The sequence below is a fragment of the Pezoporus flaviventris genome, unplaced genomic scaffold (assembly GCF_033815535.1).
Source record: "Pezoporus flaviventris isolate CSIRO_AGI_PZ_B2104156 unplaced genomic scaffold, CSIRO_AGI_Pfla_v1 ptg000031l, whole genome shotgun sequence".
Classification (NCBI taxonomy): domain Eukaryota; kingdom Metazoa; phylum Chordata; class Aves; order Psittaciformes; family Psittacidae; genus Pezoporus; species Pezoporus flaviventris.
Genome location: NW_026892579.1, coordinates 19,540,378 through 19,684,556, shown reverse-complemented (window position 1 = coordinate 19,684,556; position 144,179 = coordinate 19,540,378). Strand labels below are relative to the sequence as shown.

The window sequence follows — 144,179 nt, the reverse complement described above, 5'->3', positions numbered from 1 at the left end:
CAATGCTCCCAATTTATGTATAGTTATGCCAACATGAGGACAGTGGTTGCGCTGTTCTAGGCATGCGTAACAACACAGTGTGGAAAGTTTGAATAAATTGCTGAATGAAACTCAACAGTGATTAAACTTATGAGATTCACAGAGAGCAATGACCCCTTTCTAAATATTGCTAGCTGCCATATCTCCATTCAAACCTCCAGCAGGTTCCAGGTAGCAAAACCAACATATTAGTCCTAAGCTAAATGTATCCAACCATGGAAAATTTTGGCATCTGGCACTCTGCTTATGTGCTAAATCCATGCTGAGCCAGGCAGCCTGGGTCTTTTCTCTTTAAATTCTCCCCTATGATTTGACAGATCTTGCAGGGAACGTGCAGGAGAGTTGATGGAGATGCTAAAAGCTCTGTAGCTTCACTCAGCCACTCTGAGGTTCGTGCAGCCAATAACAGGCTGGAGTAAATGTCTACACATTGTAAGGCCTTCCCAAGGCTGAGAAAAAAAGGTAACAAACTTGAAAAAGGAATTGCAAATGAACTGGGAGAGGATCTCATTGATTTAGAACCCTCAGTCTCTGGGAATGGTTTTACGTGTTCCTAGAGGACTCCCTTGTATTGTGGGAAGCCTTTCTCCTGGCTGGGTGCTTGTTTAACTTGGAAGACCAATGCCACTTTGTTCTGTAGCAAGTCTGTAAATCAGACATATAGTTTACATCATGTGTTTGCCAAAGTAAATCAAAGGACCGGGCATTTCCCTGTGCTTTTTGGCATTCTATAGTTCTTTCTCTACTCTATGTGACTGAAGCCAGTGGCTTCCTGCTGCTACTCAGCACTGACTGTCAAAGGGCAAGGAATTACAAAGCTGATACATGGTAAATTAATATATTATATTTTAAGCTTATATTCGAGATCATTGAAATGCAGAACAATGTCATCAAAGTCAGTTCTGAGCATGGAAAAATGGAAGAATGTTTTCTGGAACAGCAAAGGTATCTTAGATAAAACTGCTGAAGTAACTCAATAGGTTTTAACAGGAACTGCCTCTAGACTTGTAGCTTGAATGCCAGTTTTCAAATGAGAATGTATTTTTAGACACAGTTCATGAATTGCTAAAAGCAAGATTTTCATGTGGAAATGCAGAACTGTTGCTACAACAGTGTACTGTCTGTAATTGTGATTAAAACAGAATAGGTACTGACACACTCAGAGCAACTCCATTTATTTAGAACTCTTCCAAAGATAGTGTTGTGGCAACTGAAGTAATAATGTATGTGCACAAGTATTTCATCCCATGATGAAAAAAAATACCCAAAACCCAAACCATTTATTATTTGTTTTATTATTGCTTATAAATTCTTCATCCTAAACTGAGATTCTGCAGTCATCTGCTGATGCATATTGTAAATGGGATACAGGCAAAAAGGAAACTACAGAGAGCTAATAAAATGATAATGGTCTGTGTGCTTGCCCATCCATAACCTAAGTATGATAAGTATTCTCTAGGTGTCACAGAAAGGAAGAGCTTTAAGAAAGATTTGAAGGGACATAATGAAGTAAAATAGAAGCTCCTTTTAAAGTAAAATGGAGAGCAAAGAGCCATACACCAGAAGTAGGCAAAGCGTGACTGTGTTTTGCTGATATAATGAGTGGAAAATACTGGATGATGTTACGGGCAGGAAGAGAAGTTGGCGTCGTAACAATAAACAGCACCTCAATGAAAATGGAATGGGGAGCACAAGCCACAGATGAAGAAAAATAGCATATACTTGCTGTGATAGAGGGAGGATTATCCAGTGAGTAGTTCCACAACTTCAGATAATAACCTGAATGTGTTTAAATGTTTGCCTCTGCTGAAAACCAAGTGAGGCTCATACAAATACAATAGGCAGGTAAACCCTACCTCAGGGAGCTCTGACAAAACATGCTGTTAATGAGGATTTGGTAACTGAGTCATGCAGTTGTTAGTTTAAAAATCTTGGCTGAGCAGAGGTATGTGGATGAGTGATAATTCTGAAGATGAATATCAGTTTTCAATTACAAGTTGGGGCTATAATTTTCCATTTATTTTAACTAGTATGAAATTCATTCTAAAGTCAATCTTCTCACATCTGTTTTGCTTTAATACAGCTAAACTATGCAAGGAGATGATGGGCTGGAGTGTTGTTAATCAGAAGCGAAATTTATAATGCGTAGAGGAAGAGAATTTATGCGGTTATTGAATCTCCACCATCATTTTTTTCTCTTTTGAGACCTGATAAAAAGGCCTGGGAAGTGAAAAAAACCCCAAACCCAAAACCCCTTATACAATCTTGCTTGGGCTTTGGGTTTGTCTCCCATACTTTATCAGTTGTACCAGCAAGCAAACCAAATAAATCAAAGGAGTGAATATTACATTGGTATCAAATAATCTATAAAGGAATGGAAGATGCCACCAAAGATGTAGGATGTTTAATTCAAAAAGTTATTCAAAATGAAAAGTGTGGATACTCTGAGATAATAAATAAACCATTGATTTGATGACTCTTCTGAAAGTGTCGGTCATATAAACTGCTTCCACATGTTACTTGTGTCCTGTTCTGCACTACTTGCATTGCATGTTTTGTTGCAAGTGACAACCTGCTAGAGAGTTTTGAGGCAGGAATGAACAGAAGCAGAACTTTCTCTCCCAGAAATTCAGGTCACATCACGGTTAACTCAGCTTTCGCTTTTCCAACTCCCCTCCAGGCTTACCCTCAAATTTACAGTATTCTCAAGCAACATCTGAAAAAGACAACAAGAACATGTTTTCTAATTTCTATCTTCTTTTTTGTCAGTGCAATGAATGTATTTTGTTAATTTGCCTGCCAGAGGGGAAGAAAGCATGCTGCAGCTTGCTCCTTCAGTCTTTCCTATGTCACAGTACTCCTCTGAGAGAGGCCCCAGTGAGCCTCTTTGCGACTGCATGAGGATGCACCTTGCCTGAACCTGGGGGTGTAATGAGTGACAGTGAAAGAGGATGGGTTGCTGGAGATACTTTTAGAACATGTCTTTACTAAGAAAAAGGTCAAATTTAGGTCAGGCTTTCAAAAAAAAAAGACATCTATCCATGTTTGTTTATGGGTTCTCTCTGAGGATGCTTCTGCGTGTAACCTCTTGAGAGCAAAGCTAGCCCACCAGAAATCCTTAGAGCACTAGCTCAGTCAAATTGGCAGACAGACGATGTGATTCTGTGCAAATACTACTCCAAAAATTGATACTGAGAAAGTACAAAGGAGTGTCTGATGGGGGTGAAGCATTTCTGCCTCGCCTCTCCTTGTTGAACTATTAACTAGGTTTGTTAGCATGTGGAAATGATTCCAGCAGCAAGCTGAAAACCTACAGACAGCTTTAAAACTATTAGAAATATGCAGAGGCTTTGAAAGCCAAGAAGGAAAGTTATGAGTGTTTACTTCAATCTCCTGCATTGTGTCGCCCACAGAAAAGATCCCTCATTTCTTTAGATACAGCTGTACTTCCCCTCAGCTCCCAGCATCACTGAGACCTGCCTAACACAGTGGAGGTCAGTGAGAATACATGAACAGAAGACACAGGCAAGAGCTACATGGGGTGCAAAACAGAAGATAAAAGATTGCATTAAAAATGTGACCTGGATGTTGTTTAGTCCTAGTTTCTCCTGCCAGCCTTCAAAGACCCAAAGGTAATGTACGCTTAATGTGCTCTGGGTGAGAACAAGACATTCTTGGCAACCCCAATTCACCATGGTTTTTGGCAATAATTATAATGTTGCTTTCTTAATAGTAATTATCACTCTGACAGGTATAAAATGCCTGTGTTCATTTTGGTGGAATATTAAGTTTAAAGCAAAACCCTGAAAATTCCAACAGTGGTAGCTATTACACTGTTAGTAATCTTAGCAGAAACATCCAGGTATTTCAGGGTTGTGAATGGAATTTTCAAGGGGTATCACCAGGCTTTCTTCAGATCTGACTTCATACCTACATTTTTCTAAGAATAAACAAAAAAGATTTGCCTTCTGATGGAATACTATTCTGGAATGTGGTTAAGTAAAAGGCTCTTTTAAGGTGCAGTCTTTTCCTCAGGTTTGTATTCAACTTGTAAGTCATGCTTAAAAATTAGTCTTGGACTCCCTGGGCATGTTTGTGATGGCAGTAAATTGTTTATGGTCACCTTCAGTTAACACTGGCAATAAAGACAATATTCCTTACTACCCTTGGATTCAGGTAAACCCTCCCCCTTTTTTTTTCTTTTGAGCTCTTGAAAATATGATTCCTGTTACTGCACCTTTTCCCGTTTCATCCATACTTCTAGAGGAAGATCCCTTCAGTATTCTGTTTGGAAGTACCACAGGCACTCAGTTTTATGCTCAATGTCACATTTTCTCCAGTGATATATGGCTGTTAATTCCTCTGATTTCTCAGGCTTCTTAAGATGAGCATTTCACTGCCACTGACTCTCTGCTGGTTTGAATAGCGAGATTAGGCACCATGTCCCTCGGCAGTTCATCTTTCCCTGGTATCAATTTCCTCTCTGTTGGGACCATCATGCCGATGGTAGCTAAAATTGTATTTTATCTAACATGTCAACGCCACTCCATTAACTTTCCTCTGCAGTATGCTGTTTCCATTATAGGAATTTAGAGGCTTGGGGCGGGGGGGGAATGAATATTCAGCTTTAGCTGGGAAAAGTCAGGTTTTTTTCCAAAGCTTCTCCGAGTCTCTGGTCATGCACTTCTTTTCTCCTCACATCAAAATGTCATTTATCCATATCACAGTAATGCTGTATTACCATCTGCAGTTCACGGATTTTCCAGTATATCTCTTGGTGTGCCGAACACAATGAGAATGCCAGTTGGACTTTCCTTCAAAGTAGTATGCTCACAAAAATGGTGTGGGGTTTTCTTTTTTTTTCCTTAACAGTACCTGCTTGCAACCTGCCAACACATCGTGTGTATAAAAATATTTGCCATCTGACACATCTCCAGAAGTACCTCTCCTTATGGCAATTTTCCTTCAGGAAAAGTGTTCACTTCATTTATATGCATATAATCTCCATAATGCTGCACATCAGGTAAGAATTGTAGGCGTAAACACGAGTGTCAGAACCACGAGGCTGTCCATCTTCATTTTCAGCTGCTGTTCTAGAGGGAGACAAAATTGACCAAAGCCAGGAGCTGGGTGGTGGCTGAGCTATTAACTCACTTCCATTCTGCACAGGTAGAAGAGCCTCTCTCCTATGGGTCATATGCTTAGACATATCCACATTTATTTTTCCCTGCTGCCTCAGCAAAGAAAGCACCCTCTTGACTTTGACCAGAAGCTTGACATGGCTTTAACTCTAAAATGAGACTGTTTGTACTACTACCAAGTGTTTGTTTGTTTTGTTTTGTTTTGTTTTTCAAGTCTATTATTTACCCCTATATCTAGGTCATAAACTCAGGTTGTTAAAATCAGGTCACATCTAGATGCCTCAAGTTTTACATCCTTCCTTGTTTTCATCATCTGTAAGTTCTTGTGTTGATGGCATTGCACTCATTGCTAACATCCTTGTTTCTGCCACCACACTCCCTCGTGCACCTATACCCAATTTAAAATGAATAACTACCTCGCCAGCCTGTACTGTGGCAGGCCATTGGTCTATTCAGAATCCTCCTGAGCTAGCGATGCTTTTGTCATCCTCTTTGTCCTCACTGTGCACACTCTTAAAAAATTATGCAATTTACTGCAGTTCTTGCATCTTTTCCAAGTCCTCAAAGCCAGGGTCTCTAACAGAGCTCTGTTTCATTTAGTGGTTTAGTCTAACCGGTCAGCATTGTGTCACAGGAACCTCTGAACAGCACAATAACCAACCCTAACTGGTCCACAGAACAAAAGGGCTTCTGTGGCAGCAAGCTGCCACAAAAGAGACACTACCATGGAGACCATTCTTGATCCTGTAAGAAAGATCCATTGTATTTCACATCCCTTTGTCCTGAAAACACTAGGAATTATCTCATGTCCATTCATCGTGAGCCAATGAGTTATCCCAAGTTTAGTGTTTGAGGACTGGAAAAGTGTTAAAGCTTATAAAAAAATAGTCTTCCTGGGACAAGAAAAGCAGAAATTATGTGAAACATATGATATCAGCTGAGCTAAAAGAGTAGTCAGAGGTAGCTTGTGAATTAACTTGTAAAGGAAAGGGATTTATCTGCACTATCCAAGCCATCACTGGTTTTGGAATAAAGTACACGTGCACAGGTATACATAAGTAGAAAACAGACTGAGAGAAGAAAGGAAGATATTAATGCTGACTGCTTGTGAGGTATGGCTAGAGACTAGACACTGAAGTTTCAACTTTATTATAGGCATTTGCATTCTTTTTGACATCTATGAACCTTGTTTTGGTTTTCCTGAGTTGTATGTGCCTGTTTTCCCTTTCCATAAGTCGTATGTGAAAGAATATCTTGTGGGTAGGTATTGATTGATTGATTGATGGCTTGGCTTCACAAGTGAAGATTTGGGAAGGGTTTTACCCATGCTTACTACAAACACGATGACCAAGGGCATGTGAGATAGGCAAATCTGATTGGAAGAAAGGCTGGAGCTGGAAATTGGAAGCAATTTTCCAATGGAGCAATTGGAAAAATTGGTTGGAGCTGCAACTTCCAATGCACCTTGTCACCTGTTGTTTCTACCCTAAATCTGCCTATATATATGTACCTACGTAGTGCATAAGGCAGTCTCTGGAATACAATTTGGAGGTCACAGACAAGGCAAGTCGATGCTACAATCAAATGTTTTTCGCATGTGTGCAAGGCCCACATGAGAGCAGTGTGGTCATGTAGTGTCATAAGGCCAGAAGACATTCCAGGAGCGGCTGCCCAGCTGGTATACCCACTCTCAGCTTATCTCACCCACAGGGAAAGCTGAAGCTCCTATCTCAAATTTCTATCTGAAAAAAAGCTGGGAGAATATTATTTTATAGCTCATCTTGTAGATTATCTATCCTAAGGTAAAACACCACAGTTCTGTGAATTCACTCAAATCCAGGGTACAAATCTGATGGCAAAAACTTGCTTTTCCCCCCTTTGCTTTCTCTGTAGATATACAGGAATAATTTTGGTAGAAGTCAACAAATTCTTGATGTTAATAGAAACATCAAGAATGTGTTGACTTTTAAATTTATTATTTTAGGTATCAGTCTTTCAAAGCTCAGCACCAGGAGAACATCTCTCAGTTGGTATGTGATGTCAGACTTATTTTTGGAACATGTAGAAATACCAAATGGGCTTCCTAATCTTCTAATGAGGTAAAATTACTTCTGAAGGATAAAATTAGCATGCTGGAATTTTTCCAACAATTATGTTTTTGCAGCCCTACCATGTGTATTATACAGTGTGTTTTTAAAGAATCAGTACTCTGAAATATGTATTCCTCCTTTGGCAAACTGTATTTTGAAGACATTTTTAATGCGATAATTATTTTTAAAAATTATAATTTTTATGAAACATTATCAAAAATGTAAATTTTGTATTGCAAAAAATAAAATATTAGAGGTGAAGCAGGATTCGAGGAAAAAATGGTGTGCTCTGCACTTATGCACTATTCGGTGTATTCAGAAATGATCTGGAAAAGGGATGGGTGGTCAGGTCACAAAATCTGATGAGGCCATTAAGTTATTTAGGTTAAAAAGTATGAAGATCTGGAGGCATGTTTATGGAAGAGTGTGACTGAGCAATAGAATGGCAGATGGTGTTCAGTGTAGATAAATTCAGAGTGATACACAAGGGGAAAATGGCCCTTACTTCAGGTGTGAAAAGACAAGTTCTAATCTGGTCTTTACTTCTCAGGAGAGACAGGCCTGGAGTTATAAAAAATGCTCATGGGAATATCAGTGCTCAACAGTGCTTGGTGCTCAACAGCTGCCAAAGAATAAAAAATACTAGGAATTGTTAAGAAATCAGTAGAGAACAGAACATAGATGTATTTTTGCTGCACAGAAATCTGTATTTTGGCTTACATCTTCCATGTAGGTAAAGAATCACAAAATATTGGTTGAGAGGGACCTCTGCAGGTCACCCAGGCCGGCCTTCCACTTGAAGCAGGACTATTGCCAACACTAGGTCAGGTCAATCGTGGCTTTGTCTAGCTGAGTGTTTGAAACCACCAAGGATGGCGATTCCGCAGCCTGAATGGGAAATCTGTTCCGGTGTTGCATGTTCCTTTTGGTGAAGGAATTTTTCCCAATGTCCAGTCTGAACCTCTCAAGCTGCAGTTGTTGCTCAACACAGCTGCTCAGTGTGAGTAGCTGCTGTTTATTGTTTACTACTTGCTACTGCCAAGAAGTGTTTGGCCACATCATCCTTCGAACACTGTGGTCCCTGCAAATCATCAGCAGGATGGAAAATAGGAACATCTTTACTGTAAAGCACAGCTAAGTTAGGACCCTTCAGTGTGGGACAGGGGCTACAGGGCATATGCTGAAGAACTAGTGAGCATCAAATGAAGATATCAGTAGCCAGGCTGAAAATACAGAGGAGGAGGCAGTTTTCTGCACAGAAACTGGCTGACCTTTGGAACTTATCACCACAACAGGTTGTAGATGCTACAGACCTATGTAGATTTAAGGGAAGACAGGCAAGTGCTTGATGGAGAAAGCCAGTGAAGGATACTAAGGTCATAGAAACTACATCAGCTTGAGAAAATCTCTGAGTTTTAAGTATTGGTGGCAAGGAAAGTGCTGGAGGGGATTACTACATTACGTTGCCCTTTAATAATGCAACACAATACTGGTCCAGCAAAGCCCTTGGTCTGACTCAGTGTGGAAGCTCTTATGTTCAAGACATTGCATGTAAAACTTACCTACCCTACATTCATTTCTATCTCGCTTTGTTAATTAAACTGGGAATTCTTCAGCTCTTTTTCTTAGGCACATGTATAATTATGATTATGCTTTGGTTTGCAGTTGTACATACAAACAACAACAAAACCAGAACTGCAAACAAAATACACACTTTGAAGAAATCAACCTCAGCCTTCAAAATGAAACTGCAGGGTGCAGTTGCTGGCCAAAGCCTTATTTGAAACCTAACTTGTATAATTGGTCCCACTGTATTTCAGTAGTGGCATTTTAAAGGAAGGATATGCCTATATGCCTGTGATTAAGACAATGCAACAGCACTTTGGAGATCTCAGTCTGATCTCTACCAGTGCCACAGATTTCTTGCCAGTTTTGGCAAATCCTTGGGCACCCATCTGAGCTGATTTTTCAGCCGATGAGCTCATTGAAAGTACATAGGTTAAACACTTCTAAAAGTGCTTAATGAACAAGCCTTTCACATCACACATCTATGTAAAAAGCAGTGGAAAGCTTTGAGGAAGACCCTGTGGTAGTGCAAGGGGCTGATCCAGCGAGCAGAGACCAGCACCCACAGCACTCTGCCTTGGGAGGGGAGACAAAAAGAACACCAAGGGAAGGAGAAGGCAGAAAGAGGGGGTGAAAAGTGATAGGAAAAGGAGGGAGGCGCTTCTCATCTGATTTCTGAGGCCCTGAGAAGTGGGGCTGGAGAGGAGAAGGGCACTCCAAGGGGAACGCTGGCCAGGAGATCCCCGAGTACCACAGCATCCCTGAGTAGCGGGATCCAGGAGGTCCGCAGGAGTACGAAATCCTTGAGGAACAGGGTCAGGAAGGTCCGTGAGGAGCACAGCATCCCAAAGGAGCGGGGCCGGGACAGCAGGAAGCTGGGCTGCCGCTGATGGCCACTGCAGGGAGGCACGGGCAGGGCGGGGTAACGCCACTCCCCGAAGCCGCAAGCCCCATCCCGGCCCGAGGAGCCTCCCGTGGAGCAGGCAGAGCCGTTCCCCGTTCTTCCCCAGGAGCCCTCAGGCGGGTCAGGTCAGGTCAGGGCGGAGCGGGGTCCTGCCCGCAGCCTGGGCCCGCGCAGGTGCCGCGGTGCAGCGCCCTGCCCAGCCGCCATTCCCCCGGGACGGGGTCCCTCCGCCCCCCCCCCGCTCGTCCCCGCCTCTCCCGGCCCGTCCCAGCGCCGGTCACCCCGGCTCTTCGTCCGGCGCCGAGAGTGAGCCTCTCTCGGGGCGATGCGCCTCCCCGCCTCGCAGGCAGAGCCCCTTCTTGCCTTCCCATCCGAAGAGACACCGGGATCTGCCTCCGCTCCTCTCAGCCCTCCCCCTCTAGCCCTCCTCCTTCTCGCCTCCTTTTCCTTTTTTTCCCCCCTTTTTCCATCCCCTCCCCCGCCTGGGAAGACCTGGCCGCTTCCTCCGCCCCGTCCTCAGTAGCCGCGGGCGCTGAACGGCGGGCGACACGGAGCGGAGCGGGGAGCCTGCGCCCCGGGACCGTGTCCGCCTTCTCCTCTGATCGTCCTGCTGGGTGCCAGGTATGAAAGCAACCCTCCCCGGCTCTGGCCGCGGGGTAAGGGGCTGCCCCGGGAGACCTGATAGGGGCAGCGCTGGGTGAGCCGGCTGGTATCTGCGGTTGGGGCTGGGGCTGAGGGGAGCTGCCCGGGGTCGGGGATCGGACAGCCAGAGGTAACGTCCGTAGAGGCGAACTTTTTTCGCTAACCTTTTTTCTCGAAGTCGTTCTCCCTACACGGATCGTTTAAAAAAATGAAGGGGCTGAGCAATGTCAGTACCTTGGGCTTGGCAGCTGGAGGGTTCCGTTTAAAGCTCCTGCCTCTTTAGCCTGATAGATGCACTTTTGATCGGACTAAAACGTGACAAGTTTCTTTACCCTTCCCTCGCCTTTTCTTGTTTTATTATTCGAAGCTGGTTTCACCAGACAGCTAACGGGAGGGAAGCAAGGGGTGTATTTATTGGGCTTTCACGGATGTGCCCGTGCCGTGTCTTCCGCGGGGAGCAGGCAAGGAGCCTCTTCACCCTTCAAAACAAACTCTCCTTTAATTCTGATTCATCCCCTCAGTATTCGCGCTACCATCCCCGCGTATTTCTGGAATTGACACTAACTTCATCCAGATTCGTCACTGCTGGCAGCAGAGTTATCTTGGAATGGCAGATAAAAAAAGTTGTGGCGGGGTATTTAACTTGCAGGCTCTGGAGAAAGGGAACCCCTCTGGATTAAACGCGGAAAAGCAGAGCTTCCGCGGAAAGCAGAACCAGGGTATGGCTAACTAGAGTTAAAAGCCTCCTTTCCCAAACCCTCGGCTAACCCTTTGGCTTTAACATGCTTATGTATAGAAGCGGCCGACAGAAGCGGCGCGGGCTGTAGAAAGCGACCGTCCCAGCAAACCCTCCCGTCCCCTTCGTTCCTCCCGCTCGTTCCAGACCGGTGATCCCTCGATCCCGACCCGGGGACCGCCGCCGGGGCCGAGCCTGCTGGGCAGGGCTCGACCCCCTGAGCAGCTTAGCGGCGGAGCAGCGGCCGGGAAGCGAACTCCCTTCTCTGCCTCCCCGCGACCCGGAGGAGCGGGAGAAGCGGCAGGCGCGGCAGGGCTGGAGGAGCGGGGGCTGCGGCGGGGCCGGCCAGGGACAGGGGACAGGAGGCGGCAGACGGAGGGCGCGGAGGGGCCGGTGGCTGTCCGGGCGCGCCACCCCGCGGCCGCGACGGGGCCGGCGGGAGCCGGGAGCCGCCAGAGGTGTAGAAGCCCCGGTCCCCTTGCCGTTCATCCCCACTTTCCTTGTTTCCTCCTGCGTGTGCGATCTCAGAAACAGGCTGTCACGCCTGCCGTCTAAAATCAGTTCTTCTTGTGCTACTGAACCCGCTGAAATGCTGTCGGAGCCAGGAGTCGCGGTGGGGGTTTCTCCTTAAGTCAGAGTGTAGGACTAGATCTATGCACCGACAGAGTGAGCACACCCGGAGGAGTGAAGGGGGCAGTGGTGGCTAAGGTTAGGGTGATGGTTTCTTCCAAGGGAGCATGAGATTTCCAAAATTTGTTCTCTGTTTTGCTTTGTCAGAGTAGAGCTGTGAATTCCAGCTTTCAGGCCATTTCAAGAATAAGACCAAAAGCAGTTAATGGAGCTGGTTAGTGTAACGGCCTCTAATATTTTATGGTCTGAAAATTGTATTTAGAAGCTTAGTTTGAAATGTGCTGACTTTCCTACAGTAAGAAGGAATCCCCAGAGCAGAGGCTACGCCGAACAGACCATGATAAAATACTGCCAGGTGGCTGGAGACAACTTTTCTTCTGTCTGAGCTACACTGACAAGTAAATTCATTCTGGGGTACTCTGAAGAGAAAGGTATTCTAGTTCTGCTTGACCACAAACCTTCCCCTGAGCATTTGAGATGCATTTTACTGAAGTACGATAGGTTATACTGAAAAATATTTGAAGGATATCCTGAAAAGTTAGGACACGGGTAGGTTTTGTCCTGTGAATACAGAAAGATTTTATGTTGGAAGCAAGTGAGAACTGAAAGCACTTTTAATTGCATGCATATGCCTGGCAGCTGGAATGCCACCAAACAGGGAGTCTTCACTGTTATCAGCTGGGTTTGAAAACTGAAGGGGGAATTTCAACATTTTCACGGACCTGGGAATCTCTCTCTTGCTTTCTATTTTCCATCTTCTGTCTTCTCTGAATCAATTCATCCTACTGTAAAGACAAAGCTGACTCCAGGCTTCTGATTACTGTAAGCCAACCCAAAATTTGTATGGGAAAGGAGAAGGCAGAGCAGCTTGGTGTTTGGAGGAAGAGTGGAGAACAGCGTGGCCGAAAGTGTGAGCAACATGTTGAGGGGTTTTTCTTCCATCCAGCTTGTAGCCTTCTCAGGGCTCCTTCCTCTGGAGGCTGTATCCTCTCTCCCCTTGTCTCATCCTGCAAAGTTGTCTTTGCAGAAATCCACATTTCTATCCCCATCTTCTGGCAGAAAGAACCCCTGTGTTCTCCCCTTGCTGGCTACCTGTACCAGGCCATGGCAGCCACTGATGCTGCCTGTGCTTGAAGCTGGCCTTGCTTAAACAGTAGAGATCAGGTTAGTAAACAGATCTTAGGCACATGGCTGTAAATGATGGTGCTGCCTGCTAGTCTGTAATGAGAATTACCATTTTTATCAAGTTCCTCAGCTTGGACTTCTTCAGCTCTGCTGAATTGTAGTTAGCTCATTATGAGTAACAAGTGAGTCATTATAAATTATGAAAATCTTGGGATCCAAGACTGCCTTTGTAAGTAGTGAGCACTTGAGTTTAGTATTTCAAATTGGAGGCTCCAATGCATCTACTGATGCTTCTGTATTTTGGTGGGGTTTTTTTGCTCTCTAAGGAGTGGCAGAAGGGAGCCATAGTAGTACACCCATTTGCTTACAGAAAGGCTTTCTATAAAGTGATGTTAGTTATGGGTCCAGCTGGGAAGTCTTCAGCCTTGCAGTGAAATGTCATCAACCTGGACACCTCTAAGACTTTCTATTTGAAGTAGCAGTTAGTGAATGAACTTTCCTTAGGGCTCACAAAATTCAGCTACAGAGGAATGTCAAATACACAGACCATGAGGAATGGCTGAGAAAGAGAGGAGTATTCTAGGAAAGAACATAGAAAAGGCATTCTGGAGCCTGACAGAAGAATTGGGTTTCTTAATATCTTGTATCTGTTCAACAGCTATGTTAGAGCAAAGCAAATTAAAACCATATCACATAACATCACTTTATTTATCATCAAACCGTACTACCTTGTGACAGGCTGAAAATAAAAGAAAGGTGATGCTTCCTCATACAACATGTGGTTAAGCTGGGAATTCCTTGGCACAGAACATTGTGGGTACAAAATTTTGTATGGGTTCAAAGGAAGACTGAGCAACTATGGAAGAGAAATCCACTGAGGTTTCCTCACACTGCAGAAACTACCTCTGGTTTAAAGTTCGTGAGGTGCAACTGTTTGTAAGCTAGGATCCTATGATGGGGGAGGGACATGCATACCTATTTGTGTATTGTACCCTAGGCATCCACATTTAGCCAGTGTCAGAAATGGGATTTTGGGAGAAGTGGACATTTGGTCAGAAACTTTGTATATAAAAAAAGATGTTTAAAAATGTGCGTTTCTGCCCTACCAGTAATCTGGACTGATGGTCAGCTGGTGTCCCTCTGCTGTATCTGGCACCTGGGATGACCCTGCTCTGCTTTCAAAACTTTCCGATATCTTTTAGTATGACTGCATACACCCCAGAGCTTGGGTCTGTGAGTCACTATAATCTCCAGATGTCTTATGAAAGCCCACACATCTTCTCCAAAACCTGAGTTGGCTACTTTAAAGACAGAGTGGGAAGCTTTAGACTGTATTGTAAAATGTTGTTTAGGTATATCCTACTAAATAAACTCTGGGTCAGAGATGGTGCTCCATGCTGACGGAGGTCAAAAGCGCCGAAATCTGTGCTAAAAAAATGCCACCCTCTGAATCTGTCATCAGAAGGAGCAAGCTCTGTTTGAACCATAGTGCTTAGTTAGCTAAAAAGTGATAATTATTACTTCTTATAGACAGAACTATGTCTATATGGTAAAGATGCCTCAAAATTACATGAGTCATTGGTCCATTATACAGCTTTTAAAGTGATGTTACTGCTTCTTTTTCCATGTTGCACTCCCCTCTATTTTCCGTGCTAGATCTTTAGCTAGCTTGTACCAGGCTGTTTCACTGGATAGCAGTGCTCGTTCTAAACTAAATTCAACAAAAGGAAACTGGTTATCTTTGCCCTGGTTTACACTGCAATTACAATGTAAACCAGAAAGCTTAACCACATACATATCCTTGAATTGCTTGGCTTTAAAAGTTTAATCATAGGTTCTTTCTTTCTGCACAGCTGAGGTTTCCATATAATTGGAATGAAGGATATGAGAACAGAGCGCAGCTTCCCCAATGGCAGCAGCCAGTATTTGATTAATGCCACTGACATCACTGCTGCCAAAGGACAAAAATGCTCTTTTCAGAAGTGTTTTGAGCTCAGAATCAAGACTCCTGGGTTCAGTTTCTGGCTCTGCCACAGACTTCTAGCAATTTTACATTATTTCTGCATATTTCCAACTACAGATGGGAATAATACTGCTTTTTGTCTTTTCCATTTGAAATATTAACACTGTGTGTTCCATCACCCCATTTAGGTGTGGCTTTCCACATGTGACCATAAGGCACAGACGACACAATTCCTGCAGACTTTGTGGGATCCTACAGGAAAAAGGCATGTGATAGCTGGGCTTTCCTGCATGTATATAACCAGGATACTCCTCTAGACCAGCAAACTTCTATTCTTCTCACTCATCTGTCTCCTCCAGCCTTGGAATTAGAAATTCTCAGACATTCTGAGAGAGATTGAGATACCCATGCATGGGAGATTAATGAGGTTTTGGTGACCAGGGAGATACAACATAGCATCTGCAGGAGAGCCCTGCCTTTCTGAGCAGCAGAAGCTGAAAGCATCTAAAATGTGGATGCCACCTTGTTTAGATATCCAAATTGCTCACAACCAGATGACATAAACTTTGAATGTGGAAAGGAGATGTTTCTAAGTTGGTTCTTCGGGATAGCAATTAACTAAGTGCCATTTTCCATAGCAGGCAGCTTCACAGGTCTTAGCTGGGTGGGTAATGAAGAACTGTTGGTGACTTAGATCACTTAAAGGTGCTGCTTTCTGGCTATTACATAAAAGAGCACAACTGGTCTGATTTCCTGTGGGTTCCTAAGTCTCATGAGTGTAGTCTATCCATCTCTGCTGAATACCAAGTTTTGAATGTGTCCTTTGAATACATTGGTGGTTTTTCAACCATGTTCTACCTACAACCTGTAGCTATAGAGAAGAAAAGTAGTAGTATAAAACATAATTGCATTCCTATGGGATAAATAAAACCAGGGTGCTGTACAGAGTAGAATGACTCAGACTACTGCCCCACTAGGGAAAAGCAGGTAAAAGTCACCTGTTTCCAGCTTTTAGTAGTTAGCTCAGCATGGATGCTGGCCGGCTCATCTGCACCCATCTTGCTAGAGACCACTGGAAGCACCAGAAGTAACACAGGGAATACCTGAGGCCTTTCCATTCTGAGCAGTGTTAAATTCTGTTCCACTGGTGTCAGTGCTAATACTGCATGATTGTACTTTGAAAATACTAAGATAACTGTGTATATTACCAAAACGTATTTTCAAATCTCTCTTTCTTGTTTTAGAAAACAAACAACAAAAGGAAATAGATAAAATGGAGCACATGTTACTGCTGTTCATACTTTTCATACCTATATTGGGTCTCACTAATGGAACAGAAACTGAACAAGATTTTACTTGGCACTTAAAGAAGATTCCCCAGATTGTGAGCGAAAGAACTTTCTCCCTTGAGACCCCTAAATTTGAAGCGAAAACCAACTTGGAACTGAACAGTGTATGTGGAATTGAGTGTCAAAGAAAATTGCCGGTGCCAAGCTTGTCTGACTTGAAGGATCTCCTATCCTATGAGACTGTTTTTGAAAATGGCACACGGACCCTGACTGAAGTGAACGTCCTCGGACTAGTGCTTGACCCAGCTGGAAACACCACCACACGAAGGGCTCCGAGAAAGAAGAGGCAGATCTATGGAACGGACAGTAGGTTCAGCATCTATGACAAGCGGTTTATGACCAACTTTCCGTTCAACACAGCTGTGAAGATTTCCACCGGCTGCAGTGGTATTCTCATTTCCCCCAAGCACGTGCTAACAGCTGCCCACTGTCTGCACAATGGCAAGGATTATGTTAAGGGCAGCAAAAGACTGAGGGTGGGCCTGATGAAGACGAAATCCAGAGGTGATGGCAGGAAACGCAAAGGTGCTAGAAGAAGTAGGAGAGAAGTTTCTGAAGCCCAAGAAGATCCTGAAGTTGCCACAGAGCTAAGGCGACAATCCAAAGGTGGCAGGAGAAAGCAGAGGAGATCTGGGAGGAAGCAGGGGACCTCAGACAGCATGCCCTCCTTTCAGTGGACCAGGGTGAAGAGTACCCACATCCCTAAAGGCTGGTTTAAGGGTGTTTCTGGGGATATTGCCCTGGATTATGATTACGCTGTTCTTGAGCTCAAGCGTCCCCACAAAAGAAAATACATGGAGCTGGGAATCAGCCCAACAATCAAAATGATGCCCAGAAGCATGATCCATTTCTCAGGTTTTGACAATGATCGATCTGGGCAGCTGGTCTATAGATTTTGTAGCATTTCTGATGAGTCCAGTGATCTCTTTTATCAGTATTGTGATGCTGAGCCTGGCTCCACTGGATCTGGCATCTATCTCCGCCTTAAGGAACCAAACAAAAAGAAATGGAAACGTAAGATCATCGCTGTTTACTCAGGCCATCAGTGGGTGGACGTCAATGGTGAACAGCAGGATTACAATGTAGCAGTAAGAATTACTCCTCTCAAATATGCCCAAATTTGTTTCTGGATACATGGGAATGATGAGAACTGCACGCAAGGCTGAAGAGACCTGAGCCTGACTCGCTAGCACCCGTATTACTACAGAATGAATGTCTACTGCAGCAGTTACTGGAAGAACATCCCTCCATGTCAGGATGTTTTTGAACTCAAAGCTCACAAGTAATGTTATGGTGACTTGAGGAATGCTGAATTGCTGGGGGATGGGTAGAATTGTCAAACAAAATATTTCTAGTTGTAATCAACCCTAGATATGCACTTAAAATCCCAAACTGTATTTATGTTTGGAATTCTGATAAATTCCAATCATTCACATCAGAAAAAAAAATTACTACACCTGCTTGTCATTTTTTTTTTTTTCCAAAGGGAAGGATTGAAACATCTCAAACTGGCATTATTAAACAATATCTATTTTTTCCAATGGATTTGCTTTTCTCAGGGTTCTGTTCCAATTCTTCAAATGCAATCTGTACGTACAGCACATTACCATATGTGCAGAATGATCCAAAGAACTGCATGAGACCAAGCCATTGTTTTGGCTTTTTCTAAAGACCACAGCTCCATGTTGGGAAGCAGCAATCTAGTTCATGCTTGTTTGTTTGGGAAACTTCATCCTCTGGTTGCTGCAGGGGCAATTCCATGGAAATCCCAAACTTCTGTAGCTGAGGGTTCACTTCATTGCTCATTATAAACAGTGGCGAGAAATTAATAAACATAAAAGTTTGCATGTTTGGAAGAAGAAGGAAAAATGTCAGGATATAATTTAATGCTTTTAAATCTCCTTTTAGAAGCTATGGAAGTCTTAAGCACATGCATTTATATTCAAATTAGAGTTTGGAGAGCTGTGGGTTTAGTTTCTAGGCAAATGTTTAGCTTTGCCACTGGGAAAAGTCACTGACTTCTGAAGTGGCTACTTGACAATCATTTAGAGCTCCACAGGTGATGGATTTTTTGGGTGCTAACAGTTTTAGCGGTTTTTATAAAATACTTTAATATGAGTTCAGCTTCATAGGTAGGATAGTGTGGGTTAGACTGGGAGCTGGAAAGCAGTCTTTTAGTTTCTGCAAACTGGGTAGTTTTAATCATGTCATATTCAGACTCCACCTCAACATGAGTTATAAGGTTAAAGAAAAAAATTCTCCCAGCTAAGTTATATGACCTTCTGAATGGTAGAAGAACTATCCTGTACATTATAACAAATATCTTGTTAGGTAGCAGCAGCAGTAGTTAGCAAATAATTTTGTTCAATATGTTTGCTGAACCATATATTTAATGAAACCACAAAGTGAGCTTGACTTTCACACACCTTTAAACACAAGTCACCGTTTTAGAAATTGTTGTTGATTGCTACAGAAGTCTATATCTTTTATATCAAGACTTTCAAGTACACGGGATTGTTATGGTGTGACAATCTAATAACATAAAATTATACTGTGTATTTCTGATCATATCCTTTGGATTTCAATACTTTAAGATTATTCACCACCACAATATTTCAATTTTATGATTATAAGTTTCTGCTGACCAAAATGCATTTTCCTCCTGTGCAGAAGAAAAAAAAATAACAAGATTTTAATATACTATTTGTTTGTTGGTATCTTTAAAATATACTTGTAATGTTTTTTAATGAAATAAGATAATTTTTAAGAAGCCACTTTTTTTGTAGGTGATTGAAAGTATAAAGTCTGACACTTTGAATATGCAGGCAACTTTGTCATATTAGTTCCGAAGCATAAAAACTGAAGACCTGCTTCCATACCATAACTCTAACAATATTTTGTTATTTGGAAGAGATCTCACTTTAAAAGAAGCTATTTCTTTTAAAGTCAGCCTTTAGAAGGAACACTTATCTTTTTTTCTTTTTTTAAAATAATTTTGTATTTGTTTGCAGAAAACTAATAATAATTTTTAAAGTTTAGAAATTAATGTCTAAGATTTTAAGATTAATTCTTTTTATTGTTGTTATCTCTATGAAGACATATGGCCTCACTGACTGTCATTTTAAATCATTTCAGTCCAATGTTTAATACTTTTGCTCTATGCAATGGGCCTACAATATTCATTAGTTGGCTCTGTAGTGTGTCTTTTAAGTGCCTTCTTCCATAGTCACTGTGACAAATAAGGTACCACATTGTTAATCCAATATGAGTCAACCTAGGTTCATGGATTTTGTTACATTGTTGATTTGGGTCCAAAACTGATAAGGTAGCTTAGTAAATCCCGTGTTTTGGTGAGTCTTATTTGGGTGTACTCCTTGGGAGCAGAAATATAATCTATTTCTTTATTAGTTTGGGAATCAGGGACAAGATAAGAATGAAAAATGTTGATGTCAGCTTTCAAATTCTCTTATAATAATCATCCATGGTAAATACCTCAGACACAACCTGAAGTTCTCATACCAGGCTGACAACAAATGTTTGTCCTCAGAGGATAAATATTAGCTGCTCAGTGCCTCATTTTATTAAAGAGGCTGGCCAGAGCAACATAAAAAATAAACAGTCTGTATCTGTATTCAAGCCTCTGTCTGAGTGCACATGCACAAACACAGGCAAATACATGGGCTTGTAAAGCATGTGCTGTTTTGACTATGTCAGTGCCTTCAGGCAAGGAAATGCAGGCGCAAGAAGACATGGACAAAATGTTGTTCCTGTTGTATCTGCATACCAGGCAACATTTCAGTTCTGCTACCTGGCCTAACCAAGAGGGAAATGCTTTATGGAGGCATTGTGACTGCTACAGGGATTTCCGAAATAGTTCGTGAATCAAGTACTTACACAGAACCCCAGGAAGTCAATGTCTGTGTGGAGTTTTTGGTACCAGCCACTGCAAATGGGACAAGAATATGTGAGCCATGATCATCTCAGATTTCCTTAAAAAAACTGCAGTCTCTGTCTAGTTACCAATGAGAAAATACATGGAGGGGCTATTCTTAGCAGATCAGATCTGCTGTTGTCTAGGACACCAGCATCAAAGCTTGGTTCCCAGCCCAGAAGGGGACAGAGTGGTTGTGATGTTTCCCCACAGGATTTTTCCCTCTTTCAAGAACTGGCCTATATAACATTTGTTTTCATCAGTACTAATGCTTTTCCGTAAGAGTTGCTTGAGTAGGTCTTTTTCTTTAACTCTTTTCATGGCATTAGCTAGAAAGAAACTCAGTCAAATCCCTTTTCTGCTGGGGGGCTTCTGGCAACTTGCAGAGTTAACCAGTAAATTTCTCCTGGGCCGAAGATAAACCTCATGTACAAACTGTTAATGTGCCCAGACCAGCTTCTGGAAGGCATTTGTGCATGCGTTGACTGGTGCTCTGAGACATATGATGGAAGTCGTATCTGCAATGTGAAAAATTAAACTGAAGTTTGTATTATCTTAATAAAAGGAAAACACAATGTTAGATAGCAAAATTATTTCTGTTATGCAAAGTATAAAGTACCCGAGGGTTTAAAAATTGCTTAAAGAAACTCCTTGACTCAGTTTATAATTTACCATCCAAATTTTGCAGATTTATGAGTCTTTATGGAGTATGAATCAGCACAGATTATGGCTTAAGTAAAAAAATATTTCCTCTACATGTGGAGGAGAGGAGCAGCTGGGGAGTACCTCCTGTTCTGCTGATACGGGATGACCTGGCAGCAGATAGGAATTAATGCAGAAAGAAAGAGCAAGAGAAGTAGGTGGTACTGAAGACCAGGAAGATGGAGGTGATATGGAAGGGATAAAAAAAGTGTGAAAAGTAACAGATTAAATGGGTGTGAGGTAGCAGAGGGAGTAAGGAAGAGTAGGCAGCTGGTAAAGGCATAACAGTATAAATCAAGATGTAAAAATCGCAAGTTACATGAACAATCTCCTTTTGCTGTTAAAGATGAGGCTGTTCTTCCCAACCAACAGCACCAAGGAAGGGGCTGTGAGAGGCTCAGGTTCTAGCATGGACCACTAGCAGGCAGGGGGCTTGAGCCCGATTTGCAATCACTGCCCAAAATCATAGGATTATGCCTGTGCTTGGTCAGGGTCCTTGGGAAGCAACAGACCCGTGTTCTGGCCAAAATGCTTGGCAGCGTGAACCTGCCAGAACACCGGGTCACCAAGAGTATAGTGAGGGAAGGGAGTTTCTGTCACTTGAAAGTTTCTTAAACCTGACATTTCATTGGGATTCCTGTAATGGCTGTTCCCCACTGGGAAAAAAAAACAAACAAATCACAAAACCCCGCAACCAAAAAAACCTCAGACTTAGAGCATTTAAATGTTAGCTCCATTTTATGCATGTACCCACAAATTCTAGCCAATAAATTTCTTTCAAATACCTTCACCTTCTGTTTGTGTTTGGTATCTTTGTGGAAATTTTATCAACTGCTTCTAATTTTAGAGCATGGAATACTGCAGATACTTCCATCTACAAATTCCTGGATTAAAGAATGAATGATGGGAAAAAAGAACCAAAAAAAGAGTATTGTTAAATTATAAGCTTAAAATTGCACACTAATCTTAAAGGATTTGGAAGTGTATTTGAGTCCCTGTTGCACCAGTGTTTTGCTCCAAGTGTGAGAAAACATCTAGGTTAAAAACCTCCAGAGGTAGATTTGGTGATTCTTTAATGTTCCTAACTTTCTAAAGACTGACAGTGAACTTCAAAAAATGTGTTTTTATAATATTTTTAACTGTGCAAAAAAGACAACTTATTTGGGAAAATAAATGCAAACATTTGCTATATTAAGATATTATACAACGCGCATACTATGTCAATAAATATTTTCTGTTTTTCTTTCCCTCTGTCATGATGTAGTTTGTTAGCAATGGTGGTGTTACACAAACTCCATTCTGTAAATGCTTGTAATAAGTTATCAGTGAATCATCTGGGATGTGGTCTTACAAGATATTAATGTCTCTTTAAATTTGGTCTGGGAAAAAACCTCCCTGCCTACTCCTGTCTTCCAAGATAATTACTCCCTAAGCAAATTTGATGAGTGAAAATAAAATTGGTTCAGCAAGGAAATGACTCACAGACTATGCCACAACTTATTAATTCTGCAATAAGTAATTAGTTCTGTTTCTGCTTTTAACGATTGTATTTTCTACCCCAGAAATCTGTTGAACCAGGCCAAATTAGAAGTCCTTAAAACATCATAATCTAGGTTCTCAGCATTATCTTAACTCTGTGCCCTTGAAACTGGTGCTGATTTGATCTGTGACAGTAAAAAGGAGGGACTTTTGGCAAGAACAAGACCTGCTGGAAATATTTAATGGAAAGTTCAGAAAGGATTGTAGCAATGATTAACAGTGTGTCTAATACAAGCGATATTTAACAGGGATCTGGCAAGGGCTTCCCCGCCAAATCTGGTGGTCCTTACACAGGGGAGGAGTAAGGGCCACAGTGGAATAAATAGGACCAACAGTTTTGTCACCTGGGCCGAAGTCCATTTGGGGCTGGTAACAGCATCTAAATCTTTTTATTGCTGGAGTCTATTTTTTGCCACCTTTTGGGAGAATGTCATGGTGACTGAGAAATATTTCTCAGCCCAAATCCAGGGAACACAACAGAGATACAGGAGTGACAGCTGAGTCCTTTGCAGGCTACTCCCAAGCCACTGGAAGGGATGTAGTTGTTCTGATGGAAGATACATTCCAAGATATGCTTTAGGTCTCACTTTCCCATGGGCCCTGGGGGACTTGGACTGGCACCCTGTCCAAACATCTCATCAGCCCAGAAATGTCCTAATACTGGCCAGGTCCTTGTGCAGGCATTTTTCTGTTGTACTTTCAGTTCCCTTCATCTTTAACAAATGCTCAAAAGGCCATCACCAAATAACAGCAACCCAATTTCAACAAAGAAGTGGCATCTTATGCCGGTTGTTATGCAGGTATTCCTGATGAACTGTTCATTCTTCCTGCTTGGAATATGTCTCTAAGCCCTGACAGTAGCTTACCCTTCAGATGTTACTGCAAAGAAAAAAGATCAGATATGCTGGAAAAGCTACACAAATATTTTACAGAGATTGCGCCTCTTGGCAATTACGTACACACCATGGTTACTGCAGTTGCTATGGCTCTACTTCTTTTCCGTGTGAAAGAGTTTGAAAACATGGGATGAAAATAAGTTGGGCTGGTTTTCAGACAAATTACTCAGCTGCCCTTTGGCTGCAGTTGCAGCATTCTCCCACCCTTCCCCTCCAGTTAAATTTCCAGCTTTATGGATTAAATGCTGGTTTCAGCTTTGCTAAATCAGAGACAAAAGCAGCCAGGAGAGAGCACATGGCAAAGGACCCTTTCTGGCTGCATCTCTCTGTGGGTATTTTGAAGCAGGGCAGGCCCCAAAGGGAGAAGAGTACAAGAGAAGGCAAAGGGGAAGACCGCTATCAACAACAAAAATGCACGGTGACTTGGAAGGAAACACGATTTCTGTTTTTCCTACAGTGGAAGGCAGCCCTAGTGTTTTAAACTCCTTTGACTTCTTGACTTCTCTTGAATGATTAACTCATCAGCCAAATATTGTTGGCTCTTGTGCAGGAACAAACCAACCCGCTCAGTGCTGGGGATGCAACATGCCTTCAAATGCCACCAGCAGCTTCCCCTCACCCAACACACACACAAAAAGAGAATGCTAAGTTACCCCGAAGGGGATTTACTAGTAATATGAAGGGAAGAAAAAAATAATATTAATCTCTGAGACAAGTGCCATCTTTTTACATAAGTAAACCAGGGATATTTTCAAAAAGGTGCATGCATAAAGGCAACAGAAACTTTATAGATACGTGTGGTATATGGGGCTTTCTGCCATGCGCATGTGTGAAGGACATGGGTACATTCCAGAGCCGTGGTGAGTTATGTGGTGAAAGAATAACGAGTTGCTGGTTATCTAACCCACCATCTCCCCACAGGGACAGGGATTTATTGTGCTACCAAACTTGTGGTACTTACTGTGAGTTTGGGCTCAGACCTGGTCTACTTAAATGATGGGCATGAACAGAAGTTTCCAAGCACTTTGCCACTGACATTTTACATTTTTCTGTATGTATCCATGGAGGATGTATGAGGTCATTTTTAATAATGGTGGGTTGAAACAGTAAGTACCAGTAACCAAATATTGCAACACATTCCTCTCATTTACAATGCTGAATCTTAGAGGGAAACCTGACCTGTCACATACTAAATGTGTTTACTTGTTACAGAGCATTATACACTAGACATTTATGATCTGTAACCAGTTGTTTTTCTTTTAGAAATAAATAAAAAGGAAACCAATACTCAAAACGGAAAGTAGCTTTGACAATGTTCAATCTAGATACGATACTTTATTGCTTTTAAATTAACCTGTTACAACAGTGACTTGTGATCAATAATGCTGCTTATACAACTGACATGCTTGAGTCCTTCACTTCTTGCTTATTGATTTTTTCTTTACTGGTTGGGACTAAATAAAATCAGGCATCTGTGCAACGACCAATGTGAGATTAGTTTTCTGTCCATACTGTGAAAACAGTGTTCACAAGCTTATAAAAAAGGAATAATACAGCTGCCACTAATTACATTTTATTACCTTTAAACTGGTAGAGAATTGTCTTTAGGGAGTTACAATTTTGAAGCAGTTTTTGCTCAGTTATTTTGATGCACAAATCCATGGTACACTACACACACACAAGGAGGAGCAGCTTTAAACTCATCTTCATCTTGAAGGCTCCACAAAGATTGCATTAGCTGCCTCCAGCTACAAGCATAAAAGAAATGGCTTAGAGGAAATGCAGTTGAGAGGGGGGTTAGGGGGGGAGAGAGAGGCAAACTTCTCTTCCAAATGTCCCCACCGCTATATACAGAGGCTCAGATATCCCTTTGTCCTGTGAATTTCGTGCCATGCCTTTCCCATCATATAGTGCACACTCTCATCTCATCCAATCCCATTCCCTCCAGGAAAGGAAGCTCCTGGACTGAATGGTTCAGTGCCAGCCAAGGCCCCAGCCTGGAGCTGCACCAGTGGGGGTGTTTCCTGTAGGGCTCACCTTGGTTCCCCTTGCTCTAACCTCTCCTTCAGTGCCTCAGTTGACCAGAGCATCTTCACAGTCCCACTGTACCTGTGCTACCTTTGGGTTCTGCCCTTTGGAGCGGGGCTGGCCTCTCTCATTGTACTTCAGCTATTTTTAATGTGCAACTTCATCTCATGCTTCCCTGCCTGTCTTAGGTTCTCTCTGTTGCTAATTCCACTTTTTTTTTTTAATTGTATCTGCTTTGGGGTTTCATCTCATTTTCTACTTATGCACCAACCACCTAACATTAAATTAAATAAATAATGCCCAACCACTGGTGCTATACAGTGAGGAACCTGGCTTTCTGTCCAAGAGAAACCACTTCTAAGTGCTCTTAAGGTAACACCCACCTGCAAACAGAAAACTAAGGCAGAATCACTGTAAGCCAATCAGTGTTCATGGCACCAAAACAATGCATCAAATCTGCAGCCAGCCTTAGGAAATGCTTTCACAAGCTCTGAGTCAGTGTTAACACAGCGTGCCAGTTGAAGAAGCAATCTTGTGACGTCCCTTACAAAATAGCTCTGGGCTGCCCTGACAGTTCCTTGGGCTGCAGATGCTGACTGAAGGAGAGGTCACAGGCTCTGGACCTCAGCAGCAAGCACAGGGTTTAATCTCTTAGATACACCATACTCTCCAGGGGAAGCTTTATTTAATTCCACTGATTTAACTGACTGTAAAAATAACAACAATTATTATGCCAACTGGGCTGTAGACAGCTCCCATAGCCCCGCAAGATCCACTGGAATAACAGTTTCAAATGAAAAGCCAATGGTGCCCGGCAGGGAGATGTGCCTGTGTGGGAGCCACGTCTGCTCAGCATCTGGAGAAATTCGGCAGGGACCTTCTTGGTAGCCGGCTGTGGGTGAGGTTTATCACATCAGTTATTTAAGCCTGCTGTCAAGGCCATGTCTTGTTGTAGCAGCACAGGCTTCTAGGGCTAATCCAAGGGCTGAGCTTGGAAAAGGAAGGCTATAGATGTAGATAGCAATTCTGCAGCATTTCTTCACATTTGGAAAGAGAAAATCACAACTCTACAGAAAGGGTAAAGCCTTCATATTCCAGTATGTACAGAGAAGAGAACCTGCCCTTTTCCACCCTCAATACCATTAAACAGCACAAATAAAAACCACTACTGGAAAGAGCTTAGGAAACTCCATGCTTCATTATATCCCTATACAAGCCCTTTTCATAATGTCTCAGGTGGAGCCAGGGCTGTAAGTGCAGCCTATTTGCTGAGCCCACACTGGCCACCATGTGCTTGTCTCTTGCCACATCACTCAGAGCCCACATACAGAGCCAAAATTAGATGGTCCTGGACAGAGGCGTGCAGTCATGTACTTTTCCAGGCCACAAAGCAGCTTTTTTTCCTTGGCAAAGGCTAAGCTTCAAGGCCTGTATTTTTAGACACAGAAGAAGTCACATTTCCAGACCTAGAAGCCTGTTCCCTCCCCCTTGTTTGAAAGCAAAATGTCACTGTGGAACCAAGCACGTTCTGGTAGAAACATGATAAAGGTAAAGCTGAGAGGAACAAGACTGGTAGGAAACAAGGTTACCTATGAAGCAGGTAATTGCTAAAATACCTGTAAGATTCACTTTCATTCCTAAAAAGAAGACTTGACATGGTTTTCTTCTACTATCTATTGACTAAGTGCATGGAAAAAAAAATTTCAAGCAGTTAGGTTTCTTGGGTTGTTGTTTTGCTTTTTTGCTATTTTAGTGGGATGCCAATGTCATCTTCCTTCACCAGAGGATTTTTTAGGCAGCTCCACCAATTACAGAATTAGGGGCTCAGCAGGTAATGCCCTGGGGCAATCCAAAGGCAGTAGCTCCCATTGGTGATGATGATAAACCTACTGCTGAGAGAGAGTCTTTGGCAGATATTTAAACAACATCCAGATATTATAGCCATTAAGACCCACAAAACTTGACAAGAGAGAAGAGCAGTTCAGACTTGCATCACATCCTGATTACAGCTGGTAGCTGTATTCTGATTCTCCCTGTTGCTCCTCACACATCCACAGCATGTGAATGTGGTACAGGCAACAAGGAAAAGAAACCTGTGCTCTGGATCTGTTAATATTACCACAATCTTTATTCGAGAGACACCTAAAACTCTCCCTTCTGCTATTTCCAGCTACATTCATGGGGAGATTCCCCAAGTTGGACACATTTACCACCTTGCAAACAAGGACCCTGCTGCTGACCCCCACCTGTACAGTGTGTCATCACACACCAAATGTGCTGCTCCATGTGCTTTTGTATCAAACTCAAACTTGTAACCCAAATAAACAGCTGATATACCAGCACTGTTCAGGCAAAGAACAGCCAGGGTTACCAAACAAGGTATTTTATGTTTTCCAATATGTACATAGCAGCAGTGTTACGAAGAAGTTCCAGTTGCAGTTTTCACAGACCCTGCTGAAAATTGGATGCCTGGTGTATCATGTGTACATGTATGTATATATAAAAACATATATAGGTGTGTGTATATATACGTACATACATATATATGGTATGTCAGCGAATATACTTACATATAGCTATGTACCGCATAGACATAGTAGTATGACTGTAAATGGGATGCTCAAAGAGTAACTGAAGAGAAGTTAATGACACAGTCACAGCGTCTGGAACTTGAATTTATGCCCACATACTGCGCTGTCTCCTCCCTCATCCCTCCGTGACTTGCAGCTGCTTCTTGTTTTTGTATCTCCTGCATGGCCCCTGCACAAGATGCACGTGGGAGAAACAGAATTTGAGGACCCTGCATTCAAAGGTCTGAGGAAGGATGGACAGTCCCATCTCCTGCCATCTCCACCATGTGCTGAGTTCTCCCAGGAAAACTCCCCATGCACACAGATATCCAACGACCTGAAAAGAAGGGTGTGGAGAGACATTCAGCCCATGGCCTCCCTCATCCTCCCCAAATATATTCCCATGCTGAAAAGATTTAGCAGTGCACTGAATGCACTCTTATTAATGTCACAGAGCCAAACCATAATGCTCAAAACTGAAAATATTTAAATTGCCAAAACTTTTTCTTGTTTTTCCCTATTTCCCGTTTTTCTCTGTTTCCCCCAAATGGCTACACTCTATGTACAAATGTATGCTGAAGGGCAATTGCTTAAACCACAACTTTTCAGGAAGGCTTTGAGTGCATAGAGAAGCAAAGGCTGACCATGGCCCAATCATGCAATCGTGCTGGGGAAAGTGGAGATGCCATGCTTGGATCTATTACTGGAAGCCTGTCTCACAAGCCCTGGGACATGGTATTTCTGTTACATACAGCACAAGCGTGCCTTCACTCTGCTGCTGCGTCCTGTTTTGGATGCTGCTCTTCACACAAGTGTGGGCCAGTTGAAGAGAGGGCAGAGAAAATGAAGATTGATCAGACATCTACAAAACTTGACTGGCAAGGATGGATTAAAGACAGAAGGCGTAAGACAGAAGAATGACCATGGCAACTGTCCAAATATCATCTTTGCTGCTGCAAAGAACAAAGGGAGTATCCCCACGGGCAAAAGAAGTAACAGTTCAATGCGCAGTGAAAGGAATCAGGTAATAGAGTAACAGGAGCCTTCTCAGAGTGAAGGTGGTGATGTCCTGCATCGGTTATTTGGGAAGGCTGCTTTGTGATTGAGGTCTTTGAGAAAAATCTGTTGGGAATTATACAATTTTGGCTTTGGAGCAGGGGAATAGAATGGATGGCTCTCTATTTTCTGTGATTTCTATCTTCTGACTCTGCCCAGCAGTCTTAAAGTGGAAACTTCACATGCTCTGAATGTATTGCCTTTGCAGTGGAGTGCAGCAAGCTGTGTTGGTCTTGTTTGCCTGTTGCAGAGAGCCAAATTTTAAGTGAAGCAGCGTGCATGCTTATACAGAACTTTCATATTGCCAATAAAATGCTTTGGCCAAGAGAAAAATATTATATTTCACACAAGACTCTGCTCCAGTACAGCACAGATTGAACCAGCTTAGCTTTTCAATTTGGCTAGGGGAAAATGATTTTATTTTAGTTGCATCTCTCCTCTGTCTCTGACAGATCTCTCGGAATACTGGACTTACCAGCTAGTTTCCAGCCACTGTAAGTTCAGTCTCAGATGGCAAAGCCTGCTGGAAGCTGAGCTGTACAGCTAGATAAAGAATATTCTGTAAGCCTGGAGACTAATTTAAAGGCCAGTGAGTCAAAGAAGCACATCCACAACAGGCTCCTCATGGAAACTGCACTGTAAACACCTGACATGAGAGCAGCTACTCAATTTTAAGATTTCCAGACCAACCACTTGCAATACTACATTGGTAGGAATTGTTTTACTTGATAGGTAAAGGCTCTTCCTGTGTTAGCCCCAAAGGGGTAAAGGAACAGCAAAGACAACATTGAAGGTTTGAAATGGGGATTTTCCTTCCTAATGACAGAACGTGTCAATGGGATACAGCCTGGCATAAGTATCACTGCAGCTCCCAGGGCTTGTAATTATTTTTCGTTTCTCTAAAAATTGCTTTTGAATGAAATATAGATGATTTGCCCATTTACCAATATAAACTCCTCATCTAAAGAGAGATGGAGGTTGTAAGGGATACATTAGCAAATTCTTTGAGGTATTTCTAAAAGCTGTTAAAAGCACAAACAGCCCAAATCCAGCCATCAACATCCGCTGGCAAAATACAAATAAAAAAAGGAGTTGTATGAAACACCCAGAAGCCAGGCGAAATGGCAGAGTGGGATTAGAGTCAATTTTGATGATCAGTCAAGAAGCCAAACGTCAAAAGAAGCAAAATATTTTAGCAGATATATAAGCTACCTTATTACAACAAATGTTTGCTAGGATCCTGAAACCCTGGACATGAAATTCTGTATTTTGGGTGGACAGAACAGTCTAACCTTTTTCTAAACTACATTTAACTGTACTGATTACATATGTGCAAGATATATGTACCACAACCTAATGTTACGTCTTACTAACCATCAAGAATATAATCTGTGAGGCTATGTTTTGAAATCTTCAGAAGATAAAGACTTCACTCAGAAACCATGAGGTGCACATCTTTTCTGGATAACTGAACATAACAGGTTCTGGAGAAACCAGGAAAGCTTAAGCAAACAAGGAAATTAGTATTAGCTGTACTCCAACAACATGGTTATAGAGCTGCTCAGGAGAAATAAGTTTACCTAGTAGTAGCTCAGACTAAAAAGTGTGGGGAGCATTACAGACGTACACACATACACGTTAGTTTTATAATTACTTTTTACAATCCTAAACAATAGCTGAGCATTTAAATAGAAAATCTGCTTACTGACACTGCAATTTATTCACATTACTATGAATAAGAATAGTACCTTTTGTATGGTCTCTGTTAATAAATGGGAATCAACTCACTCTAGTCTGTACAAGAACTATGGTAGTAAAAAGGTGATTACATCTGCATTTTAAAATATAAAGGGAAGTTTTAGAGAAAAATAATTATTAGCCAAATAAGTAGCCTAATTTAATTTCACATAGGTTTAAGAGGATGCTTAAAAACAGCCCATGCACAAAACCAGAACTGTTGGGTAGTGTGCATGCAATCAGAGTTCATGCAGCTTTTGTGTCAATTAAAAATTAGCTACATTGTACTGAATGCTGCCTTGCCTCTCTCCCTGTCTGGGCCTGGACCATCCATTAGAGAGTAAATCATTTTAGCAATCCTACAGACATCACAGGCAGTCAAATATTTTGAGAAAGAAGAAAACTTCCTGCATGACTTGCCTTGGATCCAGGGACTTTATAAGCAAATTCTGCATAACCAGATCTTCAAGAGAGCATAAAGAGGTAAGCAGCTCGATTTCTATCAATACCACTTCTGAAATGAGAGCACTGTATGGAGGGATGGGAAAGTGTTTCAGTCACGCTGCTGCAAAGGTTTGCAGGAAGAAACACAAAGTGAACTGTACTGGTGGTGGCACAGGACCCAGGCAGCAAGGCAAAGTCTCTAGCTGCCTGCACATTTATATATATGTGTAATTGTATATGCTTATTTGTATATTTAAATAAATACTTAAAATGAGAAGAGCTAAATTTGTATATTTAAATACATATTTAAAATCCCACAAAGTGCGGGCCTGAGAAAGGCCCATTGTGTTTGTTCATCCCTGAGCAGCAGGGATGCCAGACAGGTACGAGATACCGTTGTGATGGGGTAGAGGCGAGCTGGGAAGTGGTGATTTCAATACACTGCCGGAAACATCTTCTTCCAAGCACAAAGGGAATGGTGTGCTCTATCCCAAAGGTGTGCCCACAGAAATAGCTCCTACAATTTGGTTCTCCTATGAAAGTGGAAAGACTGAAATCTCCAAGTGGCTGAAGCCCTGTGAACAACAGAAGATACTTTGTGCACAGGTTCATTAATCAGTAGATTCAAAGATGCTCTAAAACCTAAGATAGAATTTGTATAATAAGCTATCTGTAAACTGGTCTCAATACTACTAATTTTTCCCCATTTCTTCCCTTGCTGATCTACTAAACTTGTTTTTTCCCATGTTTCAAAAGAGAAATTATCTATCCTCCTCGATTCTTTGAAATAAAGCCAAATGTCAAGGTTCTGAAGCTGCTCTTTCAGTTGGCTAAAGCAAGGCTTTTACTACCCACATTGTTTGCAAAGTTTAATTAAGGGAAAAGGAAGAGGTGGTGAAGCCTAAGGAGCCAGGATCTGGAACAGAAAAAGTGGCAGTGCTGTCTGCTTTAAAATATGCATAGCCTCTCTCCTTCTGTAATCCCATCTCTGAAATTCTTTATTTGTCCCTTCAGTACCACTCAGCGTCTGCCACTTCCCACACTGCTCACAGCACTAGCAATATAACACATGAGAAAAAGGTTTTCTCTTCTAATAAAATTTCTGATACATTTCATGTTCTAGAAGAGCTGGATCACTAACTCCATGTATCATCTTTGTGTCACTGCCATTACTTTTATCACAGGAAGTTTCAGTTGGCTTTTCTAGGCACTAAGTCATTGGGACCTTTTTACCCCACGCAGAATAAGCTGCCTGAGCAGGCAGCTCTTATTATTCTTATTATTCCAGATGTGGAAGGAGGAGCAGAAGACAAGATTCATGCCAAAAAAAACAGTGTCAGCTGTGGATACTGGACATTTCATGAACTAGATGAACACCTCCCACCCCAGCTACAGTTTTTGCTCTAGACTTTCCTGTTTTGGTTGTTAAGACAAGCCTCTAGCCTTTGCAGTTGCCTGAAGTTCAGGTAGCAGACTGATTTTGCAGCCAGCCTGAAATGCTAAGGTGGTTTCCAGGATCTTAGAGGACAGCAATAATTTAGTTCTCACCATTCAGGCTTTCTTCTGGGTAAACACCAGCATCAATCCAGAAACCCTCAACTCAATCTACAGTATGTTTTGAAAGGCATACATTATAAAACGAAGCTAAAGTTCTCAAATAAGGCCAATTAAAATTGACAAATGAATGGGGAAGAGGAGTAGGAGACACTGCTAATCCCAAACATTCAAAACATCAGTCAGTTCTGAAGAACAAGTTGGGGGTTTTGTTCAAACCTCTACACTAAGCTGAGTATTTATCACTCCTTATGTTACCCAGTACTTCAGGGAGAGCTACAGAAATGGCATGTACTAGAGACATGCTTCTAAAGAAGCCAGCGCACAGAACAGCAAGAGCTTGAGTAAGCGACATATTGGTTGTCCAAAACCTGTCCTCCTGTCATGAAAAATGCAGGGAAGGGAGACAGTTTCTTCCTCCCACAGATGGGAACCCTCCTCCCCACCCACTCTTTGCTATAGCTGTTATTGAGAAGTGGTTAGTCATAGCAGGACACAGATGCGTTTATGCCTGGATGATGAAACTGATGATAATAAGAACATGTTCTTTTCTACAGGACAGGAGACAACTGCTTGTTTTCCTTGCAAGCCAGATTTTATAACTCCTCTGTGATGATTCTATGATATGAAGTATGAGTCACTTTTGTTTAGCCTTACTCAGCACACTGAAGAAATACACCAGTTTTGCTTCCCACCACACATAAGCTTCTTACTTTTCCACCAAGTTTGTTTTCTGTCCAGGCTTCTATTTCCTCACAGGATATCAAATGCCACATACACGGCAGGCTGCATGGAGCTACGGGCCATGAGGTCTACAGAAGACCAACAAGAGCAAGGTACAAGGGTTGCAGGCATAGTTGAAGTCGATGCAGAACGGCAACTACTGCATGGCAGGGGCACGTACCCAGCAAAGAAAAAGCCATCACACTTGAGGTTTGGCCCCTTGAAACGTGTAACATTACAAACATTCATTTGCAGTTCTGTTGCAAGTTCATCCTCTAAATTTGAATGAGACACCAATAAACTGTCTGAATGTATGTACATGTTTGGTTATGACTGTCCTCTGAAAATGCTGTCCTTACTTTGAGAAGACATGCACAACATGGTGGTAAGAAGTCAAACACTCCCTGGCTTTGGCAAGACATAGCACATAGGAAGGATGTGAGACTTTCTGGAGAGTTTCGTGCTCAAATAGTGACAAAACAGTAACTTGCTGAGTTTACAGATTTCTAATCCAGAACATCCTGACCCAACAGGGCACACATCCTAAGGCTGAAGCATAATACCAACTTTTCCAAGGCCAAACTTGATAGATTCAGAATACCAACATAGTAGCAAGTGAAAGAAACCCAAATGAATAACCAAAAAAACCTCTTAAGCAATGCCACTCCCCAAATGGTTGCATAACTTGGTTTTTGAAATCCGGTAACTCTTTGAAATCCAATTCAAGATTCAAACCTTAACAGAGCGTGATCAAGTTGTTTCAGTGTTTTGTTGCTTACAAAGTACTTTGAAGCAGTCTTTGGCATTCAGTACTGCTTCATCACTTCATTTTGTTAGTAAATCACACCATACAGTTTAGTACATTAAAGTCTCTCTTGTATGAAATATTTTTTCCTCCTTTCATCCTGCAATAAGATGAACTACAGCACAATCAATTCATGTAGCACTGTAGCTGTGCTACCTCTCAATAAGCTACTTGAATAGGAACACACGAAAGAAATCAGGACCAGTATTATAAACTTTCACAGTTCCAATATTACTTCAGTTTAAGGAGATAAAGAGCGCTAATGAAGCCTCCTAAGGTGTTATAAGTCAAAGTAGAGAATACTTTTCTCCCTCTCCCAACTTTACCTGCGGCTTTGTGCTCAGTCTGGCTTTGTATGGTTCTCTCCTGCAATGCTTAAAGATCAGCAAAAGTCATTACCATAGGCAGCGGACTCAGTGTCGAGCCCTATATGCATTTTTCCCCTCTCAAGGTGTATTACTGTGATCAGCACATCTCAATGATCATGAAACTGGCAACAAGATATTTACTTTGATCAAGGTGTTTATTGCATCTCAGAGGACACACATGCACTGGGGTTTCTTGTTGGGTTGGTTTGGTTGTTTGGTTTTTTTTTTAGTTTTTTTTGTATTTTTTTTTAAACTGAAATACAAAGAAGAGCCATTTTGAAATTAGCTTTTTATAGAACTTTCCCATAACAGTGTATGTTATCCCTACAGCAAATTCAGATACAACCACTTTTAATGGTACCATACATTGATTAAATAGTTCATTTGAAAGACTTCAGATGAATATCTTTCCAACCCAATATGCTTTTACAGAGAACTGCCAAGCCACTTGTAACACTGATCAACAGTGACCTCATTGAAGAGTCAAGATCTTATGCCAAGCCATCAGCAGAAACAGTATGAGAACAAATAAAAATTAAAGAAACACAGTATGTACAGTAAAGGGCATGGATCTCTGGATCAGAATTAAATCTAATCACCAATAGTACAAAAGCTACTCACAGCGCATTCGGGGCAATGGAGAAAACACTAGCCTAAGGCGTACACAGGTAAGCACTAAATTAAGAGATGTACATAAGAACTGAACAGAGATGAGTAACATCACTTGTAATGTTTTGACTACAGATATACCAAAGAGTGCTCTCGTATTTGAAATCCCTTCATGCCAGCACAACTATGGTTGCTTTTTCCAACTACATGGAGAGAAATTGACCCTTTACGTATTTTCAGTGCATTTAGCAAGAACTGATAAATATGCCAATTTTAAATGCAAAAACTTAATTACTTAAAATAAAAGTTTTTAAAAATAAAACCAGCAATAAATATGGTATTCTTTCAGATATGTTTTTTCATTCTTGGTAAATCATTGAAAAAGTATTTTGTTACGGAAGTTTACCTTTATATTACTTTAATTATCTTAACATATACAGTGCCACAAAAATAAAACATTTTTTTCCACGACAATTGAGATTTCTGTGACTGGGAAAAAAAATGTATTCCGCACAATTTCATAAATATTTTCCTTACTATCTGGTATTATCGCACTATGTTTTGTAACAGATAAAGGAGAAATTGAGTCCTAGGGAAATTTTAGGTGTCCTCAAAAAGTTATATACATTGAAACCTTCAAAAACAACAGACATTGCTCCAAATGGCTCACCAAACAACAGCTGCATAATCTGCCCCCGTGGGATAGGTTCAGAAAAGCACTAGAAGGCATCAGAAACATACATCCATTGTTTAAATTGTAAAACACAAATAACCCAAGTACACAAATTTTGAGAGAGTAGGGATAACAGCTAAGGTAGTACACATTCCTAATGTTCACTTTCACAGCTGTGCTACACGTTTCAGGAGGAAGAGAAAGTCTGAGTAAGCGCTGGGTTTGGTATTGGTGGCTCACTTTGAAACTCTGAGCATCCGCTTGTAGACTCCAAACTCATGTTTTTATCATCCAGTCAGAAAAACTGCAGCTGTGAATACAGAAAACATTAGATGAACGCCAATATAGTTAGATAAAGCACGTTCTAGAAAGAGCACCAAAACTGCTCCTCACTCCACACTTTAAAGGTGTTGTTACCATGAACAGCAGTCTTCCCACAAGCAGTTACAAATCTGTCTACTATAAACCCATTGGAACCAGTGAGTACTAGAAATGAAGGCGCATCGCCACTCCAGGCCATCTCCACCAAGTACAAGGTACACCTCCCCTGGAGGTGGAATTTGGAAAAGAGGGAAGTGGGACTGGGTGGTGCTTGCCAAGAGCAGCCTGATCCCATCCACTGCTGCTAACTCAAGTGCAGAGTGGGCTTAGAACATGGCTTTGAATTAAGCTACAGGAAAAAAGAGAAGGGACTTATGAAGAAGGCTTTAAAGATATGCAATGATTGTCCTCTCTTCACTTGGCAAATTATTCTAGTCTTAAATATAAAATACCTACCTTACTTCTGCATTATTGTATTTTCACTGGTTTAAGTGCTCAATCTGATTTATCTACTTGGCCATCTTCACATCCTGCTCCAAAACCCTCACAGTAATGACTGCCATTTTTCCTTCCCTTCTGCAGTACTGCTCTTTTACTACTCCTCCATTTTTTTCTTTTTATTTACTCCTCTGTTCTTACCCAATGTTGTTCTACACAGCACTGCTCAGGACCTCATACCTTAGCATTCAGAATAGTAGTGCCTTGAAAAATTGTAAAGCAGGATATGTAAGTTTTTCCTCTTTTGATCCCTTTACACCTACAATACCAAATCCGTTTCCACACCCACAAGACTGGAACAAGACTATTTAGCACTGTTTTGCCCCCAGTATTTATACGCTGTTATGATTCTATTTGTTTCTGTATTCATTTCAGGAAAAAGAAACAAAGAAACAAGCAAACAAAAAAAACCAACAAAACCAAACCTAAACCCCATGGATGGAACCAAGGTAAAAATGGAAGTTACAGATTGAAGATAACTTTGCCTGCCAATCACTTTTGGAAAAAAAACAACAACCAACCAAACAAAAACTAGCCAAAAGTCAAGCTTTCAGGCTAAAATTAAAAGCAGGGACACAGAATTTGGTTTTCTGTTTAAACCAGCACATTACAGTGCATGTTTCTACCTATCTCTGCTGCTACAATTTTATCAGTCATATTCAATCCACTGGCCTAATCAACATCTGTGTGCCAGACACATACCACAGCATAACATGCTTAGGCAGGCAGTCACAGAATACCTTATCGTTTACAAGAAATCCTTGATGTTAAGATCCGCTAATGGGTCCTTTGTTGGAGGTTTCTTGGGACTCTGAGTAGCAGGAGTTGGGCTTGGAGAAAGCTAATGGACATCAGCCAGGAAGGCAGAAAAAAACAAAGCAGACAAGGATACACAAGCATTAGGTAGATACAGATGGTTCTCACGTAAGCACACTGCAAGCATACAAAGTCCTCATTTTTCTGCAAGTTCAGCATGTTGTTATTTTGCTCAAGCATTGTTTAGAGTCCAGCCTTACTAAAGGGTTAACAGTGTTTGGCAGGTTTAATGGATAAGCGTATAGACACTAGATATTCTAATTAGCATAGCTTCAGATCACTCTCTCTCTGTAAGACAGAATGGTGTTAGGATCATCAACCCAGACAGAAGTTAAGTAACTGTTAGATGTTAAACACCAAGTGCAGAATAAGCAGAGTGCATGCTGCAGGGTACGTCTGAAAACCCCCATGACTGGCATTTTAGTACAAGTTGCTCTACATTGGTAATGTAAATAAGAGTCAAAAGGGTACTTGAGACATGACTATACTATACTCTGTTCCTCCCCGGTAGGTACAAATATCAACAGTTGTTCCACAGAAAATATCAGGTTTTCAAGTTCCATGTATCTCTTCTCACTAGGGAGCCAAATGATTCTGCCATTCTGTCCTTACTCCTCCCCATCCCTGCCTTAGTCAGGGCACTGGAGGTGTCATGAATGCAGCCCTGGCACCTCAATGAATACCCTTCTCTGAGAAAAAATGTTTGTGTCTCCCATAGTATTCTTGTTAATCTAAGTGCAGAGACTGTTTAAGATGGGAGGAAAAGCAAGACCAAGTACCTTCTCACTTAGAGTAGTTTCAAATTCTTCCCATTTCTACACAGAAAACCCAGACGAACTTCAATAGGGATTGGTTCCTTACTTAAAATGTGTGGTTCGCTACAGGTTGATTGCTTACAAAAGAATATAGAGTGACTAAAAATTAAGATTATTCATTTGCATTTCTCCACCCTAATGTAAGTTAGAAGAAAAACTTTACTCCACAGTACTTCAATTTGTGCATTGCTGTGTAAAGCATGCATCCCGAGTGCTCCAATGTTACATGCTCTATGGTAATTCATACTTGAATGTATTTGTTATGTATTGACAGAAGACCAGCAAGCTACCAGCCTGAAACAGATAAAGTTGTATGTACTGAGAAAGCCTGTTCATAAGCAGGACAGTTTTCTGAGGAATCTTTTTGTCTGGAAGGGAATGGGCTGAGTACAGCTCTAGTAAACTTTTACCAGCTCTGAACAGAATAGGAATGCCCATCAGCTTTGAGTTGTTATTGAGATAACACCCAAAAACAGATCTAGATGTAGTTAGCTGTAGGAAATCTCTTCCACTTGTCTCATACAAGAGAACTGACAAAAAAGTCAACGCAGTTCATGTGATCTACTGCAAGTCAGGCAGCTCATACCATAAGAAATTTCATTTACAGACCTATAGCTAGAACTGAGCTGAGATGATGCATCTACACAAGCTAGCTTCTAAAGAAAAGGAGAGCAATCAACATTCAGCAGTAACACATACCTGTACGCCAGGGCCAGTGGCAGCTCCAAATGGTGGCCTCATCATAGGCTGCCCATACATAACTGGCTGCTGGGGCATCATGGGTACGCCTGCGCCTGCTGGGGGCTGTGAATAAATGCAGTGTGAGTACTGTTCTGGGTGGAGCAGGGAGAGCAGCATAACAAAAGAGACTCACCATTCCAAATGCAGCTCCTGGTTGTGGGACAGGTGGAGTACCTCCTGCGGCAGGAACAGCGCTTCCTGGAGGCACAGCTCCTGTCTAAAAAGTGTTTTTAAAACAATTTAAAAAAGCAAGAATCTCTGTCACACCAACCATCTGGAAACTGCACGGAGCCCTCAGCATTCTCAGAGCTGTTCTGGACAGTAAGGCTGTTATGCAGCAGATAATACCTAACCTCAAAACCACAATGCTTCAAAGAATGAAAAAGCTGAATGAGTCCTTATACTGATGCTCAGCTTGCTTCTTCAAAAGAAAGCACGGGTGACAGACTCCATTCTCATCATGAAGGGACTCCATTTACTGAATACAACTCAAATTAGGCCCAGGAAAGTATGTACTTTCCTTCTCCTTCTACATAGTGTAAGAAAGCATTGCAGTTTCAAAACTGATAGCCAACATACTATATATAGCACTTGTAGCACTGTATTTTAGTAAAAGTTTAAACAGATTCTAGAGCTAAGAGAAATAACTGCTATAGTTACACCCATGTTTCATGAAATGCTATCAAAACCATCCAGCTTTCAAGAAAGAATCATTATTTATCAGATGGTAAACCCATTACAAGATCAGGCTGATGTTACAGAAGTTAGAAATTTTGGGTAGTACAAGTCATCTGATAGTTCACATTCAAGTAAAGCAAAGACAATTTGAAGCCGTTATTTTCAAGCTTACAGCACAGAAATGGTTAATCACTACTACCATATTCAAAACACTGCCTGAGAATTATCTGCTGGGCAGACAGTCCAAGAGCAGCCGTATTAGGTAACTTCCAGCGAGTTTTAAATCAGCAGTAATAACTGTAGCGCAGGTAAGATTCTGTTAGCATCTTCGTGTTTAGTAAGCACAGTAAGAGATTTTAAAAAAAAAATAAAAAATCACTTACACTGTACAGTATTGCCCAGCCTTTCTATTAAGAAAAAAGGTTGATGTTACAACTAATACACTCAATGAAATACCAAGTTCAGGGATTTTTTTGTATTTCCATAAGGTTAAGGAACAAACTGGAACATGCTTAGTCACATTAACATCTGGCTGTGGAAGCAGGGAACTGAACTGACCACGCTCCCCCTTGTCAGTCCTTTCCTTCCCAACCCAACTTTTTTCAAATGGAGGTTGTTTAACACCCTGTGTAACTTTGATGTGATGAGGTATGACTGCTTTTTGGATTACTCTTGTAACCTACCCATGACAAGTTGCTCTTATGCCAAATTTAGATTTTTAGCTCAATTCAACCCTCTTCTCTCAAAGTTAGTGTGTCCTGATACGTTTTACAGGGCAAACTTAACTTTTCCAACAGACTGCTTTACTCTGCTAAACAAGTTACCCATTTCTAACCCAGCATCAATACCTAATCTGAATACTGTGTAGTCTTTTCAACTCCTTAATTCAGGAAAGCTTGAGAAAAACCTATTTATCTCCTTTCCTTCCAGTAGTTCAACTTTGGACCAATACCATTGTCTTTTGGGCAATCGACCTGAGCCTGGTGCTGGCAAGACCTGTACAGCTAACCTCACACATGTGTCACAAGTGGACACTTGGAAATGTCCACAGGTATTAACTGTTTATGTAGAGTAACATCATTAGTGTAACATCTTGATACATATGTCAATGTATTTTTCGTTGACCTTGACTCAATGATTTATTTATGCCAGTGTAAACCTGGTCTTAAAAATGTGACTTGAAACAATCATATAATTTATACAGAAGCAAACTCTTTAGCTGAAGTAGACAGGAGTAGTACCTACACATATGATTGCATAGTCTCCTGAAATACCAATGTTTCAATACCAGTGGTATCAATGGATTGACCACCTACCAATTGACCACTTGGGACACCACCAGTTGACCATGTTGCAGGTGCTACTTTTGGCTGCCAGTTGGCTCCTCCTGTTAACTTTTTCTCTCCAGCGTTCCACTGGAGGTCTCCCCTAACAGAGAGGGAGAGAGACAGAGCTATTATTTGCATACCTCCACAGTGAAAATGAAAACCAGTTGTGGCATACATTAACATTAGTTTATGGTGTATGCAGTTATTAACAAAAGGATACTACATTTTTAGTGCCACTCAATTTCAAGGGTTGTTAGCAGTACACACCCGTACACTCTATACTGAAGTCAGTAAAATGGTTATGGCCTTTTTGGTGAGGATTAAAGAGAAGTTTTACTTAGTATTGACTGAAGGTAACATATTATTGCATATACCCTTGCAAAGTTTGAAGAGAGACTGCTACTGCCTATTCTACTGGTGCCAGGCAATACAGCTGCCTGCTAGAAGTCTTTGAAAGGTCATTTCATTGCTGGAAATCTTGCTCTGACAGCTGAAGGAGGAAAGCATTCAGTTCTGAAAAAAGTTGATAGATACAAAAGAAACAAATCATTCATAGAATAAAAGGGCTGCTGCAAAACCAGATTTTGTTAGAAGCTGCTCTATCCAGAATATGATACACCATTTGAATGAAGTAGGAAGCTAAGTTTTGGGGGTAAACCTCATTATGTGCTTATACATATCCATCTTGTCATCTCCATAGAGGCACAAAACATTCTGAAGAATATGCATTATAAACTGGTCTTGCATACAGAGGAAGACTCAGCACAGAAGTCAGAAATCAGATTAAGAAGATATATTAAAACATAAATGCAATTCTGTAAATATTTCTTCTTGCAAAAGGAAGATTTTCACTGCATGGAATAAACTTCTTCTCTATCTTACAAGTATTCCAATGCCTACATGATAAGCATATCCAGTGTCTGCAAAAAGATGAACAAAACTATTACACATTAGCCTGTATTACTGAGGGAAGCTATACAATTTATTATCTGGACTATTTGTTCATCTTAAGTTGTTTGGAAACCAGCTATCCAATATGAAGACAGTAATACACATTCAAAAAATAATTAAGACGCAGATTAAAGCCAGCAAGATTAAAAGCTATGTCAGGAACATTTAACCTTAATTATTCAGTGAACCTGTATGGAACAGAATACTTTTTCCAGAATTTTGTGAACTGATTTTTGGGAGGGGGGAGGAGATACATAATGAATTCATTGATTCTTAACAAACACGAAAATAGAGGTAAGACTATACAGCAGAGTTGAAAAGTTTGGTGGTGGTGGTTTTGTTTGCTTGTTTTGTTTTTTTAAAGTTGAACTTACTTTTTTGAAGTGGTGCCAGAAATTCCAAGATCTGAAAATTGTAAGAAAGATTGGAAAAAGAAAAAAAAGTCATTTGTTTAGTAAATTAAAGCATGTCAAAGTAACAGCTCATGTTTCATTGCACATGGGCTTATATAGAATAATAACATTTTGGCTGTCTTTATTTAGACAGCATTGGAGGACTGGCCACATGTACCCCTTCTTTAAGACTAACTTAGCAACACTGCAGATGCCTTATACTTTAGCAAGCATTTTTGCTACATAAGCAAACCAAAGTAACAAGAAATTTAGGTCTACAAAATGCAAAGTTATTTAAAAGCACTGAACTATCTACCATGAATAAGAGCAATAGTTTCTGTTCCTCATTCATATAGAAACATACACGTAAATCTCAATGTCACCTGGAAGTTTTGCACTGATTTATCTGCTCTAGCGTACATGGGAACTCCAAGTAGTTTCCTTAATTACTCTTTGGAAGAAGTTTTAAGCTCAGTTTTAAAGAATACTTTTCTCACATGACCAGTATAAGTCCTGTAATTCACAAATTGCTAAGTTTGATTTCCCCCCTAAACTTGGATATACCAAATGACTTGCAGAAAATGTTTCAAGTGATTAAGAGTCCTGCTGACTTCCAAGCATGGTAGTTTCCCCACGTACTTAACAGAAAAGTAGGCATCGTAAGATCAGCTAGGTCTTTGCTGGGGTACATTTACATATACTGACAGAATATTTCATTCATACAATCCTCCAAAGTATGACTTTAGTAGTATTATACCTTAGCCTAGGCATGCCTGTTAGGCTTTTTGGGGCCTGGGACTACTGATCTCTTGTTATAAAGTCTCTAGCCCTTTTCCTACTACAGGAAAAAGAACATGTTCTAGGTTAGTATTTCAAGAACATGTTCTGGAAAGTTCACTTTCTGAGAGAAGGTCTGTTGCTGGCTGCTGTGCACGCCTCATTCCACTGCTACTCCTCATTAAGCAGAAAATCAGCTATGTGTCCACCAGCTTTTCTGCTTATTTTGCACAGTGCTATCAGATGTTGTAGACAATTTTCACCTTTCCATCTTTCTGCCTTCCAGAGGGCACAGGTCTGACGTGCCTTTGAATGTACCTTGGACATTCACCTGCTACAAAACACACCTATTGAATAGATCCCAATATTTGATCCTGGGCAGAAAGAGCAACAAGTTACAAACCCAGACTAAAAGCTATCTGAATCAGGCCTTATTCCTGCCTATAGCTTTCCTGATCTCACCAGGAAAACAGGAGGACATTGAAACAAATTAAAATAAATGGGTATTTGGCCCTGTGGAAAAGGAACACAGTTGTATGCCACACCACTCAAAACCAAAATTTGTCACTTACTGCCTACTAGGTTTGCAAGAGATGAATCAAGATCACTTCCAAGGCCTTTGCTTGCTACTGAAGCAGTGACTGTTGCTGGGGCTGAAGGTGCTATAGATTGACCAGAAGGAACCATAGTTGGCATAAGAAGATCACCTAAGCCATCAAACACTGAAAGTGAAAGGAAAACTGGTTAGAACAGCACCTCTGGTAAGGAAAACACTACCTGCCATTTCACTGTTGCTCTGACAAATCTATCACAGACAACAACATCACAAGTCTTACCAAAACATTGTCTGACATTACAATTAATGCCAACAAGGGCATGCATGTCGTTTTACTAGACACCAAATGTCAGTAATCCTGAAAGAGCTATACCAATAAGAATTTAATATGGGAGGGCATGCCTAAAAGGACATTCATTGGAGAGCTGAATCTGTGTACATACAGCACCACTTCCACACGACAGTACTTTTCTTACAGGCATCCTTAGAAAGATGTTAGATGTACACGCATTTGTCAAGCAATATTGATTAAAAATGTTTTTAAAATTCACATCTTGCAGCAAACACCAGTCAGAATGACTGTGGTAAAGGCAGTCTTATACCTTGACAACTTAGGGTAACAGGACTGAAAGTCTCAAGATGTTATTATTCACTCACAAGCAGCAGGGAATCGGGAAAACCTACTAACATCTTATTAGATCAGAAGGAACCAGAACCATCCACACTGACAGTCGTTAGTCCACTCATAAAACTCAGAAGTTCATTTTTTAGATCACATGAAGTCAAACCATCTGGTACATCTCATGCCAGCATTCTGTCTTCTGATCCGTATTTGAGGTACATGCTAATGTTAAGTCGACACAAAGGGGTAGTATGTGCACTGGCAAGCAACCAAATAACCAAGCAGCAGTACTACTTCAACCATTTTTTCTTAGACAGTTGCAGAACTCACCAATTTAAAGTTTGTAGCAAGGACCCAGCATGGAAAATATAGAATGGAAGAGATGCAAACAAAACGATAGCAGTGATGACAGTTTAAGCTTATAGTCAGGCAAAGAACATGACCCCAGTCTCTGTTTTGTGTACACTCAGGTGCCATGCAAGCTCAAGAACAGCTTCAGCAGCAGCAGCAAGATGACTTGCCTATGTACTTGATTTATAGAACAGTGTTTTCCTTGTGTAATTCCTGATCCATGCAATCAGACACATGCAAGGGTGTTCACACTAGTGTGTTTTTTACTGATGTAGGAGAATAGAAAATAGGTACAGAGAGTTCTTGAGTGCACGCCAGCCTAAACATCACCCTGAGTTCTTCCAGTAGAGAAGGAACAAAGAAATTACTGATATTTCTTGTACTCAGAGCCTAAATATGGTGTCATTAATTAATCTAACATAAAACACATTAGAAAATTCATAGGAAGAAACCCCGTGGCTCACCTGATGCATCAAACGAACTGCCAGTCGTTGGAGCTGTTGACCCAAAAGCTGCATCAAAGTTAGGCTGTAGTAAGCTGGTTTGAGCTGGAGTAACTGGGGATGGTGACGGAGAGGGAGCAATAAAAGAACCTCCAAAGCCTTGAAAAAGCCACATAAGAGAGGTCTGGGCATTAGAGTCAGTCTGTTGGTCTATGTTTAACAAAAAAAACCCAACCAAACAAACAAAAAAACCCAAACCAAACCAAAACAAAAAAAAATGATCTATAAAAGGCAGTAGAATAGAGACAGTTCTTACTAGACCAATGCAAATAACTCAGTAGTACACAGGCATACTTGGTATGTCAGGTATGACCCACGGAATCTAAAATTCTATCAGTCACCGATAAAAACTTTAACGTTTGTTATTTAGACTTCTGCAGAGCCTGGCCAATCAAGCAGAGGACACAATTCTTCCAGTACTACACACTGTCATTCTAGATAAGTAACTACACAGGCAGAACGCAACAATCAAGAACTAGTTGAGGAAAAAGATAAAAAGAGGACTAACTTGAGAAAAGCCTATGATCATCCATCAACCACTATAACAGTAATTCAGAAGACACTGTCTTCCTAATCCAGTTTAGCCTCTCTTACCATCTTAAAACATTCTGGTCTCCCTCATAAAGATCTCTTCAAGCTAGTGCCTACTGCGCTACCCTAACCCCCACACCAAAGCAAGATCAACAGCATCCGCAAGTGAACTGCTTGTAGGCTGGAGAATCTCCGTGATTAAGGTTAATGTGTATATTATAAACCATATATTTAAACAAATAAACCCAACTCATGACTGTTCTCAAAATCCCTCCCTTGGCCTCCATATAATTTGATCTCCCTTGCAACTAAAGCTTATTTATATTATCTACAGACTCTGGAAAATGATTAAATATGTAAAGACTATTGAAATGAGAACAGATATATGACACTTTCTCAATTTTCTGTAGTTATAAGCCACTCCTCTTATTCAATCTCTTCTTGACAGTCACATCTGAGACCTCTGTACTACACCTTCAGTCTCTTGGTCATGTTTTTAACCCATCTGCCCGTGCAGATCAGATCCGAGTTCAGTGCTCCAACCGTGACTACACAAATACAGCAAAAAACATTCTGAACAACCTGCAGGCTGTATTGTTTTTCCCCTAGATCACTGTAGGAAGCGTTATTTTGCCACAGCTGAACACAAGGCAGTGACAAGCCAGTGCTCCACCACGGCCTTCAGTTTATTTCAGGGAATGTCCTGCCTTACAGTCCTTATTTGTCCAGCTAATCATTTCTGCCTATATACAGAAGCTTGAACATTTACTCATTTGAAAGTATCTGTCCTAAATCGTCACCTTCCAGTAACTGAAGGGGGGCTATAGGGGTGCTGGGGAGGGACCCTTCATTAGGGACTGTAGTGATAGGACAAGGGGTAACAGGCTAAAAATTAAACAGGGGAAGTTTAGACTGGATATAAGGAAGAAATTATTTACTGTAAGGGCAATGAGGCACTGGAATGGGTTGCCCAGGGAAGTTGTGAATGCTCCATCCCCGGTGGTGTTCAAGCCCAGGCTGGACAGAGCCTTGGGTGGCATGGTTTAGTGGGAGGTGTCCCTGCCCATGGTGGGGCGGTTGGAACTAGAAAATCTTAAGGTCCTTTCCAACCCTAACTACTCTATGATTCTATTCTATGATTCTATGACCTGTCCCAAGGCAAACCTCCATGCATTCAACTATCTCCAAAAATGTAATAAAGCTCTGAAGAATCAGACCAGAAGCAGGCTGACAAGATACAGGGATGACAAAGGCAGCTGACTGCAGCAATTCCTAAAGCACTGGAGTCATCTAAAGGTCCCATGCTCAGTTAGATCCTTCCCATTTCCTGAGTGATCTTAATTCCACAGCTTTTAGCTTTGTGCAACTTAACAGCAACATCAGGCACAGAAGCCATAAAAATGCTTTAATGGATTAAGTTCGTAGTTGTCTGAGGCTTGCACAAGACCCAGGGTGAGTCTGCAGAAACAGCAGCAACCAAGTTACATGTGTTGTCTGGACATCCCCAACTGCCCGACTTCGAGTTTGCTTTTGCTTACACATTCAAGTACTATTTCTTGTAAGGACGTGCTATTACGGTACGTACTGGGATACACATGCACACATTTTAACTGGATACAAGTATCTAGAAGGGAATTTATCAGCATGTATTTATGTATTTATCAGCATAGTTCTAGTCTTGTCTGCTGAGAGGCTTAGAAAAGCATGAAAAAAACCCTACCATATTTGTTACGTGAGGCAAGAAGAGACTAGAAACTTGAGAGCAGAACACTTAAGACACTGATGCACAGTAAGTATGCTCATAACATTTGCATATAAACACTTAGTGCAACCAAACACTCAGAAACCATGAAGGACAAGCCTTTAGCCACCATATGAATTCTGGACACACTTACTTTTAAAACTGGATTACACTGCAGGCTATACATCTGCCATTATCTAGAGTGAACAAATGTTTAGCAATATGCTGTGATGTTTACAGACTCTATCTGCCAAAACAAAAAAAGATTAAAACCTACTTGGAGCCCTTGTGAATGTATATTCAAAGCAAAAATAATTTTTGTCTTTAAATCATCTATTCACCCTGACTGCTTCAGGCCTGCTTATGTATTTAGACTTATTACATCCTCTTTACAATTTTGGTTTTGATTTAATGTGATTCATCAGATTCAGAGAGCACACTGATGAAGTTTAAGCCATCTGGAACATAATTCCTACTGAAATTTAAGGTTAGTTATGGATAAAGACAAAATATTTTGTATTGCAATGTTTGCATAAGCAGGATGAGCTTCTGCCCAATAACAGCTTTGAAACAGAACCAATAACATAAAACTGCAAACAACTGGTATGTTTCAGAACCTACTACTTAAAGCCCTATGTCCAGCCTTAAGCTATCCATAGACTGTTGAACCAATGTTTAAAAAAAAGGTGGTCTTCCACCTTAAAATCCTGAAGTTGCCTGTACTAAAGCTTTAGCACGCATTTATGCATTATGTGCCACTTTAAGCAGCTGGCTTGCCAGCACTGGAACTGACAGAGAATGGACATGTACATTATTATTATTATTTATTATTATTAATTATTATTATTATCTAGACTACTTCTACCTTCCTGCAGCACAACTGGGCAACAGCCACACTTAGAGCAGGTACTAGAGAATGTATCCTCTTCTGAGCTAGCTTCGGTGTGCAAGCACCTACCTGTATCTTCCTCTTGTTCTCTACAAACTTTAAACTGGCATGGGGTGGAGTCACAACTGTTCAGCATCATCACTAGAGCCACTAAGATACATGATATAGCATGAATTTTGGAGAACAGTACAGAGTTCTGCTGAAGCTATCTGTAGGATGCAGACTACAATGATACAGTTATCCAACCCTTGAAATAGGGTGTGACAGTGATCCCACACCCAGCACTAGCAGAGACCTCATCCTGTATAAATAGAGCGTCTCTATCACTTCTATGCCCTTGTACTCAGAAAAGCTCTCTCTCATCACCCCACTCTTCCTAGCTAAATGCAAGACTACTACCAAATTATTCATTCAAGCTCCTACCATTTAAGTGTATAACCAAGAAATTAAGATGAATTAGCAGTAAGGAACAGCAGCATAGCCTGCAATACTGCTTAAGTACTGCTACAGTCAGCCAAAGAAACTTTATGTATACACTCCTATTCAGTGACCAGTACAGAAAAGACAAGGTTTGTGCAGGTGGCAGGAAAATGAAGAGCATGGGAAGAAGATAATCTAGGAAGTTAACTTGTACTTCAGTACAGTGCCTCCATTATAAAACACTGGTTTTAATTTAAGGCCCCTAAAGTACTAGGAAATCTTGTGAACAAGTATTTTATTCCACTGCAGGAATCCACTTACACTCAGGAATATAAACAATTTCAATGACATGTCTTACTTTTGCCTTAAAATAACAAGTTTTTAGAAGTTCTTTATTACCAGCAAGTAGGTCTGCAGAAGCTGAGGAACTAGAAGCAGCCTGGGTTGCGGGCTGGGGCTCAGAAGCACTACTTCCAAAAGCATCTAAAGGGAATTCCAGAAAGCATCAAGAAAAGGTAGAGTTCAATATTAAAGGCATCAATTAGTCATTTATTGTCCACAAAAGATGACAAAAAGATAACCACTTCATTCATCAGAAGAAGAAAATGAAAGTGCTTGGCCATCTTTAATGCAGAGCAGTACGATGGGTGCAAAGTTCAGGTGGAAAAAAGGAGGTGCAACAAACCAGTAGTAGAAAGAAATCACTTGTCTTTTAGTTGGGCCTCTTCTCAGAAAACCTATACAAACCACAGCATTCCTAGACGAGAGAGTTAAGCCCTTTGCAGATGAATGCATCAGATGAGAGCTGGGAATAATTCCAGGCAGAACCTACTAACTCACAATAAGCCTTTTTAGAGGAATATTTCACTAATGTTTGAAAATTCTCTACTTTTAAGCAACATTCCTGTTATACAACACTCCTAAAATTGGTTGTGCTCATCCTAATTTCCACCTTGTCAAATCCAGCAAAAATCCTGTGATCCAGATACCCAGTTTGAAACAAGTCATGCTCAAAACTTCAGCTGTTTTGAGAAACAGAACTGAGTGAAAACAGTGTGACATGGAGAGTTCCAAAAAAGAAAAAGAACACAACAGACTTTCATTGGATTTCTGAGGAAGAGCCAGACATACACTGACTGAAAACAGAATGGCAAGTGTCATGACAACAGAATGACCACAGTGAATGAATGACAGCTTATTTGCAGTTCATTATTGTGCAATACTAAGAAGTGGACATGCCATTCTTAGCCATATTGCGACATAGAAAAGCTGTGAGAAGAAACCTACAGCTTTAGCAAAGCGCAAAGGTAATTGAAATGAAGTGATTCAACTCTGAAGTGGTGAGGAAAGAAAAATACCCACCACCAAATAGGTCAATCACACCTGAAGAATCCACCTTTGCTGGAGAGGCAGTGGGTAGAGGAGAGGGGGCTGCAAATGCATCCACTGCAGTAAGCACAGGATAAATAATATTTAGTATCAGCAAGGCAACAATGATAGCTAAATATTTCAAAGCCACATGGGCTCCACCAGCTAGAACCACAGGGTTGGTAAATTCAGGTAACAGTCTTCAGAACTGCAAATAGAAAGGGTTACATTTCTCACATGGCAACTGAAAACCACAGTACTTTACAGAAAGCATTGCTTATTAAGAATCCTGTTATGCTTAGCGGTATATTTATTCTCTCAACAACCACATTACTCACTCAGCTTCAGTGTCAGCCACTTCATGGTTTGCATCTTCAGCAACTGTACATCTTGTGACCAAAGCATCAAACCCTCAACTTAGTATATCGGCTCAAAGACATAAATTGGCAAGAAGTTTGGGTTGGGCTGTTTTCATTATTTTTTTTCCCCCTTTTTCCTTTACTTTTGGGAAAAAACCAAACAACCAAACCCAGGAAGTCTGTAGGATGGCCTGTGAAAACAAGCACTCACCAGATAAGAGATCAGCAGTGAGAGAACTCTCAGGCACAGGAGAAGCTCCATGTGGTGGAGATGAAAAAGCATCTTCCAGAAATGCAAGAAAAAACAAGGAAAAGTAAGTATCACTCAAGACAGTTCACATCATTGCACAGCATCAAAGCAACAGAGTGTTGGAAAAACTCGCTCTTTACCTGTACCAAAGAGATCTATGCTAGGAGTAGCATCTGGTTTAGGTGCTGCAGGTACATCAGGAACAGACTCAAATAAATCTAAGGCCAAGAACATAACACATCTTTAACTCATTTTTGAAAGGTGGAACTGAAAGCAGAACTTTCAAGTTTTGCACATTGTATTTGAAGTTAACAGGCTCTCTGGTTTGAAAGCCTAGCCCACAGCATGCATGCAACATGGATTTGTTTGTTCTGTACTCTGACAGATCAATCCACCAGAATCAAAGAGTTAAAAACAAAATTACCACCAAAGATATCTAGAGCAGGAGGAGCAGAGGTGGTGGCGGTAGCAGAAGTGGTGGCAGTAGTGGTAGTGGCAGTAGCTGTAGTAGCAGTAGCAGCAGCAGCAACAGCAGCAGCTGGAGAAGGAGTTGTTGCAGGAACTGGAGTGGCTGCACTAGTTGTAGGGGTAACTACAGGAACAGCAGTCTCTGTTGGCTTCATAGCAAAGAGGTCCAGCTCAGGAGCAGCCTCTGCACTACCTTCGGATGGGGCAAAGGGGTCTTGTAAAAAGGAGAGGGGAAATATATGTGTATGCATACTTAGGATCAGTGAGGCAGGAAGTCAAGAACAAAGCAACTACAGGCAATGCACACACTGCAAACACACACACAGAGGAAGTCACTCTAACATCTAGCTTACTTATCCAGACACGTTACTTATGTTTTTCCAAAATAAAGACCATCTGAAAGGCTGAGCAGTCTATTTACTAAAGGGGAGAACTTTCAAAGGCTGTTTGACAAGGCCAAAAATAAAAGACAGAAATAGGACAGAAGAACATCCAGGTTAGCAGGTTACTGCTTACAAAACTCAGCACTGACAGAATTGTTTATTAGCATTACCAAATAATCACAAAGTTACTGAGACTTGGAAACAGGCAATTTTGTCAAGCATGCTTTTCAGTCTAAGGTTTGTTTTGACCAATTGCAAACACTATGAAGATTTCAGAAAAACACACTGCCATGTAGTTTGAACAAAAAAACAGCAAAACAAGAGACCGTCTAATGACATAAAACCCACCATTTCCTGAACATGCATCAAGAGCTGCTGCTACAGGGGTTGGGGTAGCTGGTGCTGCTGCCCCTTCAGCTGCTGCAGGGGCTTCCCCAGGAGAAGCTGCAAAGGCATCTTGGGTGCAGTTTAAGAATAGAAATCAAAAGAAAAAGGATAAAGAGAAGAAAAATATAGTAAAAGAACCAAGTTAAATTGCACAGGTAGATCCCCTTATACAACATGAATGTTGTTACTCTGACAGCAAGACAAGTCATGCAGCACAATACGCTTTGTCTCTCCCTCAGCCCCACGCGAGCAGGTTCTAGACGGGGTTTGAAGACGGAGCTTCTTGGGTTGCCCACGGGAAATACAGTGAGTGTAAAAGGCATTATTCTCATTGTATAAGGGTTCAGAGCAGCATGCTCATGTACTACCCAAAATTAACTAATGAAGAAAGAGCAGAGATATGGTAGTAAGTTGACGTTAAAAAAGGTATTAAAAACTTGCATGCTCAAAGCCTGTAATACGTGTGATTAGTCTGCAAATCTGAATTTGCTTGCATAGTGCTTTGCAAACTTAAGCACTGTAACAAATAAAAATCCCATTACATTGGCAAAGATTTGCATCTACTATTTCTAGTTTTTGAGCCAAGTCAGGCATGCAACACCTGAGAAATTGAACTTACTTGTTTCTTAAGAGTATTCCAATTCAGTGTTTCTGAAGCCATAACCTGATGCACAGGTTATATTTACTTAGCTTGTTTCTGACAGATTAAGAATGTTCACCTTAACTGCTGGCCAGCAATAGCTGTCTCTCCTTGTAGGATCACCTCTAGGCCAACCAGTCAAGTTAGGGAAAACAACCGCTTTGGGGTTTTGGAATTTCTTGCTTATGAGTTTTCTTCAACAGTTATTTTGTTTGCCACTTACTAAGTGGTATGTTTAAACTTCACGCTCTGAACTTTTACAGCATTATTCCTCGGCTTAGACCACCATCTGTAGCTCTTACTTCCATGAAGTAGTCCTAATGGGAGTCCTAATGGGCAGTGCCATTTGGACTATCCCCACAGGCAAGCAATTTCTTCACAAAAAGACTGCACAACTAAGATTAAATACTTCAAGGTGCTCATAAAGGCCATTTTTCTACTGCTACAAAGTTTGCAAGTTAAAATAAAACCAAACAAATAACAACAATAACAAAAAAAAACAACTGTTGGGGGATACTGCGATTGCACTGTCAAACTAGTACAGGAAAAAAGCTTAACATGCTTTAACTTGACTGTCATTTTAAAATGAAAACAAACCATTTTAAAAACAAGTTTGTGCCAGTTAATCTAAAAAGCTCAAAAGAACATGCACTGAAACTTCAACAGAAGAGACGGAAGCCAATTAGTCTTGTACAATAGAATTAAAATGAGTTAATAGCAAAAAAGGCCTGCTAATAAGCCATTTCAAATATAATTCTATTTTTCATATAACAGCGGTCAACGACAAAACTGGATGGCAGTTGTCCAAGTAAAACAAATAATTAAAAACCCATGGTTTGTCAAACATCACAGTATTGTATTGTACGTACACCAGACACTGGCATAACCACACAGAAGAAATTTAACACAGAACCGGACTGAAGAGTTTTGAATTGTACTGCATATGAATACACTATGAATACGGCCACGTGTTGGATTTTGCTCCATAGCGGCAGCTTTCAGAGGGAGGGTCACCCTGGGCTCTTTCAAAAGAGCACAGTTTGGAGGCTAACAGCACAGAAGTTCGTCAATAAGACTTGCAACTATTTCCCAGTATTATAGATTCCAGAGTTCATATAAAGTGCAATTTCAGAACACATACTTATTCACTAGTCCTATGTTGTGACCACTTTGGCCTCAGAGTAACACCTATTTCTGTCCGTATGGAGACTACTGAAGTTCCATGTGCAACAAGCTGTAGGTTAGGGTGGGCACAAATTCCTTCCAGCCCATAGATAGAAGTGAACAGCAAGCTTGGCACCAGCTTTATTATTTATTGCCACTTTTGAATAAATCATGCATGATACCGCTTGGCATGATAATGCCAAGCAGTATCATTTTCTTTAGCAGCATATACTTGGGTTTAATTGCAGGTAGAATAAACACCCAAGTTCATAATGGAATCTAAAGGAGATTTTTAAGTATTACTTGCTCTGAGAAGTTCAAGAAATCTGTATGAACATAGAGACAAACCAACCTGGAAAGGTGACCCTACAACTCACAGTTGGAACTGGGGGCGTGTTGTTTGCTTGTTTGTTGCTTGGTTTTAGGTTTTTTGTTTGTTGGTTGGTTTGGGGGATTTGGGTTATTTTTGGTTTTGGTTTGATTTGGTTGGTTGGTTGGTTTTTAAGTTAACATCTATCGAGTTCTTTGAAGCCTTTCAAAAAGCTCTGCTGTACCTAAACAAATGCCCTCTGCTAAAATCTAGGATGATATGCAGAAATGGATACAATTATGTATTGCATATTTTATTAGCCAAACAAAATATCCCCAAATAAAAAAAAACCAAACCCCTCAACAACACAAACGAACAAAAACCAGGACTGTTTCTTTTGGGTTCCTCCATATCAGCATAGTAACACTGCATTTGCATATCCAGCACTGTAAGGGATGATACAGCTGACTTATAATCATTTCATGTATTACACAACATGTGAAACAACCCTATGGAAGGCACAAGTGTAGGAAAGATCACAGAACTAAAGTGCAGAGGTGAAAAGAACTTTCTTCTTTTTCCACAGGTTTTTCCTCTTCAGCCACCTTCCATTACTTTTGACATGGAGAACCTGACCTAAGCTAACATGAAATATTCCACTGGGCTCAGAGCTAGGAAAGAATCATAAGAATGACGGGATTTAGTCTGTTTCTTTAAAAAAGTACTAGTTTGCTATACCAGCATGTTCCAGCATAAGCGACATTCATTAGCCCTTTAATGCCGAAAAGTTTTAAACTGCTTTGCATTTAGTTTCTTTAAAGGGGAAACCATAGTTCTCCTTCCTACTATTCATCTCAGGTAAATGCTTAATAACTGACATTTGCACAGTGTCTGTCATGACTTGTTATCTGAACGGCATACAGTGTAATCCTACAAAAAATATAACTTAAGAACATGCATTACTAGCATCTAAAAACACCGTGTCCAAATCTACTATTAAGATACAGCATTTCAAGGTATTTTGCCTTTCTTCTACCTTTACATTTCTCCCTCAGGAATGATTCCAGCTGTAATTTGAAAACAGCCTTCTCTTATTTATCAGAAACAAGATAAGGAATTCTTCAAGCTGGCCCAGGTAACTGAAAGCTTGCCCATTAATCAGATTAAATTCTTCAAAAAAAAAACCTATGCTGGATCAATGCTGCATTTCTTTCTCTGCGTTCCAAGACCATGTTAGAAATGAATACTTAATGCAAAGCTGCTTTTCCTTTTAAGAAACAAAGCCCAGCCATAAGGAGCATGCAGGCTCCTATCAGCTAAAGTATCAGTGATACAGAGCAAGAAAGTAAGTCAACAGTCGTTCCTGCAGGGTCTCCTCTTCTGCTTCTTCCATCAGTTTGGCTCCCTGTCTCCTGCAGCTTTCAACTTCCTTACCCTACCCAGCCACTCCCTGAAGACTCTACATTCTTTCTCCTGAGATCAGTGCTCCCGTACCTTCCCCTACCACACCTCACCATAAGGAACCATGGAAAGCAGCTAAGAATTGGCAAGCTGCAAAAAGTTAACATGACCTTGAAGACTTTCTGTAGCATGCCCTGCGGAGAAGGACTTGGGGGTGCTGGTCGATGAGAAAATGAACATGAGCCAGCAGTGTGCGCTTGCAGCCCAGAAAGCCAACCGTATCCTGGGCTGCATCAAAAGGAGCGTGACCAGCAGGTCGAAGGAGGTGATCCTGCCCCTCTACTCTGCTCTTGTGAGACCTCACTTGGAGTATTGTGTGCAGTTCTGGTGTCCTCAACATAAAAAGGACATGGAACTGTTGGAACAAGTCCAGAGGAGGGACACGAGGATGATCAGGGGACTGAAGCACCTCCCATATGAAGACAGGCTGAGGAAGTTGGAGCTGTTCAGCCTGGAGAAGAGAAGGCTGCATGGAGACCTCCTAGCAGCCTTCCAGTATCTGAAGGGGGCCTATAGGGAAGCTATAGGGAGTCCCCTATAGGGACTCTTCATTAGAGACTGTAGTGACAGGACAAGGGGTAACGGGTTAAAACTTAAACAGGGGAAGTTTAGATTGGATATAAGAAGGAAATTCTTTCCTGTTAGGGTGGTGAGGCACTGGAATAGGTTGCCCAGGGAGGGTGTGAACGCTCCATCCCTGGCAGTGTTCAAGGCCAGGTTGGACGAGGCCTTGGGTGATATGATTTATTGTAAGGTGTCCCTGCCCACAGCAGGGGGTTGGAACTAGATGATCTTAAGGTCCTTTCCAACCCTAACGATTCTATGATTCTATGATCCCAAAGGTCAAACACTTACTTATTGAGTGTAAGCATTCCTGGCACCACAAAAGCTAGAGAGCATTTGTAAATGCTCCGAACCTACAAGTTCCGTGTTGTACACAGTCTTAAAGTAACAAGGAATGTATGGAACATCACTAACAGAACAACCTTCAGGGGAACACACAAAAAAATCCCAAACAAACAAAAAATACCCACCAAAACCAATAAACCACACACACCCCCCATAAAAAACCCCAACACTAAAACATGAGTAGAGCGACGGAAGTTCAATATGGACTCCAGGGTCTTAAAAGGGTCTGATCTGTGGGTGTCTTGAAGGCACTGCAAAAGTACCTTTGCTGCTGAGTGTGTTTAGAATTTTTTCTCAAGAACTAGAGATTTTCTGCTATTGTAAATAAGAAAACCTTGCTTTGTCTGATGTGTTCCAGGAAAGAGTCAGCATTCTTCTAATATACAATCCATCAGAGATTTATAGTATTTGAGCAACAAAATACATTCTCTTTAAATTAAGAGATCAAGTCATGGAAGTCTGGATACTGCAAAAGTAAAATTCTTTCCACATTGGAGAATGAAGGCAACTCTGCTTCTTAATATGTGCCACTAAGCAATCTAATGGTCAGTTAAATCTCTAGAAACTAAAAGCATCCAGCACTTTGTTACTCTCTTTGCCACTTTATAAACATGGAAGTAGGCACATGATTTGGCAGTAGCCATTTTCCAAGCACAGAATAGTGAAAAAGTTGGAAAAAAGAAGGATGCATCTTGCTGCTGTACTACCTTAAGAATAGGAGAGTGCTGGTGTTTTTCTTATCCTGTTGAGAGTTTACAGTGATTTATAGCCATTTAAGTATCATTTAGGGTTTTTTTAAGTCCAATATCGATGCTAAATAATAATAATGCAGTTTGAAAGTGCTGTATCCAAGACTGGCTTGAGCCCAATGTCTACATACCAGAAGTTTCACATGCTATGCATCTACAGGGGTGTTAATGAGCACAGGCTTTGGCTTCTGCGAGTAACCAGCATCAGACACTCTTCTTGCCCCTAGTGGTGTCCAGAACCACTGCCCACAATTGTTTTAAAATTGCTTCTGAACTGAGGCACTTGGACTAGTACCCATCTTTGTAAAAGGAGGGGTGAAGTAGCAGGTAGCAGTTGTACTCCTTTCTTACAACTTGGCAGTTTTATTGGGGATAACTTAGAGCTGTCTGTTGAAGTCAGTCCTAAAAAGTCTTCCAACTGGGAACTTTCAGTCTTCAGGAAACACCTTTGCAGACAAAGTGTTTATGTATCAGACCTATCCAGCACTCCTGTCACTAGAAGCGATGAATAACCCCACATAAAACACACTGGAATTCAGTTTTGATAACAAGTAAATTACTAATTCCTTAGGTGCACTGTCATGCTGAAAGTATGCATCAGAGGAAGAGAAAACTAGAAAAATAGTTGGGTGATCTTAAATATGTTCATAGTTTGTAAATCAGAATATTTCTCCATTAACCTGGGCTGGTATAATGTTAAAAAGAAAAGGTAATTTCTGACATGCTGTTGAGAAGCCTCTTGCTGTATGAGAGTAAGAAAAAAACTGACAACATATAGGGGGACAGTTATTCTTAATTATGAGGTTAGCAGCTAACATTAGAGACTGAAAGAGCCTAACTAAACTATAAGACTATTTTTCCTCTACATTAGTTGTATAGTTGGCACTTAGTACAAGTTCACTGCCACTTTAATTTACTGTCAATGCTATGTGAAATAAAACCCAGATTCAAAAATGCTGAAATACAGTAATTTTAGCTAGCTCAATACTGTATTCACCAGTAAGATCCAAAAGAAACACAATACAGCTCAAGCATGGCATGTAATGAAGGGGCAGGAAGCTGCCACATCCATCCTCTTCAAATATGAAAGCACAATTGCTTTTCCCCAGGAATTATAGTACAGTGCATAATTATTGAATAATGTGGAAAGAATATCTGCTTACCCCAGTGAGGACCTGAAAATAATGTTGTTAGTTATTCAACCATAAGGTAACTCAGTGTTAAGTGCACACAGTTTTCCATTTCTATATATATGCAGAGGAGCCTATCAGCTAAAAGCACAGCAAACAAAGAGGTAGTTGGACAGTTTACATTTCCTGTTCCACCCAGCATCCAACACATAGGCACCTCTGGTATTGTTAATTAAATTAGATGCCTTATTTATAATAGCTAAACCCAGCATAGCTTAATCTACCTTATGAGCTGCTGCAGAGCACTATTACAACCGAACTAACCTCCAAAGAGATCCACTTCAGCCGTGGCAGCAGTAATAGTTGTAGTTGTAGCAGCAGCAGCTGAAGTAGTTGTAGTATCAGTAGTTGCAGCAGTAGTTGCAGTAGGCTCTGGGGCAAATGGATCTGAAATCTGTGGCTCAGAGGTAACACCGGAAAGTGCAGCCAGATTATCTATATGCAACCATATAATGAAGATCAAACAGGAAAAGTAAGGGGAAGAGGGAAAGAGACCACAGTTACTCAACTCCAGAAAGCTGGAGCTTTTTATAAGGAGTCTTAACATCTGAAAGTGTTAGAAATCAAAAATTACTCACCCTCTCCCAAGAGGTCTAGTAATTGTCCGTTAAAATGCAGCAGAATAAAGAAACAGACCAATTAGAACTGCCAGATTGAAGATGTTCATTAGCCATATGCTCATGCTCTAAATGATGTGTCTAGGTTCAACACAATTTAAGCACCTGATTTTCCAACATTTAAGAGGTTATTGTTACATGACAAAGCTAATTTTATTTAATAGCTCTATTCAAAACAGAACCAGTACATACATCTCACACATTTGGTAAGTTCCTTAATATCTAATAAGCAAGTTTTCAAACACTGGTAGTATTTATCACTTCTGTTTTATACAGCCGGTTTTCCTCTCTTAAACTATCAGAGAGAACCAAGTAGTGGCCTCTAAAGGTTGACAAGAAGGTCTCCTACCCTTCACTACCCCAGGGTAAAGCAAAGGACCACTTAGAAGCTCAGATCATCACTATACTAGTTGTTTCTTGAACTTAGCTTAGCAGCATGAGAGTAAGACCAGAAGCAGGTAGACTTGTCTGAAATTTATGAACAGCCAGCATCCTCCAAGAACACTGAAAAAAATTTTAAATGGAAGTTCCTGGGCCTAACAGCACACAGATTCAAAACTTCCACCAAGTAAAAGTGTACATGGGAGAATTGAGCCCAAATGAACTCCAGTGCTCACACATAAATACAGTAAACAGCCATAGTTGAAGCTTATTTAAATCCATGAGCTATAAGCAGAACATACTCAGATACCAAAGAAAATCTCAAGATAATTCTGCTTAGCTGCAAGTATTTTCTAGACCAAAGACGACAGAAAGCAGTCAAAATCAACATTATAGTCATTAAAACTAGACAGAATTCAGCTTACTGTTCTGCCATACTGAACTGTTGAGATCCACTCATCAGCCTTAGAACCCTTCACAAAACTGGCACTGAAGACAAGGTACCATAGCAGATAGCAGCTTGCAAATAAAGTTTTAAGTTACTTCAGGATGCAGTATATGGCATCCCTACTGCCTGAAGTACATTCTGAGAGGAAGACAGGCTCTGAGTCTTGTACTTGAGATAATGTTTAGCAAAGAAAAGACAGAAAAAATTAGGAGAGCAGATCCTCTTTTTCTACATTTATAATGAAGCAGGAAAGACCACCTCTGTTAACACTGGCTATGAGGAGTATGAAAGATAAGCAGGCTGGTTCTGTTCCAACTTTGATTCCTTAGTCAACTATTTCTGGGAGCCAATAAAGTAACTTTAATGACAAACTTTCCTACAATTTGATGTTCTCTGACATCAGTCAGATTAAGCTCAGAGGAAGCTTTTTCTACATAAAAAACAATCTTAAGCTATAAAACCTCATGAAAACCAACCAGTTTGGCCCATTACATTTTTATACTGCAGTTAGAATAGCCTGGGCTCAGCAACTACCTATTTACCAACCAGTAGCTCAGTGTTGCTCCTAGATTCCTTGTGCATGTGACAGGGTCATAGGTTCATCTGATCCCCACTGAACAGCAATCACTGAGTCCAGATGGTTTAGTATGGGTTTGTATGCAGGCAGCAAAATGATTTGAGCAAGCACAGCTCAATCTTCACAAGTTTTTATTTTACAACATATATTAACAAGGCACTGAGAAACCACATGTAGGTATTTTTGTTATTGGCTCCATGGGAGAGCTGTACTTGAGACTGACTGCACAAGAAGCTGAGGTAAGTCAAAATAGCACTCTGAAAGAGCGCAGCAGTATATTAAAAATGCAGCACCCTGGTATCTCATTACTGCATACCAGGTGGACACCTCACAGCTAGACTTGAAATAAGCAACTGCTGGCAAACTTTCACTTTTTGTTAGCTTATTCCTTTTGTTACCCAGTTATGTCACAGATGACAACACAGTGAAATCACAATTATGCAGGATGGCAATATACACTTACTCTTAATATGGGAAGGATTAAAACCAATACTTTATTGTATACTAATATTAAAGTAGCAATATTAATAGCAAATTCATGTTCTAAAGCAGAGTGCAAGGTAATTCAGAGCAGAAATTCAAGTCAATTTGCTTTTTTATCTGAGAGTCAGACCTTGTGATGATGGAGAATGTGACCTACTGTTTTTTCTGTAACACTACAGTCTAGTTTGCCTGCCAAATGCCTATCTATTCCCCTTGTGATATGCTGCAGGAAACTTACTACCCTACCTTGATCACCTCCAGTTCACAGAAAAGGATATATTTTCACAAGTTATAGATCATTTGCTAAATAACTTATACTGTATTTGGAAACACACTATGTATACAGCAAAATATAGCTATAGTGTACTGTATATACCACTAATTATACAGTGTACTACATGGAACATACAGTATTGCCACAATACATACAATCTATCACTGCCAGTGAGACTGAGAAAGCAATACTATTTGTTGGCGATATATATTCCTCAGGTTTATGTGACATTTAAAGTGCCAGCTTGATGCTGCATCATGAAGTATTTGATATTCGCATTTTCCTACCTATTCTGAACTGCAGCAATTCTCCCAGCTTCCTCCCCCTACTACTGCTTTCTCCCAAGTTCCCAAGTTAAGTTGCTGTGGGCCAGAAGAATTTTGCAGATAAGAAGCTGAAGCAACACGGAGGCACTGTTACATATCCTCCCAAAAGCTCTGGGCGGAAAGAAGGTCATCTTGTCCAGTCTCCTGTTCAGAACATTAAGTCCAATACCAGCTCAGGGTAGTCATAGCTTTGTCTAGTCAGGCCTTGAAAAATCTTGAGGAATTAAGTCCATTAGCTCACATCAAAATTATGCTCCAGTACTGCCTTACCCTCCAAGTGAGATATGTTTTCTTCATGTCCCATCAGCCTTTTAAGGTGCAATCAGTTGTTATTACCCTTCATTATAATCAACTACCTTTTTCAAGAAAATTTTGGCTCTGCTCTGCAATTCCCCTTCAAACAGTTGTAGGCCACTATTAAGATTCCCCTTTATCTTCCTCTTTGCCAGATGACAGAGGCCCAGCTCCCTCAGTCTCTTTCCACAGTGATGCGCTGTAGATGCCTGGAGTCCTGGTAGCCCTCCGCCAATCCCCTCCCCCTTATATCAGAACTGGATGCAGTAACTTCAGATGTGACCTCACCTGCACTAACTAGAAAGTCCTGTAGTACATATGAGGCTGTACAATTTTAATGATTACGCCCAGATTTAGCTGAAACAAGTAAATAAATAAAAAAAAAAACAAAAAATACCAAAACCAAACACCCCCCAAAAACAATCAAAAAAACCCTAAACAAAACAAAACCAAACCACAAAACCAAAACCACCACAAACCCAAAACCTAACTCTTAGCACAAGCTCAAAGGTTTTCTCATTACCAGATGAAACAGAACAGAAATTTCAGTATTTTCACACCAAATCCATTCCAGTTCTCACCTTATGCATGTCTGACATGGTGTTTGGCAGTAATTCAAAAAGAGGTTTTTTTTTTTTAGAAAAAGAGACAAAAAACCCTAGCAAGATTGCAGTGCAGTAACAGGTCATCATAGCTGGACTCCTGCCAGCAGCAAAGCAGACAAACTTGAAGCTTACTAAGTTACCAAAATGCTATTCTGAAAGGCAAGTCTGAAGTATATTTGATGAGGTTAGCTATAACCCTGGCCAAAGTAAAGAAGTTAGCTGTCCTTTTCTGTTGTAGAAAAAAAGGACTAGGTACATTACTAGTCAACTTTAAATAAAAACACCCAAGTACCCATCTAAGGTGCTTTGTCTGAAAGAGCAAAGCAAAAGAACCCAAATAAGTCATCTAAAAGATAACTTGTAATACAAATCAATATTTTACAATATTAATGGCGATTTACTCTGCATGAATGAGCAACTGCTTAAAAAAGTAAGCTGAGAGGCCTGAGGATTCTTGAATATCTCAAAAGCTTGTGTTCCAGCACTTGGAAATGACAAAGCAAAACAAATAGGATGCAATAAAAAATTGCAGAATAACTAGTCCCAGGCATCGTAGAATAGATGACTCCCTGATCTTGCTTTTTGGGTTGGATTATGTTTCAGTAAATAAAATTGACTCTGCTGAAAAAAAAAAAATACTCAATTCAACAGAAAAAATTGGAATATGCAAAACGTTCTACATGACAGCCATAGCTATCTTCTTATAATAAAGTGGCTGAGATAGAGTATCGTCTTTAATGAACTGACGCTAAGAAGAGAAACAGGGAATGCAGAAGCCACCAGTAACCAGTACTAACATTCACAGTAGAGCCAGCATGACTCAGTGTAGCATTCCTGGTGTGAGAGGGCTGATGAGTTCCTTAAACTGCCACACAGGATCTCTTAAGATTATACCATAGTGTGGTTACAACTATGTAAGTTAGATCACATTTACTGGCCTAATTACTCGTCTTCAGAGGACAGGAATGAACATTGCCTACATTTATTGCAGTCCTCTACACATCACCAGCTGCTAGTGCTGCTTGCAACAACAGGCTTGGCTCACCACAGAGCACATATTTCAGACAGCTGGTTAGGTGTTCCTATTTGAAAACAGTGAGCCCTCCACTTCTAGTTTCATATTATTATTCTATGCAGACAAGGCAGGTTTTAGTAAAATATGTTAAGGGTTGTCAGAGGTCATCACACTTGCAGCAGAACTAATATACCACCACTGGCTTTACATGAAATTTTGTTTTAAAAGATGTTTTGATCCTCCCCCTACTGATCTGTGGTTTTTGCTTTATGAAGAGAAGTGTTGGTTTCTGTGCTCACCTTGCCAATAAGCATATGAGCAGTTCTAGTTCTTTTGTTTTAAAGTGCCTACCCTACCTGCTCACCTTCAGCCATCTCCCCTTCCTGCTCACTTTTAGTCACATAATCCTGGCTCCCCCCAGCTTTGCAGTCAGGCCCTTATAAGCAGCTTATACTATTATGCATATCCCTGGAAAAAGGAGTAGCCTTGTGCTGCAAAGAGATGCCTGACTGTCAGGTCAGCAGAAGCCTGGGGGTGAGCTGGGAACATCCTGTGCTAGCAGCAAAAGAGCCAGGTTTCAGTTCACCAGGCAAGAAGATGGAGACTGCAAGAAGAGATGCTGACAGTGAGGTTTCTCTACCTCCCCATGAAGTGGCTCCAGCGGGGGCTGCTGGAGCTGCCTGCCCAGTACCCGCAAAATCTGGCTGAAGATCCAGAAGATCACTGGATGGTTTGGAAGAGCTGCCAAGGAAAGGAAGAGAGATTAAATATTGGAAGAATTTGTTGATTTTAATCAAGTTTGCTTGTTTGTTTTAAATGACTGGATTGTAGGAATTACCCTTAGTTTGGATAACAGATGAGACCATTGAGAGATTTGGTTTTTTTCAAGCCTCAAGATTAGAGCAGTGCCCATAAACACCTCTACTGCAATAAGCACCAAGAATACATTACACCCCAGGATGGGGCCTTAACTTATTTCCATTACTTGATGACATTGTAACAGATCTGAGATTTTTACAACCCTAAAAATACAAACAAACAAAATCCCAAACCCCAAAACCAATATCCCAGCTGATCCCAAAGACCAGAACAAATAACTGCTGCAGCTGAAAATAGTTCTATTCTACTACAATATTTCATTGTGCCATGTCAGAAAGCAAGAAACCTGCATTTCTAGGCAATAAATAGGCATTAGGTAGAAAGAGTTGGTAAGACTTCTATAACTTCAGCCAGCCAGATATTTGCTTAGGAAACAACATCTTGTTCATTTAGAACATTTAAATAATAAACAATAGAAGCTCTTTCTTCAGTGAGTTACTTCACCTGACATGTAACTTAAACGTCCTGTCTTTAGACTTTTGGTTCAAGCACAGAGCTTTTACATCTCTAGAGTTCTTCCATTTCTGCTCATTACAATAAGCAATGGCAGTTTGTTCTGTTTTTGACTTTTTAACCCAGATATGATACGCTTTTTAACTTACCTGACTGGAGCAGCTGTAGATGAAGTTGCAAAAAGATCAACTGGAGGAGATGTGTCAATAGTTTTGGCTGGAGTAGAACTAGGAGATGTAACAGTTGTTGCTGGAGAAGACTGGAGAAATATTTTAAATATATATTCAATGTATCAGCATTTGTCCACAAACAACTCGTGCACAGATTCACATTCTTCTGAAAGTTAAATACTTATGAAAGTATGAATTCTGAAAGTATGAAAATATGAAAAAAAAATAAATCCAATTTTGACATCCGGTCTTCGCATTGCAAGCTGCTTCCCCAGTTGAAAGAATTTAAGGAAGACTGGGCTGTTTTCAAAGGGTAGAGGAGTCGAGAAACTCCAAGATGACTCCATCTAGCAATGCCTGGCTCAAGAGGAAAAGCCTATTGCATGCATTCAGAGCCCTGCAGACACCAGAAGTCAGTCTCATATAAGCTTGAGTCCCTTGGGTTCAAGCTCACCCAACACCTAAGTCAACTAACTCAGACTTGTGATCTGGAGTTGCCTTACCTGCTTTTGAAAATCCCAATAAAGGTAACTAACAGTTCCTATGTGTCAAAGGATTCTTAGCAATGTCCAAGAAAATGGTTTGCTCTCCCAAACTCCCTCATCTCAGCTTTAATACCATCCTGCAGATGGAATAATTCAGCCCCTTCATTTTGTCCACACAATGAAACAGCAGCTTAGTAGTCCCTCCATAGAAATGGTGGGAGAAGAGGAATGGTTAGAAACTAAGTTAAAAGTGTGCATGTAAACCTTCAGGCTAAAGAAGGTTTTGAGAGCCATCAACAGTACTAACAGTTAAGTCCTTGGGAAGATAAAAAAAAAGATAGCTTGACCTACGATTTTGCTTCATTAGCTCTTCCAATGATGGATAAAGATACCTTAAGTATACCAAGGACAGACACCCAGGAGAGTATACTACAACCCTTTGTGCACTTGAAGATGCAAGTCACCTTGAAGTATCAATTTAATTCTAAAAGATACTACAAGCTTTGTTATAGCATCTCACTCTTTTCCTAACAAATGAAAACAAGTCCTCTGTTTTGTACTTTTTGCCCTTCTGACCACTTCCAAGACAGAAAAAGAACAGAAAATTTGAAGTGATTTTCTTCTGAGATCTGCTAGTGCCATCCCATCATCACAATTCTAGCAGGAGATGGATATAAGCTTTCTAGACTCTCATCAAAGCTTTACTAAGGGTTGAGACTCAAGTGGTCCAAATTATTCTTCATGTAAATCAGCGAAGAGAGGAACACCTTCTTACATCATATAGTTCTCACCAACTGCTACAGTACTGAACAAGAGAGGGTTTTGTTTGGGTTTTGTTAGAAGGGCTTTTTGCAAAGCAATTTAAGAGCTTTCACTAGAATCGACCATAGAAGCGCCTCCCTCAGATTCAGAAGTTTTCACTCAATTTTTCCTGCACAACATCCACTCCTAGACGCAGAACTATGGCACCTGGCAGTGCTTCAGGAGCAACTATTGCTAACACTATAAAGCTCATTAGTTTATTTGACACTCAAATCAAGACTGTTTCACTGGCAACTCTTGCCTTAAATTAAGGTGAGCAGTCCCACTAATAAAATTTAATTCTGAAATTTGGTATATCAGATGAAAGTTTTCTTCCTGGCTTTTCACATGAATGTGGTTTTATAAGAGTCAGAACTTCCTCATAAAAAGCTACAAATACAGTGCTAAATTTGGAAAAGAAACAGTACTGAGTTTCTCACTGACATGAGGATTAATAAGGGGGGAGGATGAAGAAGTTGAGATAAAGATATGCATATCTTTTCTAGTTTCACAAAGTGTGACCACCAAATCCTGAGAAAGTTGCTTACCATCCTGCACTATTATAATCACTATAGACCTTCAGATCACTGAAGCACTTTTATAGGGCCATTATTTACAAGGCCATTAAAAGATGCGGTTTTGCCAGTTAGCTAGGGCCTAGGTGGCAAAGTCTAAAAAGTAGATTAGGAAATGGAAATTTAACTCTTTATGCCCTTATGACAGTCTAAAGCATATCTGAACAGGAATTAACTAGTACAGCAATTGACAGCGTTTACCTTGCTCAGAGGAGAAGGAGCCCCAGATCTAGGAAAAAAAAGGGGGTTTTCAGGTAAGTACACTTTTGGAAACTATGTTTCTGGTCATCAAAACTCCTGCAAAAAGACCAAAAACTAAGCATGAAAGCCTTCTGAAGATCTCTACAGTTGCATGCCCTCCCCATTTCTCAAACTTCCATGTACTACTTTAGACAAGGAATACAAATTTTTACCTCAAATCTTAAATGAATCTTTTAAGATAACTGGTATCACAGGATTATTCTACCTTTTAAATAAGCTCTACTCAGTGGAAGAAAGGCAGAGATGCATGCAAATATCTTGGTTTTGGGCCTACAGGAGCCAATAGGAAAGAGTTAATGGGAGAAGATGACACCATATTATAAAATCATGCAACAGCAGCAGAGTAACGCCAATATGGAAGCAGTTATCTTCTGAGTCTTCTGAGGATGTGTCAGCAAATTTTCAAACTCTACTGTTCTTTTAAGTAAAGTCAGTTACTTTAAAATAATGCTATTTAAAGGTATAGAACAGTTAGTTGGAAAGGGCAAACTTAATGCAAAAAAACAAATAACGCTAACTGACAAAGCCTTAATCTCAAAATGCATGTCAGTGTGTTGGCTTATTTTCATTATTATGAGGTACGAAAATACTGCTACATATTTTTAGAGCTGCTTTCATCTAAGAGATGAAAGGAGGAGCTGAAGTTAAAATTGCACCCATAGTAAACTAGTATCCATCCTATAGGTTATTTGAATTGGGTAAGTCCTAGAAGCTGTAGAACTGTTTAGAAGATCTACAACTACAACAGAAACGATCAAAGATAACTTAATGACTATAATGACAAAATACAAATGACAAATATACAAAAACAAGCACCAATTTAAGTATGATTTTTTTTAAAATAAATCTGTATCTATCTGTTGAAGCCATCTTAAAAAAACAAAAAACAAAAACCAACCCAAAGCAAACCACAACAATGTCTGCATGCAAGTGATATGTAAACATATGTACTTACCCTTCACTAAATTGCAAGGAAAGCAACAGTTAAAAGAGAAAGCACAGGTTTAGCTTAATCCTGTCTAAACTTAGCTGTGACAAGTACTGATAAAAAGAGCCATTAGAAAACAAGTAAATTTTGATGACAAAAGCCTTAGCAGCAGGGAAAAACAGTTTCTTCCAGGTGTTTTCCAGTTAACTTTACTTAGTTTTGGAAAGTATTCACTGTGTTTTTCACTCCAGTAAGGAAAAAAAACAAACCAAACCAAAAAGCAAAAATAAAACCAACCAAAAAAAAAAAAAAAACAAACAAAAACACACACACACAAAAAAAAAAACAAAAAAACAAACCCCAAAAATACATAAACAAAACAAACCAAGCCACCAATAGAAAAGGTTGCCATTAAGATGACTTTGTAAGGGAAAGAAAAAGCCTAGCCTTACCGCTGCCTATTTTCCATTTAACTGACAACAGTAAGTTAGGGGAGGCAAACCTAAACAATAGCCAGTCTCCTAATGTTACTATTAGGCCTTGATACACAGTACCACATATACACCTACTTGTTGCCAGGTTTTTTTCCTTCCAGCGAGTTTAGATGTTGCTCAAGGGTCTCCATGAGACTGCTGGGAGCCTAGAGAGCAAAGAGAAAAGGTACACTTTTAAACACATTGTATTGACCTAACAATACTTTGAAATCTAGCACCAACTTCGCTGAAAGTTTACCACATGCATGCTTTATTTACATCACTGGGAAAACAGTGGATTTCCATGCTAGAAGTATTAGGCAAAGACAGCTTTTGAAAGATAATACCATGCTCAAATTTGCAGGAAAAAAAAAAACATTTAGCTTTACTAAACAGCGCCTGAAGCCTAAATCCAGGATGTGTTGCTCATCATGCTTTGGGTCAGCGTTAAACATCAACAGCAGCACAGCCATCCACAGGGATTATTTTAAGAGTAATAGGTTCAAGGTCATCCTTTCAGTTTTGCTTTTAGTCAGAACTCCAACACCTCTTTCATGACCAGAGACAAAACAAACTAAAACTCTTCTCTAATTCTCCCAAAAGCAGCTACCTTTGGTTCAAGATTCCTAACATCACAAAGCCTTATAGCTGTTCCTTCTCAAAATGGTGGCCAGGCCCAGGGCACTGAGCCCATCAGCTAATTCAAAGTTCAGAAACCTTAGACATCTACAGAAACTAAGCTTTTTCAAGCCTCCCTAATTTTAGGTTTTCTTTTAAGTAATCTTTTTTGTGGTCAAGCAAGACCCCCAGGCATGCACTTGCTGTTACAGTTGTAGGCAAGGAAAGTAGTCATAAATGTGAATGGCAGCATGCTTAGCTACTGCAGTATAAAAATACTCTAGATAAGAAGACTCCTACAAGATCAACAAGCAAGGAGGACACATTTGAGAGATACACTAACATATAGTAGTCAAGTATTTTTCATCAGGGTTACCGTTCCATCAATGGTACAGTCTTTAAATGGGAAATTCTCTTTACCAGTCTCTTTCAAATCAACCATAATTCCTGCCAGTCTTAGCTACAGTGTCTTTCATAAATCATGCCTTTAATTTCAGGGTATACATACGCATCAAAAAAGTCATTCTGTGACGCTTGAAAACAGACTATGCACTATGTAGAGCATACTGAAAACCAGCTGGCTGGCTAAATCAGGTGTTTCAGGATACATAGTACCTGCTAGCACCAATGCAGAGCTAAGTGTACTTTAAATGTCTGTGTATTAATTTTGACATTAAAACTGAGAAGTAAGGTAACTTAACACATGGAGAAATTCAAAATGCTAAAAAAATCCTTAAATGATGGCTTGAGTTTAAGTATGTCCCACACACATACACAATGGAGAAATTCCTTAACCACTGCTGCTTTTACAGGCATATTTATTAATTTTCAACTAATCTGAGCACAAGAATTTCGTTGAACACAAGTGACACAGTTGCAAGAACTCTCATTCTCCAACAGGAATAAAAAGATGAGAAAAAGCCCTCATTTGTTAAAAAAAAAAAAAATAAAATTCAGACTTCTACATAGTCAAAAAGGCTATAGTATAAGTTACAAGTTGCGCCTACTCAAACATGTAAACAGAAAGCTAAGTTAAAAGAAATCCATTATTTCCTGTTACCAAGTACCTCTACACACTTTAAATAGCTTTCCAATGTATTAGTCACTTCTTAAATGCCAACAAGATAATATGAAACTCATGTATCACACAGAACTCATATAGGAAGCTTCAGAAACTTTCTACCCAGATGCAACAATTTGGAAATCAAATATTGTCTGGTATCCAATTTGCAACAGTGAACATCACTTGATTTTTTTCTTAATAGCTTCTTTCTGCTTCAACATTTATCTAATCTATTAGTCAGCAATGTGGTGGAACCTTATACATATGTTCCCCACCAGCTATTTGAGCAAAACTGACATACTTTAAGAATTGCTAATAAATAAAAATGAGCCAAGCTCTTGAGCTGCCAAGATGCCTCCTCAGTCTCCAAAACTTTGCAACCAAACTAGCAAGTCCAAAGGTGACAGCTATCAATTTGTATTTCACTCCTGTGACTATTTGTTTGGATTTACAGAGTACATACACACACCAAGTGTCAACACAACCAACTTCTTGTGGAATACTACTATTGCTGCCATGGCTTGCTTTAGGAATTTAAGTATATCATTGATATTTTACACAATTTTATATTCCTTAATAGCTGAAAGTCAGTTTTATTATTCACTGTTATTTCTTTCTCACTGAAATACACTGCCTAGGTCATACACACAATCTACAGCATGTTGCAGATTAGCCTTAGGAAGTGAGTCCCAAGCAGCCTTTGGGAGAATACAGCTATGAGGGACTTCTTAAAATCACTGGTCAGGCAGTTGGACTAGATGATCATTGTAGATACTTTTCTTCCAAAGAAACTATTCTATTATATTTTAAAGCATGGTTCATGATGTGAAAGGGACCCTAAGGCAGCAGTAACTAAGGTGTCACTGAGCAAGTGCAGCACTGACTAACAATGCAGGACAGCATTTGTGCAGTCCCAGCAGGCAGCCTTTCCAGCAGGCTGACTCCACACAAGCAGCAGCAGATCAAAGTGCTGCAGCAGTCTAAAAGGCATAGAATCATAGAACAGTTTGGGTTGGAAGGGATCTTCAAACGTCATTTTGTCCAGCCCCTTTTTTCATTAACTGAGTCTGAGTTCTGGTTCAAGGACTTAGTTCATGACTGACTGGACCTTGTTAAAAAAAGAGCCCCTGCGGTACAGTTAGGTGAACATACTGCTTCAGCTATTTCAGAATTGGGTTTGGTGTGCCACACACTGCTAGAAGTTTAAGTTTCCCACTGCTGAAAGAGTGGACGGATTTCTTAGTCCCATAGCATCTGAAACCCATAAAGATTAAAACTCTTCTTCACATCATGTCTCACTTTCAGAATTTTTAACTGGCTTTTTATCCAAGAGAACTATTCTGATGCTGACTTAAAACAGGCTTTCAAGAGGCTTTCAAACCCACACATTTTAGGTTATGAACACTTGGGATTTATAACTGTTAAGCATCACAATGCCCAAAAGGCTGCTCTTCTGGCATAAAAACTGCCATGAGTGAACTCTTCAGCATGGATCTCTTCCTCCAAGTAAATATCCTTTTCACATCAAATGCAAAGCCAGACATCCAGGCCGATTTGAAAGTGATACTGACAATGGATCAGCACAATAGAATTTAAGCAGCTACAGCATAAGTGAATTTCGATGTTAAAAGTTTTGATGCATACTAACAGAGATGTTCAGCAATCAAATCATAACTTCTGCATTTAAATTTAAGTTAACTGTACCTACACCAAGAGAGTAGTGCTATTGCTGGCCTGAATTTCATCTCTGGACCAAAACTGTGTCAGGAAGAGATTATGAAGCAAGTCACACCACAATCTCTATGCAGTTCATCGTCAAAAATGAATTGGAGCTCTTGAGTTACAAGCTGCAAAAAAACCCCATCCTTTGGAGAGGAAAGAGCAGAACAGTCTACTTTTCAACTGCAAGTCAAAAGTCATCATGAAAGACAATATTTTAGTTATAGGAGTCTTCAGAAATAGCTTTGGGCAGTTCTTATTTCTAAATTGGGACAGCTTTAAAAATGTTAAATGGTATAACTTCCTACCAACATTTACATTCCCAATGTGCTTCCTAATTACAGAACTTTTAGCTATTTCACAGATCCAAAAAGACTACAAGAGAAGCTTACCTGTGTAAGATCAGGGATATCACCCTTGTCAATTCCAACTTGCTGTGGGTATAAAAGAGGTAAAATGTAAGTAAGTGTATTATTCCACTGCAGCAGGCACTAACGGTAAGTAGAACTGCAGTATGCTCTCAACCTAGAATGTGCTTTATGTTTAGAAGACTAGAAAGTTAGCAAGCGCAGATGCCCATCTTTCCAGTAGCTATCCTCAGCAATCTACAGCAGTCTTTTTTTTGTTGTTTTTTTTTTTAACAAATTAAAATATCCATTAACAAAAACAAAAGAAAAAAAAAAGGGAAAAGCAAAAGCAAAGGGAGTTTAAACTCCATACTGCAAGTCAGGCAGTGCTTTCTGGCCATACAATGTTGTCCCAAAGGACAGCACATCAGTGAACTGCCAAACATACTATCCAGATACCTGACTGTCCTAATGAAGTTCTCTGAAATTCAGCCAGCAAGCAAATCCTAGGAGACACCACTTAAAATAATACTAAAGCTCGAGTTGCTTTGTGGTTCTGACCTTGTCTCCTAGCATTTCAAATACAGCAAGATGAGGTCCAAGTCTGCAGTCTTCTATTAGCCGCTTCTCTGTGGCTCCTCGAAGTACCTGTTTATTTAGCTTTTGCAGAAAAGCAAGCTGCACTGCACCTAGGTTACTGACGTATAGTCACTATAGCCCCTGCCCTGCAAAGATGACCTATAGGTGTCTGAAGCACTTCACTCCCTCAAGTCCAACATTCATATCCAACATTACATGACATTCATAAGTCTAGCAGGCTCTTTCCTGAATAGTTAAACAAATTAGCAATTAGCAAAGAAACAAACTTTTTATTTGGCTCATTAGTGCTGTCCATTATAATGAAGCATGAAACATGGAATGTGTGTTGTGCCAAGGAGCCAACTACTATAAATGAGAGCCCAGCAAAATAGTTAATTAACCATGTAGTATTTGTATTATCCACATAAGAGGACAATAACAAGGATCAAAACCAGGAAAATTTCACATTCCAGTTAACTTGTAGTTGGCTGGAAAGATTTAAAGAACAGACTTATAAAATCATTATGCTTTTATTCCTAATTGCTGTATCTTCCTCTAATGTTCAACCCTGTTCTAGAAACATGCATTTAATACAGCATTTCCAAGAAACACTGATACAGTTCAAGTCATGTCATCTGTTACGTTACCAGGAAAGTTGAGGCTGGCTGCACAGTAAAGATGTGGAAATACTAAGCAGAGCTTAACTACTTCTAGAAGAGCTGAACAAGCAGATCCAGAAACTTCTATAATGCCTCACATTAATATACACAATGAGTCATATGGTTACCAAGTGCAATTAATATACTGTTTCAGTGCTAAAAACTTCACAAAACACTTAAGTGCCAGACTCCAGAAGACTGGAAATCACTTACCTCTGCAACTTTAAGAAACTCTGACACTCTGGTCATTCGAGTGAGAAATCGTTTGTAGATTTCAAGAGCGTCTTTACATTGTCCCTTTTTCATTTCAAAAAATTTCTCTAGAGAAATAATTTGGCAAGTTTCAGTTAAGGTATCTTACATGAGGTCTGCATTCATCAGTAACGTTGTTTTTCAGGAAAATCACGTTTCAGGAATATTGCACTCCATTAACATTTTTCTTCACTTGGACACTGACCTAGCAGTCTTCTTAGTCATTGGCAGTATTTAGAAGTTGGGCTTGCTGAGCTTCTGAAAACTATATAGACTGGAAAATTGCACCCCAACTATCCATAGCATTTTGTGTGACGTAAACCAGGTTTTTCAAGACAAAAAGTAAGCACGTGAAGTAGATAAAATTTAAAGCAATGAAAGATACTTAAACATGTATCAATATATCCTCTCCCAAGTTGCCTCCATTCCAAAGAGTGGTACTTTTTTCACTGGAGTATCTCTCTAAGGTTGGTTCATGTCCATTATCATGAACAACTGCCACATATTTCAACCTGAAGTTATTCTTTAAGTAGCAGTAGACAGCAAAATCTCAATCTGATTGTTATGCCCAACTCACTTATATCTGCTCCATAAGCTTCCCATGCCTAAAGTATGAGTCAAAGCACCTGGGACTTACTTTCATGAAACCACCAGAAAGCACAGCAACAGGGACACAAAAAAATGTCTGAAATCTACAGCTCAGGAATATCCTTTTGCCAGTTCAGTCTCTGTAAATGCTCTGTTTCTTCCTGTTCTAGCTGCAGCAAGAGTTTAGGTCAGTCACGTTGGCTAAGCAATCTCAGTTTTCAGCTGTCTTTATAGACCAGCTGAAGTGCTCACAAGCTTTAATAGCTGAAGCTCATTTTCTACAGGGTCAGTTATGTTTCCTGCAGTTTACACCACTCCTGGTTTTAGACTTCATAACAAAGCCTTTTGCAAGGAAAGATTAAGGTGTGTTATGCTAGCGATCACACCAAGCTGCCTGAGCTTCTGAACACGCTCACAGCCTTGCAGACTTGTAGGCTGACAGAAGGTGGGGCTCTGGATGGGATCCAGCTTTGGCAGTCATACTTGCAGATAGACTACCACCACACAGCATATAAAAAGAAGAATCTGAGCATCTTAAAAGCGCAACCAAGGAACAAAAGCTACTTTGCTAACCTGGTAGGACATACTATGACATGTAGATATCTGTACAGTTTTAAGGGCAATGATAATCCAGCCTCAGATGAACACTAACATACAAGGTTATGGCTTAAAGTTTTCTCTCACTTCAGAATATAACAGTCAAGAAAAATGTCATTTTCATGAAATTGAAATAAAAAACTGTAATAGATCTGAAACCTGTTTTTCACTCACTCATGGTGTACAAGATATAGGTACCAACCAGGTTACTTACCTAGTAAGTTAATAACCCCATCATTGTAGCAAGCAAAAAGTTTGATAAGATCTTTAAACAGAAGCATGAATGCAGCATTTATGACACCATTTGTCAGTTCATTTGGATGAACCTACAAATAAAATACCAGTTATTTACAATAGATGTACTGAATGCAATCAGAAGTTTCAGCTTGCACCAAGTATCTGATGCTATTATAGATAGACCCAAGTGCTGAATACAAGCTTTCCAACAAAGAAACCAAAGAAAAGTTCCAGTTAGCAGATACATCAAGGATTGCTTTCTTCACCACTCCAAAATGATTCACTACAGCAGAGGACTATTCCCATCAACAGTAAGCATCTTAGCCTTAACTTCTTCACCTATCATGAAGAGGAGGAAGGCAGAGATGCTATTAACAAAGTTTTATGAAACTGGACAAAAGATGTCAGTTCACAGCACAGCTTAACAAAACCTCAGAGGTCTATGAGATAATACGGTTGGGTTAACGATGTCAAGACCTTTCCAGTTCTCATGTTAAGTTGGGCAGAAAATAAGTGCTCATTTATTAAAAGATCTTTATTTCATTAAAAATACCTCCTCTTCTGAGATAACTATCAAAATTCCTACGCTTTTTAATGAACAAAAGAGACATTAGTGAGACATGTACTTCTAAAACTTTCTTCTGAAAGCTTTAATGGGCTCTTCCTTCCTCCTGGGTGTGTGTCCTGCCTACCAAGAGCAGAAACTCAAGACCAATTCTTTCAAAGACTTCTTAGCAATATTACCCTACACCTCTTACACAGCTTAAACCTGGTTTTATCCTTAAAGCAGATAAACAATCCCACCAACATTCATAACTTTATAAATACATTGTAGGGTTTTATTTCTATGAACAGTCTAGATTAAACTTTAGCCAATTTAGTTTACAGCTAAGAACCAGATGAAGATTTTGAGGATGCCAAACAATGTACATGTGGTATTTTAATGTCTGTTTCCCTCCCCCCAAAAAGAAGTTGGTTGCCAAGAGACAGAAAAAAAAAGATTCTTCTGTCTCCTTATTTTGTCCAATTTTACCCCTCACTGATACAGAAAATGAAACTCCAAGCTCTGAGTCAGCATTCCTCAATGCCCCTCATTTCTCATGCTGTTTCTCTACCCTGCAATATGCACATTTCATATATACAGGGAAGGGCCATCCTTCACTCACTGCCTCAGTGGGAAACGTTCATTACAACACATCATTTATAAGTCACTGTCCAGTGTTAATGCTGGGTCAGCTTCAGTACATACATCAAATTCAAGTAGTGCATCAATTTGTTCCTGTAATATTGGCATACTCTTCAGCAGCTTTTCAGGAGCCATTGTTCTCATTACACCATCAGCTCTGCAAGAGGGAATAGAGATTAGAAGCCATGGTGTTTCCCCTCTCCCTTCTCCCAGACTGATTTGTTGTTTAAATGTAAGCTTAAAGCAACTATAATCCATTTCTGATCAGAATGCCGTTGCTGGCACTATCTGATTCTCCTGCTTCTCACATCATCATGAGAGCTGGCAGGAAACCAGCCACCCTCACAGCAGGAGAGGAAAGGTTTTGTGTTCGAGTGATGAATGCAAGAGATTGATCTCTTTATGGAAAGAGGACACTGAGAGTTTAAATAACTTGACAAGAAATACTGTCACAGAAGTACTTATAGAACTGATAGTCCTTGTGCATCAAGTTTGCTATGAATAACTAACAACAACACATTCTCTTCAGTGACCACAGACACATCAGCAAAAAAAAGGCTATAGGCTGTTTTTCTTCCCCATCAAGTGCCACAATATATGCATGCCGATTCAGTGACAATTTAAATCAGGGCAATCTTTGCTTAGAGCTTATTTTCCTCTGTATTCATGCATAATAATTAATTCCATTACTCCTTCACAGCACTTCCACTGATTTTGACCTGCCTTATCAGTTCTGAACCATCACTCCAACAGGATCACACAGAAGTCATGGATGTGTAGCATTCCTTAATTGTCACCCATAGTCTTACAGCAGCCTTCACACATGTACATTTTTATCTTTGAATACCACAGACCTGTACGATCACCATTATGTATTGCCCCATTCTGGTCACTGACAGGTATAGCATCTCCTCTCTGGAAATGCATACCACTATTCTTACTTATTTTATGCTACACTTTGAGGCAGCACCTTGTTTTCAGCACCAGAAATAACAAGCACAGAAAGCCTTTCCAGGAACATATAGCAAGACAGGAATAGAAATCCTAGCAACCCGAACTAAAGTTTATTTAACATGAAGTGTTTAAATGCACTAGGTGACAAAGGGAACTTAAGATGCTAGCACTACAGCAGCCTTCTGGATCAAAGCCTGCTCAATATATCAATCCAACTAGTTACCAGCCTTCATACCACAAGCTTCTTAGTGATTCATATTCCAGACAGGTTCAAGAGTAACTGCTCTGGTCTCTAGTATGGGAATAGCATCCAGGTATGCAGCAAAGCTCTCACAGTAGGCCCTACACCTTCTGGCAGTCTGAGCAGCAGAAGAGGAAAGCCTGGCAGTGATGCCTGCATTAATAACTCAGAATCCCAAACTACAGAACACACAGTCCTCGTGGGAAATAAAATCAGTAATTTATAACCTTATTCTGTTCAATTTATAATCATTTGCTGTGTTGCCTGATAAGAACTTCAGGTGTATACTTCAGTTTTCCTTTGTAATATGTCACCTTTCTTACTGGAATTGTCTGAAGAGTAATGAAACATCCATAAATATAGTTTCAGAACTTTTCCTTCTCCAAGTCCTAAACACAGTCTTGCGGCAGCACAATTTAGTAAGTCAGATTTAGCACATAGCACTAAAAGCTCCCAGTTCTGCAAGCCACCTTAATTTAGTCTTCAGTATTTGCCTTACCTACAGTCCTTTTTCTCCTCCTTCTGCAATTCTTAACCAATTACAATTACTTAAGAAACCTGGCCATTTTGGTGTTTCATTGTAGCTAAATAAAGAACGTAAGAACAACGTCATTGAAACACTAAAATTAAGTGTAATGCCACAAACTAGATTTTTCTGGGTCAGGCACACTTTCAGTTTACACATATAAACTTTGCTTACCCTTTCTTCACTCTTGCAAAGTCAAATGCCATTTGTCTGTAGGAAAATGCTTTTTCATTCAAGTATCTACTATAACGCCTTATAAAGGTGGACATGTCATAACCTGAAAAAACAGTCACATATTTTACATTAAATTTTTTCACACTTGTTTGGAGGTTCTTCAGTAAACAATAATATACAGTCAAGAGACCTTAGGATTATGTGATTTCTGTTGCACTATACAGTCCACATACAGAACAGGCAATCACAAGACATCTAACAGCTTCTGAAGGCCAGGTTGGACAGAGCCTTGGGTAACATGGTTTAGTGGGAAGTGTCCCTGCCCATGGCAGGGGGGTTGGAACTAGATGATCTTAAGGTCCTTTCCAACTCTAACTGTTCTATGATTCTAAAAAGCAGAAATGCCGCACCAAAACAACCTACCACAGTCATTCAATCAATTCATCCAAACCAATTCATTCAATCAGTCATCCAGGGTACCACTGCATGGCTCCTGGCAAAACCTGCTAGTGGATCCTACACAGTTCCGTGGTAACATTACTTGATGGCAAAATTAGTTACTCCTCTATTAACAGGCAAAAATGTCAATTTAACAAAATGTTTTTACTTAAGTGATACATGACTTCTAGGATAAAGATCAATTTCAACTTAACCGCTCCCACTATTTCATGTATGTCAGTCCCTCCAACTCTTACATCTTCAAAATTCCCCTAACTAGATTTACCAGAACAAAGAAATTTTGATGGTATTCATAGAGATTAGTGCTTCCTTTGAACTGTTACACCAGAGGTCTTCCAGGCACATGATACTGTACAAACATCCTCAAACTTCAGTGACCTTCAAGCCTGTAAGACTTCTGAATAGTCAGTATTACAGTTTATCCTTCACGTATTTCTTTCAAAGCTTCTTCCTCTAAACTACAGAAATGCATGCAGAAAACAACCCTTCCTCCTCTTCAGTACAAGTCCCTGTTAAAAGCTACACCCCTCAATTTAGTCACTGACTACTTTTCTTTAATATCTCTCAACATTAAGTATCTCTGCCAACTCAGGTTTAACACTACCAACTCTGACCCCTCGTTACCTATGACCCACTGTTGTAATGCTGTATTATCTATGAAATTGCAATTCAAGTCTCAAGCAAATGGCAAAGACACAAAACTGTGCATTTAACAGAATTAACTGCTGCCAAATACCAGTATCTTTGAATATGCATAGCATGCTTTGCTAAGACAAACATAGTTTTAGTATTTGTTTGGCTTTGTTCCTGGCCCTGTGTTACCACTTCTCAAAGATGCTTAAGTCTTTCTGGTGTCACGTGTCTCCATTGAGAGACAGAGTAACGTGCCATTGCTTTGATTCTGCCTATTATCGTAGCATTCCTGCATTCTGCATATAGTCTAATATTCTCCGGCAGCTACCAAAATAGAAGTTTTCTCTCTTCTTTAGCAGAACTACTATCAGACAAGCTTTTCCTCTGTTAAGTGATGGAACAGGAAAATTCACTAATTCCAGAGTCCAAAGTAGAAAAGCAGACTGTAATCTTTAAAGGGAACAACTCCTCAATTTCTGCCTAGACCTTTTCAAATATACCACTCAAATCAAAACCAGTTAGTTCTTTTGGTGCCATCCCCTCCCCGCATTAAACACTTACAGACAGTTCCTAAAAGGTGCAGGGTCCCCAAGCAAACATACTATCATTTAAGACTAAGAAAAAACAAAAACAAAAAAAAACCAAAATAAATAAATGAAAAGCTATCCGTTTCATCCTTAATTCCCATAACAGTTAAGGATATGGCTTACTCGGCCCAGATTTTCAACAAGTATATTCTAAAGGAGTCATACACTTTCACCTTTAAAGTGGAAATTTTGAAGTAATCGAGAAACGCTGTTCTGAAGTTGTCCAGCAGTCTACTTGAACTCCTGTATTCATTAGACACTTAGAAAAAGGCTTCAGTAGCACATTTGTATATTATTTGCATCTTATGAATAAAGGAGCAAATAAATAATAGTATCTCATTCAGAATCTTGTTAAGATTGTAGACATGAGTAGGCTTACCATGAGATCCACTTTTGTCCAGAAAATTGCTGAGATTGAACAATGTGTTTCTAGATGCCAGGTACTGAATAAACCTCTGAAACACAAAGTTATTTTCTTATCACAGGCTGTATCTGAAGGCCTTGTACCTACTAGCAGGAAGATTAACAGTCTACTTCCAGCATAAACACATGAAAACCCAGATTTTTGTTTTAGCCTGCAACGTCTTCCTCAAAACCTTTTTCATCCATTTGGATTAATTACCTTTAGTTTGAATCTCTACTGAATATCCTACTGTATACAAAAAAAAATATTCTGGGCAAAATACAAACCAGAGTGTGGAAGGAGCAATAAAAATGGTGAATTCTCAAAGAAATTTGAGGAAGCACAATATTTATCTGCTTACAAAGCACCATATCCGGGCTGCTCTCAGACTTCAACCCAGCAGCTCCCAGTTTCAGTCAAGATGAGGGCCTGTTTTAATAACAAGCAAGCCCCACATCAAGTTACAGGGACTAGCAGACTGAAACAGCTACAGAAAGCAAGTCAGAATATTGGAACAGAAAATTAGGGCAGGAGTAAGAATTTACACTGTAACATTGGAGAAGTTCATTGTATGAAAACACTTTATATACAGGCAGGGAGGAATTATTTCACAGTCATACTAAAGCTCTTTAAGTAAGCGTTTTGGTTTTGTGCAGACATACCAGTCTATACAGGTCAATAAAAAGCAAGGGCAAGGAAAATGCAGTCCAAAAGGCAATCAAGCTGAATTTACAAGTCTAGGAATATTTCAGTGTTCATGCAGAGAAGGCAGTTATTTGGATGGCAGTACACATGTGCCAGAACATCAACTTCTGACTCAGTCAGAAAGTCCCAGGTAGTCTTCAATCTTGCATAGCTCTGTTTTCAGAGAGCACATAAATTGTCAACATCCAGCAACAGGCTGCTGCTTGCTTTTATGCTACAAGTTGGTAAATGAAGAGACAGATTATCGGCGTGCCTCCAACTACGTTATTAAAGTTAAGTTTGTTCCTCATCAAGAGTCATTCTTGCCCTTTGTTCTCAGGTCCTTACTAGCTCAAAAGGGATGCCTTTGCAATGTGGTCTCGAGAGAAAGCTGATTACACTTACCTCATTGCCGTGAACCATTAGATGATGTGTAGTAACTAAGGCTTTGAATACGACCACCCAGCTACTATTTGTTGCTCTCTCAAAAAGTGTATCAGCCATCTGAGGAATATTCACATTTGTTTCATTAGTTGCTTGGATCAAATCTGTAAGAGACAGAAAAAGAAGGCATTAGGTGCAACAAATAAAACGAAAAAGTCTGCACAATGGCCAAGTTGTCAGCCCACCAGGCTGCAGGCCATGGCTGTAACAAATAGCAAGTTCTGTACATTTAAAAAAAACCAAACTGTTAGCATGTGCTAACAGCAACACTGGTCTGTCTCTTTCATAAAATGGTACTGGTTTTCCAACAGCTCTGTCCTGAGCTATGTCCCAACCTTTTTCCATCTTCATCCCAGATGAAGTTAGGATGAACAACATCACATGGCTTTACTGTTTGCAGGTTTTCAAGGTAATTGTGGCAGTTCACTACCTCTGGGTTAGATGAATAAGTCTCTGAACGCTTCACATACAGGTAACGCATAAAACACACTGAATACAGTCACACCAGCAAAAACGGGTATCACCAGGAACAAGATACTCTAGTCATCTCAGATTAGAATTTAATCAGTGTGCTACAGCACACACCCTACAGTCTCTACAGACCTAGACAGCAGAAGAGTACATTCAGGCACGCATCAAGACCTCTTCAACAGCAGAAAGAAAGACATGGATAAACATTAGTTTATACTGAAGAACAATAGTTTTCTGCAAGCAACAGCACCTTATATAGAAAAGGTAAGACATTAGACTATCCTGTACATTGGGAAGGCATACACTTGTACAGAAGAGTACAGAAAATTAAGCTAAGTACTTAAATCAAACAGCAGGGCAGCAAGCTTGCCACTAAGCATCTGTATCTCACAACTACTGACAGGACCTTTGATTTGCTATACCACCTATTGCTTACAGGCTCTTGCTAACCAGCCAGCAATGATCTACAAGCTGTCACCTATTTTGAGACACAGCTGGAAACTGCATACTGCAACTGCATGACCAAAACCCATGTGATGCCAGACAAGGCTCTAGGAAGATTTCAGGAGACAACTCCACTTTGCACCACAAAGAGCAAAGAATACAGACCTAATTGTAGGGCTGAGGCTTAAAGTTTGAAGACCTAAGCAAAAAAAGTGTAAAATTTTAACTTACTAGACTAAGCATTATCTGTATTACTAATGAAAATACTGATCTTCTGCTTTTCCCTGAGAGAACAGTAACCATTGTTAATGTTTTTCTATGTATTCCCCCACACTCCCCTCCCACAACTAGAAATGTTCATCCAACTATTTAAGTCACTCGGTGATGACAGGTATTTCACCCTAGAAGCAGACAGGTTATTCTGTGACTGATCCTCACACACCTAAACTATGCGAGCCTGCTGTAAACGCTCTACAGGAGTTCAGTTCGCCTGCACAGCAGGGCCACTTGCTTTCCCTCCCCAGCACAACCCCATATAATGGAGGGCAGTAATGCTGCTAAGAGCAGAAAGCCAAGGTCCAGACTGCTGCTAAACTACCGATTCTGCCTCTGCAGGGCAGGGAAAGTCCAGAGGACAGGTCTGTCAAACAGACCAATAAGTGTCATCAGCTGTTGAGAACCACGTGGTGTGGTCAGAACCCACACTGCTGTACCAGAAGCACTCAGACATTTAGTAGATTTATTTTTTATTTGTGGCACTCGGTTTTTATGGTATTTTTTACTTCTATTAAACAGACTCATTTAAGATAGAAGAAATCAGCCAGAAACCTGTGAAAACTACAGCGCTTGTGTTTAAAACTGTCTTTTGCATGAGCATAAAAGCTACAAGTTGTCTTCAGCTTTAGCTGAGTGAAATGAGACATTTCACTGCAATGAAACAGAAAACAAAAATGGGATGTTAGCTAAGTTTGATTTTAAAATGTTTGTTGTCACAGTGGATTTGTTTCTGTTGTGGTTTTTTTGCAGAACATCTTCTGAAATGTAAAGCTAATTTCTGTAACCTCAGTAATACTACCCTTGAAGGAGGCAGTTCTGCAGACAACTGAATGACAGCAGCTCAAGCTCAAAGTGCCCCAACAATTCTCCTTGAATTGAAACAGGCCAATATTCTTTTATTCTGTACTGCTGATTAATGCATTATAGGAGACAGTGGTTTGTAAAAGCCTTGAAGCAATTCACAAGTGGCTTGCTCCCTGTTTACCCTTTTCAGAGGTTTTATTGCAGATGACAGCACTTGCCCTTAGTATAAGAAAACACGCATCAAATTTCCAAGCTTTCAGTCCTAAGTTTCAGCACGTAGCTCACTATGGACAAGGGGTGCTATAAATTGTGTATCCCATCAGTAGGTGTTAGATAATGAAACCTCAAAGGAGTTCACGCACAGCAGCGCTGGCAACTGAATCTGCAGTGCGCTACCTATACACTACCACAGCACTACTTCTAACATCACTTAGTCATTTCTGCCTTCTCTCCAAACTGCTGGAGGGTACAGCATCTTAGTCTGCAGCTCTAAATGCTTTAGAGTAATTATAGTGTGCTGAGTGGAGAGGTATGATTAAATTTAAGCCTACTACTTTCAGAAAAGAATTAAACCATGCATGATTTTACTCATCATCAGAGGTCGGGGGGGGGTGTGTGTAAAAAAAGAGGTGGGGGTTTAATTCTTGCAGAGCTGTTTCCCATTAAGTCACACCACAAAGTTAAGGTACTCAAGCATCTTGTGCTTCTTTCCCCTATACCACAGAGTCTCAGTTTAACAGCAATTGTTAGCATTTGGAACAACTCACAGGCATAGCTAACTTTAATGAACTCTGTGCAGCAGAGTTTGGTGGCTAAGCTATATCTTAAAATGTGGAAGGGAAGAATAGGTACAAGGAAAAAATCTAGGGACTGCATTTTCAAAAGATACCAATTCAGATGTCTACTGATGGGACAGAAACAGTTTTGAAAAGAGACAATGAAGTTCAGTCTTCCAAGCAAGTCACAGGTGGTCTTGTTAATACAAAATAGATAATATTAAACAGTAACAGCCCATCAGAAGCCATATGAAACAATCTTGCAAAGTTGATTCCATTTGAAGTACACACAAGTAGGACAAGGATTAAAGGTACCTTCCTGAGGAATTTTCTGCTACTGCAGTCATCCATGTCAAGTTCACTGACAACTAATCCCCAAAACCAGAAACTGAGCTCAAATACAAATTCCAAGCAGAGTAAGTAAACAAGAATTGTACAGGAGCAGCAGCAAGTGCCTTCATTGTGACTTTCACAGAAATGAAGTTGTTGGAAAATGAGGACCTATACACCCTTAATATGAATCCATTTGTTTACTGTAGGACTAAATTATACTTGCCAAATCAAAGTACATAACTTTTTCTATTTCCTCTCTTTGCACTTTGGTAGCTGCTATATCAAGCAGTCATTCAGTCTAGAGTTCCTTCTTCACATTATACTTTGGACTTGAATACAATTTTTCTAGTTAAGTTTTGAGATACAAAACCAGTGTACATAGAAGAAATAAATGGTTGACAATTCTTTGACACCATAAGTCAAGTCTGGTCACCAGTCTTTAAACTCTGACTAGCCAACTTTTTGACCCAGTCTTAAGACATCTGCAACTTAATTGGGGAAGAGAAGCAAAGGTAGAGTATGATTAACACCTTCATTAACAAAAAGGCAAACCTGCCAAACTGAGGAAGATCAGTGGAGGGTTCAGTGGACTGAAGTAAGTTAAGACTCCTTAGCTCTTTATGACTTTTTAGAAACCACTAAAAGATATGACGAATTTTGGTGTTTGTTAAGCTCATATGGCAAAAAAAGAGAACAAGCAAGAAAGTTTCAAAGTCTTCAGAATATCAGAGTTCTTCAGTCTCTCATTAAAAACTCCCTGGGGCAGAGATTTTTAATTACTTTTTTGGCTTGTTTTCTTTTTTTTTTTTGTTTTTTTTTTCCTTTTTTTTTTGGTTGTTTGTTGGTGTTTTTTTTTTATGAAAGACATTATATAAGACTTTAAATAACCTTTCTTACTCCTTTACCTTTTCAGATTGTATTCTGTTCTGGATCTGGGCGGGATTTTTCCCTGTTCTCATTTGGGTTCTTTTTACTCAATCCATTAACAAGCAGACCTAGGATTTCCCAGCTCAAAGTTAATTATTAGCAATTTACATTTCAGTATGCAGAGAAGCGGCAGCACTCTGCAGCTGTGTCTCTGTATCTCTGTTCAGAAGGATATTGGTGTGAACTTAAGAGCAGCTGTTGTTCCAGGCTGAATTAACATGCAAGCCTCAGCATGTGACCTGTGTCATATGTTCAATTCCTAAACTTTGCCAAATCTGACTGTAACTCCCTTACAGACCTTCCTCACTACAATGCTGAATGCTACAATAGTCTTCACAAGGTTTTTATTCTTGCTTACAAGTACTTAAATAATGCCTTGATCCTATAGAAAAGGACATGAACATGATTGTTCCAAATCCAGGCTAGTCAAGAATAGAAAGAAGTGGCTTAAAGTAAGAATTCACAACACTCAACCAAAAATGTTAAATAGGCATGCAACAGCACAAGTCCTCCCTTGCAAGACACAGAACTGCACTAGGATGCTACTACATCAATCAATGTAAGAGTTGAACTTCCAGGTCTATCGAAGTCTGGCCACAAGACAATACAGGAAAGCAGAATAAAGTTATTGATTTCTGTTCCTATGATAATCCCTCATAAGAACATTAGATGATTTTAATATTGCTGGATTTGACTATCAAGCAATTCCACAAACAAGAGTCAGGAATTTATCTGTGAGATTAACGTTTACTCTTTTCACCCTCATTTCATCCATCTCCACAAAAGTGCATCATAATCTGTCCAAGCAGAACAGCAATTCATGCTGTCCTCTCCTTCTCCCCAAAAGTCTGTGCAAGTTACTACATCTCACCTTAACCCCAGCAAGTCCACGCTTTACTGAAGTCCAGCATCTTCCAGATATTGCTATGCACTTTCAAGCCTATGCCAACTCACAAACACAGTCTTTGGAACAGCACATGCTTTTCAGGTACTATAAAGACTTTCCCAGCAGCTATAGTCATTGTGACTACAAATAATTGCCACCTTCTCCCTCCAGCCTTAATCCAAAGACCTCCTTTTTCCCAAATGTATCTCAATATTGTGAGGACAAATATTTGCTGCAGATCCTGAAGTTTGAGGAGTCATAGCAATCAGTCTTTGAACCACACAACTGCATCCCACATCAAGACAACCTTTAATGCACAATTTCTTCCTCTCTGCCTACTCATAGGCATATTCATACTACCCATACTATTAAGTGTTTTGCAGAAGAGAAGAGTTTTTTCTTCTCTATCAATCACATGAAGTCTGCAAGGAGACAGGGCAGATGACTTCAAGTACCAGCAAATTTCTCTTGAAGCTTCTTCCAGTTTCTCAAACTGAGAATTTACTTAGAATCATCTTATTATCACGCTACTCCTTTTTAAATACAACAGCTCACCAAACACCTGTTTTGAAAACAGAGCTGAAAAATCTACTGTCAATATACATAGCTGGACTTTATTTTAATGTGCCTTCATATGGCTTGTACCCCTCCTTCCCCATCATATCAAGGCAACATATTTGACTGTAAGTCATTTGCAAAGATCACCCCAGCTCATTAGCATTATTAATCCAGTTATGCAGGATTTCTGTTCCTTTTGGTCCTTAATGATCTGTACATCCATCTTTTCCTCTTGAAAGGTTCATGTGCAGCTCCCCCGGAAAGGGGAAAATAAAAGCCAACTGTCAGGTGGTCTTCTACGGGGTCTGAAAGGGTGTGACCAAGGCAGCTGTCTCCCTAAGAACTAGTGGGGAGAAAGTGTGATTATACCATGTTAAAAAAATGTCTTCCTTAAGCAACTCCTTCAAGTTCCTTGAACTATAAATATTTTTTACCTAAAAGTTGCCAGAACTTTCAGCTCCACTGCCTCTGGGGGAGAATGATGTGCCTTACCTTTAGTGTTTACATTGGAATTCTCTTCTTGAGAGTGGTACAACTGAAAGATGATGTTCAGGTCAGCTACAAAAGCTCAAGTTTAAGCAGCGGTCATTGAGGTTTTAAGTACAGTCTTTAAGACTAGTAATTAATTACTATATATTTCATGGATGAATTCTGAAGCCTTACTAACACCCATAATTTTATTCTTTTTTATTCAAAAGAATAAAAGCTTCAATTTTACTTAGGAATTAGGTATCTGGAACAGTACTGCTGTCACCCAGAAGATGGGCTAGACAAACTCCTTAATACAAACGTACTAAGGAAAGCAGCTTTTTAGCCTGATATGCATGAATCCAGAACACTAAGCAAAGGGGAAAAGCCCCCATGGTCAAAAAATATCCTGCCTGGTTTCTTCCTGATGACAGCCACCACAGCTTTTTCAGGTAGCTTCACTGTAGGAAAAGCCTTAGTTAAGGACAGAATCTTTCCCCTGTCCAAAGCAGTAAGAAGCTCAGTCTTGAGCCTCATTTGTACAGAATTCAGAATTCACTTACTCTGAATACCAAAGAATTTGTCTCAGGCAATAAATCCAGCAGAGGAGGGGAAAGAGGAGAAATCACTGCTCTAATGATTCTTTCCTCACACTCAGAGACCCCATTCCAAACCCTTTCTCCACCCAAATCCTGCTCTACAACTAACTCAACAGAAACATGTATTTTTCTGTTCAGAGACGAGAATTGAGCAGTTCTGCTTGTGTCAAGATGAAACATTAAGTAATTCTGGAGCTAGATGTGCCACTTCTCTATTTTACTGACTTCCGACAAACAGTAGCTAAGCCACAAGTCATCACTTTACTACCTTTTTTTTGCACAGTTCACAGTAATTTAAGATATAGAAAAAGCTATTTGCATTTGGTGGACACCAACTGATGGTTATAAGTAATTCTCTTGAGAAATGCTATTCACCATCCTATAGTAATATGGCATCTTAGATGCCAAAATCTAGGGAAGGAAAGGATGTGGAAAAAACCTAGTAACATTACAAGTAGTGTTTGTGTTAAGCATTTGACTAATAACTTTGCATAAAAAGGAATTTTTATCTCACATTGCAGATCTCAGACCTCATTCTACAAGCCATTTCCTTCAGCAATTCAAACCTGGAAGCCTTAAGCAAAGTACGCATTAGTTTAGAGAAGATATATGAAACTGCGGCCACCAGCCAATCTTCTGCCAAGTCTTCAAGGCATTTATTCAATTTCCTTCAAGGGGCAGAATTGTTCTCTCCATCCATGTAAGCATTAAAGTGACAGTCCCATTGCATCCCAGGTCTTGCTGCAAACAACAGAACAAGTTTAAGGGACTGTTGCAAGATTATTGCTTAGAAACATAAAAGTCAATAAGATCCAGCTAATTGACTACTGCAGCTGGATACCAGGATTCCAGCTGTGGCCTATGTTTATCCTTCCATGAGGGTGAACAACACCTAATATTGCCTGTTGATTATAGCAATTCCTATCTCTTATCACTCGGGTGTTTCCTGGAATATCAGTAACAGGATCAACTGCAAGTTTTATCCAGAACAGCACAGCTATGCCAGAAAATTAAGAATTTCAGGTTTGCCACAGCAGCATTGGGTCATTTACTGTAATACCTATACTAGAGCATTTTCTAATCAGCCTGTACATGTTGGGCTGATCTTACGCTCCAACCATATCTGGCAGAAAGTGGTAATCAACTGAAGTATGGTGCATAAGCTATCTGAGTTGCTGTGCTCCCTCCATTTTTATTCCAAGAAGAACAAAACCTGGTTAATGTTTTCCACCTAAAATGATCTAATTTCCTCAGAAAAACAGTTATTTTTAATAAGCTTGTAGAAGCGAAACTGTCACTAGCCTATCAACTCTGCCCAGAATACCAATTTGTGATCCACTACAGATCTGAAACTGAAACACATTGGAAGCAGCCTTTACTACACCAGTTAAAGAAGCATCCTATCTTTCTGCTGTACAGACATGTGAGTTTAAGTCTCAGAAATGTACAAAAAAAAACAACCCAAAACCTAACATCAACTACCAGTAGACTTCATTCTTCAACATGAGCCTGCAGCCTTTCATACACTGCAGGTTTCTTGATGTTGAAAAGAAGTTCTGTAAAATTCACTGTAACATCTACTTGAGGGATGGAAGATGCAGTTAGGACTGCTAATATTTAAAAACCTAACAGAAGTAAGTTGCTAGCCAACAGTTCAAAGTCATCAATGGTTCTGGAAGATGTGTTTGCCACTGGCAGTGGAAGTCTCCCATCAAGCTATTGATGAATGGGGAAACTGGAATCCATCACACAGGTTCACATCCAGGCAGCAAAGCTTCACGTAGAGTCAGATCTCTAGACTGGAACACCCAGAAGAGTCAGTTAAGCTCCTAAGCATGATATGGAGTTGAGTTTTGAAAGGTCGATTCTCATAGTATTGCCTAAGCAACTTTCAGCTTCCTGATAAACAACAGGAAGTTATCTAAACTCACCTATTACAAACACAGCAAACTTTGTGTATTGATACTCTAGCCATTTACAAATAACAGAGCAATTGGAAGTTTAAATCAAGTGTAGCAAAAGTAAAAAGACTATGTGGCTTAGAATGAAGTACCAGATCAGAAAGTCAAAGGCAAGGTTCACATATGAAAGCAGCATTCTGTTTCAGATGCTAGAAATCAAACATCACTCATGACAAAATGTGTATGTTTTCAGAACCCTGGCACACTGGATATGCTGACTTCCTCTTGCTGCCCCTCAGCAGAAAGTACATTCTTCTATAAATAGGTTTAGATGAAGTTATAAAACTTAAGGAACTACAGGCCAAGTAACTATTTTGTGAATTCCACAGTCACACAGCAAGATCCAAACCCAAGTCTGCATTTGAAAAAGTTAGGTTTTAAAACTTCAGGGATGCTAAAGAACTGCTGCAATGAGATGTTAAAGCTTTTGTCTATATTTGACCTCTACATAATGAGAAACAGCAGCCTTCCATGCCAGGAAACAGGCCAGCTGGCTTCCCCCTTTCATACAAGTCCTACACTCTCTGAAATGAGAAGTGGAAGTAAGAGTTCTTTTAAAAGAGGCTTGAACTCCCACTTAAGTCCATCTCTGTGGGCTCTTCAATTACGTGTAAGGACGTATGATCTAGCTAGTGCAGTCCTGCCTTATTTTGAGGCCCTCCCTCAAAACTTGTAAACTTGCACACACTTCAGGAATGTGGGCGATAAATCAGCATGTTTTATTCATGCTTTGAGCAGTCATGTCTTCCTCTCACTTCTGTGAAGGATCATATTAGAACATTCTGTAAACTATCAGAGAGACTTAAGAAATAAAAGAAAACTATGCCAGAGGCACTAGGAGCTTGCCAGGCTCTGCAGGTTGACTGCTGACCATCTGCTATGGAAGCACCTGCTGCCACTGTGTCATCTGCACTTGTGCCAAGACAAGAGTCAATCTGAAGTCATCAACTACACTTTCAGTAGTCAAGGCACAGTCTTGCCTCACAGCTTTAGGACAGCAAAGTTTAAGACACTTTCTTGAAAAGATATGTTCTTTGGTCCTTTAAATACACAGTAGAACAATCTTAGCTCAAGTGGACACCAACTTCTTCAGTCTACTCCTACCAGGGTTTCAGCCATAACCGAGTATCCCAAATACCAAGAAACAGCTATCAAAGAACATATTTTATTTTTCATTCCTGCTCTGAGAAAGTAAAGCCACTTAAGCAAAGCACAAGGCTCAACTGTTTCATTAGAGCTTTGTGGCCCAACTACAACAACCACCAACTTGCTTTCTACCTGTGGTAATTTTGTGTATTGACTTACAACCAAGAAAAGAGTTGATTGCCACAAGGCAGACCCATGTTGCAGAAAAACCCTGTCAGCAACTTGCAGTTCTCAGTACATAAGAGAATTTGGGTGTGCTTTCTTGGTGGCCTTCAAGCATGGTCATTTCCTGAGGTGAGTAGCTCTGGAGAAGAAGCCTTCAGCACCAGACCATGGGGAAAACACAGCATCCAGGAGTCTTGATCCTGAACAGCAAGAGCCACCAAGGGAGCCCCAAGTCCTCGTCAGGTCTTTCCCAAGAGATGGCGGCTCTGATGACCGAGGGAGACAGCAGTGCCATCCCTGCTGCCAGGAGGGACAGCACCACCTCTGAGTGGATAAAACACCACCCTTGGGAGTGCAAGTGACCAGAAGCACAGCAGTTTACATGGGCAGGGCGAGTGGAAAGGGTCCAGTAGCCCAGCAGGCTGCAGAGGTGAGCTCAGTCAGCGGTCACTGGGACAGTGCTCTAGGATGACATCCTCTCGGCAGAAAGCAAAGAAGACCAAGTCCTCTCTGCTGGCCAGAAAGGATACGGAGACCCAAACAGAGGTCTCTCATAAGCACGTAACTGTCCAGGCATCTGGCTGTAGTGAGTGCCAGAGCCTGACAGTGATGTTAGATGGTGGCTGTGTAAGATGTCAGTAGATTGATGATTTGCTCTGTACATTGGCAGAGCTATGGGAAGAGGTGGAATGGCTAAGGAGCATAATAGGCAGAGAAGGAAAAATCCAGAAGGTTCCTCAGGGTGTGGAAGATAACTTCCTAACCCAGCTGGTTAGTGAACCAACTAGGGGAGATCCAGCTTGTGCCTGGCTAGATCTGCTGTTCACAAACAGAGCAGGACTGGTGAGTGACGTGATGGTTGGAGGACACCTTGGGCAAAGTGATCACAAAATCATTGAATTTTCAATCCCTGCAGAAGTCAGGAAGAAGGTCAGCGAAACCTCCACCTTAAACTTTAATTTTGGCCTGATTAGGATGCTGGTTGGCAGAATTCCTTGGGAAACATTACTGAAGGACAAAGGGTCCAGGAAGTCTGGACACTCTGCAAGAATGAAATCCTTAAGGCACAGGAGCAGGCAGTCTGTATGTGTCAAAAATCAAAACAGCGGGGAAGACCACAAGCCTAGCTCAACAGGAGATATTGCCTGAACTCAGGAAAAAGAGAAGAGTTTATCACCTGTGGAAGAAAGGACTGTCACCCCATGAAAAACACAAGGATGCTGTTAGGTTACTTAAAGAGACAGTTAGAAAGGAAAAGGTACAGCTGGAACTAAATCTAGCCACTGCCATAAAAGATAATAAAAAGTACTTTTACAAATATATTAATACAAGGAGGGCCAAGAAGAACCTCCATCCTCTACTGGATACTAGGGGAAACCTAGTGACTGAGAATGAGGAAAAGGCTGAGGTACTTAATGCTGCCTTTGCCTCAGTCTTTAATAGTCAGACTATTCATCTTCAGGGTACTCAGTTCCCCGAGTTTGACGGCAGAGATGGGGAGCTGACTGAAGTGCCTATAATTCAGGAAGAAATGGTTAGCAACCTCCTGCTCCACTTAGACATAAACAAGTCTATGGGGGCAGATGGGTTACACCCAGGAGTGCTGAAGGAGCTGGCAGAGGAGCTTGCTAAGCCACTCTCCATCATCTATCAGCAGTCCTGGTCCAGTGGGCAGGTCCCAGAGGACTGGAAGTTGGCCAGTGTGATGCCTCTCTACAAAAAGGGCAGGAGGGAAGACCCTAGAAGCTGGAGATAGTCATGGAGCAGATGATTTTAAGTGAGATCACAAAGCACATGCAGGAAAACGGGGGGATCAGGGTGAGTCAGCATGGGTTCATGAAAGACAAGTCCTGCTTGACCAACCTGATCTCCTTCTATGACGAGGTGGAGGCTGTGTATTTGGACTTCAGTAAAGCATTTGACACTGTCTCCCACAGCGCTCTCCTGGCAAAACTGGTTGCTCATGGCCTGGACAGGAGGAATCTTCACTGGGTTGGAAAGTGGCTGGAGCCCAGAGAGTGGTAGTAAATGTTATCACATCTAGTTGGTGACCTGTCACTTGTGGTGTCCTTCAGGGCTTGGTATTAGGGACAGTGTTGTTTAACATAGAACCATAGGTTAGGGCTGGAAAGGACCTTAAGATCATCAAGTTCCAACCCCCTGCCATGGGCAGGGACACCTTACACTAAACCATGCCACCCAAGGCTCTGTCCAGTCTGGCCTTGAACACTGCCAGGGGTGGAGCATTCACAACCTCCCTGAGCAACCCATTCCAGTGCCTCACCACCCTCACAGTTAAGAACTTCTTCCTTATATCCAATCTAAACTTTCCCTGCTTAAGTTTTAACCTGCTACCCCTTGTCCTATCGCTATAGCCTCTAATGAAGAGCCCCTCCCCAGCATTCCTATAGGCCCCCTTCAGATACTGGAAGGCTGCTATGAGGTCTCCACGCAGCCTTCTCTTCTCCAGGCTGAACAGCCCCAACTTCCTCAGCCTGTCTTCATACAGGAGGTGCTCCAGTCCCCTGATCATCCTCATGGCCCTTCTCTGGACTTGTTTCGTGTCCTTTTTATGTTGAGGACACCAGAACTGCACACAATACTCCAGGTGAGGTCTCACAAGAGCAGAGTAGAAGGGCAGGATCACCTCCTTTGACCTGCTGGTCACGCTCCTTTTGATGCGGCCCAGGATACGGTTGGCTTTCTGGGCTGCAAGTGCACACTGAAGCCGGCTCATGTTCATTTTCTCATCAACCAACACCCCCAAGTCTTTCTCCACAGGGCTGCTCTGAATCTTCTCTGCCCAACCTGTAGCTGTGCCTGGGATTGCTCCGACCCAGGTGTAGGACCTTGCACTTGATATGGTTTGACATCTTCATTGATGATCTGGATGAGGGGACTTGAGTGCACCCTCAGTAAATTTGCGGACAACATGAAGGCTCTGCAGATGGATCTGGACAGGATTGACAGGTTGTGGTCAGTGGTATGAGGTCCAAGAAGGCAAAGTCCAAGAAGGTCCTGCACTTCGGCCACAACAACCCCATGAAATGCTACAAGCTTGGAGAAGAGTAGCTGGAAAGCTGCTTGGTGGAAAAGGACCTGGGGGTGCTGGTTGACGGTCACTGAACATGAGCCAGCTTGCGCCCAGGCAGACAAGAAGGCCTGGCTTGTATCAGAAATAGCGTAGCCAGCAGGGCCCGGGCAGTGATCATCCACCTGTACTTGACACTGGTGAGGCTGCACCTCGAATCCTGTGTTCAGTTCTGGGCCCCTCACTACAAGAGACATTGAGGTGATGGAGTGGATCCAGAAAAGGGCAACAAAACTGCTGAAGGGTCTGGAGCACAAGTCTGATGAGGAACGGCTGATGGAACTGGGGGTGTTTAGTCTGGAGAAAAGGCGGCTCAGGGGAGACTCTGTTGCTCTCTACAGCTACCTGAAAGGAAGTGGTAGTGAGGTGAGGGTCAGTCTCTTCTCCCAGATAACAAGCAATAGGCAAGAGGTAACAGCCTCCAGCTGTGCCGGGGCCAGGGGGAGCGGGGGTAGATTGGATACTAATTAAAAATTCTTCACAGAGAAGGTGATCAGGCACTGGAATAGGCTGCCTAGAGAAGGGGTGGAATCACCATCCCTGGAAGGAAGTGTTCAGTAACTGTTAGATGAGACCCTCAGTTACATGGTTTAGTGGTGGTCTTGGCAGGCCTGGGGTAATGGTTGGATTTCATGATCCTAAAGGTCTTTTCAGCCTAGCTGATTCTATGATTCTGTGTATCCACAAAATCTCCTCTGCAAGAAACAGTGTAACACATTTGAGTTTTACCAATAGCTAGAAAAACAGAGCCTAGGAAAGGCAACCAACTGACACACTGCCTCAGCTCAAATGACCAGGGTACAGATTACACAAATACACAACATTAGCATGAAACCAGGACTTTTCAGCATCCAATCCCTTTCATTAAACTAAGTTAAGATACAGATGGAATCTAGAATAAAGCATGAGATCACGTTATCCTGGGCAGGCAGAAGGAACAGAAGAGTATTTAGACTTGGTTTGTCTGGAAGTCAGTGGTAATACAAAGCACTGCCATTTCCTATACTGTGCCTACTACTAAGTGTCAAGCCTCAGACGCCCAGTGGATGCACCATTTGTAAGCAGCCTAGAAAACACTGTTCAAGTATTCCACCTACAGTCACGGTGACATTTCAAGGCTGATGTCCGATACCATTTGTGACACTAGTCCAGATTGCTGCCATATTCCATGTCTTAGTGAACTACAACTCTCAACTGCTTCAACAAATGTGTTGCACAATCTAAAGAGAACTTTCAATGAACCCAAGCATCTTATTGGCTACCAGCTATGACTGTTGAATATACCTCTGAGCTCACCCATGCAAAACTTGTTTTGTACTGATTTTCAGTGTTTTCAAGCAGCTCTGCAGAAGTAAATGTGATCAAAGCAGCAAGATTAAAAGTACTGAAAACAGCTTTAAGGTTCAAGTATGCATTTTGCAAGACTCGCAAAAAAGCAGACTTAACTATACTCCGCAAAGGGACAAGCTAGCCTCTGCCAAGTTTTCTGATTGCCTTCTAGCAATTGCCAACATCTGGGGTTTTTTTTTTTCAGATATTATTTAAGCCACCAAGCTCTCATCCAAGCAAAATTTTGGGCAGTACAAAAATCAAGCCACCATGCCGAGTCTGCTGGGGTGGGATACTCTGATATCAACTTACCAATGAAGCTTCACACTGCAGTCTTGCTGGTACTGCTGACTCAGAGGAAAAAAAGTACTGCTGGAAAACCCTGTGCTACAGATCACTGCCTGCAAAGCTACTAAGAAGGCTTCTTTTACCACATCATTTAGTGTGAGTTCAGGGTTCAGCCCCATGCTAGATGACCCAGTCTTTCAGCACATTTGATGTCCTGTGCCAAGATTCAGATCCTGATTTCCTGGCTTGCTTTATTCCTTGCTTTTTAGTGTTCATGGTACTCAAAACTCCTCTCTCTAAGGCAGGCAGAATATTGTTCCTAATCTGCCTGCCACGTGTTGAAGATTCAAGTTTCATCTGACACTCACTGGTAAGACTACTCTATTTCCCTCAGGCACACACCAGAACTTGTGCTTTACCCACACTGTGATCTGTGACTTGAAAAGAAGCTCCAAAAAAGAACAGGGCATGTTCACTTAATGATACTGTTTGGTACCACTGACTCATCTTTATAGACTATAGTAAGACTAAGGGAAGGGATATAATGCCATCCCCCACAAGCCCAGTTTTCTCACTCTCTGAAACATAGGGGCCAGCTCCTTCAGCAATACCACAGCTGACTGAGGAAGGTCCCTCTTTTCTTTGGGGTACATTGAATGCACATGGCAAGGGTTTTTTGGGGGAGGGGAAGAACACTGCAGCTGTGACCTCTGAGAACAGGGGTCTCCTCCACAGACTGTAGGGGATATCTGCTTCAGCACCATGGAATACTTTCTGTGCCACTTCCCTCTGCTATTTCTCACTTTTTCCTTCCTCCTTCCTCTGCCTGTCCAGTGTTTTCGGCCCTTTCTCAAGTATGCTTTCCTGGAGGTGCCATAAGCTTGGTGGATGGGCTCAACTGTGTCCAGTGGTGGGCCCATTGTGGAACCAGCTGCATCTGGCACAGAGGATTCCCTGTAAGGGTGGTGAGGCACTGGAATGGGTTGCCCAGGGAACTTGTGAATCCTCAGTTCCTGGCAGTGTTCAAGGCCAGGTTGGACAGAGCCTTGGGTGACATGGTTTAGTGTGAGGTGTCCCTGTCCATGGCAGGGGGGGGTTGAACTAGATGATCTTAAGGTCCTTTCCAACCCTAACTATTCTATGATTCTATCTCTTCTCACAGTGGCTGCCCTTGCAGCAAATCCCTTGCCATGGATACCCAGTACCAGGGGAAGGTAGTAAGGTAGGAAGAGCAAAGTAGTCTCCAGTATCCTGAACACAGGCAGAAAAATACTAGAAGCAGGTGTGCTTTTGCTGTACTACCATTACTTCAGAAGTGGGGACAAACTGGCCAGTAAATTCTCCTCTTTGGCTACTAGCTTCTCCATCCAGCAAGAATTAAGGAAGAGAAGTAGCACCCGAAATGCTCTATGCCCTTCAGAGTTATCCTGACTGACATCTACCTTTAAGCACTTCACAGGGCAGAGACACAGAAGCATGGACCAACCACACCAACAGACCATTTTCTTGGAGATTTCACAGAACTCCTCACTATTGGGACAGGCTCAGATACGGTACACACAGAAGATGGAGAGTTTAAGAGCCAGGCTGAAAAACCAGAGGCATGGATCAAATCAAACCACAGGAAACCAAACTCTACATTTGTTTATTTGTTTAAAAGAAGTTAAATTGCTGCCACCCAGGATCTACAGGAGTAACACTATGAGACTATTATGAAACATATTCAACTACTTAGTAGTTAATCAGGTTAAAACTATGGAGTGGTCACTGTCATACTGACCATCTCATGAACAAAGGGCCTCAAAGAAGCATATAGCTACTCCATTTTTGAGGTCTACCCACAGAAGTCAGTACACCAGAAAGACCCGACTTATCCCAGAACTTGTCATCCATGACCTTGACAAAGCATGTTTAACAGAAGGATCTTGATGACTCCTGAAAACTAACATATGCCTTCAGCTGAGGAAAAGCCAAGAGTGGGGGGAAGGGTAGGACTAGTCAATCTAGCTTTATCAAGTTACAGTGTTTGGATGAAAAAGTTTAATATTACACTGTCTACCCACTCTTCCGTTTCCTCATTCTCCCTTTACTTTCCTTAGGCACTGTACCATAAGAAGACTTAGAACAGCTCAGATGCACAAGATCAAGTGATCCTGCCCTGTTTCAACCTTCGTATCTTAACATGAATTCAAACTTCCACCCAGCTTCAAACATATTTTGAAAAATTATCAGTTAGCAAAGTATTAGTTTAATTAAAGGACAGCTTTCTCTTGTTACTACACATGCTTTAAAAACAGTATAGGACCAGGGGAAACTGAAAGTTAATGCCATTGACATACTCATGATCAACTAATTTAAAAAGCCTTATTAGCTCCCTTTACCCATGACAGACCTTTCTACTCCTATTCAGGGATCCACATACCTCTGAATGAAGTGAGTTTTCAGTCCCATTTTGGGAAAGAACACGGAAGAAGCACACAGAAACAGAGACTGATGGCAGGTCCTTTTACACACACACACACACACACACACACACACACACACAAATGTGCTAATCCAACATCAAACAAAGAATTAAAGAAAACAATTGCTTGCTTGGATTTTTTCTTTTCAGGTGTGAAAGAAATTCATTGGGGTGACAAGGAGGAGTTCACAATCTAGAATACACCCCAGCTGTGACAAGTAAAAACAAGACACTATATTACAGCTGATCTTTAATGCTAACTTTTAAATAAGTCAGTTCTCTCGTACATGGAAACCCTGACAAATTACTGTAATACAAGATACAGTGAAACACACAAAAGTAGTTTCATCGGTAAAGTGCAAAGGATTATGCCCAGTTTGTACAGGGACTCCTTTCTTGGTAAGTTTCTTGAAGGTACTTCCCTGGCTGTGAAGACGGTGTCACCCAGCCTGCAGAGCAATGCAGTCCTTGTATGTCTGCACTGCTCCCACTAGGAAAGGGCCCCGAGTGCCAACAGACTTGGAACACTCCCCAGATCACTTCAACAACAAACAACTTATGAAATACACATCCAAGCTAACCTTAATAGTCACTGAAGTCTAGTGAGTCAAAATAGCTCCACTGACCCCCACCTCTCCCAAAAATACAGACATATTCCTCATGAATGAAGCAGACTAGACTAAAACCTGTGAGATGTAGCAACTTTACTCAGCCTAGAAAAAAAGCTTAACCCATTACTTTTGGTCAACAGCTAGCTCTGTTTTAACACTAGAGACCACCATGACTCAAACTTGTTAGGTCATCCCCACAGTTTGCAGGAGAAAGTCAAGGCAATGCAGAAACAAAACACCAACACCAGCCCTGCAGTTCAGTTACCAGCATGAATTAGACTATAAATTTTCTTTTAGAGCCTTTGTTTGTCAGCCACATACAAAATGCAAAACTAGACTTAGGATGGAAAGACATTACTACACATACATGGGTCATCTCCATAGACACAGAAAATCAAGTCCTGATTTTCATCCGCTTTGTTTCCACATTTCATGAAAATCTTCCAGCTCTTGATGAGCCCTCCAGAAGGGCCTTCTACCTTATGAGAATTATTTTGAAGAAGTAAGGAGGCATCACATGGCATTTTAGAATACACAGCCCAGAACTTTCTCCTGCTGCAAAACAATTCACTCAACAGAATAAGTCAAGGAAAATCCCAGCCATTTTGATCATTTTCAGAATCAGGAACTTGTTACAACCAACTACAGATGCAAGAGCCTCACTGGTTTCCAACTCACTTCCCCAAATGAAAGCTTGACAGTCTGTTTCTGACAAACATCCCTTATAAAAGGAGCTGAGTTCAGGTCTACCTATTTTTCCCTCATCTATTGTGTGCTTTAACAGTTGAAAGTCAAGTTATTTCCTTCCTCCAAAAGCTCCTCCCTGTTGATTCCACCAGTCAACCCCATCCGAGGCTGGAAGCTGCCTTTTACTTGCCCAACACAATTAAACCCTTGGTGTAGCCTTAACCCATCTTTCAGAACAATTCCGAGATTGAAACTTCTATGCTGTGCACTAGGATTACATTCCCAGCTGTATATAAGCACAGCTTATACACTGTTAACGTAGCCCATTTACTTCACCCACCCACTCTGCAATGGCACTTCTCACTGCATCAAAATCAAGTTGCTAATCCCCACTTCTTCACGGGGATACCTCCCTCATTTGCAGTATCTAACTGTAATTTATTTAACACAACCTGGTGAGCCTAAGGAGATGAATACATATTACTGTGGTGACTTTACGACATGATTTGGTTACATCCAAAAGGGTCAGAGCTCTAACATGCCAACTGCAACTGCAACAGCATGCCCAAACCATCCTAGATTTACATTCCATTTTTCCCCCCACAGGGACTTGGGAAATGCATTTAATGCCACCTGGTACTACTCCCAGCAGTTGCTGGAAATTTCCCAGCAATTATTCCTGTATATGATAGCAACCTAATCATACTTCAGTACTTCTTTGCATGACAAGCCTGTGCAGCACGAAGAGCCAAAGGACAGCCACCTCACAATATCAATATTAATGCCTGTATTTGAAATCTACACAAGTACAGAAAACTACACAGAGGTAAACACTTAGCAGCTCAGTTTTTGTTCACAGAAGACATTCATTCTGTTCTCTCCCTTCTTCACATGCATGCACTCATACCCAAATCATGCTTTTTATTCCTCAGAGCAAATTCCCTCTAAGCAGTACTCACTAAAAAAAGAACCAAACCTAAACCAAACAAAATACCCACCCCCACACCTTGTCATTTATCATCTTTCCATAACCCTCTGTAACTAACATCTTCTGCAGAAAACAGATGAGTACAGGCATCATTGTGTCTGTCCTCACATGACTACTTAATTCATGCTAAACAGTTGATCTCTCCATTTAATTTACAAAGCTCAGTTGCTAAGCAGGGCAGTGGAAGATAGGCTGTGTGGCCTGACACCTGGCCACTATGACACTAAATAAAATTATGGTGTTCCCCAAGGACATAGAACCCCTACACCAATAGTAGAATTACAGCTCTTCATAAAGCTTCACTCCAACCACTGCTCTCTGGTACCTGAAGTTTTGTCTAAATCCTTCACAGCTTGACTCAAACCTCATCTTAAGGCATTGGCAAGTTTTACCTTTCGTTCCCTTCTCCACATCTTCCAATGTTATTTATCCAAATTGAGAGGCAGCCATGTAGCTGGGCACTACCTTCACCTAGCAGTACCTCCTGCATACATGGGGGCATTGCTCTTTCAGAGGATAAACTTGTAGTTTACTCCCTCATTACAATATATAAAGCCCATTTTAACACTTGTCCACAAGATATACATCAGAGTTCAAGGAACTGCCTTTCAATTTATAGTTATGGGAAGCCTCCAGTTTAAGAGCCTGAGAATATTTTTTTCTTTTCAAGCATGAATCTGATGTTCATTTTTGTGGATGTCTGCAACCTTATGTCCACAATTTTGAATGTGCGTATTTCCCACCGACAAGATTCTCTTTAATACCAGATAGTTAAACCCTCAACTGTCACATGCAGCTTGTAAAATAGAAAGAAAAATAAACAGGGATATATCTTGCCAGGAAATGAGAATTTCTCTTCCTCTTGTGTGTCTCACATGCAGGTGGGCATGAAATTGCATGGAATGCTACCAGCTTCAGTCTCCCCCACATGCTAATATTGCTACTTCAGAAAATGCATCAATATCCAAACACAATCCCTTTCCAGACCTTAATATAGCACCTGCCTATTTAATCCTGTCTATTCCAGACAGTACTTTCATTTATATGTATACACACGTGTGTGTATAAATACATTCAAGAGTCACAGCATGCTCTTAAATACATGAGCTATGCTTTTTTTTTTAAGCTAAAGGTTCTAGTATCAGATACAGCAGGACAATCCACACACAAACTCCAGATTAAGAAGGGTTGATAGCTACCAAACACAGAAGACATCAGTAACCACGATGATTTTTTTGAAATATACAAGAAAACAAGAGAGAATGTATGGTGATATCAGGACCACCGATCTATTTAAACATCGGTGTAGACTCGAGTCAGTCTTCAATCGATGCTGCTCACATCAGCATCTCTTAGAAACACATACATGAGTATTCAGATATACTGGAGGAACAACATGCCGTTTGCCACTTCAAGCGTTAGCTATGAAGTCATTAGAACTGAAATCTGGAACTATTTTCCAGAAGTAACAGTACCTCCTTTTAAGAAATACAACATCATCAGAATTGTACTTACATGCACCTGCACCAGCATTACTTAGTAATGGACAGCTTGGTATAAAACCTGCTTTTCTTTACTTGAAGATATTTCGTACCATGTCCAAAAAAAAAACAAAAATCCAATGGGAAAAACACTTAACTGGGACAGTAAAACTTGCCGTTTGATCTACTGAGCTCAATGCTGGACACAGTTGGTAAACAAGGCCAATTAACATGGTGTTAATTAAATTACTTCACCATTCTACTCCTTGATGTCTCCAAGCAGGGACCAACAGTTGAGTGGGTTGAAAAGAAATGAAATTGACAAGACAAAACATCACTAGCTCATTGTTTTCTATGAAACATTTTGACTTCATCATTGCTTTATGAAGTCTGGAATAGATCATAAATCTATGATACAAAGCCACCAGCCACCTTCAATGAAATGTGATGCAAACTGTTGGCAGCCTGTGAAGTTTCTGTCACATATTTGGTACCTCAGCACAACAGGCTTTAAACTCTCCATAGGTTCCTCAATCTACAGCATAGTGTTATCCAAGTGCCTTGTCATTTAAGTACACCATCACCTGAACATCTTCACAAGTCTGCTGTGGGGACCACCAAACTCCTGACAGTGCTTGGCCAGCTCCTGAAGTAGCACTGATGACTCTGCCTAGCTTAATCCTGACTAAAGTAGCCGTGACAAGTGCATGTCCATTTTGCCCTGTGCCAAATTCCCTCCCATCTTCCTGTGCCCCTGTTCCACTTCACACTGCCTTCCTGGATAAAAGGCAAGAGGTCATAAGGAAAAAAAAAAATGGCCGAAAAAGCATCATTATGCAATAAGAGAAGAAATGCAATAATAACTCATCCTCTCATGGAGATTTCTCATAACCCTTATGGTTTGAAAGCATGACAGTCAGGCAGCCCAAAGGCATTCTAAGCGGCCCGGCAGTCAGTCTCCTTCACCCTGGGCCTTCGCTGGGGAAACATAAAAGGGGTGCTCACAGTCCAGGTGCTTCTTCTTGGGCCCCATCACTTCATGCGTGGTGGCCTTGCAGACGGCTCTGGCTACGGCAGATCCCGTAACGCTGTACTGAGCAGCTGCGATGCGATCTGTCAGCGTCTGACCCGACATCTTCGACTGGCGTGCCTGCTGCTGCTGCCTGCTCTGCAGAGGCGGAAAACACGGGAGGGGAAGGGGAGATTCCGGGTTTATCGCCGACGGGAGGCGGGGGCGCGCAGAGACATACACACGCACGGACACACACGCACAATGGTCCTTCAGGCAGCCCGGCCCTTCCCGAGGAGCAGCCCCCCGCCCCGTTGTGTAAGCCTTCGCCTCCCTAGAAGCCGCCTAGGGCAAAAATAATATAGGGTATTTTAGATGCTTCGGGGAAAGGATGAAGGGGAAATAACGATGGGAGCAGAAGGAGGCTACACATAAATAGCGTGCGATGCCGCGGGAGCCGGGGGAAAGAACCCCCCCATACACACACACCTGCTCCGGCAGCGCCCGCCCCCCGAGCCGGCCCGCGGAGGAGCCACCGCCGCGCCCCGGCCCAGCCGCAGAGCCCGCCCCGCCGCCTCCCCGATGGGAGATTATGGCACCGTTGCGCCATGTTATGCCCTCCCGGTGCCTCCCCCCACCGCCACCCCCCGGCCCCGGTGGGAAGCGGGGCGTCGCTGATGCGGCGGCACCCAGCGCCATGCAGCAGCCCGGGGCGGCGCGGGTCTGCGAGGGGAGAAGGATGAAGTGACTGCCAGCGGCCGACCTGTCAGTGCGTCCTTCCCTCCCGTCCTCCTGCCGCTGCTCCGGGGAGGGCACCGCCGCCTCCCACCGCGCTGCCGGCTACCGAGGCGCCCCACGGTGCAGCCCTCCCTTCCCTCCCCCCAGCCCCGATAGCCCCAGGTGCGGGGCGGGCTGTCCCTTCCGGACGCCGCCGCCGGGGATGCGCTGGGTGTCCACGCCCGGGAGCCGCCGCTGCTGATGCTGCTGCTATTTCCAGCCGGCGGCTTAATCCTCCCGCAGCCTAATCCCCGCGCTACTGCCGCAGCAGCGCCGCCCCTACCCCGGTGCAGAGGGCGGGACGGAGCGGAGAAGAGAGGAGAGGAGAGGAGAGAAGAGAAGAGAAGAGAAGCAGACCGGCGCTACGGCTGCCGCCGCAGATCGGTGGCCTGGCGCAGTCAGGTGACCCGGTGCGGTCGGGCCGCCCGGTACCGCGGGGCAAAGCCCCCTTCCACCGCCGCGCCTCTTAAAGGGGACGCCCCCCGCCCGCCCGTTCGGTGGGTGTGCGACGAGGCGCGGCCCGGACAGCCACCCCGTTCCACGCCTCGCCTGCCGCTTCCCGGGGGTGCTCCCACCGGGTGCTGCTGCCGGTTGAGGATCCGCGGGGCCCGGAGGCTGGGGAGGGTGGGAGCCGAAGCCACTGATACGTCCCCTGTCTGCAGTGTGGTCCTGTGGTTAACGCTTAAAATAATACACAGAGGGATCCTAGAGCTGCATGTGCACTAGATTTCTCCAGAATCTTTCTATGATGTTGTTATTGTTGTCAAAGATGCCTGAAGTATGTCCCCAGAAGGGCTTGCTTTCTATTATTCAAGCTATCCTAAAGGTGTTGGTTACGACACAGCGCTATGCTAGGAACGATACACTGCCACAATTTTATCGTGTAAGTGAAGCCTAGTGGAGTGATCTGTGGAGTACTGAGAAATGCGGCGCACATCTATTACCATAAATTGGCTGAACTTAGTTCTGGGGTAAAGTGATATAAGTGGGTGGGGTCTAAATGAAACGGTGCTGGTAGGGATTACTTGGAGCTGCCATTTGAACAGATTTCAGAAATCGATGTGAACGCCTATTATTAATTAGCTGAAGAAAACGGTATGTGCAGTGCGTGTGAAGTGATAACTGGGTTGGTTTTGTGTACAAAGACATACAGTATCGGTTTCATTTATTCTGCCGGGAGCAGAATACTGAAGAAGTATTGTGGTCTGTGACAGTATGAAACAGCAGCTTTTTTACTACTTCTTTTTTTATTTTTCTTTTCCTAATAACCAAGAGATTTTAAAGTCCTAGGTAGCCTGAATGCCTGGGAATCCTGTTAAAACAATGCTCAAAAGTTCAAGTTACTGTTTCTATGGAAAATATCTTCCAAATTAACTGTTCAAATGGTGCCTGGGTCCATTGAAGATAAGCGTTTGAATTTTTAGGCTTTCAGTATTGGTTAATTTTAATTTTTGCAGAGCAAATAGAGACTTTTTGATTTCAAGAATCAAATGTTTTCTCAAATACAGTGTTTGAATAGGGAGAGGGATTTAATTTCATAAAAGATGTAAAGCGTACATTGATGACTGTTAGCAATAAGTCTTAGGGGTCTGCAAACTTTGAATGTTCCCATTGGGTGAGACGCTCATATTCAGATAGCAAGAACATGTCTGTGCCTCTCAGCTCTATTGAGCAAAAGAATAAACACCTGAGTTGCACAGAAAGATAATGGAACACTGTGTTCCTCAGCGTTACTATAGCCTACTGTTCAAGTACAGGCAAATTTTAGTGATATTTAGAAACTGTGTTTCATTTACCACAGAAATGTAAACTTCCCTTTCTAGAAACTCATCATTAACGGTGGGATTTAGGGGAGATGGAAGCACACTTTTGCAGAGGCCCACAAGCAGTTTTTCCTCTGTACTTCCTGGGCTGTTATTGTGGTCATAGTGCCAATTGATTTCAGAGGAAAGAAAAAGCTGGGATCTACAGATACCTCATGTTCTATTACTGGCATTAACAATGAACTTGTCTTGGTAATACTGACAGTAGTTCAGAATGGCTTGACATTAAAAAACCCAGAAGGTTTCATTTTAACTAGTATATTCTAGAAGGAAAAAAACACAGTTTCAGTTTGCTGATTCCACCCACCAGAAATTTAGAGTAGCTTTACTCGCCACAAGAAAGATAATTTTCAGCTTTACACTAGGCAGAGTATTTAATTAGTGATGCAGCTTTTTATTAAGGTCAAATGTACATCTTCAGTATGAAGGTCTGGATACTGGCTGCACTAGTCCATATTGTTATCAGCAGCTTCTGAGCCTCTTGTCTGTATCATCACAAGCTATGATTGTGAATACTCAGCACATTTTATATCTGCATATTGTCAAAATATTTAAGCAAAGCATAAGTCAGACTAATTGTACTTTTGACTTTAATTTCACGTATTGCAAACTGAATTTAAATGCAAAGAATAAAGAGATCCTCCAGTATCTTGGTTGTAAGCCAGCAGATGGCCAAGTCGTGATTTAGAGTAGACAAGGGAACAAAATGCAAGATAACAATTACAGAAGCACTTTTAAGATGTTAATTTATTTGCCCTTACTTACATATCCAGCAACAAATAGCCAGTGTTATGAATAAAACCCACTAAAATAATTTATCTTATTTACATCTGTATCATGCTTGGTCAGTACTGCTCCACATGGTATTCTGTTATTTCTTCTTAAGGTCGGTGGATGTACTTCCATTGACTGCACATGCGAAGATTTTGTTGAGAAAAGCCAGGATCACTTAAGCCCGAGGGGTTCAAGAGGTATTTCAAGCAAATCTCATTCACAACAAACATGTTGTCTGAATTTTTGGTGCATGATGATCTTTCTGCTGCAATGTGCTTTAAGAGGCTGAGATAAGAAGATATCAGTACTCTTAAAAGTTAGAGTGAAAGGATGCTATACACAAAAGCTGTATTGCTTTGGGGTTTAAAAACAACCACCACCACCCAAAAAAAATAAGCTGACCCCACAAAATAGGAATTCAGGTTTGCAATTAAAGCCACACGAGAAATAGGAACCATCTTGAATAAAGAGAGACCATGGAGGGAGCTGCCCAGGGGAGGTGGGTTTCCCTCAAAGGCTTTGGGTTTCCATTTGACAAGGTTGTGTGGTGTGCTGGCTGTGTGAAACCCAGGTTCACAGCTTGGCTGGTGGGATGCACCGGGAGGTCTAGATGAGTCTGTATAAGCAACTGAAAAGGGTTCTTGCTGTTAAGAATAACCTGGAATTGTGAGGGGTTTTTTTGAGCGTTTGTGCTTTCAATTCATAATGAAGGCCCTAAATAGAGAAGGTACATTAACGACAAGCTGAACAGCCATCTTGAGACAAATGCTCAAAGATAGTTTTTAACTGAACTTGAAATGAAAAAAAAGAGTCTGTCTGTTTTAACCTCACATTCAGGCACCTACATGGAGGTAGGAGGAGGCATGTTGAAAGGCTGATTCATCACCCCACACCTGGATTCTGCACTAGAGATGTTTGTGTCTTGGCTGATGTAAAGCACGTAGGACTCCGAGTTATGGTTTATCTCACCATATTTATGCACTTTTGTTGTTTCCCAGTTTTAATTCTCAGGTCTTACAGTTCTTCAGCCAGAGCCAGCTTCAATGTCCTTTCCTCCTGCCTTCACTGCCCAGGCAGAGGTTCAGACCCCATCCTGTTAAAGACCAAGCCAGCATCAGGCCCAGCAACGTTGATTTGCTTCTCCCTCTTGCTCTCAGGACCAGTGGTACAAACAAAGCTCCTGGAGAGTCTGGCTGTAACCATAGTGATAGTAGCAGTCCTGCATAGATCTGTTTATCTCTGGAAAGGGGGAGAAAAGGACTTTTCAAAGGAGGAGCATCCTCCTGACTTTGTATCAGGTTGATGGAGCCAGGTGGGTATATTCCCCCTCTACATCACCTGCAGCAGAAGTTGCAAAACATCGGTAGATACCCAAATCATGCAATACCCATGAGTTTCTATTCTGCTGTTAAACATAACTTCATCACGTGGTCTTCTGCAGCTTCTGTCAGCAGCAATTCATTCAGCCTCTGTACTCACCCTACTTGGTGGCAGTTGTTCCAGTAGTCCCTTTGGTTACTGAGATAAAAAACACCAATGGGAAGTTAAAGCAGGTTGTCAATTTTCTAGTCAGAATTATGGCCCAAGAAGGATGTAGCCTGAATGTGCTCATACATCCCAGGCAGAGAATTCATTGCATATGGGGAAACTGCTTTAATTACTGAATCTAAGAGAATAGCAATACGCAGTGGTAAGGGGACAGGCTAGGAGGTGTGAGTACATACTTTACATCCCATAGGAAATGCCTTTTTTGTGTGTCTGAAGAACTTCAAAAATAAAAAGATAATTTAGTTAAGGGAGAAAAATAATATGACAGAAAGAATAGCTAACAGGCTTTTTTACTGATAGCTAAGCCATGTCAAACTGAGGTCATGTTCTGCAGAATATGGAGCAATCGGCGTAATGCAGTTGATGATAGCAGAAAGGTGGTAATAGGCACATGTTGTGCCATTCTGTACAGAGCAGCCACCCATGTTCCTTCCCCTTATCCAGCATGGTGGTTCTTCCAAGGACAACCTTAAAACCTGTATAATCTTAGGGACTTCTGATGACTGACGAATTAGGGGACCCTGTCCTCCACATCACAAGGGTAACTTTTGCTGCTGGAGTAGCTCTTGCCCTGGGTCTGGCAATAACACCAAAGTTAGTAAGATGAGAAATGGGAGAGATGATCACATGCCTCAGGAATGGGGCAAAAGTCCTGTAATTATGAAAGTCAGTACCTGTGAAACTTCTCACTATTTCATATTGGGTTTGGTCATTAATTTTATAATCTTGCTAGAGCCTCCAATGCAAAAGTCTGGAGTTATGAAGTATATTGCACTTCCACTAGTCTAGACTTAAACTTATCCCTTGTTTTTAACCTTTTCTTTTGTACTGAGCACTGATTTTTTTCTACAGATTTAGTTAAACATGTCTGTGTACCAAAAGCTACCTGACTTGCTGCTTCTATAGGAAATGGGTATTCTAATATATTACATGTAGAAATAACAGGTTTATGTTGATATTAGACAGATGTAAGAGTTAATTTAAGAAAGTCTGCAGGTCAGCTTTAATACCAATATTTAATATTCCATTGAAGCTGCTGATAGCAGGAAGGGGAATATCTGTCAAACAGCTTAGGTGAAGTCATGATAGTCTTCACAGACATCGCCATGAAACAGCTTTACTGGAGTATACAGAAATAGATAATTTACTACTAACTGACTTTTGAAATTTATTACTCATTGACTAGTTGATGGTCCTGTCTTTGAACACAAAGTAACTCCCAAGGCATTGATCACAGTTGCATCATTTCATCAAAGAGGGAAGGGTGCTGCCTGAAATAAAGTCCATATTTAACTTCTACATGTGCAATAGAAAACTGGTCCATGGAGCAGACAACAGAGTAGCCTGCCTTGGCTTTTGTGGTCATTAAATCTTTCTGTTCAATCAAAACCAATCTTTTTTTGTTAAGGTGCATTATTTTGTTGTTTGTACTGACAAAGCATTTTGCTGTCAGTGGTGTATTGCTGTTGTATTAATAATTGCAATAAGTGTGCAATTGTAATAATTGTATTTTAATACAATAGTGGTTATGTCCTGGCTATAGCCATCATGTACAGAGCCAGGGATGTTTCATTGTCTGTCACTTGTCTGGGTTCTGTCTGCTCTGCCACTGCAAGCATTGTGCTGCTGTTTCTTACACTGTGGAGAAGAAGCACAAATAGCACAAACTATGGCTGAGAAGCAGGTAACAATGATTTGCAAAGGGCAAAGCTTCTCTTTCCTTTTTTCTTTCTCTTTTCCAGAAAGAAAAGGCTGTCAAGAGAAGGCATTTTCATTCCTGTGCTGTGCTAAATCAGTAAAGCATAGCTACCATTCTGAAGTCCAAGCCTGGTCTCTCATCTGCTTGTCTGGCTCTCAGCAGCAAATCTAGGTGTCAAATTGGCCACTTCTGCAAAAGGGGGGCTGCTGTTAGTAACTTTAACATGCTGAATACTTTCAGTAAATTATGTGCTTTTACAGCATGTTTTTATTTTACATGTTGTCCAGTATCTGCAGGAGCTGATGTTCAGAGAGTGTTAGGTGTTAGGTAAAAGCTGTTAAGGCCTCCAGTCAAGGCCAGAAATTCACCTGCTGCTGTTCAAGATCTCTGCCAGGTGATGTGAACAGTTTATTTGAGCTTTTTGGCATACTTGAAGCAGGTTTAACCAAATAAGAACTTGGTGTATTGTAGAAAGAACCTGAATTACAAGGAAGATGTTGCTGGGCTTCAGCATAATGCATTTTCCTCACGGTCATTTCAGGTGTGGTACCATCCAAACTTCAGGACTGACCTTCCAACCACATACCATGTGCCACGTCTGCTGCTGCTCCAGGCTCAGAAATACACAGCTGCACAGTAAAGTGACAGCAAAGTATTGTCAAAGTCTGATAAGAAATCCTGAAGTTATAATTTCAGTGACAGGTTTGTTCAGCAGAGGTTCAGTAGATGTCAGATATATGTCAAATAAAAGTAGAATTTTCAACCCAGAGAGTAGAACAGGTTTTAAGTAGAAAAAGAGATATGTATTCAATAGGAGAGAGATTATGAATTATAATAGCTTATGGCCAAATATGACCTCTGGTCACTTGAGAAGAAGCAGGATTAGGCAATTAGATATGTGAAGGCATGCTAAAACTTATATATGCAGATATGTATGTATGTCACAGTGATTTATTTTTTTTTCTTGTATTAGCAATACTTAATCCCTAATCTTTTAATATTTCTGGTATTTTCAGTGCACATTATAATTTTGGTAAGGCCTCTGAGCATAAAGCTCATGTAAAACCAAATTCTTTGGCTATGCTTTTGAAGAGGTAGCATGACTGGTATGTCTTGGTGTGTTCACACTTCCTACTCTTCCAAGCTTGCAGCTTGCTCTTTAACTGAGTCTGTCAACCCATAGGAGGACATGTTTGATTGTATTGGCCTCCAGTGGCGACCTAAGGACCATTTTAGTGGTGGGACATAGTCAATCAACTCTTTGACTTCATGCTTTATACATTTAATTGGTCTTGCACTATGTTGACTGTGTCACAATCATGTAAAGGACTAAGTCCTGATTTTGGATTGGTTGGTAAACTGGGATCACTACCAACACGTTAATACAGTCAAGAGCATATATCTAGAAGCAAATCCTCTAGGATTACTTGTTGGAAAGCTTTTACTCTGAAAAAGGATTAGGGGTCATAGCAAGCAAACAACTATTTGAACTTCCAGTGTAAGGCTATGTGGAAAGACCTGATCAGACCCACAACTTTAAATTGGATACCACCAACAGGACTGGGGTGTGATTTTCATTTCTATATATGGTGTAGATTGACACTGATCATACAAGGCTGCTTCAATTCTGATTTTCATGTCCTCTTTAAACAAATTTGAGAAAATGGACTAGAGTGTAAAGAGGCTCTGTTTTCTTGACAGAAAGGTCCATGTATCCCCCCATGACAGACATGGAGAACAGCTGTAGATTTCTTCTGATAAAAGGGAATAATTTTTCTACTTCTTCGAATTAGCTAAATCATTTGATCAAGGAGGAAGCAGAAAAGGACAAATATTTTTGTCAGGAGCATCTGTCAGAGGTAGGATTTTATTTCTAGAATTTTTTTTTCTGCCCAGCTATAGATGTTGCTACAGTTTCTGTAGCGAAAGATGCATCCTTTTGCACAGGAAGGTTGGTTCAAGCTGCCTTCAAGCCAAAAGAGAGATTTTCCACCATCTCTCAGAGGGGCAAGGTCTGTACTTGGGCTGTTCATAATATCCAGTCCTGACATGGAACTGTAATTAACAGGGGCAAATGTAAGTAAGTTCCCCTGCCTATTCCTTAGCTCACTCCACAGTCTGATAATGACCAATTACATATAAAAAACACATACTCCAGTAAAGGAGGAAAACGTGCCACTCCTATGTTTGTGCACATATCATGCAGGAAAGTAATTTGGCATATAAGCATTGCCCAGTGGAACCCTGGTGCTCGCTGCAGTTCTATCCAGTGCCCATAACAGGGACGTGTTTGCTTGCCTATGAGGCATTACCCATTTATTTTCTTGTATCTTTGGCTGTGGGATGATTTTCTCATTTCATCAAAGCTGCTTATACTTGAAAAGAAATCCATAGAAGCAGTCCACAAGTTCTTGACAATCAGTATTACATTAAAGAGAGCTATGGATTTGGCACTGGGTAGACAGATGAGTTTATTTTATTCTTAAAACTGTGGTAGTAATGTTTCTTCATAGGCTGCACTGTTATGTTATCACAAGAACGTTTAATTTCCACAGGAGGTGCAGGACCTGAACTTAGTAAACTATTACTTAAAGAATATGCATCAAAGTTAATTTCTCCTTGAGTATTTGCCAAGCTAAGTAGCTCCACAGAGGATACATCAAAAGCAGCATGACCAGCAGGTCAAAGGAGGTGATCCTATGCCTCTACTCTGCTCTCCTGAGACTGCACTTGGAGTATTGTGTGCAGTTCTGGTGTCCTCAACATAAAAAGGACATGGAACTGTTGGAACAAGTCCAGAGGAGGGCCACGAGGATGATCAGGGGACTGGAGCACCTCCTGTATGAAGATAGGCTGAGAAAGTCGGGGCTGTTCAGCCTGGAGAAGAGAAGGCCGTGTGGAGACCTCATAGCAGCCTTCCAGTATCTGAAGGGAGCCTATAGGGATGCTGGGGAGGGACTCCTCATTAGGGACTGTAGTGATAGGAAAAGGGATAACGGGTTCAAACTTAAACAGGGGAAGTTTAGATAGGATATAAGGAAGAAGTTCTTAACTTTGACGGTGATGAGGCACTGGAACAGGTTGCCCAAAGAAGCTGTGAATGGTCCACCACTGGTAGTGTTCAAGGCCAGGTTGGATGAAGGCTTGGGTGACATGGTTTAGGGTGAGGTGTCCTTGTCCATGGCAGTGGGGTTGTTCTTAAGGTCCTTTCCAACCCAAACCATTCTATGATTCTAAGAGTTTAGTGCAGTTGGGTAAGCACAATATTGACTGCTCAAAATATACGGACATAAAAAATACAATAAGGGGTGTTTAAGCATCATCCTTAACTAAGCCAAACTGTGTTTATCCTGCTGCTGTAGAATACTCAGTCTAAGACGAAAGCAATTACTGGTTAATTATTTTGTGTTCAGAAAAAGAGCAAAACATTTCCTGATGCCATGTTGAATTCAGCCTATGAGAAGAACAAGCCCAACATTATTGAGATTTTTTAGTCTTTGTTTAGCTATTTGATGATACAGCCTGTTTTCTGGAAGTGCTGAGTGCCAGCCCTCTCTTTGAAAGCAATGGTACTATCCGTATCTTGTAGATCTGGAAAGTCTTTCTTGAAGATCAAAAGATTGACAGGATCAAGTTACTGACCTTGCCTCAATTAGAAATTACATATGTGGGAGCTAATATTGTGCTATATTTGAGGTAAAGTGGGAAATTCAAGGCTAAAACCAGAAAATGTGATGCTTTTAAGCATGCACACTTGCATGTGTAGCATGCATGGTTTCATCAAGAAATACTGTAGATAGATTGGCAAAAATGATCTCTAGGAGGAACTGTGGTAAAGCAAGAGGCTTGATAATCAGGTACTCCCAGAGTGAGGCTGTCTAAAATGAAGTGTAGTAAGAGGAGAGGGCTAAAGATAGTTGCACATTCTTATGCTTGAAAGAGAGGAACAATATCTAGAAGCAAGCGTGGATCAAGACCAAGATACAGACAGCGATTGACTATCTGACCATGTCTACTGGGCTACTTATTTATATCTGAGGGTGTATATATATGAAGTGCTTAGATGGAAGACTTCAGGCTAAAACAATAACTGATCCAGATCAGAATTTAATTTCTATGTGTTGCTAATAGAAAAATTATGGCCATTATTGACTAGCATTGATTGTTGACATTTTTGCTTCACAATGTACTTTGCCTTAGCCTTCATTTCTGCAGCGTCTTCCATTCAAAGAACTCCAGGTACTTCAGAAACATCAATTTAACCTCCCAGCTTCACTGTGTATTACACCCAGGGACTGCCTTCTCTTTATATCGAGGAAGTTCTTACCACATTGCTGGCACTGCTAGACACCTTCTCTAATAAACTGTTTGCAGTGCTAGAGACCTAAGGAGCAAAACCAATAGAGGGCTATCTTTGTTCAGTGTGAAACAATCCTGCTAGTAAATATCTAGGCAGTAAATTTAAAAATGTCAGGAAAATGTAGATGAGTAAAAACCCAAATATATATGTATATACACACATATAGTTTATACATATATATATAAAAATTATACTCCATTTATATTTTGGTGTACAAATAGTATTAATAAGCACATGGACACACGTATATGGCTTTCATCTGTGTAAATTACAGTTAGTAAGACTTACTGCTGTACTTAGCAGTGGAGAATATGGAAGTTTATACTTTTGGATCTTTTTTGCATTTACAGTGTCAGACTTGGCAGATCACGGCAGAACACTCAGTATTTGTGGGTGTTTCATCTTGATGAGTTTGAGTGGGACTACTGTAAAGGGAGGCTAGCCCATTGCATAATGCTAACATGTTTATATCTCTTTTCAATAATTAATGATATGCATTTATGTCTCTTTAGTCAGTATTCATAGGAATAAACAGCTTTTTCTGTACAAAGTGCAGGATTAGACATTGCTTTTTACTTACACTGAATTTCCCTGGAATTATAAAGCTATCTGATAACTACTGAAAAAGACAGAATGTGTATGCCATTCCTTTTAACTTGGAATGTGTGCATTTTATGTACATTAATAGTAGTATCATCATTAAATAAATAAATTTTTCAATAAGGATGAACTGCTTTCTCTCTCAAGACTGACACTGAAGAGTTCATTGAATCCATTATGAAGTTTTGATATCCAGAATGCTTGATACTCATTCTCATCTCCAATAATGACTTCAGAATAGATGTAATGAAGTGGAATAACTCATTTAGATTGGATCTTGTCAACATCATTATTAATTTAAAGCACCCATTTTTGAAGATTAAAAGCAGCTGTTAACAATATGCACTGTCAAACAAAGAACTGAGTGAAATAGTGGGGCTGGATTTCTAGTCTGCTGCTGCACTTTCACGCCTTTCTTGCCCCATAAAGGATCTGGAAACCTATTTGTATCACCCCACAACTACTTCTAGTAGCATAAAGACAATATATGGATGTCATGCTGTTCCTTTCCAGCCCTTCAGTAAGAAAGATGGCTGATGTCAACCATGAATGACTGTAACGGGGGCACTGCAGCCTTTTATCATGGTTTTTCAAGCCTATATCAGGCACCAAGAGAGTTTTAGTGGTCACTGCAATGCATCAAGTAGACTGTAGCTTGGCTGTATTGATGAAGCTAGGCCTAAATTGTGTGGTAAGCCTTTATGTAAAATGCCAAGGTTTGTAGAATTAATTCAAAATGTTAGAGATTACCACAGCACTTAGACTGGATGATACAAGACAATGCAGGAATGCCCCTGCATGCTCTGATTTTTAGTGTGTTTGTTCTTCACTGCACTTAGACATCCTTGAAATGTTATTGAATTGCCTTAAAAAATCCTGAAGGAAGAAAATACCTCTTTACCCAAATAAATCAGATGCAGGAAGCTTTGTCCATGCATCCCTTGCAATTCTCTGCACTAGTTATCTTGGAGTGTTAATGTCTGGTTGCTTTGATTTACAGTTCAGCCATGCTCTGTCCGAGTATTCCTGTAGAAAGTTTTTGTATAGATTCTTTACAAAAGCATGAAATTGAAGAGGATGGTATATAAAAGTACAGGATATAAAATGTTAAAATTTGACTAATTTTCTGTATTTGTTTTATGCAGCTGTAAAAGTACCTGGATCTTACAGGCTTCATTCACAAGCAGTGGTCTGAATTACAACAAAGGTTGAGACCTTGTACAAAGGCGCTGTAAGAATCATATGATTCTTCTGGGGCAGAGTGGGGTTAAGGAAGACGGGAGTCTTCCTGAAAATCAAGCACATTCTCTCTCTGATGTAAAATCCCACACAAATGAAGGAATCTGAAGAACCCAGATGCAATATTTTTTTCTATTACAGTTTTGTCATTCACATGTAAAGGTGTATTGAAACTTCCATAAATTTCCCTGTTCACAGGTCTGGAAGCCAGGTTTAATTATAACATTTGCTGTCAACCCTGACACACAAAGCTATAAACAAGCAAAAATTCTTTCCAAAACTCACTGAGCCTTCTTTTAAGTTTTGCACTGAGGTTTGCTGATTTTGAACAACTGGATGAGATGGATTCTTCATGATTGCTAAGCAGTGAGTCCATAAACTTGGTTCTGGCTCATGTTCAATCCACAGCAACAAGAAGCTTCTGGTTTGGGTTGGTTGTTGTTTTTTTTTTTAAGCCAGGATAACTAAGCATTTCTTCTCCATGTAACATATATAGCAAATAAAGAATTATGTAATATTTCAGAGTGGCTTTGGATGTTTCTGAAACAGTAATAAAACCTGCAGTGAACCTGCTTCAAGCACCCACTTGAGGGACACATGAAAAACCAGCTACTTATTTAATTATGAAAAAATGATGAGTTGTGTCATACTCAGCTGGAAATCAGTTGAGGATACTTTGGAGATAGTTTCTTGAGAGGAGGTTGCCTAAACAAGGAGTAATTTCCTGCTGTCTTTTGCTCTACCTAACATCTAAGTATTGTCTTGAAAAGAGTAAACAGTGTGAAATTTTCTTAGGAAAATAATCACTGGGGGGAACAAATCAAAATAGAACATGAGTAAAAATGAAAAGAATCTAGATACCTGTAACTGGGCAACATGAGATCATTGCAGAAACATGGCTTTCTAATTCTCACTCAGAAGGGTGATGTCTTTGGCTGTTTCTATATTCCATAACCTTCTACAAAGTTACTTGCAGTTTTACTCCTCATTTGCACTCCCAACATCATTAAACTGTGGCATTGCCACAGATGGAGATCTAGCTCTAGGAATGTGATTCATTTGTCAAAATGTGAGCTTCTATCTGAGCTATTTATCTGCTTTCTAGATGAGAAATAGTGATTCTGAGGTACACTCTATCTTATCATAAAATAGATGTCTTCATAAAGATCAAATGAATCCTGCATATTTCTGTTCCTTAACAATAAAGGAAAGCCAGATAATGAACTCACACACAACTATCCATGGTGTAGGCTTCTAAAGTAGCATAAGATGAATCTTAGTCCTAGCTTCACCAATTTAATTTAAACACTATGGCCTTTGCTTCTCTGTTAACACTGTTGTTATCCCTGATGACAGGATAGAACACTGGACAAGTATTACCTCAGGATAGCACATAACATACTGGAACCTCTCCAGTGTCTTCATATGTTTGTGCCGGGGATTTCAAGAGTGCCAACAATTCCTTACAGCTTTTAGGCAATTTCTGAGGCTGCTGAAGTGCAGGATGAACACCTGGTCGTCAGCAGTAATATAGGCTCCAGGCTGTATCAAAGGTCACAAAACCTGAGACCTGCTGAGCTGCAGGAAATATGTCAGGTCATCCTTTTTAAAAGGAAAAGAGATTTTAGAGAGGGCAAAATCAGAGCTCTCCACAAATCCTGAGTAAATGGGCTTAAATATTCTTCTTTGAAACTGAGTGGGAGAGATAGGGAAAGAGAAGGGAAAGGAAATTCCCTCTGTTTTGCAGATGCAGATGGAGGAGGAACCGGACATCTGCTCCTTCAGTAGTGGCTGCTTCCCTGGAAAAGACTATCAGGAGGGTTTCTGACCTATTTGTGCCATGTCCTTATATCTCCTGTTATGTGACCCAGTAATACTAGAGCAGAGAAAGTTTCCGTGATTTATTCAGCTGTCTCCATATTGGTTTCAGGAGCTTCCCTCTTGCATTCAGGCACCTCACAGGTTAATCCTCACCCTGTCCATGCACCTGTATAGCACAGGTAATAGGGTTTTACCTTAATATTGCCATTCCATTTGCTATGAAAATTGACTTCAATATGTCAGAATTTACTAGAAATACAATACTAAGATCTTCATCCGATGTAGAGTTATTTTATCTTAGGAAAAGAAACTGCAACATTTAGAAAACACACTGTTGTACCCAGTTCAATAACATTTTGACCCAGTTGCAACTATAGTGCCTTTCAGATGGTGAGGTTGTCAGAAGAAAATTTAACGAGAGACTCAGTGTGTGTGTGTGTTCACGTGCAGAAGTATGCAAACAAGCACACGTAATATGGTGGAGATTTTAGATATCAGAGTTACACAAAACAGGAAGGCACAATACATAGGAAGTATATTAAGATGTACCCACACAGTAGGCCTGGTGCCTTTTCTAAGCTCATATAAACATGGGAAAAATCTTTCCTTGAAGAAGAATAGAATTTGGTTTGCTTATATGTAAGCACCAGTGAAGCAATGGGTAGGAAAGATGCAGGTGACTGTGTATATCTACTGAAAAGTCCCTCATTATGGAAGGTGATCACTGACTATAGGAATGTAAAAGGAGCTAAGCTATTCTTTGATGTGAATGAAAGTTTTAGAATTTGAACCTCAGTGAGCATCCAGAATATGTTTAGATTTCCCTCCCTCAACTTAAGTACTTGCATGGAAGTGGCAGACATAGCTCCTCATAACATACACTGCTCCAAACCTTTTGCAACAAATAGCTAATGCAGAATCTTTCATAAATGAAAATAGTCTTCATTTCATTTAATATTTCCCTCTACAACTCAGTACATTCTGTGACTTCAAGAAGCATTTTATTGCTGCCAAATATACTTGTATTTAGTTCTTCAGTTTAAAAAAGCATTGCATTTACTGGGAGGATGTGAACTTTAATAAATATTATTCTACCTTCTGACAAACCATTTATTTTGTATACTAAGAGATGACAAATAAGGTACATATTTCATTCCAGATTACCCTGTCATGTTTCCATAATAAAACAAAGTGGCATTTGATCACCAGCTAGCCAGCATTCTTGCTACAGGTTTTGAAGTCACAGCTGGACATAATACTAATTCATCTATCAAAAAACGACTATGAAAAGTTCAGCACTAGAAACCTTTAATGCAACCCAATCTGTGTACACATGGGAGATGCTAATGTTTTTATTGGAGCCTTTTTCTTTTTTCTTTTTTTTTAATTAAAAATCTATAAGGCCAAGCAACAGAGTGAAATATTACATTGATTTTATATGCTTGCTTTCTGGCTCACTTGTGATGGCAGTGCTCAGAGCATGCAAAGAATGTTTGTTTGGCATGATTTACATAGTTGTCCTTCCTGAATTCTGTCTCTAAAATCCAAGTCATTCTGTTACTGGTATGACCAAATATCAAAAATATAAATTGGTGTACTTGTTAAGTGTATATATATATATATATATATATATATACACTTAACAGCACTATATATATATATATATATATATAGTGCTGGTTTTCACTGGGATACAGTCAATTTTCTTCCTATCAGCTGGTATAGTGCTGTGAATTGACTTTAGTCTGAGAACAATGCTGCTAACACACCCATGTTTTAGTTGTTGCTAAGTAGAGCTTACCTTAAGTCAAGGAGTTTTCATAGTGTCCCATGCCAGTGAGGAGGGGCACAAGAAGCTGTGAGGGAGGACAGCTGACCTGGATAGCCAAAGGGATATCAACTGGGGGGAGTTGGCTGGGAGGGACCCATCATTGCTTGGGGATGGGCTGGGCATCAGTCAGCTGGTGGTGAGCAATCGTACAGTGCGTTGCTTGTCCTTCTAGGGTTTTAATCCTCTCTCTTTTTCCTGTTTATTATTATTGCTGTTATTATTATCTTTTACTTTATTTAAATTATTAAATTATTCTTACCTCAACCCACGGGTTTTAACTTTTTCTGAATCTCCTGGGGGAAGGGGGGAAAGTGAGTAAGCAGCTGCGTGGTGCTTAGTTGCTGGCTGGGGTTAAACAACAACATATATTTAAAGAGTTATTAAAATAAACTATAATTTAATTCAGAGGGCTAACAGTTAGAAAAGGCTAAGTTAAAGCCTTACTTATGCAAGTTACTACATTGCAATGAGATTAGTCACCTAACATAAGTAGGAGTTGCTTCTGTAACAAATCTGCAGACACACAGAAAAGTAGAGTTAATCCTGAAATACCATTTTTAGCTTGCTCTCATTGTGTCTCTTTAATATTATAGAGGTCTCCTAGTAGTGACAGTTTTAACCTAGGCTCTCTTGCTTTTTCAGAGATTAAGTCAGTCCTTCATCTGAATGTTTTTGTCATAGTTTAATACCCTCATCAGTTTTAGCTAGGCTAAAAAAAAAAAGAATAATAGATTTGATGAGAGCTGGTTAAAGAAAGTATTGCATTGAATCTGGATTGCTCCCAGCTGTCTTAATTGAACAAAGGGAAAGTTTCCAAATACACCTTCTACACTGGCTGTCTGCCTTAAAAGTTCTCTAAAGCTAGAAGTCCTTCTTCAAAAAATTAAAACTCATACTAAAAAAAAAGAACCAACCCAAACTATTAAAATCTGCCGTATGAAGTTAGAACAGAAATAATATAAACCAGATTATTTCATTACAAGTTCATGCCAGAATTAACTTATGTATTTGTTTTGGTGCTGGAATAGATAACAGGGCTCTAGTTTTTGTCATTGTGTGATTTTGCATATGGATAAAAACCTGATTTTTAAAAGCAAAAACTCCTGTTCTCATTTGGGTAGAGATAAATCAGTAAAAATACTGGCATAATTTCTTAGTGATGTGGAAGTCAGTCTGCCAGGTCTGTCCTCAGACTGAAGTAGTGGCTGCTGATACCTGGAAGCCATTGAAGAGAGCAGACTGGTGGCGTCAAAAGAATCGACTAGTGCTTGGATTACTTTACCATCTAGAGAGAAGATAAACCCAAAATGCAGTGTTTCATTGAGCAACATCATCCCACTGATATATTACCCAGCCAGTCTGTCCTGGCTACAGGTCCACATAACCTGGTTTTCCAGCAGTAGCTGAAGGGTGATGCAGTAGGTAGGTAGGTTGACGGCTATCAGTGAAAAAAGTTCCAGCCTTATGATGTTGGCGCTTTCTGACAGTGGGATAGGGTTTCTGCCTCTCTAAACTGACAAGAGAACTCCATCTTGTGATGGGGAGGGCCCAAGGGAAAGGCAAAATGAAGCTTGTGGTGGCAAAGCCTTACAAGGATTTTTCCTGGGGTGGAGGAACAGCAGCAGAGCGGTGGTTAGTTGTTAGCATCCCTCCGACATGCATTTTGAAACACACTATGCATGCATCGGTTAGCAAAAACCAGCAAGTCCTGGTTTTGCCTGGTATGGCACTTCTGGGGTGCGGCCTGCCAAATCCCACTGGTGGGATGTCAAGGACCTCATGGAATTTGCTATGTAACATTGTGAAGACAGCGCTTATGTAATTGAAGGCAGCGGTCAGTCTGTATGTCATGTATAACAGCCTGTGCTCCCACCATGAGACCAAAGATTTTTCCATATGGAAAGTATACCAGTTTCTCAGGAGCCCCAGAAACATGTGATTTTCATAGCAAATAAGCCTGAGCAAAAGCAGGCAGCACAAAAAGTACATATTTAAAACAAAGGGGAGCTATTGATTATTATCTGTACATGATATTACAGTCTGCTTGCAAGAGCAATCTGGCTTACCTTCTGTATGCATAACTCCCTGTACTCGTCAACATAAATTGCAAGTTAATGGGAGCTGCTATTTGCCATTGGGTGTATAGCAATTACACCTAAATTATACTAAAAGATTCATATACATAGAATTTAGTATGCAGAGTCATGTAATAAAAGAACGTTATTTTTTTTAAGAGCTATTCAGCCTTTAAACTCTCTAACTCCCAAAAGTTAGGGAGTGCCAAAATTAGGAGAGTAACTTGAATTTAGCTCATTTGTGAGTACAGTTAATAACACCATACCTAATGACACGGTCACATCTGTTTCCCACACCACTCCTGCCTCGTTCTGTCTGTAGGATGGACAGACCTTGCTGAGGGGCAAACTAATCAAATATTCCACTTTCTGTAAGCTCAAGCCTTACTTACACATGATTAGCACAATTACTCACAGTTCTATTGAATTATTAATTTCCTCTTGAGATTTACTATGATGATCTATTTGCAATATTATCACTGTTTACCAACATTAATTAATGTATCCCTACAGCCCTGTTTTGAGGTTACTCTCCCCTCAATTTTATGGCTAGGGTCCTGAGCCAGAAAGATCTCAAGAATGGATGTTAAACCCAGACTTACCAAGTATTGTCTAAATTTGGGTGCCCAATTTTAGCTCAGAGCCTGATTTTTTCCATGTGTTCGAATCATAGCTAGCAATTTTATGTGCAGCTGTGAATGTTCAGCCCTTTTCTAATTTAGACCCAGATGTCTCCCGTTGGGCCACAAGAAAATTAAAAATGACAGAGGCAGGGATATCATCAGTTTCTCCAGCGCAGCATTCAACTGCCTGCAGTCCTGTCTCATTTGCTGCACATTTTATAACTTCCGGAGCTAGCGAAGCAGCAGTCTCACTGACAACAGCTGTACTGGCTACATGACCCTGAAACTCTCTTTAATGATATGATTGCATATAATTTTTCTGCAGTTATTTCCGCTTATTTGGTGCAGAGAGAGAACGATCTTCAGAAAAATACCATAATGCAAATAGACCAAGTTGCATCATCAACCTCCATTCTAGCACTTCCCAACTATTGAGAAACTGCCTTTGCAAACTCTGCTTTCTTTTACTGCATGCTACCTATGCATTCTCTAGTGCATCAATGTGCTAACACCCTAGGGGCATCTCAATGCAAATTACTGAAATTATTTCTTAAGAAAAGGCGTTTTTATTTTTCTTTCATTTTCAGTGTTATGCTCTGGAGAGGAATGGTCTTGTAGTGAAAGCCTAAGGCAAGGAAATAGGAAATTTAGTTACAAAATCAGTCCTGCCATAGACTTTCTTAGTGACCTTGGGCATTCCTTATCCTTGCTGTCATTCCCTTTCATCATCTTGAGGTTGGGACTAACACAAGGTCTGCTTCAGCACAGTTTCGTGGAGCTCAACTCAGTATTCTTGGAAAAGGGTCAGATTCTCAGGTGGAATGTGCTATGGAAGTGTGAAGTATTGTGCAATAGCATTCTGCAGTAGAACTGTCAAACTCAAAGTGGTGTTATGAAATAATACTACTAATAATAATGGCATAATTGTATCAGGAGATAAGCATTTATAAATTGTTAACTTGCTGTGCAAGATATCTTTATTAATACCACTATTTCCCCTTACCCTGGCCATGAGGATTAGGTACCAAGGCTCTGATGGTTAGTATAAAATGTCTGACATCACTGGCTGGCTTTGGAGCTGTATTTACACAGACCACCAAGTAAATATATAGAGCTTGCCTTTAACTCTGGTGACTCTGACTCCAAACAGAATTTCACTGCAGTTTTTATGTATTTAATATCCTGCTTCTGGCAAATTCTTTGTCTTTTCCATTTACTGCTACAGCTTTAGCTTTGTCAGCTTCATAGGAGTCTTGGCTACAAGGAGCCTGGCCCCACATACTCCATTTTTCCATGAGACTGTAAATTAAGCTGATAAATGTAGCTATGTGATTGCCACCTGAGACACTTTTGTAAGGACACTCACATGGCTTTCTGAATATGGTTAGGCAGCAGAAAATGACAATAAAGAATATTTAAACAGCATTGAGATCAAGCTAAATAAAGTATTTCAGAATTACCCTTGGGGATTACTACCAAATGTGAATATTTCTGATGAGTCTCGCCACGGAACGCTTTCTGTGATCTGCAAGAGATCTGTAACACTCCTGATCTGCAGAGGACAAGGATGAGCAATGACGAGGACTGGACTATCATACACACTGATCTGATTTTATTAACCACACCAAAACTTATTTTAATGTAGCCTAAAGCAGTCTTATGCATCTGGGAACAATGTACTCAAACTGTGTCTGTATTAAAGGAGGTATGTTCAGAAGAGGGTTTAAGGCCTCCAACAAGCAGCTCACAGTGAGAACCCAGCACCACACGCAATATGCATGGATGGGGTTGCAACAGCATGAGTGTAGGAAGATAATGCTGTAGGTGGATCTGGTGAGGTGGATATTGAAACGCCTCATCACACAGAGACCTTTGTACACATCTTTAGCAAATAGGGCAGTGCAGAAGAAAGACACAGTGCAGGCAAAAGGCACAGAAACAAGATAATTTCTTGTTTGACAAAGTGCCAGAAATTACAGTTGTTACTTGGGGTAGTTAAAGATGTTAACTCTAAAATACTAAATAAATAAATTGCAGTCTATAAAAAAATAAATATACTAAATATACTAATATATAAATACATATTATATAATATATATATTATATACATATTTTAGTTATTTAAATGCTATTATATAGCATATATTTGTATAATATAATATATAAATATTATTTAAATATTTTATATATTACATAAAATATATAATATGTAATATATATCTTATATATATAGTATATTAATATATATTTATATATACTAATATATAAATATATAAGTATATAATAAATATAATAAATATACTAAAATATACTACTAATAAATACTAAATAAATAAATTGCAGTCTGTCAGCATCCTTCTGGAGAAAATAGGTAGGATAAGTCTCTTCAGATTGAGAGGGAATATTATAAAATATCAGTGCCTGGAATGTTAAACTGGGCAGGTTTAATAGGATAAAGGTCAGAATTCTTTTTTAGTGGGGCAGTAACTAATCATGGGATCATGTCAGCATCAACGATAGGTGGTTTTTCTGTCCTTTTGGATTCACAGCTTGGACGCCATCTGGAGGATAGGCAGTAGTCCAACACAATATCAATATCAATATCAATATCAATGACATAGAGGACAACTTAATGATACTCAAGGAACTGAAGTTCACGGGACTTCTGCCATTGACTTTAACGAAGGCAGGGTTTCATCTTCTGTTCCCAAGGCTTTAATAATGGAAAAGGTATTAATTACCTCTGCTCAAATGAATGGAGGCAGAGTGGAGGAAAGCTGCCAACAGTAAGCAGCAATGGCGCAAGTTGAAACCAACTTTCTTTTTTTTTTCATGATTATTTTCTGTATTTCAGCCGCATAGTCTCTTGAAGCACATCTGTGTGGTCAGTTCTAATTATAGAACACTTCTGGGACGTAACCCTGTGTACAGCGGGAACCAGGGCTGCATCACAGGCTTTGGAAAGCGGCAGATGAGAGGGGAGATCCTAGCGATCCAGAATTTGCCGGAAGAATGGATGCAATTTTGGTAATTGAAGGCAAGTGAAGCTGTCAAAGATGGGGCAAATTGAAGGTCATCTGCATTCTCAGTGAAGGGAAGCAGGAGTAACAGCAGTGGGTAATTCTGGGCTTTGGAGATGACTACATCTCTGTCAATGAGCCAAGAGAAAAGATAGATTCTTCTGCTTCAGCGAGGTTGACTATCGCTTCAACTTCAGAGACTGGCTTATTTGTATAGCTGCATTTAGATGTCTTGCCAGAAGTGAGGCTGCTGGCTACGTACTAGTTTATTTTAATAAAGGCGTGTTCGAATGTTACTAATCTACAAATGTTTCTTTCCTTTCTCTGTCTGCAGCATACCCTGCACATGAAGGGATGATCAGTTATTTAATCCTTTCCATGTTAAAAAAGCTAGAACATTTTCCATGCTAAAAATATTTGGGGTTTAAAGGTCAAGTACAGCAAACACTCCGATAATACTGTAGATACTGAAAGCGTGCTTTAGATTTTCCTGTTTTCATTTAGATTTGCATTTTGAGTCACCGGATCATGAAATGCAAGAGGTCCCTCTAAGGTATGATCATGATCCAGGAAACTATGGACATATATCCAAGATGAATGCAAACCTACAGGCAAAACTACAAACGTACAATTGATCAGAAAGTCCATGAAATATCCTCTAAAAAGATTTTGACATAAAATATTTCTATTCTGTTCTATCCTGTATTATTAGTATATTATTTTTTGGATGGCACAGTGAGACCATCAGAATAGTCAAACTATAATGATTAATTTTATGCTTTAGCCACTTCTTCCTGTGAGCATGGAAAGAAAACTCTTAAATAAGTGGGTTCTAGGTTATCAACCCTCCCTGTTATATGCCTTTTTCATTCAGACAACCCTTAAATTATAAACTGTGTTTGCAACAACCTCATCCTGGAACAAAGATTAAATGAATACCCCTCTGCCCCAGCCATCCAAGTACAGAGTTTGGTCCTCTTGCTGTCTCTTGGGAGAGAGAAGTCTTTAGGATCTGGTCCACTGCTTGACTTCTGCTCAGGGGTGATGGATGCTGGGGCCTGTCTGGTGCAGCTGAGCAGAGACAGAGCTTGGGAAAACAAGACATCCAACTTAAATCACTGCACTATGGCAAAGTGAAAAATCCTCCTCCATCCTCATGTGGGCCTATTGTGTGAAAAAGAAAGGCAGATTGCATTAAAAGCAGTATCGTGAAAGAGCTGATGGATGTTATGCCATTGTATGATCTACCGTGAGTCTCTGCTGGGGCTACCAATTGCAGATTGGAACACCCTTGCGTAAAAGAGACAAATTCGAAACTCCTTATAAATGGCTAGGCTAAAATGTTCATCATCTAACCATCTAATTGCAGGAATGTAGATGTCAGGCCATAAATCCAGAAAATAAATATTAAGACATACACTGCAAAGATTTTGGACCTGTTTATAATATAGTGACCAGCCTAAAACAAAATGGTATGAATATGCTGAGATCCAAATGGCAAGGAAGACAACACAGCATTCATATAATTGCATTCACTGTCACGTTTCATTTGCATAAGATTGCAAATTATGATTAGACCCAGGATGTATGAATTCTGCATTGCTTTTTCTGACATGACCTATTATCTAAAGGATTCTGTTAGTCTCAGTGCTTCTTCAACTCTTTATCCAAACCAAAAAAGGCTTTTCTTCCTGCTGAAATAAATGAATTTCTAAGGGCCAGGCATTACAATGCTATTGTCTGAAGATCTTATCCATTATTTCAGGTGTAGTTTGCTGAGGCTGGCCACAATGTTTACTACCTTTAAAGTAATTGCACTTGTAAAGCTTAAAACATCATTTGTCTAACTATATTGATCAGTTTGATTTTCCAAAGCCAGATGCCTCTACGAGGCTTCTATACACCATATTCAAAGCACGAACAATGCCAGGTCCACCATACCAACACAGTCACCTCAGTGACTGAAATACAGAAGATATCTGTATTTCTAAAGTTCATTGTACCTTGTTTTCCCCTCTTGTTTTTAACTTTTCTGTCAGGAGGGAAGAGAATGACAGCATGTCACAGAAGTCTGCCAGGTCCAGCCTTACTTCTGCTTCCAGCCTAAACTGGAAAATAAGAGGATAATTGAGTAAAAGATCTCTTAGTAAATTGCCATGATCACTATACTATTAGGTGATATTTTTACTGTCACTGACCAAATTCAGACATTTTCAACAGTGCCATATCCAACTCTATTTCAGGTACTTCTGATATTGGAAAAGCCACCAAAATTCTTTATTAGTGCTGCTGCAATGATGCACCTACTCACCTCAAGGAGAAAAGGTCCCGATACTACTGTATCTAGCTGTTTTTGTCATTTCACAGCTTCATCGTGTTACACTCTCTCTTTCAGTGATCCTGCACCCATTATTGGTATATTCACAGATAGCTTTTTTTCTCTTTAATATCCTTGTATATTTTGTACCTCAGGGACACACATTTGTTTGTCCTTTTTTTTTTTCCCTGTACTCCCCAGCTACATTTATTGCTTTCCATTATATATATCTCCTAAACAGTTTAGATAACTAGCATTAGTTCCTGTGTTTCCTACAGGTGTTGGAATACTTGGAAGTAATACCTCTTTCTAGGTATTATCATTTTCTAAAATCCAACATGGTAATTTAAAGCCTATTAGCAAAGTAAACGTGCAAATAGTGAGGGGCTTTCAAATTCTCAACCTTCAAGCACCTGACTAAAATTCTGGCTCATGGGTAGTCTACAGCAATTTTATTATCAATGTGAAACAGCTGATCTTAGTCAAAATATAGGAATGCATCTCCCACCCTCTTTCTCTGGCTCACACAGACAACTTGAGGGTATGCAACACCTTCTTCCCTCAGGTATTGCATCAGAAACCTCACTGATGTTTTTAGGAGATGCGCTGCATGAGTAAACATCAGATGATTGAGACTATAATATGGATCTGTAGCCAATTTTTTAGTTATTTGGCCATTTAAATAATCAGTTAAAATATCCTTCTTTTAAATTCAGTGGAAATTCCCATAACCTAAACTGACTAACCGGCATTGCAGCCGGTAATTATGTCAGCAGAATTATTGGTGCAATAATATGAGTAGCTGAAGGAAATTCTGAGATCTGTCTTGTACAGAGACTGCACCAGCTGGTCATGTGTTGTCAAATAGCTCTGAAAAGACAGCAGTACAGTTGGTGGGATTCAGCTCCAGATCAACACACATGAATTTAAGTGCCTGCCATTGCCCACACACCACCCAAGAATCATAGAATAGTTAGGGTTGGAAAGGACCTTAAGATCATCAAGTTCCTCCCCCCCTGCCATGGGCAGGGACACCTCACACTAAACCATGTCACCCAAGAAACCAAAATCCAGAAACTTTTGAACATCCTTTGGGTGTCCTGCTGGGCCACCTGCTCCTGCAGCAAAAGGGTCTGGGTCTTCTCCAGGTCCCACTGTTACATGTGGCAGCCTGAGATAAACAAGAACATCTTGAATGGTACAATATGCCTGTGCATGGCCGCTGCATCCCACTCATGCTCTGTCAGTGGTGGCAGGAATTTGTACATTTGGCCCACTGTAGAACTAGGTACGCAGACACCTACATGCAGGTGTTTGCACCCTTCCCTGTATAGAAGAGAGACTAATTTCAAGAGACTGTTTAGGGCTCATCCTAGCCTTGGCATGCCCTGCATTTCTCCAGGGATATGTTAGGAGGCCTCACAGCTCTCCACAAATGAAGAGTCAGACAGTGGGACTGAACCAAGAGGGAAGAGAGAGGAGACACAGACCTCTGTCTCAGGACAGGGAAGCTCTTCAGGCAGTGCTGGGTTTGTGCACCATGCCCTTGCTGATGCCCCTGGCTGCTCCCCACAGAGGAGCTGCTGCTGGGGATGGAGTTGGTGGGCAGTGCTGCCAACACTCTTTTCCAAGAAGTAGGCACACAGACAAGCTTCAGCACAGACAGGGACGGACAATGCTTCCAAGGCCTCTACTTACCCATTCAGTGGTTTTTCAATGACAACTGTCTTTGCAAATCCATGAGCATGGCTAGACAGCATCCCGCAAAACAATACAATGACTGCTGGCCATGGCGCTGACTGCTGCCTGTCCTTGCGGATGCACGGGAGGAAGAAGGGGATGACACAGTAACTGACATCTGTAATCAATACATCATTCTTGTAGAACAACAGATGCTGTATTTTCTCTGCCACTGTTTTCTTTTCTCCAGAAAGGTTTCCTAACTACACCCCCCAAATTAATATATTGTGCTTTGGCTACAAAGGCTAATCTGAAAAGTGTTTAGAAACACCAGAACCTACTAACAGCACTTAGGAGCTCACTGGTAGTGTCCCACAGCTGACAGAGAAGTCGAACATGAATATCCGTAGGTGTATATTTATAGAAGCATTGTGTATGAGTGTAGTTGCTGATCTCATTAAAACACATCTGCATGCTTGCCTTCCTAAAATGATTCTGAGATGTGTGAACGAGTATCTGGCCGTAGATGGCACCAAACAACCACGAGCGGAGCAATCCCTTCTTGCTGCTGGAGCAGCCCAGCTGAGGCTACTGGCTTGTGGCTGCACCCTGAGGAAGCTCCAGCAAACACTCTCTGCCATGAGATGCTAGTAATTTCACAACTTCTTCTTCCAAGACACGATACTATGTATCTCCCCAAAATCAAACAGCCTTTCTGACCTTCACAACTATTTTGTCCTGTTTAATTTTTCCCTGGTGATTTTTTATTTATTTCTTTTTTAACATAGCAGCACAAAAAAAAAAAAAAAAAAGCCCTACCATAGCCATAGATGTAATACATTGGTGTTTAGAAAGAGCATGGGAAGGGAACACTGCTGCTTTGAAGACCTAGCAGTCTAGATAGGCTGTTGCTTAGAATTGTCTGTCATGAAGCCTAAATTTTGCTTTTTCAGGAAATTAAGTAAAGTGATCCTATTCAGAAACTGCTGAAGCTCTCTTAAAATCTAATTATTGAGTTTTATTCCCACAACAGTTACCAGGATAGTGTTTTCTTCCTGTGTCTCTCTGAAGCTTAGGAAGGTTTTAATTTCCAAACTAGATTAATTTGTGGACATATTATCCTTTTTCATTACTGCACCAATACTGTGTTTTAGCTTAAATAGCTCTTCTCCCTAGCTGGTATTTCCTGCTCGACAGAGCTTCCCATCAGGCCCATTAGACTGTGTGACTCCCAGCCACATGATCACAGGCTTGGGAGGAAGATGAATTCTTTTAGCCTTCACCTCCCTACCCTGAGGATATGCCCAGAGCTTTTGCCTCCTCTGCTCCCAAGAAAATACCCAGCTGCTATTGAGGCTAGAGCTTCACAGACCAGGTAAAGGGCTTGTAAAGACATTCGCTTGCTTTGGGCCATCTGGCGCAGATGAGCCAAGTAAAATTAGGGGAAAGATGAGTAGGGAGTAAACAGGCAAGGGAAGAAGTCACATGTTAAAAATAAGGGGTAATGGGCACAAGCTACTCCTGGGGAGATTCTGGCTGGACACAAGAGGAAAATTTTCCATAATGAGAACAGTCAGCTACTGGTATAATGTCCTCAAGGAAGTGGTGGATTCCCCAGTGTTGGATACTTACAAGATTCAGCTGGACAGGGTGCTGGGACATTTAGCGTAGGTCATGCTTGCCTGGAATCGTTGGACCAGATGATCCCTGAGGTTCCTTCCAACCAGGAATTCTATGACTGAAGTGAATGGATGTGATCTCTGGAGAAGGCGGATAGGGTTGAGCAGTGATGCAGATGGTTGGGGGCTGACTGTGTCTCTTGACTAGCTTTGGAGGCTTCTGTCATTGCCTGTTATGAGCATACCAGGGAGGCTAGAAAACAGGCATTGCGGACCACATGTGAGGTGAAGGTCCCTCTCACTTCACACTATTACCTCTTGTCCTGGAGTCTTGCCATTAGAGTCATCAGTCTCCTCCAGCTTTTTTGCCACATGCATCCCTGACCTGCTGGTGCCCCACAGCTGTGTGCACGAGTGCACACCCATTCCCCAAACTTAGCCATTGAACTGGATCCCAGTGGTAATCCTCCAACATTTCTCAGAGTACCCTCCTTCATATAATCTGCTTGCCTTCAAGCACAATGTGCTTACTCTCCATACCTTCTTCTCTTTCCCTCCTCCTCTGTTATGACCACCTTGAATTTCCCCCTGCTGTGCCTTCTCTGTGTGGTAGAGTTAATATTTTTACACTTTGGAGAGCTTATTAAATGCATTGCAGAGGTCTTCTCAGGCTTCTCTGTGAAACAGGCCGTTTATTTTGAAAGGGGAAACTGAGACTGAGTAAGATTAAACAGCAACCTGTTGTACTGACTGCACTGGAGATTCATTTGCAGTACTTACCCGGAGGTGGGCAATTTGCCCCCAACCATAGCTACTGTACTTTGGTCCAGCTCTACTACTCTTTATGCAAACTTCAATGCACACATGGAAGGTTTGTGTACCTCCACTTAAGAGCAGGGGCTAGAAAGTTTACACGTTGCTGAGTCTGAATGTCTGTTTTCATAATCATCAATTCAGATGTGCAATATTACATCTGAGAGGACTCCTTTCATTACATTTCCATTTCATTTTAGTCAATGAATATTGACTGATACTGAGAGATTGCTTCTGGGACTAATACGGGGAAAGTATGACATGGATATGAAAATAGGATGGACAAATTTATTTTGCAAACACAAATTTCGATTTTCAAGACTTTATTCAGCACAGGTTTCTCATTACATATAGGTTAGAAGCTCCATAAATCAAAGATTGCCTTGTGTATTCTGTAGCACACTTTAGCTATGAAATCAATAATAATTCTGTTGTGAGTTTTTCCTCAGTCAAGATTGAACACAAAACGCAGAACTAGAATATAAAGAAGGCTCAATTGGCTCAGCCCAAAAGTTCATATAGGGTCTTCATCCTAGGAGGCAAAAGGACATGGGAAACATAAAGGGATACTGCTTTACATCTGCACCTTTCAGGAGTCTGGCTCTTGTTCTGGTTCATGTTCTGCTTATGCTCAACTCATCTCAACATTGTAGTAAAATGCACTTTGAGAAGTTGCATCTTGTTAAACGAGTGTTAGCAACATTGGTTGCTTAGACCTTTCATGTCCTTGTTTCTTTACTTCTGACCATGTTGTGGTGCCAAAGCTAATGTAGTCCCATGGCTTGTGACTAACCAACATTTATTTGATCAGATGCATAAATTATATGTCAACTATATAAACTGGTATCCAAGCCCAGATATCACTTACCACAATGTAAATTATCCTTAGCATCTCTCTTCTAATGTATTTGCCAGTGGTCATACGTGATTACTGTGATACATCTAAATAACAGCTGCATTCCATGTTCAGTAGTATTCTGTAAGTTGTGTAAGTATATTTTCTTCTTTAAAGTACATTTCTCCATTGCTGTCTGTCAGAACGAAACGCTGATTCATGTCAGCTCACTACAGGAAAACAGAAAGGAGAGAGGGGATGACTGGAGTGGCCACTACCCTTATCTGAGCCTGCTGGAATTTAACAACCATTTTCTATCCTTCTTTCTGTTTGTTTAATAATGTAATAGCAATTTTATGTTAAAGCTTTCCCTGAACTATTCATCTGCCTTTCCATTCCTTTTAGCCATTCAGACTTGTTTTTTATTTCTGTTTTTTTTTTTTTTCTGTATTACCAATGCCCACCTCTGAATTAATATTCATATAAAAAAGGAGATTATTTTCAGCTTCAGTTTGGAATTTATTTTCTGTTGTGTACTTCGCACAAATTAAGTTCCAAACACAGTACCAGATAAATTCACCCGCCTTTTTGCACATCCCGTGACACCTAATATCAAACTGATGCTTTTTAGACAAACCTGATGTTTTTTAGACAAACCTGATGTTTTTTAGACAAATGCTCAGTGGCTGAGCATTACCCATTTTCCAAAACCTAGCAGCACTGAGGGTGGATTTGTATAATCTCAGGTAGTAAAACCATATCCACATGTACATGCAGGTAGAAAGTGCTCAGCATGCCTGAGCTCATGCAAAATGAAAAGACTCTCCTGCCAGGTCCAAGAGGGATTTGGAGCATGTACTGGTGGTGGCATGGAGTGTGTTATTTTTTTCCTGACCCTGAAGCCTTGAAGCATGAGATTTGATTATAATCATTGTCCCATTGCAGAGCTGCAAATTTTATAAGCATTAAAAGCACAGCAGTGTTTCCTTCTCTCTACGGAAGACCACCAGTGGGTGAGCCCCAGATTTCACAGATGCAGACACACACACAGCTTTCTCTCCCACACTAAGGGAGACAGCTAATTCACATGAAAGGTGAGCACCATCTATTGCTTTCCTGGGTAAAGCGTTCAGTCTTTCACTCCTCCTCCTGTTCAAAGGAATCTTCATTTCATCTAAACTCAGCAGATAATTCTTGGACCACATTTTGCTCCTACTTCCAGAGATGAAACCACCTCAGCTTCTTCATATGGGACATGGTTATAGAGTCACCTCCCGGAGTCTTTTGTAAAAGGTTTTTCCCAATCTCTGAACGATTTCTGGGTTTCTTCTCAAGGGTGGTGTAGTGAGGGCTCTCTCCCAGCTGGGCTGCATGGGGCACATTTGCCTCCTCACTCACAGGCCACCTCTCTCCCAACGTGACCTTTCCTTCCTTATGGCTGCAGAAGCAGTGGTGCACCAGGATTTGTCTTCTTCCCCATGTTTCCCTTTCCCGTTTTGTTCTCTTCAGAGTTGCTCACTTCCAGCATATTCTGTCACACTGAAAATGTGTGGATACATGCTTCCCCTCCCCCCAGTAACTGGATCTTTCTTTTGTAGATGTTAGAAAACCTACTGAATCAGGACCATGTACACAGCAGATACAGAGCACTAAGTAGCTGATTCTTAGTATGTGTTGCAGATGCAGTCTTCTGAGATCCAAAATCTTGCCAGCAAAGAATTTGTGACTCACCCTGTGAGTCAACACAAATGATGAATAGCCTTGAACTAGAAACTGGATGATGGGAGACCCAGCCAAACCAGCCCAATTCACTGGAGGTGTGCATTCTCATCTAGCATGAGACCTGTCTGTGAACGTATAGATTTATCACTTTCCTTCTTAGTTTCACCAGATAGAAGCTTTTAGATCTATATATATAAAAATATATTTTATGTATATGTAAATACATAGAAATGCTCTGCAGAAATCCATATATACTGTATTGACACTGTCACTATTGCTCAAACTGTAGCTGAGTCAGACAGTGAAATTCCCTTTGAGGAAACCCACCTTCCATGAAACCGTGATATTGATTACTTGTAATTTTTAGCCTCTTTGCTGCCACGGTCTTATAGAAATCATTCCTATGTTTTGCCTATTAGGTTATCTTCTGTATATTTTCCCCTCTTTTAAATACTGTAAATGAATACATTTACAGTTACAAGATCTCTTCATATATTTCCTTTGAAGTCCTGGGTGTGAAATCTCTAGACCTGTACATTTGAAGTGTTTAAGTCTGGTAGGCACTGCTTTGAATTCTCCTGTGTTAATTGCATAAAAATGAAAAAGAAAACTTCTTTGCTGCTGACAAATTGTTGCTGTGGTTTATATTTTTCTTTATCCCTACATAGGCTGAGCAGAGATATGGTTCTTTCATACCCCTGCAGTCTACAGAGAACACCTGAGCCTCATGTGAGAACTTCACCCAAAGGCTTTTAGGCAGCTGCTTCAGGGAGCCCTCCCTGCCATTATGGCAGTGAGTGTTTGGTGGTTCCCAGCATACTGCACTTCCCTAGGTGCCTGCCACATTCACCAACACCCACAGCACACTCATGGCTATTTCATCTTCCTCTTCCTCTTGAGAAGCAGCTGTAAACTAAATTTCCTTTCAGCTATGTGATTTGCAGGTTTTGGATTTGCAGCCTGATCAGATGCAATGTGATTCACCAGATGATTTTTCTAAGCATTCAGAGAGCTACAAAGAAAGCAGCATTTTAGTACTCTAACCAGTGTTTAATGAAACACTGTGCATTTACACCCCTCCCTGCTATACAGCTTTTCTCCCCCCAACACGTAATTCTGATCTTCAGGGTGTATTTAAGCCCTAGAAAATTTAGCAGATTGCAAAGCAGCTACTGTGTATCTTGGCAGTAATTGCATTACCAGTCCTCTTTTCTATTCAGTTATTACTTATCATACCTATATCAGGCCTTCCCCTAGAAAGCCTAATTGTCATTGATGTTATTGACGACTGTGATTTGGGAGTCCTGCATCGCTGTTGCATTAGGGCATTTTGCTCTCAGATTGTACCAAATATTAATTATAATTTTTAGTGTACTGAATTTTAAATGACATAAATGGGAGTGGATTACTTAAATCACTTTGCCTTCAGTGTGGAAATAGGCAGCTAGCTTATATCCATTACTGGAGTGGATTTTGGGGAGGCACCACAGTGTGGCCACAATAACCCTGAGCAGGTGACTGCTGGGGTGGTTTGGGATCACTCAGTGCACCGCAGCAGTTTCCACATGAGCTACAACCACCTTCAGTTGTTTCTCTCTTGTCACATTGCACAATGACAGCCAGCCAACAGGGTTTTTTTTCTCGGGACTATTGTTGCTAATGAATAATCACTACAAAAAGCTTGCTGCTTTGTAGAATCATGGAACAATCTGGGTTGGAAGGGACCTTTAAAGGTCATTTAGGCCAACCTCCCAGCAATAAGCAGAGACAACTTCAGTTACATCAGGTTATTCAGACCTCCATCCAAACTGACCTTGAACGTTTCCAGGGATGGAGCATCTACCACCTCTCTAGGCACCCAGTTCCAGAAGCTTCAGAAACCTTCGCTTAACCTGAAGAACAAATTTCATGCATGATGTGAAAGTGTCAGGAATTGGTTGGGTTCTCATGTACTATGGATGAGAACCCCAGCACCAGCTGCTTTAACTGAAATATTAAAATAAATCCTAAAGGCTTTCTGCTATCAGCTGGTTTTGTAAAACATTTCCGACACTTTAACTAAATTGTGCACAAGAGTGAAGCAGGTAAACAAAATCATGTCCAGCTAAGAAAAAGGCATACGCTCAAATATACATAAATACTGTATTATACTATTTTGGATTTAAATTACCTGACAGCATCTTTCTAAGTAAGAGGAAATACTAAACATGAACCCCTGTTTTTTATATTTATTAGCTGTGTCCCCAGATGAGAAATGCTAAAATATGTTGATTAAATGCTGGCCTATGTTGGGTCATAAGCCAAACACGTGAAGCAGCTGAAGAGCAACATAGTCATACACATATAATTAATGGTGAATTTTTCATCCTAAAGGAACCAAGCCAGCCCTTCAAGGAACAGCAAAACCTGGAAGTCCACCAACACTGGATCCATGCACAGGCTGAGCAGTTACTGGTCCCCCATGCCTGATGTTTTTTTCAGCTGAGATGTGGTTTTGTTAAAGTATCAAAGTTGCATAGCTTCAAAACGAGTAAGGGTCGCAACTGAGCCTTTTTAGATCACTTTTTTTGATACATGACAATTACAGTTTTCCTAGACAAGCAGTGATTCAATAGATACCTTAACACAAGTCACCCATGCATTCATAGTGAAATAAAACTTTTTGTGTACATCTGGAAAAGCACTGTTTTTATTATAAAGCAAATCTGTAAATGCATTTGTATTGCGTGGGAGCTCCTCTGTTCCTCTTTCCATGAGATGCAGAGGGGACAATGAAATTATCAGATGAAACACCTCGCAGTTTGAAAAGATGTATTTCCCTGGCTTCTTGTTAGAAATGTAATTAGCTATTCAAACTGTCACTTACTTTCTTCCTCCCTCCCAGCATGGAGGATGCAGAAACTTACAGTGCTTAAGCAGAGCCACAAAAGATGGCAAATGATAGGGAGGTTTTATCCCCAGATCCTTTTAACAAGACGAGAGACTTGCAGTCAGCACAGCACCTCAGCCTGAAACAACACTGATCCGCAAGTATGCTTTGAGTGACAGGTCTGCAAAGTCTGAGATGAAAGGCAGGTGCTTTCCATGAGCTGATCTGAACATAGGAAGGATAATATCTCTTTAATGATGCTTCTCCAGGAGATACCCATATGGCAATTATAGCTATAACTTGATACATTTTATTTAAAGGGCAGTGCTTTACTTAAAAGGTGTGAGACTATAAGGAGTTACTCCTCACTGGCAGCTGGTTCTGAACTAACAATTTGCAGTATTAAGTTTAAAAACAAAGTGTTTATTTCTAACTCACATAAGCTTGTAGAGCAGGAGAAGAGAAAAAGCACCAAAGTACAGAACATGTGCAGATGAAACATTATAATCAAAAAGCTTTTTTTAATGAAGTGTCTAGTGTAAATAAATCTGCACTAGAACAGGCTGAGTGGGCATTTGTGAGGCTTTCTGCATGGCTGAGAAGTTAAAAAGATGGCTCCTGATTTGTGACATTACAGAGGTTCAGCTTTTGTTAGCCAGATGCTCCAACACCCTTGTGAATCCTGGTCTCAAATAAAATTAACTAGGAGATACTTAATCACAGGCCTAAGGCCTATTCTTCTACCTTAGATTCAGTTATTATTAGGTTTCGATTTTTCAGATTTCTTATTTCTCCTCCTTTGTATTGTAAAATGTAACACACATAGTTGTACTCAGTCAGCAAACCCCAACTCTGATGATGAAGCAATTGTGACAAGTATGAGATTATGAAAAACTTCAGGATAAAATGCCTGTCAGGGGCCCCCAAATTGAAATTCTCAGCGCATTGCTTTATTCTGTCCTGTAAAATCTAGCTGAAAGAAAAGAGGATATTTGTTTCTTAACACTTTGTTTCCTTTCACTATTTCTTTCCTATACTAATCCGCAGATTGTAATCCTGTTTGTCATCACTATCTGTCGTGGGAATTATGATAGGATGCCGTTCTCACTGACGGCAAAACTCGTCTTGGATTAGGAACACAGGCAATCACATTGTATAATCTCTTTCCTCAGTTTATATGATATAGAGTCAGCCCTAAGGTATCAAATGGGATAAAGACTAAAACATTCAGTTCTCAAGCAGGGAAAAGAATTAGAAAGCAGCATGTTCTAGGTATAAGAAAAATAATCTCAAATTCGTCCTTTTCTGTGTCAGGCATTTTTAAGAAGTGTCAGCATCCCTTACTTAAAGCTAATTCATTCACCACTCTCAAGGGGTTTGAGAATCTTATGTCAGGATCTTCAGGCTTGAAACACACAAAATCAGAGATTATGAACAAAAATTTCACCCTGGGCTCTATGCTTTTTGCAAGAGATTGGGCAAACTGCCATACAGAAGTACATAATCTGCAGTGGAGCAGCATTCCCCAGTCAGAGAGGCACCAGCACTGCTCAGCTTAGCAAGGCAATGCAAAGGGATGCTCTGGAAGCTGAATCAATCCTCAGTATCAGACTCATGTCATTTGCTTTCTTGTCAGGGTGTGACTCCAGTTTTGATATCATGTCATCCTGAAGAAGTCTTGACCTTATTCAACTCAATTGCTGTTTTCCTCCACTGTTCTCCTGTTAAATCAATATTAGCACAGACTGTGATTTGGCTTATGAACATTGGCATGTAATCTTGATCTATTAAAAGATTGGAAAGAGATCAAAACATAAATAACTGTGTATAATTCTTATAGATTTTTATAAAAAATGAAAGGTCATATCAGGAAAACATACAGGCTATCAGGAGCAACACAATGAACTGCAGATTTCCCACTACACTTTTTGCACATCTGGATCAACAGATGTACTTTCAATCTATTTTTATTTTACTTTACGGAAATATGTAGCCTAAAAATCTCCACGGGTTAGGAGAGGACATAAAGATGATCATCTTCTAAAATACTGCTCACCTTGAGTCTCTCCATAGGTGCTGCCCAACAAAAGACAAGCAGCCTCTATATTTAAAAGTAGTCGTACCTGCAAACTCTATACTTTCCTTGCCTCATTTTGTTCATTGCCTTGATTGAAAGTACAGCCAGATCTGCTCAGAGAATTGCTGAGGTTATAAAAATATACTCTAAAGGTTTACAAAGAGTAAGGAAAAAAAAAATGTAAAGGTTTCATACTAACAGCAGAGATAATAAGGGAAGCGATTCAGACAGTACACACTCAAATTCTTTTCTCCACTGATCTCTGGAGAATAAGCAGGTCATTCTCATATTGAAGAAATGCCAACAGGTGGAGTTAAAATGGGAACTCAGAAACCCTGCGCTGAATGTACAGAATGAGCAGGAGAATAAGGTAAAATCAGCTCTGAGAGCCACTGTATCAGTGACATGGCTGGCAAGGGAGGTTCTCACGGAGGAAAAAAAGACATCAGAAATGCTTTTGCACAGGAAAGAAAACAAAAGAAAAGCAGACACATGTATTTGAGCTACAAAGTACATTTTAGCTACCTAACCTGTGAATGAGAATCTTGAGAATAATGCAACTTTCCTACTCCCAGGCTAATCATGCCAACAGATATAAATTATGTCTATGCATCTGACAGCAACCTCCTTGTGTACTGTAGGCAGAGGTTTCAGTAGTTAGACACTCACACCCAGTAGCTGTGCTGTCCTCCTGCCGGCCCAGTGCCTCTGCTCCCTGTCTGGCCGCCCTGACTCCCCTAGGGTTTTTTCCATGCAGCCCCCTCCTTACATCCATTTCCCCAGCTGATATAGCTGGTGTGCTGAGCGGGCTTGGACTCCTACTGTCCTCTTGTGACCTGTTCACATCTGCAGATTCAGGAGATGCTTTCCTCTACCTTAAAGCCAGTGAAGCCTGGAATACTTTTCTGGACAACAGAGTGTCTTCAGGAGTGTTAGAACCTTTCCCCCTTCCCCATCAGGATGGCCTGTTAAGTCCTGATTAGGCCATTTTCTAAGGAAGTTGAAGACCTAAGTTTCAGTTCTTTCAGCCTGAGATAACAGCTAAACAGATATATCCTGGGGCAGAACTCGGCTGAGATCTCCCAGCTGGTTTAAAAGAATCTCTGACTGCTTTTCAGCTGATAAACAAGGCAGATAAAATGGACATGGCCAGAGCAGTCCATGGTCCACCCTGCCTTATCGCTGAATTTAGCCGTACAACTGCAGCATTAGTTTTTCTGCTCAGTTCAAGATACACAACTCTGTGGATACGAATAGGAAGTTTCTGTGCACATTATGTCTACCACATGTCTTATTGTAACATAACTTTGACTTTCAGGAAGGCTCATCAGATGTGAAAATGTAAAGGGAACTGATTTTGAAGATAACGATAAGGACAACTAATTAACAAAGGAGCGTTTAGTGTTTAGCTCATGCTTTCTGAGACCACGGCCTGATAATAAAAGGGAACAAAAGAAATGTGATGAATGAGAGTGGGACTCCTAAGAGGAAACAAAACACAGTTGCAAACAAAGATAGTGAAATAAAAGGGATCCTTTAAACCAGTGCTTTCCCCGCAGAACCCACAAGACATGACATTCACGTAGGCCATAAAAGCTGATAGTTAAACATGTATGCACTTGTAAACAAGATGTCATTTGGAATCAGGAAAAGGGTAAGGACTAGATGATGTGTTGACTGAATGGAACATTAATTGAGTCAATCAGGCCTTCAGTGCTCATAAAACTTCAAAGACTTATTTAAATAATATTCTTATCCTGTGTTTCAAATGAAAAATAATCTTGGATGCAAGCGTTTCCCTGGTTTTAGACTGCAACACAAAATTCGCCACTTGGCTGTAGAACACAAAATAGCAAGCACAAAACCTCAGCAAGTGAATCTGGCTGGGTTGGATGGTTTTGCTTAGTTTTTTGGTTTGGTTTGTTTTTTTCATCCAGTTTGGATGAAATAGGAATAATAGTTTCAAGACAAGTAACAAGGCTAAGGCATGATGTCATCCAGGGCAAATGGATGCAGGTGCTTTGGTTTCCTTTTAGAGAAATACTGACAATTTAGAAACCCCTTCAGCGTTCTCTTTTTACATTGTAATCAAATGTATAAGAAACAAAAACAAAAATCCTCTTTTACCATGTTTTCACTGCTGAGTGCATGTGTGCCTTTCATGTATCTGTGTAAAATGTAGATTATCTGGATACAAACTTGGACAAAAGTAAATCTAGCCCCTCCAGACCACGGCAAGGGGAAACTGTGAAAAATTCAACCTACTCCATGTCACTGGGGAATATCTGCAGATTTGAGTTCTAGTTACACAGGGTATTGGGTTTCGCTGGGGTATTTTTTAGAGGCTTCTCAGCACAGATACCCATCTCTTTGTCCCAAAGGAATCGTTTCATGTATTCACACAAGAGATTCCACTCATAAGATACAGAATAGCTGAGTAAAATTACCGTTCTGTGTGAAAAGTGTGATCAACACTTGCTAGAACACCTTTCAGGACCATTTGTAAAAATAGCTGAAGTTGTATTAGCACTCTGTTCTCAGGCTGAGACCAGATCTTTGCATTTGCTCAGGCATAAGGGGAAGTGTTAATGTTTACTGAGAATGCTGTTGCTTAAGGAGCCTCATTAAATTTGTCATTCCCAGTTCCTGGTGTCTCAAGACAAGTCACAGAATGCACCGAGCCACCAGAAAAAAGGCAGATAAGCACAACCCTATTTTTGCTGTTTTCTGAGTAACCAACTACAACAAGAGGAAGCATTCGTCTGAAAAGAGCCCTATTACTGGTACATTTATTCTTATGAAGTTCCCGCTATAACAGAAGAATGCAAAAGTGGAAATAATTGAATTGCACATTGAAAGTGATAAATTTCATATGAATTAAAGATGTTTATCTTTACTGAAATAACCAGACAGGAGGCTGCTGTGCTTCATTCAGTTAAGAAAGACTTGGTATTCTTGTTTATTTTCCATTTACAAATGAGAGCCCCTGAGATACGATAGCTTAGCTGTAGCTGTTCATCTTAAAATTACCACTTAGAATCCAGCTCGGTTTTCAATAATCAATGGTTATTTTCTGATGAGTAGAGTGGAGAAAATAATAATTAGTTTTTCCCTCCAACTTTTCAATTACTTCAGTTAGAATGTAAGAACAGCTACCCCTGGGTATGCAAGGCACCTGTCCAATTAAGTCTCTAACGCTGGATGCCGAGATAGTTAGGATGTACCCGCCTTATCTGTCTGATACTTTATAAAACTTCCCTGTGTTTTTGTCTCTATGGCACTCTGTGGTGTTGAGTTTCTCAATTTAATAACACATTGTATGAAAAAGCATCTTCTGATAATTTCAAGCCTGCTGCATGGCAATTTTATATGATGCTTCTAGCACTTAGGCTATGAGAAGTAGCTGTTTACTGCCTCTATATCATTAATGATTTACAGATATTCAATTAAATTCTTTGTCAGCTTTTTTCCTAAGCTGAAGAGTCCTGTAATTTTTCCTCCCCCTGCCTAGATGCTGTTTCTAGACTCTGTTCCTAGTTGCTGCCTTTCTCTACCTTTTCTAGTTATACTGTATCAATGGAGCAAAAGTCCACACAGTATTCAAGATACAGTTTCACAAATGGCTCACAAGGTGGTATAATCATGGGGTTTGTTTCATTTTGATATCTGCACTTAATGAGTTGTTGATACCTCAAATAATGACTAGTACATTGGTGAGGTGTGACAGCCTTTACAAGCCTTGCTTACTCCCTCACATAGAAAACATTTGCCTTTATTTCATTCTTGTAATGTACTTTTGACTAGCTGCATCTTTTATAAGTAACTCCCTTCTTTGAACTTGGGATGTTGATGCCTTTTCCATTTTTGCAGGTATACTGGATTTGAATACCTTGGACTCACTGCTACAGAGTTATTCCTCCACAGCAATATGTAGAAATAGCTGCTGCAGACTGCTCATGACTAAATCTAGAGTGGCTTTTCCTCTTGTGGATCATCTGACTGGTTGGGACAAGAAGTAAAATTGTCTAAAACTCTCATCTCTGAATAATGCCATGCTCTGAACTTTTCCTAATCCCCCTGAAGGCAGCTGAAGTCTCCCACTGCACCTACCTGACCTTTGCAGCCTTTAATCTTGAGGGTGTTTTGCAGCTGTTGTCACCAACCAGTCAAGTCATCAGCAGCACAACCTTCATTATCAGGTGGATTTATCATGCTTAACTTCCCCTTTTGTTGGAGCCTGCCATGAGCAGAGAGAGATGGGCACTTGCAGAGTGGGGCTGGTTCCATCTCTTTGGCACTCTGTCTTGGGATGCATTGGGCTGTCCTCTGGATAGGCCAGTCTGACCTCTGAGTACAAGACACCTGGGGTTTTATTACTGTTCCTTCTCAGCTAGAGAATTTCAGCCCAAATTGATCTTATACCACATTTTCATTGTTACCTGTTTGAAAATTAGCTTTAACAAGACTGCTGCTCCTCTAATGGCGTAATATTCTCTGTTCTTCAAACATACTTGCACTCTACTGTGTTACAGTATCCTACGGATTATCTCCTAGCAGATACCTACTATTACAAACAGGTAAAATTAAGTGTTCTAGTTCACTAATCTCCTTCCTTATAATCCCAGCAGTCACACAGAACACCATTTTTATGTGGAATATTGATCTAATCCCTTTTTGTATGCCCAATTTTCTTTGGATTGTTTGCATCAATTTTAGCTGTTTTCTCTCTGGATTTTTTTCATCTTCTCTCAGGCAGACAGAGTGGTTTTGGTTTTACCCTTTCAATAATGAGTCACTCCAACTGGCATGCTCTCCTGCACCTGTCATCTTGTCCTCAGTCTTCCACTTAGAAATGCTCCTATGGGCTTTTTGAATCCTAAGCACTAGCAGACTCCTTCCACTACACATTGAA

The 144,179-nt window shown here is 40.7% G+C and overlaps 2 protein-coding genes and 1 long non-coding RNA gene across 20 annotated transcripts; 2 read left to right on the top strand and 1 right to left on the bottom strand.

The window, feature by feature from the left end:
• The first annotated feature begins 15,115 nt into the window (after positions 1 to 15,115).
• Positions 15,116 to 17,970, top strand: PRSS35 (serine protease 35). The gene has a single exon (XM_061460390.1). It carries the CDS (start codon positions 16,110 to 16,112, stop codon positions 17,349 to 17,351), a length of 1,242 nt encoding a protein of 413 aa, XP_061316374.1. The 5' UTR covers positions 15,116 to 16,109; the 3' UTR covers positions 17,352 to 17,970.
• A 16,704-nt stretch (positions 17,971 to 34,674) lies between these two features.
• SNAP91 (synaptosome associated protein 91) lies at positions 34,675 to 104,248 on the bottom strand. Of its 18 annotated transcripts, none has more exons than XM_061460370.1 (30): positions 103,909 to 104,248; positions 103,142 to 103,304; positions 81,345 to 81,487; positions 80,232 to 80,307; positions 78,174 to 78,276; positions 76,342 to 76,435; positions 75,070 to 75,181; positions 73,632 to 73,738; positions 72,226 to 72,267; positions 68,530 to 68,600; positions 66,973 to 67,000; positions 64,890 to 64,999; positions 64,049 to 64,149; positions 58,967 to 58,981; positions 58,653 to 58,823; positions 51,927 to 52,034; positions 51,152 to 51,409; positions 50,868 to 50,945; positions 50,689 to 50,760; positions 50,113 to 50,196; positions 49,150 to 49,233; positions 45,131 to 45,268; positions 43,710 to 43,859; positions 42,343 to 42,373; positions 41,006 to 41,117; positions 40,073 to 40,096; positions 39,145 to 39,228; positions 38,970 to 39,074; positions 37,380 to 37,480; positions 34,675 to 36,130 (listed from the first exon to the last, which is right to left on the bottom strand). In XM_061460370.1, exons 2-29 carry the CDS (start codon positions 103,269 to 103,271, stop codon positions 37,388 to 37,390), a joined length of 2,724 nt encoding a protein of 907 aa, XP_061316354.1. In that variant the 5' UTR covers positions 103,272 to 103,304; positions 103,909 to 104,248; the 3' UTR covers positions 34,675 to 36,130; positions 37,380 to 37,387. The 18 variants fall into 18 exon arrangements, with proteins under 18 accessions (XP_061316354.1, XP_061316358.1, XP_061316357.1 ...); XM_061460374.1 differs by having other exon boundaries at positions 43,710 to 43,844; XM_061460373.1 differs by having other exon boundaries at positions 103,142 to 103,299.
• Positions 104,249 to 104,256: 8 nt separating this feature from the next.
• On the top strand, positions 104,257 to 116,487 carry LOC133272828 (uncharacterized). The gene is made up of 2 exons (XR_009744581.1): positions 104,257 to 104,419; positions 115,872 to 116,487. It is a non-coding gene; the product is annotated as an uncharacterized LOC133272828 (long non-coding RNA).
• Positions 116,488 to 144,179: the final 27,692 nt, after the last annotated feature.

What these genes read in the sequence shown, in the direction of transcription:
- SNAP91 (XM_061460370.1), bottom strand. Translation starts at nt 103,271, where the DNA reads ATGTCGGGTCAGACGCTGACAGATCGCATCGCAGCTGCTCAGTACAGC. An exon ending in CTCCTTCTCCTCTGAGCAAG is followed by an intron (nt 65,000 to 66,972) that starts GTAAACGCTGTC and finishes ATATTTCTCCAG; the next exon opens with TCTTCTCCAGCAACAACTGT. An exon ending in TGAAGTGGATCTCTTTGGAG is followed by an intron (nt 52,035 to 58,652) that starts GTTAGTTCGGTT and finishes ACTGCACCCAAG; the next exon opens with ATGCCTTTGCAGCTTCTCCT.
- PRSS35 (XM_061460390.1), top strand. Translation starts at nt 16,110, where the DNA reads ATGGAGCACATGTTACTGCTGTTCATACTTTTCATACCTATATTGGGT.